The 121,896-nt window shown below is 38.6% G+C and overlaps 8 protein-coding genes across 10 annotated transcripts; 6 read left to right on the top strand and 2 right to left on the bottom strand.

Annotated features, from left to right (window-relative positions):
- Nucleotides 1-13,594: 13,594 nt before the first annotated feature.
- LOC105229951 (protein dopey-1 homolog) lies at nucleotides 13,595-27,185 on the top strand. The gene is made up of 11 exons (XM_049453801.1): nucleotides 13,595-13,922; nucleotides 15,073-15,326; nucleotides 16,671-16,852; nucleotides 16,929-17,862; nucleotides 17,968-18,287; nucleotides 18,364-18,709; nucleotides 18,780-19,720; nucleotides 19,777-24,641; nucleotides 25,014-25,209; nucleotides 25,279-25,624; nucleotides 25,695-27,185. Exons 2-11 carry the CDS (start codon nucleotides 15,174-15,176, stop codon nucleotides 25,914-25,916), a joined length of 8,505 nt encoding a protein of 2,834 aa, XP_049309758.1. The 5' UTR covers nucleotides 13,595-13,922; nucleotides 15,073-15,173; the 3' UTR covers nucleotides 25,917-27,185.
- A 5,172-nt stretch (nucleotides 27,186-32,357) lies between these two features.
- Nucleotides 32,358-34,991, top strand: LOC105229949 (uncharacterized). The gene is made up of 4 exons (XM_011210461.4): nucleotides 32,358-32,666; nucleotides 34,182-34,261; nucleotides 34,338-34,500; nucleotides 34,696-34,991. The coding sequence occupies exons 1-4, from the start codon at nucleotides 32,549-32,551 to the stop codon at nucleotides 34,818-34,820; spliced, it is 486 nt and encodes a 161-aa protein (XP_011208763.2). The 5' UTR covers nucleotides 32,358-32,548; the 3' UTR covers nucleotides 34,821-34,991.
- Nucleotides 34,992-37,599: 2,608 nt separating this feature from the next.
- On the top strand, nucleotides 37,600-41,734 carry LOC105229950 (uncharacterized). The gene is made up of 4 exons (XM_049453802.1): nucleotides 37,600-37,918; nucleotides 41,009-41,088; nucleotides 41,165-41,327; nucleotides 41,400-41,734. Exons 1-4 carry the CDS (start codon nucleotides 37,801-37,803, stop codon nucleotides 41,489-41,491), a joined length of 453 nt encoding a protein of 150 aa, XP_049309759.1. The 5' UTR covers nucleotides 37,600-37,800; the 3' UTR covers nucleotides 41,492-41,734.
- Nucleotides 41,735-46,796: 5,062 nt separating this feature from the next.
- LOC105229948 (cyclic AMP-dependent transcription factor ATF-2) lies at nucleotides 46,797-49,402 on the top strand. Its single transcript, XM_011210460.4, has 3 exons — nucleotides 46,797-47,102; nucleotides 47,163-48,320; nucleotides 48,932-49,402. The coding sequence occupies exons 1-3, from the start codon at nucleotides 46,982-46,984 to the stop codon at nucleotides 49,072-49,074; spliced, it is 1,422 nt and encodes a 473-aa protein (XP_011208762.2). The 5' UTR covers nucleotides 46,797-46,981; the 3' UTR covers nucleotides 49,075-49,402.
- A 113-nt stretch (nucleotides 49,403-49,515) lies between these two features.
- On the bottom strand, nucleotides 49,516-53,453 carry LOC105229947 (TBC1 domain family member 31). The gene is made up of 7 exons (XM_011210459.4): nucleotides 52,828-53,453; nucleotides 52,640-52,753; nucleotides 52,429-52,580; nucleotides 50,465-52,375; nucleotides 50,200-50,402; nucleotides 49,955-50,134; nucleotides 49,516-49,877 (listed from the first exon to the last, which is right to left on the bottom strand). The coding sequence occupies exons 1-7, from the start codon at nucleotides 53,127-53,129 to the stop codon at nucleotides 49,755-49,757; spliced, it is 2,985 nt and encodes a 994-aa protein (XP_011208761.3). The 5' UTR covers nucleotides 53,130-53,453; the 3' UTR covers nucleotides 49,516-49,754.
- A 1,665-nt stretch (nucleotides 53,454-55,118) lies between these two features.
- On the bottom strand, nucleotides 55,119-65,531 carry LOC105229946 (uncharacterized). Of its 2 annotated transcripts, XM_011210457.4 has the most exons (4): nucleotides 65,106-65,531; nucleotides 55,867-56,682; nucleotides 55,613-55,777; nucleotides 55,119-55,546 (listed from the first exon to the last, which is right to left on the bottom strand). In XM_011210457.4, the coding sequence occupies exons 1-4, from the start codon at nucleotides 65,230-65,232 to the stop codon at nucleotides 55,416-55,418; spliced, it is 1,239 nt and encodes a 412-aa protein (XP_011208759.2). In that variant the 5' UTR covers nucleotides 65,233-65,531; the 3' UTR covers nucleotides 55,119-55,415. The 2 variants fall into 2 exon arrangements, with proteins under 2 accessions (XP_011208759.2, XP_049308269.1); XM_049452312.1 differs by having other exon boundaries at nucleotides 55,119-55,777.
- An 11,021-nt stretch (nucleotides 65,532-76,552) lies between these two features.
- Nucleotides 76,553-77,854, top strand: LOC105229945 (peroxisomal membrane protein 11B). The gene is made up of 3 exons (XM_011210456.4): nucleotides 76,553-76,801; nucleotides 76,861-76,976; nucleotides 77,042-77,854. Exons 1-3 carry the CDS (start codon nucleotides 76,740-76,742, stop codon nucleotides 77,605-77,607), a joined length of 744 nt encoding a protein of 247 aa, XP_011208758.2. The 5' UTR covers nucleotides 76,553-76,739; the 3' UTR covers nucleotides 77,608-77,854.
- Nucleotides 77,855-88,490: 10,636 nt separating this feature from the next.
- On the top strand, nucleotides 88,491-101,670 carry LOC105229944 (segmentation protein even-skipped). 2 transcript variants are annotated; one of them, XM_011210455.4, is made up of 2 exons: nucleotides 88,491-88,726; nucleotides 100,076-101,670. In XM_011210455.4, exons 1-2 carry the CDS (start codon nucleotides 88,669-88,671, stop codon nucleotides 101,125-101,127), a joined length of 1,110 nt encoding a protein of 369 aa, XP_011208757.2. In that variant the 5' UTR covers nucleotides 88,491-88,668; the 3' UTR covers nucleotides 101,128-101,670. The 2 variants fall into 2 exon arrangements, with proteins under 2 accessions (XP_011208757.2, XP_029407720.2); XM_029551860.2 differs by lacking the exon at nucleotides 88,491-88,726 and adding an exon at nucleotides 99,638-99,942.
- The last annotated feature ends 20,226 nt before the right edge of the window (nucleotides 101,671-121,896 follow it).

The raw sequence follows: 121,896 nt of genomic DNA, 5'->3' as shown, positions 1-121,896 counted from the left end.
GACCTGAAATATAAAAACCACACCAAAGTCACTCAAAAATCATGGTGATGCTCATTGTTTTTTTCGATAATCATGGTTTGGTGCATCATGATTTTGTTCCGGAGAGACAAACAGTCAATAAAGAATTCTATTTGGTCCTAATGAAGCGTTTGCGTTAGAACATCCGTCGACGTTGGCCAGAATTGTGGAAAAACAATTCATAGATTTTACACGATAATAATGACCATCGCATTGAGCCTCAATTGTAACCAAATTTATAGTAAAGCCAATGAATACCATCGAGTTCCCCAGATTTGGCACTGTGTGATTTTTTGTTGTTCCCCAAACTGAAATTGCCGCTCCGTGAAACCCGTTTTCAGTCGATCGAAGTTCCAAAAAGTGGAATAGTGTTTCGAGGACTGGAAAAATCGTTGGCATAAATGTATTTTATCTGACGGTGATTACTGTGAAGGCGACAAAATAAGTATTGATGGATAATTAAATAGTTTGCGTTTTATTTGCAATTTTCGAAACCTTTTTGTCACAATGTATAGAACAAGTAACTTCGATAATATGCAAAAAATCGATTTTTTTTTATTTACAAGTGCATAAAACCCCTCCAGTTGACTTAAGTTATTATCAGATTAAATATGAAATAGTTTTCGAGTTGTGCCTACAATTTGAAGAAACCATAAACTTTTCAACACTCAACATCTCTTCAATATAAAACTGTTGTTTATTTTATTTTGCAGTTAGTTTACCACTTATTTGTGACCTCAATTAACCCACTGTACTCTGCATACAGTGTAATTGCGGTAACGAATCGATGACATTGATTTAATCGATTGCTAACCACTTCATTTGCCTGTGGTTCATTGATCAATGGAGCAGCGAAACGCTTGACGCCCGCACAAAAAGTATGCATAAACGAAATTTCAAAGTTTTTTTTTCACAATTTGTTGTTAAGTTTGTTAAACGTTTGATGATGGATTTGTCTATTCAAGACAATGCGCATCGATCGCTCAACAACATAAGTTAAAAAAACCCTTGAAAGAAAAATGGTAGAAACCAACTAATAGAAGGCATTAAGTAGTAAATTTATAAAACAAAAAAAAAAAACATTTTTGAAACCACAACAAAATTAAGGCAAATTTTTAAGCAACAGCAAAAAATAAAAACAAATTTAAAAACCAACAAACAATGAAATTGAAAAAGGTGTAAAAAGCTGAAAAAGTTATAAGCAAGCGCTTAGAAAATTTGAGAAAAAAATAAAAAAAAACCGAAGGTTCGACTAAAATAGATTTTTGAAATTAACAACAAAAACCCACACCATTTTCAATTAATGCAAAGTAAACAAAATTTATTATTGAAGCTCATCCATGAGATACTCGAAGGGTCAGTTGCATTGAGCTTGCTCATGTTGCATTACATATATTTTGAGGTTACAGTTTTTTAGGTAATTTTCACTTGAGAAAATGTGTACGAAAATGCAGTTCAATTACGAGACTAAGCCGAAGTTTCATTCTAGCGCTGTTAATCCGCCATTGTTACAGCCGAGTTGTGTTTGTTGTTGCCTATTGTCTGTTGTTGTTTGTTGTGGGCGGTCGCGGAATTTACTCTATAACATGTGAGCATCGTAATCAACGTTTATAACCCAGCATTTACGCGTCTTTATTGATTGGACCTTGTAGGCTTAAGAAAACAAAGAAAGAAAGAAGAAACTGCATTTAAGGCTAAAACCTGCAATGACGCAGCAAAAAAAAAATATATGTTTAATAATACCTTTATGTTTATGATTGCGCTGGTTTTATGATTTTAAGTGGTTATTGATGGGAGGTATTTGTTTTGAAAAATTACCGTTGATAGCTGAAGTTTATGAGCACTACATAAGAGGAGGCAGTTTCAAGGTTAACCTTAAGCTTCATCTTAACAACAAGCCAACAATCTTTTGAGTTATCTTTATGCATATACGTATTGATTATATAAACATACTTGTATATGATGGTACGTGTATGCCTATGCATTTATATATCATGTTTTGAATTTAAGAGGGAATTATTTCTTAATAACTAAAATAATATGGAACTTACCAAAATACTATGTTATAAGAAATAGACTAATAACCACGGACACTATGTTGAAGTAACAAGCTAAATATTATAAGAGCTCTTAAAAAAGTATAGATCTTTTAAATGAAGATAATAATATTCAGTAACATACATATGTACATATTACTCGTATATATCTATGGTATGTAGACTGCCATAGTGACCAAGAATTCGAAGAAGTTATAATTTCAACTATTCGACAAGGAACGCTACAATCGAAATAACTCAAAACAGGCGATTACGCTCTATAATTTTACTGATATTGAAAATATATTTACGATGGTAGAATAGAATTTTTTTTGCAGAAATAGTAAGTTAAAAAATTAAATGTCTTGATTTGTCCTAAACACCAAGCGAAAATAAGGAATTATTCATAAATTCATTGCGAATACTCCGGTATGGTATTATCGCATCGATAATCCTCTAAGTGTGGAATTGTATCACTCTTAAGCACTAGAGTGCGGAGTATAACAGCGGTCTGAAGGAATTACAACATTTTATATGAAATATGAAAGGAAAATGCTTAATATAAGTAGAAAAGTTTTGGTCTTTGCAATATATGATTGAGGTCAGGTACGAGATCCATGAGAAGTGGTCACCCCTGTATGCGCCTGACGCGAATTTCAACATACTATGTAGCCTCACTATCGACACCTCTTCCAATATCTCATACCAGGGCTCACAAATGCTTAAAGCGTAGCGTTGTCAATGCGGAACAAGTGTACAAGAGATGCTTTATTGTTTCCTTGATGCCTTGTACTTGACATTTACTCCAGTCTTCTCGATCTGTGAGCCTCACTGATCCGATAATATTGACCTACCGTCTTACTTTTGCAGCGCATTTTGATTTTCCTTACCATTATTATTTTCAGATTGTCATATAAGCAATTCATGGTGTAAGCTGGTACCCGGTAGAAGTGAAGTCTCTTACATCTGGCGACTCCCTCCACTGCTAATCTGCTACCCAAGACACTTCAGACCGAAACAAGGTTAAAGCCTTGATTTCTGCTTTGCTGTTCAAGTAGATGTTGACGCTGAAGTTCTTTGCTGAAGAATTAGAGGCTAGTTCTGCAGGTTTCCCAACAGCAAAGACCTCTGTTTGAAATATACTCCTGCATAAAAAGCTGCCCTTTGTCTGCATCTAAAAGTAAATCCCTGACCAACTCCGTTCTCCATTTTTGAGCCATCCGTATAAATGTTTCAAGTGATTCGCGCAGCTAGCATGCCTTTACGCCAACTATATTTTTCTATGTTTACTCTGAACCTCCTTTTCAATGGAGCATTGTTATTAACATTCGAAAGAATATTATTTGGCATTTATTTTTTGAAGATTATCTCTTTAAAATGTTGGTCGCGCCTATGTGTCAGATGGTCCATTGGTTGAGTCAAATTTTCGATGACTCATTTGATCATTTCGACTGGTCATTCGTCAGGACTCTTATGATGTTTTGTCCTAAGGCCTGAATCGAAGTGCAATTGTCCGCAGAGACTTTAGACTTTACGTATCGCCATAGAAAAAAGTCTAACCGTGTGATATCACACGATCTTGGTGGCCAATCGACTAACTTAAAACGTGAAATTATCTGCTCACCGAAGTGTACTTTCAATAAATCTATTGATTGATGTGATGTGTGGGAAGTCTAGTTGAAACCAACTGTCGCCGAGATCATGACCTTCAGTTCCAGGTATCAAATAGTCGGTTATCATGGTGGGATTACAGTCGCCATTGACGGTTACGTTCTCACCGGTATCATTTTTGAAGAAATATGGACCGATTATTCCACCGGCCCACAAACCGATGTTTTACATGTTTTTTCTGGATGGAATGGCAGCTCTTCCAGGTTGTTCTTCGTCCCATATGCGACAATTTTGCTTATTTAGATACCAATTGAATCGAAAACGTGGCGCTTGAGACTTCAACTCTTGCACAAGCTGTATTTGTACTCTTTCAATTTAAGATCTCGACGTCAAATGCGCCAAGTCGTTCCGTACGTCAGTCCGTGTTGCTGCAAACAACGCCGAATCAACTCTCCACGGTCTTCGTGCTATCTTTTCTTCCTCTCTACAAGAAATTGTATTTTTTCTACTTTTAAAATAGGAATAAAAACTTGATCACAAATTGGAGAGATATATTGGACTCTAGATTAAAATACCTCCTTAAAGGAAGCGAAAAAATCTCAAACCTGGAATAAGTAGATTGGGCTAAATAACACATTTATTCAAAAAATTATCGTGAAAACAATGATCTCTTTTTATGATCTTCAAGAAATTTACAACTTGATAACCGTGAAAAGATTTAAATTTTTTTTACCGTATGCTGTGTCAAAATATCAGTACGGAGGGCAATATTAAGACCTTGGCCAGAGTGAATTTTCTCAAATGTTAAATTCAGACAACAGAAATACAATTAATGCGGTTAATGACTTCGCTCCAACACTTTTTGGGATGTCTAACCTTGCACCACAAGCTAAAGACAGCTTGACAAGATCATTGATCATTGATAAAGAATCGGACAGCTTCCTCATACATATACATAAATCTCTTACTTTCACACCTGCTTCTGTTTCGAAATAACAAAATACTTATAAACATGCATACTTTACACACATACATACACAGGGCACCCACAAACCAATTCATCAGTCAACGAATTTGTCTGTTGGCAAACACCAATTGTTGGTGGGCGGTAATTTGGCGGACTCGCATTGAAGCCAGGCATTGACTTGCAAGTGGCGTTGCCTCAATTTGCTCGTATGTAGGGCAGCGTTAGCGAACAAATAGACAAAAAGCACGCATTCAAATGCTCAAGTGGCAATTGAAGAAACGCATAAGCAGCTCACGAAAAAAAAATAAATAAACAAAATAGATTAAAAAATAAAAATAATAAAAGATAAATAAATCGCTGAAAAAACTATAGTTGGTTGGTTGTTGTATGCATTTTTAAAATTTATGTTCATTAATATTTGTTGCGGCGAATTTGCGCGCGAAGCACGTTGCACTCGCGTTGCACCCCCCAAACAAACCCGGCCAGGCAACGGCGCTTCTACAATACGCATTTTAATGGGTTTTTATTGCAAACGTATTAAATTAAATTAAATTGCTTTGCTTATTTACATTATTTATGCGCAAATGTAAGTACTTCAAAGTGCTTCGTGACGAATTGGTTCGTCAAAGTGTCGGAAATTTGTGTTTGCAACATTTTGTGATTATCTGAAAACACGAAACCGTTTGGCATAGCTGTTTTATTTTCGTTACAAATGCATGTGTATTCAAGTGGCGTCAGCGTGTAGTCAATTATTTGGTTAATAAAAATTTGTCAATGGATTTTATGGACTCATTTAAATGTGATGGTGAAATTATGCGAACTTCTGGTGGATTTGGGGATTTTTAGGTAATTGCACCAAATATTTGCGATTAACACAATATTGCGTACTTTATGGCAGCACAGTTATTCGATTCACACGCAAATGGTCAAAAAACTGAAGATATAACGTATTTTTCAATAGGGACGCTACAAAAGTGGACCGATTAAGACAGCAAACGTCACCATATTTTTTCCCGCTCTTTTGACATTTCTCTTCAGTAAGGTTTGCCGTTTCATCATGCAAAGATATATGATCCAACAACGAGTCGAAATTATATAAATTACTACCGAAATTCGGAGCCAGTAGTCTCAACTTTAAAAGTGCAGCGTCCAATTTATGGTCGTCATAATTGTCTTGTCTAATCAACAATTGAGCGTCTGGTGGAAAAATTTGAATTCACAGGCACATTACAAAATGTTCCAGTGCCAGTTAAACAAAGAAGTGACCGTAGTGTCGAGAATATTGTTGCCGCATCAATTGAAGAAGACCAAAATCAGTCTCTCACACGTCGTTCTCAAGCGTTGGGCATCTCTGTGACGTCGTCTTGGCTCACATCCTTACAAGATCAAACTGACGCAGAAGTGAAGCCTATTGACCACCAGAAACGTCGTGTATTCGTGAATTGCGCTTAGCAACACCAACGAGAATGGATGCTGGCCAGTGTTCCCGAATTCTCTCCTACTACTACTGCTATTAGATAGCTGGGCTTCGCTGGAGCTGGAAGTCCTTTAGACCCAAGATCGATCAGAAGAGATCTACGCAAAGATTGCCGCCCTCAATAAGGCTATCCTCTCCCTAGCTGGGGGGGTTTAGCAGGCCATTTCCCTATTGGCGTCCATACTGCAAGGCTGAGAATCTTAACAGACGCCATCTGCAGCAGTTGTATGGAAGCAGACAAGGTGGAAAAAACTCAACACTTTATTGATCGTCCTACGTTTGGGAGGTCAAGGCTTTAACACTTGGGAACGCAAACCTTTTAACCTAAAACCTACGCATTTTATAAGTTCAAACACAGGAGTTTTTCTTTTCTATGGCTTCATAAAGGACTACATAAAGCAGTCCACATGCGATCTTTCTAGATCAGCCATCTAACCACACTGACCTAACCTAAGGTTTGCATTGTTTGTCTTTTACATCCTCTCCTCCCCACAGTGTCTCGCCCAGCACCAGCACTGTAATAAATTCTGGAATTGTGTTTAGGACAAGAGAGACCATGTAGGCGGATTTATATATCCAATGCTGTTAATCCTTGGGACTTTGCAGGGGCCTATGCTACTACAGCCTTAAAAAACAAGTGTATATTTTGCAATATATTATAGTATTCGTAGTACCTTTTTGTTTTTTTGGTTGACTCCGACCTTGACCTTGACCGACCTCGCTTGGTTTCATATGTGCCCATCCTTGAAATAGACACCTACCTCAACCGCTACATATATCCCGCACATTTCACTAAATTCGCGAATGTCTCACCCGTAATTTCCATTATAATTTTTATCATCCAGCCTATAACCACAAATGTTCATAAATTATCCGTTTACTATCAGTTTACTACCAATTAGCAATATTATTTTTAATGTCGCTTTGATTTATGTTCCATAAATATTCGAAGCGAACATATCTAATGAATACAAAATAAATGCTCCAATTTTAACGGTTATTGTAAGGGCGTGTAGGCCCCATAAAAAGTGGGTACAAATATGTATATTTCTATGGCTGTCATTGACTCTTGTTTGTTGACCTACGACGGACAGCTGAATTGAATGCTAAAACCATAAAAACTACGCACTTTGAACGAATATTCGGCACGAGGATTTCGAAGGTGCGAAACGCGAAGCACAAATCAATGCAATAACTGTAAATAAGTTATGCGCATATTGTCGAAAATCCAAGTCAATCGCAGGTAATAAAAATTAAGCGCTTACGCATAGCAAATTCCAGCTAATCACAAAGCTAACGGTTTTCTAAGCGCTCACTCGCACGACGCTGCACAGCACCGTTATAACCGTAAAGCATTCAAATTATTGGCATTGAACTTCATGCTGAACGCTTACAAAGTGCGTAAACAAAAACCGTTAAAATAAAATTAAATTAAACATTTTATAAATAAAATCAAAAATGCGAGAGTTTGTTGACAAACATGACCACAACAGAAGCACAACCTTTAAACGAAAAGTTGAAAAAAATAGTTTAGTTTTATCAGAGGTTATGGTTTTTATTGCCTAATTTAAATGCGTACACTTTATTGTTTTGCTGTTGTTGTTGCTGCTGTGCGTTTATATTGTCGTCACTTTAGTCACGCATAATTCAAACTGACGTTGACATGTGACCATTATCGTTAATTGCCTGATGCGTGAGGCAGATCGACTAAATGCCCTGTAGGAAACTCGTTGAATAAATCCGAAATAGAGGTAATCCGCAAAAACAATAAAAAACAGTTCGGTTACACGGAAGCTATAAAACCTATCATAAACAAAAAAGTTACCATAAAAAATTTTGATTTTGATCGGTTTGTATGGCAGCAATTTGCAATAGAGGTTCAATCAGAAAAATTTTTTTCATTGAGTCCAATTTTCGATGACTCGTTCGAGCATTTAAACTGGTAATTGCCGAATGACACGGGTGATGTTTTGCTTCAAAGCCTGAATCGAAGCCGGATTGTCCGTATAGACTTTATAGTTTACATATCCTCGCATGAAAAAGTCTAACCGTATGATACAACATGATACAGGCCGATCGACCGGCCCAAAACGTGAAATTATCTGCTCACTGAAGTGTTCTTTCAATAAATCCATTGATTTATGCGATGTGTGGGAAGTGGCTCCGTCTTATTGAAACCAAATGTCGCCGAGATCACGAGCTTAATATCAGGTATCAAACAGTCGGTAATCATAGCGCAATAACAGTCGCCATTGACGGTCACGTTCTCTCTGGTATCATTTTTGAGGAAATATGGACCGATGATTGAACGAGCTTACAAACCACACCAAACCATTGATTTTACTGGATGAAATTACAGCTCTTGAATTTCTTCAGGTTGATCTTTGTATCAAAAGCGGCAATTTTGCTTGTTTACATACCCAATAAGCCAGAAATGGCTCTCATCGCTGAACAAAATTTGGCTCAAAAATGTCGGATCTTCTAGGAACTTTTCAAAAGCCCATAAAGCGAAACAATGTCGCTTGGGAGCGTCGAACGGCTTCAGGTCTTGCTGAAGTAATTTGTGTGCTTTCAATTTAAGATCTCGACGTAAAATGTGCCAAGTCGTTCCATACGTCAGTCCGAGTTGCTGTGAATAACGCCGAATTGACTCTCCACAGTTTTCTTGCACACTCTCAGCTACGGCTGCTATATTTTTTCTACTGCGTGTTGGACGTGGTCTGTTCCGTCGAATTTTATCCAATAATTAATGCTGGGTCTCAGGATGGGTGATGGCATTGCGAATGGTACGCTCAGTAGGCCGATTATGTTGACCATAAGTTGAATTCTCGTAATATAGTTGAACAATTTTTAAACTTAGTTGAGGAGTAAGTATTTCCATGATAAAATGCCAGACAGTACTAAACAAGAAGTGAGCTGGACAAAACTCACGCGTTAACAAAAAAAGGCTATTGAAAAAAGTACTATACATCTACTTGGATAACCCTTTACATATATAATTCACTAAGCATATCGAAAACCCACTGTCTACTACTACCTTTATAATTGCAGGTATAGCGTGTATGATTCCTACGGGGCATCTATAGGTGTAAAATGCTAATGAGCCAATCTGCATATCTACAAACAACATACCTGGAAGCAAATACCATTTGTTGTAGAAGCAGTAGCTTGCTTTTGTTATTTGGTAATTAATATGCAATTTGCATTAAGTTAATTTTTAGTAAATTATGCACAAACAAATATAATATATGAGAAGCTAACAAAAGTGCGCAAAATGTGAGAGGCAGAGAGATAAGTGTATTGGAATTTAATCTATTACTAGGGTATAATACAAATTATTTTTTTTAATACCAACACAAAAAGTACTGGAAACCAAGAAAAATAGAGGCGACTCTATTTCTTTGGGAAATTAAGAACATAAAACACTAATACATTAATTTTTTAGATAACGAGAGATAAGCGAGGACTGCTCCATATAAATAACCCACATCAGTACTTTAATCACTCTCCAGAAGGATGACACCAATCGCTTATTCTCCATCCTTTTGTTATAAGCCACGACGAAGTAGTTTTCAGTACTTTCAGTTCCTTTTGATCTTTTCCATTTCGGCTAATTTTTGAAGCCCCATTCGCTAGATTGTCTCTCACGTCTCGCTGCTAGTGATGATGCTTTTGATGAATGTAGGGTCCTCACTATGTTGTCAAGCATTCCTTTTGCGACAACTGCTCGCCATTTTTGTGAAAGATACGAGTCTAACATTGATACACTTCATACCCAGAACATTAACATAAATGTATTCAGGCGATCCATAATAGACTTGAAGATCTTCTGCTATCGCTCTGCTGCCAACAATACATTTTTCAAGCACCGCGTCTGTAACTTCTCCGATGTTAGCCTCATTAACAGAGTTGGATGCGTGACTCACATGAGGCAAGTAGTCGATGATTTCACGACTTTTACTGAATGCTTTGTGCTACTCAAATGCCTGGGTTCGTAATAAAATAGACCAACCAAAACCATGACTCCGTAGCTCTGATTTCTTTGGAAACTCGTCGGTCAATTTTTTTGTATATGTATGTAGTAAAAATCGCCAAACATACCTTTCTTGTCATAAACGAACAGCTTACAAACAAGTACTAATTGGCATATGGAGATCAACATCTGACAAACCTAAAAATGGTTGTACTTACCTATTAAAAGATTTTATAACGGGTGGTTAAAGTAGAGGTACTTTGTTTATAACTGTAAAGAATCTCTATCTCTACTTATAGTCAACATAAGCGGCCTACTGAGCGCACTATTCGCAACACCATCAACCATCTTGAGACCCAGTGGAAAAACATGGAACTACTTGGCGCATTTTACGTCGAGATCTTAAATTGAAAGCACACAGAATACAGCTTCAGCAAGACCTGAAGCCGTTCAACGCTCCTAAGCGACATTGCTTCGCTTTATGGGCTTTTGAAAAGTTCCTAGAAGATCCAACGTTTTCCAGCCAAACTTTGTTCAGCGATGAAGCCCATTTCTGGCTCAATGGGCATGTAAACAAACAAAATTGCCCCATTTGGGACGAAGAGCAACCTGTAGAGATTCAAGAGCTACCATTTTATCCAGAAAAAACAACGGTTTGGTGTGATTTGTAGGCTGGTGGAATCATTGGTCCATGTTTCTTCAAAAATGATGCCGGTGAGAACCTAACCGACCATTTAATGCCGGAAATTTAAGCTCGTGATCTCGCGTACATTTGGTTTCAACAAAACGACGGCACTTCCCATACATCGCATCAATCAATGGATTTATTGAGAGAACACTTCGGTGAGCAGATAATTTCACGTGTTGAGCCGGTCGATTGGCCACCAAGATCTTGTGCTATCACACCGTTACACCTTTTCTTGTGAGGATATGTAAAGTCAAAACATCACACGGATCATTCGACAGTCGAAATGCTCGAACGATTCATCGAAAATTGTACTCAAGGGATGGACCATCTCAGACGAAGGCGGGACCAACATTTGAAAAAGATAGTTTTCAAAAAATAACTGACAAAAAATGTTCTTTCGGATGATAATAAACGTTTCCCATAAAATTTGAGGTTTCTGGGTTTTTTCTTTAAAATCTAGGGAACCTCAGAATGTATAACCCTTTATAAGAAATTTTCTTGTAAAGGGTATTATTGCTTCGAGGCAGAGGAAGTTACTGTGTTTTCTTGCTTAGATTTCATGTTTCCCCTATCTGTGTGTAATAATAACATTGATGATACTTTGATTTGAAATACGAAAACACTTTTTCGACTACCCAATATATGTATGTATAGTATATTTTTTTTAATTCACATAAAGCCGGTCGGCTGTCTGCTTGTCGTGTAACGCTGCATAATTTAAGCCTACGTTATTACGTACATTACATACATACATACATACATATATCACTTACAATAACAATATCGACACCTGGTATTTATCATGCAATAAATGAGGCGCTAAGCCCCGCAACACTCGTAAACTGCATCACCAGCACGCAGTGCCACTTGCTATTGTATAATCAGAAATACAATCAAAATAAAATGGATAAATATTCCACAAAATAAGAAAAACAGTATAAATCTGCATTAATAACACACACACATGTATGAGTACCTATAGAGAAATAGAAAAACATTGCGTTCTGCTCCAATTCGATTAATCGGCGCTACGTCACGCCAGCCGTTAGGTGTCATGACATCACGAAGTCGAAGCGCCAAAGTGTAACCACCAGTGGCTTAATGAAAACAATACACACTTTACAACAACAAAATGACCATTAAATCAGCTGAACCGAGGTTTATTTTGACTTCATTTACAAAAATAAAAAATCTCGAACTCACGCATTAACTCTTCCAAGTCAGCAATGAAAGAAAGAAAGAAGAGGACGAAGACGCCGCTGAGTCGGTGGTTTTGTAATGCTAGCAAATTAAAAAAAGGAAAACAATTCCAAAGTAAACTCATTACGAACGTGACACATTGGTTTGAAATTAAAAGAGTTCAAGGCTATTCGGAATATTTGGAGTTGACAAAGCTTTGAAGCTCGACGTCTGTTTTGAAAGAGCAATTGAAATGCATACGTACTTCGCACAAGCGGCGGGTGGTACTTCAAATCATTCATTACATTTCTTCAATTTCAACAATGTAATTAGTACGATGTCTACTAAGTGGGCATTTGACACAGTTTCGCACCCTCAATGACTGTATTGTTGAATAATTTGTGGAAGAGTACGAGTTTCTTGAGTTGTGTATCATCACTTGGTTAGGCAATCGCTCCAGCCGATAGATGTCCGACCTATGATACCAATAAAACAAATTAAAATAATCTTTTGCTCAAGAGGACGTCGGCGGAGTGTGAGTACTAGAGTATCCAGATCGCAACTATGATAAGATTAGCCTAATTCTACGGAAAAACTCGAGCTTTTCGCCGCTAATGGATATGCTATGACTCTCACAACATCAATTTTGGACTGTCTGACCGACTTAATATGTAATTTAGGTCTTAAATATTTAATATCTATATTTCCGATTATGAAATTGAAATTCCTCTCTGGTGAACATATACATTGACCAGTACAATGTTTTGCAGAGACAGCAGATTTTACACCAAATATTATCGAAGGGTCACAGACTTCTTTGGATGCAACAAAGTATTAGAATCGATCTCAATTATATCACAGACATTAGCCAAAATTATTACTTATTTTAGGGAATGATATCCGCTAGCCTTTAAACAGAGGAACTAAGACCGTCTTGCAAAACCCCAGCCGCCAACGATTAAGATCGTAAGAGGGGGTATAACGGTGAAGGTGTTCTCGATCGGTTTCATGAAGACATATCAATCTAGTTTTCTTATGACAAGAGAAACTGATATGCAAGTAGACATAATTTTTTCAATAGGTCCACTGGATTGGAGATCGTTGGGCATTCCCTACAAAACGAACCCGTTAAGATATGAAGTGAAATACAGAGTACATCCGAAATAATTCGAAGTTACACAGGTCAACTATGATATTTCGTCGGAGCCTGTTTCGGCACACTCAGTTTTTAAGGCTCATTAAGAATAAGGTTAGAGTGGAATATAGAGAGTGTTATGTCGCCTGATTGGGAGACTAGTCTTTTGAAGCTTTCTGCTAATAAATTGAGATGCAGAGTGATCGCCAAGCAACTATATGGTAGCTATCTGTGATAACTTACTTAAGCTTCTGCGACTAATTTGATGCGTAAAATGAAAAACTGTTCGAGGGAACACAAATATTATTTATCTAAATAACACTAATTGTGAAAACTATACAAACCTGCATACCTAAAAACATTGTGGAAAGAAAATCACCACATAAATATATTTCAAATCACCAAATCATAATTATTATTTGACTACATAACACTATTGGCAACGTCTACCATGGTTGTTCAGACTGGGCAGCACTGTTCATACTTGTCAAACAGATTATTCTACGTCAGTGAATATACATTCAGATTTTTTCACTGTTTTTCACTTCGAAGTTGTTGCAATCGTTTGCAATTTTTACATTTCTTGCGAAAAAACGATAATCGAAAGCCACAATTATGTGATACAAATACAATTTAGTTAAAACTTTAGGAATTGCAACTAATTTTGCAGGTGGAAAAACATTTTAATGTAAAAGTAGGATGAGTTGAAAATTTTATGGATTTGGTTAATTGAAAGAAAGAAAAAGTGAAGTAAAACTAAAAAATAATACTTGAAAGTTTCAAATTGGGTTGGCATTGGCTGATTGACTGGTGTGTCATCAGCAACAACGCAGTAAAGGTATAGTAGATTTATGATGGAACAACACCTACAACTTGAAAGTAACAACAATCAGTGCTGTGGGCAGAATCTAACAAAGAAGTTGTTGTTATTGTTTAGTTCCAGACGAGACATATGTCTGGTGGTTAGTGATGGAGGTGGACTTGCTCTTTAATAGCAACATTAACTTCTGGTCTCACTTTCCATTGATTTGTACGATTTACACACAGCCACCCTCGTCGCGACATATAACTTAATGGCAAACATCACATTTCAGGAAGGAAGGGGCGGAGGGTTAAAAACGAAGGCAGAGCAAAATACATGCAACAAAAATTAGCAAACAAAAAATCAAAACATAAATGTTACCCACACAAGAAAATTGCGAATATTTACATGGATCTAGTAGTTGTGTTGAGAACAAAACGTAATGAAGTAAATAAACAACCGCTCGATTGACGGAGCGATGGAATTAAATTCGCAATAATTGAAAGCAAACTCACACACAAAACAGTTCGTTAGAATTCGAGTGAATGCTCGACGTTGCGATTCGTGCCATTTGTGAACAACACTAATAATTTATCGCTGATCTAGTGAAACTCTGAGACGTCTACGGGGAAATACATACATATTGCTCGTACATTTAAATTTCATTTATTACAAAGCAGCAGCCACTGGAATAGTAACCAAGAACCACGTAAACTAAGAAAATGTGTTGCAATCAAAATTTAGAAATTCCAAAAGACTGCATACTGAACATTAACAATTCAAATACATGTATGCACAATATGGTTGCTATGGACGTAATGGTGTGGCATAATTGAATTGGCGTTTTTCTTTCGCACACGTCACAATGCAACAAGTGTTCTTTTGTAATGTGAATCTGTAAATCTGCAAGTGGCAGAGTTCAATGTCAATCGATTTTTCTATAAACTTTCCATTTTAGTTGCAATAATTGATGTGTTACATACTATATTTCCTTTATAGGAATTTGAAGTGTTGTGGGAATCAGCAGATGTCATGCAGCACATTAGTAGTTTTTTTAAAATGGTTGCTTTACTTTAAACATGTTAGAAAACACTAGTAGAAGTTAGCTCTACTGATTCTCATTTGCATATTTTGTATTTGCATTATATATGTGTATGTTTTATAATTAATTGCTGTGTTATTACAGGTTTACCACAAATATAAAACACTCAACAACAAGCATCACATTTAATTTCCTTGGAAATTTAATTCAACAATTGGAAAGATAATAAAAATAACAAATGAAAAATGGATACAGCCGATGCTTTAATGGAGGAGAAGAAATTGCTGGCGGAAGGGAAATATCGTAATTATATGTCAAATATTGATAAAGCGTTACGAAACTTTGAATATTCGAGTGAATGGGCTGACCTTATATCAGCGCTTGGCAAGCTTAGCAAGGTAAAATGAACAAATGCTGATTGTACATACATACATAAGTCATAATGATATTTGGTCAAACGTCAATTTCAAATGTATTAAAGAGGAAGTCATATGTAAACAATGGAATGTATTGCAAATATTTATTTGTTTGACAGTTGGCTAAAAGCATTGTGCAAATTAAATATAGATAAATTTGCTGATAATTTACAACTGACTCATACACAGTTATTTATTTATATGCTTAAAGATAAAAAGCGGCAAAATTGATAATAAAACGTGCTTCACGAAAGCATGAAATATATTACATTGCTTTAGTGATTACACCCTTTAATGATAAATAGCTTCAAACAATATTTTATTTTGTTGGATGAGTAATAAATCTTAAGGCACAACAGCTGGTAGTTAAATATATCATACTTGCTGCTACTTAAATACTAGTTATAAGTTTAGGACTTTTTTCATGCCCTAAACAGGGTTTTATATAAGTATGCCACAAAGTTTTTAACAAAAAATATTTACGAAAATGTTCACCATAATGAGCTTAGTCGATTTAGCCATGTTCGTCTGTCTGAGTATACGCGACTAAGCCACTAGGATTTTTGAGATATCGATTTGAAATTTTGTACGTGTCCTTTTCTTATCAAGAAACTGCTCATTTGATACTAGACAACTACATTAAAGCTTCGTGGCGGCTGAAGTTAACGTTTTTCCGGTTTGTGATAAAGTATGGTCAAATTAAATTAATTACTGAACCACATACTCTACATTGACGCATCAGACGTAAAAATAAAATCGTGATTAAATATTGATTGTTCAAATTACATGTATTATTAATTGTTGATGGAAATTATTATAAGTAAAGCTCATTTCTTCAAATTTGGACTGCTTACAACATTGGGTCACTGAGCCTGCTACGTGAGTCTTATCAGTTCACACGTTTACAGTTTTTTTTTACAACCATTTATGCAGGCGATAAAGAATTTCTTTGTTTTTAAAGTAAATTTGGTACTTTACGAAAATGAGTGGTGATAAGTGAGAAAAAATCAGGAAAACAAGTTAAAGGTCAGCAAAGTGCTGTTATTAAGTACAGATGCATATACGTATGTTCATTATTTCGGCTGTTAAATTTAACATATATACACATAAAAATTACTGATAAAAATGTCTGTGCCCTTTGCTGTGGTTTCTAATTATTTTTTTAACGATAATCGTTTTATAATTACAAATGTGGGCATCTGTGAATGTAAATTACCATTAATCGTAATATAATTTCTAAACTTGGAAATTTTATCAGTCATTCAACTAAAATAAATATATTATTATATATATATATGTATATATTTGATATACATTACTCTGCAGGCAATATCCGGCAATACACAATACCAAGTAATACCGCGACGCATAAAAATCTCAAAACGTTTGGCGCAATGCATGCATCCAGCACTGCCATCTGGTGTGCATTTAAAAGCACTGGAGACCTACGATGTTATCTTCGGCAAAACGGGCGCAGAGCGTTTGGCGCAAGAGCTTTTCATATACAGGTTCGATGCATTGACTTTACATCGTATAAATTATTATAATGTTTACAAATTTCTAAATTTTTTTATTTTCAATCAGCGCCGGTCTCTTTCCACTACTCGGTTATGCGGCAATGAATGTGCGTCCCGCACTTTTGGGCATTTATGAGACCTACTTTGTGCCACTGGGCGATAAACTACGTCCAGCGCTTAGTGGCTTTCTCAGCGGTGTACTGCCTGGCTATGAGAATGGCTTGGATCATTTCGATCGCACCAACTCGCTGCTTACGCAAGTCTGCACCGCCGTCAATCCAACACACTTTTATACCGTGCTCTGGGAATGTATGGCGACAAATGCTTCAATACGTTTGCCTGCTGTCACCTATCTACTTGAACACTTCAACAAACGCTTGAGCATGCAGGAGCAAGTATTCATTATGGGACACAATCGTGATATTATGATGTCCGGTCTATGCGCGTGCCTCAATGATAGCGTCATTTTAGTACAACGTAATACCTTAGAATTTCTACTACTCGGCTTTCCCATGCATACCATCTACCTAACCGAAGCGGATCTCATCAAATTGGTTACGAATGGTTTGAATACAATACTACGACGTGACATGTCACTTAATCGACGTTTATATTCGTGGTTGCTTGGCAGTGAGGTGGCTAAGAATTCACCCACTTATGATACAGCCTCTCTAGATGGCGCACCCGCCGAGACGGAAACATATTTTGAGAAGCATTCGAAACATATTGTCATAAAATCTTTAATATGTACACTAAAATTCAGTTTGGAGAGCAATCCAGTGGATGTGAAGCCTTATCGTATAATGGTGTCACTCTTGGACAAAGCGGAAATCGGTAGCGCTGTGCTGGACCATGTGCTCTGCGATATTATACGCACGATGTCTTTGTCGAGCAGCAGCAATGCGGAGGTCGTTAAGTCGGCCAATCTGCTATTCGCCACATTTGACCCAGTATATATTTGGAGTTTTATGACGAGCATGTATGACAAGTCGTGCAAGAAGGTGAGTAAATGATAGTGTTTGTTCAAGAACCTTTTCGGTTTGTGAGTTATTTTCAACATAACCTATATTTTTAAAACATTTACTTTAATCTTTGCTAACTTTCAGACCAACAAATCGATGAGTCGCTCACAGTCGAGAGGCAAATTATCACGCAGCATTTCGCGCAGCAGCAATGAAACGAAGTTTCAATGTGATGTCGGCTCTGGCGATCCCAGTCTAGTGGAAATATGCTATCTAACCGAATTTTTACTAGAAACCATCTCCTTGGAAATGTACAATGAAACGACGCGCATTTATTTGCCAAAAGTATTTCTAGCTATCACACAGATGCTCACCATACACTTAGATAATATAAGTAGTGACGAAGTAAATGCTTCGCTGAAGCTGTGCATGAAAATTGTTTCACGCGTGCAGCCGATGATTACGTAAGTAGACTCTACGAAACCTAAAAAATATGTATTTCATTTTTTTTAATTACTTTTTTCCTCATCCTACACACAGTAGCCCCATAAAGCTTGTGCCGCGCACCAATCACGGCTACTATTCATCGTCCGATGAGAAAGCCGGCAACGCCAACAAAAGCGTGCTAAAGAACACATCGATTGCGCAAGTTGCTGGCGCTATGTATGCGCTGGAGAAGAGCAAATCCGATTCGAAGTTAAATCATTTCTCCGGTGACGACAGCAATGGCATGTCACAGCATGGCAAACATAAGGGCGGTTACGCACATAGCGCTTACACAGAGCCGCCAATGCGACGCTCGAACTCCAATCAGCATATGGAGCGCAAAAGTCCGAAGAAGAAGAAGGCCAAATCAACATCAAAGCTATCAGAACTGGACAAAGAGGTTTGAAATACAGCAAATTATACGCAAATATTCCTAAATTAAAGTAAAATATTTTTCTTTGAACACACAGATTTGCCCCGACACCGGACAAATTATCGAGCCACAATCCTCCTCAGACTTGGACACGCCATTAAGCATTAAAAAATTGAAATCGAAAGCCACAAAACCGTATATGCGCATACGCACCAGTCCCAAGAAGACGCGTCCCAAGGACATCGCACTCAGCGGACCCAAATCGCTCGATCCAGCTTTACTGCAAACCAAGGACGAAACTGATGATTTGCCAAAGAGCGCACCAGCCACCGAGCAGTTGGCCAAAGATCGTGTGGAGGAATTGATTTTCGACTATAACGACGCTAATGCCAACAACGAAGAAGAATTCTCAATACTAGAAAAATGCATTAGACAATACGAGATTTTCTTCGAACTCTATTTGACACGTCACGTGTTGCAAATTAAACGCGCCACTGCCGTGGACGAGGAGAAATGCCGCATTAAGGTCGAAGTAGAACGCGAACAGCCGCTGAGTGTGGAGCATATTTTCCAAAATGAGCAGATCTATGAAGACGCAAGCCCCGAACGGCTCTTAGAAATCGAGCGACTCTTTGACACGCTGCGCGTCAATGTAATGAGTCGCTCCAAACAGCTGCACAGCTTACTAAATCGCTCCTTGGGACACACGGCAGCAGCCACAGGCACCGACTCGACCACCAGCGAGGCGAGCGATGATGGCGACGAAACGCAAGTGACATGCGATGACAGAACCGAACGACGCATACAAGCGCTCATGGATCTGCGTGTATCGAATAGTTTGCGTGGCGCCATCAAATTGGCCGCAAATTTGCTCGTAGAAATGTCCACATTCCCCAATTGCAATAAGAATATTGTGCTGGATAAGAATGACAAAGAGATACCGAGTTGGTTGAAGGTGCTCTGTCTGGTTACGGCGTACACGCAGAGCGACAAGGAAATGCAGATAGCAGCGATCACAACGCTCTTCGATTTAATAAGGTAAGACAAGCTTTATTTACACCGAAAAAAATAATAGCAACTCTTCTCCTTTCCAGCCTACTAAAGTCGCAAATCGAACACACCACCAGTCCCGGCGTGACCTTCGTGGTGATGCTGCCGCTGCTCAAATTCGGACACGTCAGCTTTATTGAACACAAAACGCGCATCTTCCAGTTGATCACCTCTGTGCTGTGGAATTACTTGGGCGAACCGGGTGTTGATCCGGCGCAGATCACTTCGCTGCTCTATCAGCTGCAAAATTGCTTGGAGAGCGGCCTGGTGGAGACCATCATCGGCAATCGCATGTATGCGCATAGCATGCATCAACAATTTGCCGCCGCCGATGCCTTGGCCGCAGCCAGTTGGGGCGAACAATACAGCAGCATGTTGCCGCAAACTGCGCTACGTAATTACCGTTACGATCGCGCACGTGATGTGCAATTGGTGTGCGCTTCGCCGGCGCGTCCAGTAGCACGCGCAGAAATCGAACAGCTTAAAGAGAGCGAATCGAAGAGTTTTCGCAAATTTGAGCTGCTCTGGCATTTGGGACGTGACAAGCAGCCCTCGAAGGGTTTTGAAAAAACGCTGCTTAAGGTATTGGATACGCTGGCGCTGCCACAATATATGTCCGTGCGCACTTGTGTCACCAAATGGTTGCAGTCCGCTTTGCTGCGCGGTGATTTGCCGCGTCTCATCAAGCCGCTCTACAAAATACTACTCGGTCCACAGACGAAGCGCATTAGCATCATGCATTTGCACGTGCTCGAACAGGAGCGCGGCGAAGAGGGTAATGGACAAGTTAAGGCGAGTGACAAGCTGCAGTCGGGCGGCACACAGAGCGACAATTCGCTGGAACGTGATATTTACGCCATCAGTTCTGAGTATGGCAACATTAAGTATCACATGGACACCTCGAGCAACAAGAAACGCAGTCCCATACGTAGTTTCCACAAGAAGATTTTCGGTGTAGCTTTGAGTAGCAAAAATAAAACATCGAATTTTTTGAGCGACAAAACACCCACACAAACTATACCCGCTGCAGAAATACCAGACGCCACCATAGGACTCATAGTCAATCCGCTGGACAATTCGCCGGACTTTGATGATGCCGAAGACAATGAGACCGAGTGCGAAATGCACGAGTTGACCTCGAAAAGTGAGGCATATTCCACAGCAAAGCCAGTCGAGCAGTCACAAAGCGTGAAAAATGCAATTGAGGACGACGACGCAGCCGAAGAGGAGGACGATGATAAGGAAGAGTTGGACGCGCATGATTTCGAACACGACTACACGGATGACTCGGAGAGCAGCATGTTCGATTCGGAATCGGAAAATCGCGAAACAAGCGTAGAGAAGGACGACAGCTTGACGATCAGCTCCAGTGCTGGTGTCCTTAGTAATGGCAATAACGCTGTGGGCGGCAATCTCAAACGTTTCGTTGGCGACTGCGAACGCGTAACTGAGTTACTCTCGCAACACGAACGCACGAAGAATCGCAAAACGTATCGGCTAACGCGCGAAAAGACACCCGGTGATTCGAGCATAGCTTCGGTCACGTCCACAACCGACGAACACTCTTCACTCGGCGCGCCAACACAAATTTCTAGTATACTAGATGACTCGGCCCACGCAGCCGATGAATATTTCAGCGCCAACAATGGTAGTGCCAACGAAAGCGCCGCGACAGAGACCACACTCAAAGATATAGTAGCGCCAACGTCCGCGCAACCAATCGATACACCACCACAGACACAGCAACAACACAGCGCGGGCAACGGCAAACATAAGCGCACGCATGGCACAACAAAACTGCATAAGAAGAAACATGTCGCGGGCAAAAAGTCGCCTGGTGGCAGTGATAAAAAACGCATGAGCTGCATTTCGAAGACCTCAACGGACAGCAACAATAGCTACTCTGGACTGGCCGGACCACACAGTCTGCAGGAGGAGCCCATTACATGCAATTCGCTGCAAAGCGACGACGACGATGAGGAGCTTTACGAATCGCGCTCACAATCCAATTCGCTCACAACCGCGTCCACAATAAATGTGGAGGATAAACGGCGCACGCTCAGTTTGGAGACAAGCCAGAAGCCCAGCCAACCGAAATCCGAGTGGGCGCTTACACAGGAAACACTGGAGAAGAGCAAACAGAATTTGCAGATTTTACGTCAAAATGCCGCCGCCGCGCAACAGCAGCAACAAAACGGCAACGCCGGCGGCGATGCGGGCAGTAAACGTTCATCGATGAAAAGCGCCAATTCAAGCATAAGCGCCGGCGATACATCCGCGCGCCTCGCCACTGACCAAATGCCCACCTACTACCAGCATATGCTGATCTATGCAAGCGGCGCTTACGACACCAAGCAAACGCTGTACGCATTCCAAACGCTACGCAACATCATCACCTGTGACACGCGCACTTTCCTTTGTCTGTCGATCACCACCTCCGTGGCCAGTGGCACGTTGAAACAGCTGCTGATACGTCATCGCAAATGCATGCAGGGCAAGGGCTTCACGGGCAGCATCAATAACACCGAGTACGCGCAGAGCTATCGCGCCTGCATGCATCTGGAGGTGTTGGTCACAATCTGTCTCTATTATGCGCGCGGCTTCTTTCATCATGAGGCGCGCTATGCGGATAGCGCTGCCGATGCACCCAACGCCGAAGATGTTATGGGCAATTGCCGCGTGCAGTTGGAGAGCGTCGAGCTGCTGTCGCTCATATGCGCCGAGCTCATTGATATTGTGCGCGGCATGGGCAAGGGTCTGGCCTATTACATCGCCGACTTGATGGCACGTTGCAAACTACAAAAAGTAATACTACATTGTCTCAACGCTTCGGTGAGCATGTTTAGCGGCCAACAGCGCCAGTCGAAGCAACGCGCGTCCGATACGCTGTCTGCGCGCATATTGAATTTCAACAATCCCCAAGACGATCAATTGCATGCTGAATCGCTGCAATTACAGCTGTTGCGCCTACTCATGTCTGTGATAAAACTTGAATATGAAGTGCAGCTGCTGAAGCAAGAGAACAGTGGGTCGAACACAAACAGCGCTGGTAGCAGCAAGGAAGATACCTCCGGTAATATATCGCCGACGCGTCTCTCCAACATTGCGGGCGAAGCAAGCGCCACGAATGTCAAATACTTGCCCAACTGTCTGATCAGCCAGCAGCCAATGTTTCTGGCAGCGGTGCTAAGTGCGCTACAGAATGATCAGTTGCGGCATCTACACCGCAACTGGACCGATCTGGTGACTGCATCGCTGAATTGCTTCAGCTGCGGTTCGCTTACGAACATCGTCATCAGCGTCGTACATCAGCTTTGTCACAATATTGATCGCATAGCGAAATTGTCATTGAAGGAGCAGAGCGGCTTTCCACCAGATTACGTTGTCTCCCAGCTAGAAGCCATTACCATACTCTGTCACTATTGTCTGCTCGACAACACACAACAGACCACGCTGTCACACCTCTTCAACCAGGCCTATCCACAAACGAGCGTATCCGCGCAGAACTCCAATACCGGCCAACTGCTCAACAGCATTGTACATTCATTCCTGTCCAGCGCTGCTGCGGCCGCTGCCGCCACATCACAATCCTCGGAAGCGCAGGCGCCACGCAATCCACAGTTGCTCGCCGCGCGCAATGCCGTGCTTTCACATCTCTCGCGCATCGTTACCAGCGTTGCGGCTGTGTGGGACAGTGAATTGGGTCAAGTGCGTCCGGTGAAGCAACAGCTTATGGAATTTCTATCGCCAGTGTCGCTACACCATGGCGCGAACTTCCTGGCAGCCGTCGCAGTTACCTGGCAAGAGCGCGGTGAAGCGTATGCCAAGCGCGCCAAACCGCTCTCTTCACTCAGCATACCCGAACAGTATCAACGCAATTCGGCGCCACAGGCGTGCGCCGAGCAGTTGAGTCTCGTTACGCTGGTCTCCAGCATACGCGTCATGCCGATGGACTCGTTCGTGCAGACATTACATCAAGTGGTGCGCAATCCGCCGCCCATACATCGACCACCCGTGCACCTCACCATCGAAGTGAGCGCCTTAGAATTATTCTATTTTTACATGAAATCCGCACCTGCGCCACAACTTGGCGATTCATGGAGCTCTCTATTGGCGCTACTGCGCGATTGTCTCAACCTCACGCCAGCCGCACAGTTTGTGTTGCTCATGTTGCTCAATGAGTTCGTGCAACGTTGTCCGCAAATGCCGTTCCCCGACAAAAAGGACATACGTGACTTGCATGACGTCACCGCGCGCCTGGTTGACTCGCTGTCGAATGTGGCTGGCTCGTGTTTGGAGCAAACCACCTGGTTGCGTCGTAACCTCGCCGTCAAAGAGGACATCTCGCCGATAACCTCGGAGGGTAGTCTACGCGATAGCATCGGTGGTCAGCAGCAACAGTATGCCGTGCAAGCGCAAAGCGTTTTAGCGGCGACCTTAGCTAATTTGTTGGATGTGGCGTATGGCTCGCAGGAGAAGGATAAGGTGGTGAATATTATAACGACGTTGTTGTACAACATTACGCCATACCTGAAAAATCACACGGCGCGCAATGTGCCCTCCTTCTATGCCTGCTCCAGTCTGTTGGCCAGCCTTAGTGGCTATCAGTATACACGCAAGGCGTGGCGCAAGGACATGCTCGACTTGTTGCTGGATAATTCCTTCTTCCAGTTGGATATTTCCTCGCTACCTTTCTGGAAGCAAATTATGGACAGTCTGATGACCTACGACAATACAACATTCCGCGAACTGATGAGTCGCGTGTCGCTCACGCAAACCGGCAGTTTGAACATCTTCACGTCGCGCGAGCAGGAATACGAGCAGCGCTCAATGTTGCTGAAGCGTTTGGCCTTTGTGATATTCTGCAGTGAATTCGATCAGTACCACAAGTATATGCCCGAAATACAAGGTGAGTTTCGATCAATCAATAAGTTGATGTTTCGTGGAATTTGCTGTGAGTTATTGCCTACATTTAGGCTTGTTTCGGTTGGTTGAAAGTTTCGAAAAATGTTGTCTACTGTTTCGATGACTTGTCAGCACCCTAAATGTAGGCAGCGCTCATTTTTGAATTAAAAATGTTGCCTACATTCAGGCGCTAAGTAAAATAGAGCAAATACATTCAGTCAAATCCGCGAGAGTTTATATTATTTTTGATTTTTGTGGGCCAAATACGAAAGTGCATATGAAAACTCATACAAAACCGATTGCTATTGCTTTTACTGATCCTCAAGCACTTATCTCACGAACATTTCTAAATTAAATAAATTAATTTCTTCCGCAGAGCAACTCGCCAACAGCTTACGCTTGCTTTCCATGGTGCCCTCCGTGCAGGCCGCTGTTTTCCTTTGCTTCCGTGTACTGCTACTGCGCATGTCAGCCGATCACGTGACATCTTTGTGGCCCATTATCATCGCCGAGATGGTGCATGTGTTCTTGGCTATGGAGCAAGAGTTGAAATCCGATGGCGAGGACTTGAGGTGAGATTTTCTCAGCATAATAAAAGAACAATCACTTTAATTATTGTTGCTTCTTAATACAAACGACAGCCAACAAATGCGTTTACTCTCCGGCATGGATGTTTCGTGGTCATCGAATTCCTCCAGCAATGGTTTGAGTTCACAAAATCAAGTCACACACTGGCGTTCGGTGCAACTGGAGGCGTCGAAGTTGCTTGAATTGGGTTGCGTGCTGCCGGCGACCAATTTGCCACATTTCCAAATGTATCGTTGGGCCTTCGTGGGCACCGAATTCGATGTGCACGAGGAGGTGCCGATTATGAATGGCAGCAGTGATGAGCTGACGTCGACCGCCACATTGCCAACGACAATCTATGTGCCGCACATACGACGCATCGGCCGACTGATGGACATGAAGTATGCAGTGCACTCGCCGGTAAGTCTCCACAAGTCAATTGAAGTTAATAACCTTATATTTATAAATATATTTTTTTTTTGCTTCGCAGACCAACAACGTAAAACGCGGCCGCCACTTGATGCTCACCTTCCAGCAAATCCACTCGCTGCAAGATCTATACGGTTTCTTCTCAACACTGAGCGTCAATTGCCCGAACCCACACAATCACGCCGATATCGATAAGGAGGTCGCCAGCTGTTTGGCCGAAATTGAAGATGTGCTTGCTAAGGATTTTCTGGAAAAGATGCCGACCAGCACGACGCCTAGGTGAAAATTAGTGACGGCGATTCGTGAAGTTGCCGGCGAACTGGAGTCGAGCGGTAGCGCTTTCAGCAGTCGCGTCACCGCAGCTTGTCACTTCAAACTATTGCATTATCACAACCAGCAACAGCAGCACCACCACCAGCAACAGTCGACGCATGCCGAGACGAGCTACACGCTTAGCAGTAGTCACAGCACCATAACAACAACAACTAAAAAAAGTAATTTCCCATTCTATGTTTGAGTAAAGGCCAGCAGCAGTTGGAAGACAAGAAAAAGAAGAACACAGGCAGTTAAAACATATAGTGTTAGAATAACGGTGAATATTTGCATCAAGCAGTGCGAGCGAGGAGGACATAAATGTATTAAAGTAAACGTAACGGACCACAATTTTAATGACTTTTAAGCTAAATGGCTATTAAGAAGAAAAATACACACACACACATACACACTAATTATACCTACCAATATTAACGCTCTGTATTTATATAATTAATTACTATTAGCTAATATGCGAGAAGAAAGAAAAAAATTATTATAAAAAAATGCGAAAAATGGCGTATTTGCGCATGCGCTGCATTATTATGATATACTTATACATACCTACATTAAATACATGCATACATATAAAGAAAAAAATATATATAAAAAGTACATACACACATACATGCATAGAGTGTTGTTTCGAGTTTTTGCTCAGCAGTGTAAAATTGTTGGCAGTGCAAAGGCCACAGCTTACTATTTGAATGATAGAATTTTAAACGAAGAGGAAATGACGAAACAGATAAATGTAGAGATGATGAAGAAGATGATGATGATGATGAAGATAATGATAATGAAAAGAAGATGTTGATGATGAAAAAGAAAATGTTGATGATGAAAAAGAAAATGATGATGATGAAGAAGATGATAATGATGATGAAGAAAATGATAATGATGGTGAAAAAATGAAGAAGACGATGATGGTGATCATGAAACAGGAGATGATGGTGATAATGAAGTAGAAAAAGATTATGCTATTGTTGTAAAAGAAGTAGAAGAAAATGATAATGATAATGATGTTTAAGCAGATGACGATGATAAATGATGTAACGTGTACAATAAAGTAGCTGAAAGACGGATGGTGTCAATGTTGGTGTTGGTGCTGGCGGTGTAGTTTGCAATGAATCACAAATATAAACAAAACCTGCATTCAAAACAACCCCTCGCCACCCCCATTGCCTCATCAACTGTCACTGTGTGCAATTATGTTTGTTAAATAAAAACTTTGTGTATTCAATTGACTGTAGTCTGTGCTATTGTGCGGTCTGCAAGAGCTGCTTATGACTCCCGGATTGTCTATCAAGTGCATGTGAGTATCGTTGACCGCTTAATGAGTACTGTTAACCTCTGCCATGTACAATTACAAGGCAATACTAACGCATATACGCTGTGTAGGCGTGAAATCATTTATTGCGGAGCATTTGTCAACGTAACAAATGCAATAAATATGTGTATCTGTGTGTGCGGCGAGTATTTCATACTTGGTGGGTATATGATATTACATAACAAGAAAAAACGTTAACTTCGGCTGCACCGAAGCTAATATACCCTTCATAGGTGCATTTCTTTTAGTAACTATGTGTTCAGTTTGTATGGAAGCTATATGCTATAGTAATCCGATCTGAACAATTTTTTCGGAGATTATGTTATTACCTTAAACAGTAATCCATGTAAAATTTCCTGAATATATCTTGTCAAATGAGAAAGTTTTCCATACAAGCCCTTGATTCCGATCGTTCAGTTTGTATGGCAGCTATATGACATAGTGGTCCGATATCGGCAGTTCCGACAAATAAGCAGCTTCTTGAAGAGAAAATGACATTTGCAAAATTTCAAAACGATATCTTAAAAACTGAGGAACTAGGTCGTATATATACAGACAGACAGACGGACGGACGGACAGACCAACATGGCTAAATCGACTCAGCTCAACATACTGATCATTTGTATATATACTTTATAGGGTCTCCGACGCTTCCTTCAGTTCAAATGGACTAATCCGGATCCAAGACCAGAGGGTACCTGCCCGACAGAGGTTTACAACAGCGCGTCAGTCGTTCTTACTTTTCGCTGTTTGGAGCCAATTGGATATTCCAAGTGTAGTCAGGTTCTTCTCCATCTGGTTTTTCCAAGGAAGTGAAGGTTTTCCTCTTCTTCTGCTTGCTCCGGCGGGTAATGTGTCGACTGTGGTATTCGCCATTGCCAATGCGAAAAGGACCATAAATCTTCGGCAGAACCATTCTCTCGAAAACTCGTAACGCCGACTAATGAGATGTTGATTTTTTGGAGTTTGGTCTTTGCTTACTCGGTTCGAAGTAGTAACTGTTGGCAAGAGTTATTCTGCGTTTGTTTTCGAAGCTGACTTTATTGCTGTTGTTAATGATGGTTCCAAAATTGAAGAACTTATCTACGACTTCGAAGTTATGACTGTCAACAGTGACATGAGAGCCAAGTCCCGAGTGCGATGACTCTTAGTTTGATGACAGGAGATATTTTGTATTGTCCCCGCTCACTACGAAACCCATTTACTTCGCTTTCTTTCTTACCCATTCTGGAGAAAGCAGAATCAACGGCGTACGCCAGCAGTTGTACACTCTTATCGAATATTGTGCCTTCCCAATTCAACCGCTCGATAGAACCTTGTATGCGATCTTGATGATTGGTACACTTAAATTTCAATCGTCGTCATATTCTGCAAAGAAGCTGATGCATGCTTCTTATCAGCTCTCCGTTCCCACGACAGCCAGGTCTACGTAACCGGAACGACGCCGCATTTTTATCCGGCCAAGGACTGTCAACTCGGCAGAATTGGACCAAGAGAACGACCTTTACAATCAGAAATGCAGGGTATTGCTAAAAGAGTCAAAAATTATTTGTAACTCTACTCTTTGCAGCGGTATAATGCGAAATCTGTGCAACTCTCGAGAGTTCGAATTTGAGAAACATGGTCGGATGTAGAAAATTGTACACGAGCTTCATAGTAAAAAGTTTCTAGATTGTTGGATAGCTTTAAAAAAAATGTCTGGATAAGTAGCGGCTTAACCTGCTACAGTATCCAGAACGAAGCTGCGCAGGGGTCACTCTCGATTCTTGCGACAACTCGATACCTTTGTCTGCAATGGTTTGTGGTTTGATTCCAAGTAGGTCGTTCACTGAAAGGAAGTCGTATAAGGTGTTAATGACTCCACTGTGAATGGCGGTCAGTGCACGTCTGTAGTTTCCTGCATCCGAAGTCTGCTCGGCGTATTGTTTTATGCGATCGACGTAGTTGAGGAAGAACGTCTTGATGCTTGTGAGGTTTCGCTATAAGCAGGCGACTGCAGGGATGAGTTCTGCGAAAGCACCCCAGCAGAAACAGCTTGAAGAGGAGTTTATTATGCTCCTTAACTGGGCGCATACGGTCCTTACAGTGCAGGTGTTCGGTGTGCGATAGGAGACATCAAGAGGCATCCCGTTGTAGTCCGGAGTGCAGTGTTCTGACATGTCTGTAGCTTCCTCGTCTACGCTTCACTGTATCCAGGCCACCATATGGGTGTGGCGTGGTTAAGGACCCTCGTTTCCTCTTGTTTATCGCTTTTAAGACAGGCTTCCAAATTGACAAAATTAAAAATAATAATGTAGTAAATCATATTGACGGCGAGTGCCAACCCTACAATTCGGGGAAAGCCAGAACAGGGCAGAATCTAAACTTATAACGAACTCACCAGGCGATCGGAGGCAATTTGAAAAGCTTAAAATTATAATAGCAATAAACCTGTGTTGCCTCAGTAATTAATACGATATCGTGTTTTGTAGTAAATATGTATTTATGTGTGTTATGCAGATGTATAGTATGTACATATATGTATGTTTCTAAATGTAACACATCAGAGGCACTAATAAGGCTTCGCAGCGCATGACTTAATTTATATGTTTTCTCACTTTCCCGCTTAAAAGCGATTAAAACGAAGATGCTGTAGCAAATGATTTCATAGACGTTGCTAGCGAAGGTTAACCGCTGATGAAATCACGATGTTTACACCCTGTAAAACGTGTAAAGAATTTGCATAGTGAATCAGCAATGACGGCAACTGCGAAACTACGTCAATTTCGCTTGAACTCGACAAGAGAACTATACACAAAGGTAAGCTCTGATATCAGCATGCAAAAGCCAAAGCGAAGTTAGATAGGAGCGGTAACTATTAGATTTCCAATAATTATTTAAATGTTTTCTGGGAAATTATTTATAAACGTACTTGTGGTTACTGGTTTTAGGAAAACTGGAGCAGACATACTCAATCGGTTAATGTCAAGGCAAGCTCACAAAAAACAATGACCCTTATTTTTAACACAAAAAAAAAATTTACGATTCTAAAAAGAGCGTATCTACAGAAATGTATATATACAACATACATATGTACATAAGTATATTGTTTTACTTTGAATGCCACGCTAGCTTCAGCTACACCTTAAGGGATATTCTAGTCTAGAAATTAAAAAAAAATCGATTTTTTTTTTTATATTTTCAAAGTTTAACTATTCAAGAATATGTGTACAAGAGTATTTTTCAAAATTCAAATTATTTTCGGAGATATAGGCATTTTTCTGACCCGGCATCCGAACTGGTTCGGCCGGAACGCGAAACTTTAAACGCGTTTTTCTCAAAACTGACTTTTTCGGAACGATGCCCACGATTTCTCAGGTTCTACTGGACCGATTTACTTGAAATTTTTATAGAGTCTTCTTTGTAGGCTTGTCTATGGTTGGAACTAGCCCCATCCCCAAATTTTTATTTTTATTATTTTTAAAAAATTCGAAAGTCAGAAAAACTGATCCAAAAACACCCACTTCCCACTTTTCCGTAGTTGCGACCATTGCGACATTATTCTAGATTAATAATCTTTTTTTCTTTTTGGTTTCAGATAACTAGGAGGGTTGAAATCATGGGCATGGTCACGTGGAAATTTTTAGAGACCCCCCACTTCGTCAGCTCATAATTTTTGAATTTTTTTTACTTTTTTAGTTTTTAATTTTTTTCTCTACTCTTCTAAAATAACCAAATAACTAATAAAAAAAGTGGATAGTAAAAATATTAATTGCCTTTTTTTTACGACACTTTAAAAATTACCTGAAATTCATGCTTCTAGACTAGAATACCCCCTTAAAGGGTCCTCTCGAAATTACATATATAATTGGGGTCGTTTTCTTAAGAGGCTATATCCACTCGTAACTCATATGATTTTTGAAGAGGCACTTTATATAATAAGTAAAAGAAAAAAATGTACATTTACATATTTTAATGTATTTTGGTAATCGGATTTATTTTCAAATTTTGGATTGCCTTGCTCGCATACCCTGTCTTCAGGACGACCTCGGATAAAAGGTGTCTTAAGGTGAGGAAGATTTCCCCGCCCAAAATTAAATCCAAAACACCGATTTATCGCATTTTGACCAAACATTTGGGCTTACGAAAGTTGTGCGCACGGTTTGTTCCGCTCAAATTGACTGAGGACCAAAAATTGCTCACAATCCAACATTCGAAGGACGATTATTTGACCAAAAGTCACATTTTAACCATTAACCACTCCACGCATTCATCTGATATGGCACCGCGCGACTTCTTCCTTTTCGGAAAAATGTATTTTCCTATGAAAGGAAAGCGTTATGCAGACATAGAGGCCATTCAAAAGGCTTGCACCGGCATGCTGGCGGCCATACCGGCCAACGAGCTAAAACACTCGTTCGACATACTTTTGGACCGAGCAAAAAGCACGGCTTTAGTGAAGCAAAAAGTGACTATTTTGAGTAAAATAAATTGATTTAGCCGAAAAAATCATTTGTTCCGTTTTTTTCCTGTCCTGTTTACTTTGGAACGCACCTTGTATAACTTGTTCCGGTATCTGAAAATTTTTTTTGGATGTGAGAATCTTCACTTCAATCAGGACGTCAAAAACCACTTGGACCTGGTTTTTTCTAGCAGGAATGACAAATTCTTGAGCATGAAATCAATCTCTTGCCCTAAGAATGGCAAAAGCTTTTGGATCAAAATGGAGAATATATATGTAATTTCATAAAATGTTTTACACAATAAAAAAAATCGGCTTTAACCGACCATATACATGTGCATTTGATTAAAATGAAAAACAAAGGTTCACTTAGCCATCATACATATGACGATTATGGGTTCCTAAGATCTGTACTAAATCAATCGGCTTCAAACTTCAAAAGTTCTTGCAAGAGGTAAGTTAAATCTAAACTTCCAAGTTACTTTTCTTTACAAGCATGAAAATATTTTTTTCGCAATCAGTATAAACGCAGAATACCTCCTAACCTGTTAGGTCTTCAACTGAATTTCATAATCAAATTCTGTATAAACTTGAGAGAAATACTTGAAACAACTTCAAAGAGAAGAAAGTGCAAACCTTCAGTTTGCATTTATTGCATTAGTACTAAGCCGCCCCAGTGATCAATCTCTGTTGTGAACGCGAACGCGTACGGATTGTTTCGAGAAACGCACGGCAAACCGCTACAAACATTCCTCAGTGGAAATTAGAAAGAATTCTTTGTAGAAAACTTTGTTGTTTTATTGGAAACCCAATTTTTGTAAACAAAAGTGAGAAGATGGTCAAATACGTTACGGACAAAGCGTTGTGCTGTGTCAGCCTGCGTAATGCCTGCATGGGCATATCGATATTCTTTCTGGCCGCGGTGGTGCTGAACGTCATATTGCATCCAAGTTGTAAGTGAAAAATGAAAATCGAACGGCATTAAATAACAAAATCAATAAAGAGTAAAAAAATAAACAGAAATTACTGAGCTGATTGAGCCTCCAAAGGGTTCCAAAACAAAAGCGATCGGTAGCGAATTTACAAAATTACTTGAGTAAAGTCTAAAAACCAAAAAAAAAAAGGAAAAACATTATGTTAGCTATAATACCCTTCACGCTTAGATCAATCTAAGACTTTATAAATTATTCTTACGCTGAAAAGTATCCCTTATTTATTAAATACCTCGACAATCACAGAACGAGACTTCAATTTTATGTCGCGTATCAAGAATGCCAAAAACTCTGACGTCGAAGATATGGAAGTCTGTGTCCTCGATTATTATATTGACATAAATAGCATATTTAGCACTCGAGCGATTTATAACCTCGCCACAAATTGAGACGGAAGCTCGATTAAATTTCAGATAAAGTTTGTCAACGCGACCACTGTCATATTTTATACAGTGAACACATCTATTAGGTTTCATAGAATATACTTTTCAAGGAATGTTAACCTCAAAATATATGGGGAATGTCTCCACTTGTATAAAATACCTGCGAATATTTCCACTGTGTTGAAACCTCTCGTTTTAAATTTATTTAAATTTTTTAGTCTTTTACTTTAGGCGGAAATTATAAACCTCCACAGAGACAAATTCCATCTAGTAATCGCATTTGACATTAGGCATTAGAGGCTAAAGAAGTAGCGGTCCAATATGGGCATAGCCTTTTTGCAAACTGTCGTTTTTGCGACATGGAGACGAAAAGTCTTGAGCACCTAATTTTAGATTACACAGCAATCTGCATACGCAGCTTTAAGGTTTTTGGACCCATATATCCAGATCAATAGCGTCCAGTAAGTTCCTAGAATTCTTCAGAGCGCTGGGTCTTTGAGAGTACGCGTGATAGAAGGAAGGTCCCAAAGGATCCCAAGCTCCGATTTGAACAATTACTGGCAGACCTCAGAGGCGCAAAGTTTCATCCAGACGCATTTATAGGTGGTTCATTTGCATACTGGAAAGTGAAAAAAGTGAATATTGTGTTATATGCGTGTTTGCAGACCGATTTCACTCATTTTCGCACTGGAAGATAAGAATTTCTAGGTAATATTATATATTAAATTTAGGCGAGATCGGTCTAATAAGTCCTGGGATATGGATTTTTACTGAAATGTGGGTTGTCACGTCCATCGAATCCATTTTGGTGCCGGTTTTTATAGTTTTCTTGTATCATCCCAGGTGTAAAATTTAATGCTTCTGGCGTATTTATTTATTGATTTATTTCACTTTTAGTAGTTCTTAAAAGAACCGTTGTATGGGGCGTGGGCGGGAGTGGGCTGACTTGACGTTTCACTTTTAAATTTGTTTCAAACTTTCAGTATAAACCTAAATCATTCACTTTATGTGTGTTTTAGGTCACAACCACTAAAACCATATGTAGATAGATCTGTTAATTAATATTTTTTTTTTTAATTTTACTAAATTTCAGATTTGCAAAACACTTCTTTATTGGTAGGATTCATTATTGATCTGCTTGCCAATTTGGCGCTGCTCTTCGGTGTTTTGTGGGTAAGTAGTATATATTTTTTAGCAATGAGTACAAATCAAAAGCGGTTTTTCTAATTTCTGATAATATTTTTTACAGAGCAACGCTTGGCTGGTTTTGGCTTGGTTTGTCTTCGCCGTGCTGTTCTTCATTGGTTGGCCCGTCGCAGTTTTAGGTGTAATTTTCAATTATGGCGATTATCGCGCAGCTGCTTTCTTCGACAATGTATTTCTCATACTATTCGAATATATACTGACTTTGGGTAAATATATAATATTAAGAAATATTATACACATATGTACATATATTAGTGGAACAAAAAGTTAAGACATTGATAAGAGTTTCCGCATAACAAGCATAATATCTAGTTACTAGTTGTTGTTGTCTAAAACAAAACAAGAAATTTTTCAATGTTCAATTTATCATTAGAAATAATTTCGAATTTCTCTTTTTTTAGTGACTTTGGTCTATTGCTCATATATCGTCTCCTCCTATTTCCATCAATTGCGGAATAGTCAGTCAGCGACACCAAATGGCTCAGCGGCACCAAATGGCTCAGCGATACATTACATTGTTGTGTAAATACATAATAAAATTATGTACTTAGCCATATACTGTGGTACATACATTTGTACATACATATGAATGTATATAGTACAAAATCGAAAACATAAAATCAGATTTTTTTGTTTGTATAATGCAGTAATTTTTTATATATACATTTTTCAATCATTAATATATGATTATATATAATTAATCTTAATCTACTTATTTATATATATATTATTATAAAATAAAAATAAAAAATAATTTTTAAAATTATACATTATGTTTTTACAATTTTTTTTATCATATTATCCGATAGACATCCGGATTTCGGCTCGTCTCGTCAGTGTGATCATTCATACATTGGTTAGTCGAAAAAGTCTTTTCATATTTCGTCAATACATGTCTTTGCAGTCGAACGAGGTATGACAATTAAGTAATGAGACTGATTCCCCTTGGGCAGCCATACAGCGATTCCAGCGCATTTTCATACATTTCTGGGACGCTTCGACTGGGATGTCCGCGAGTACCCTCGTCACGGCCGCCTGGATGTCCGTAATCGACTCAAAATGGGTTCCTTTGACCACCGATTTTGTTTTAGGAAACAAAAAAAGTCACAGGGTGACATGTCGGGCGAATAAGGCGGCTGTTGCAACACGGAGATCCCTTTAGAGGCCAAATACTGGGACACGCTGATGGCGGTGTGGCACGGCGCGTTGTTGTGATGAAGGATCCAGTTACGAGCGATGTCTGGGCGCACCCTGTTGACTCGTTTTCGCAATCTTTCGAGTACTTGGCAATAATAGACTTGATTCACAGTTTTCCCCGGTGGAACGAATTCTTTGTGGACGATTCCACGGCCGTCAAAAAAGGCAATAATCATCGTTTTCACCTTCGACTTGCAATTCTCTCTTACAATTTTAGCGTACGTTTCCGAAGCTGTTTCGCCCAATCTGGCGCAAAATTTTATCGCGACGCGTTGCTCTTGATTTCGTTTTTCCATTTTCATGACGAGCCCTACAAACACACGTCCACTCAACTTGACGCAGCAGGCGAACTAAACAAGCTAGAGCGATGGTACATATATCAATGGAGAGGGGAGGGATGCCGGAAAGAGAGGGAATTTCAAAATGTTTAACAATGAGTAAAAAAAATGAATAAATTCGCTATATTTTGAAATTTTTTATAAAAAAGGGAAGATTGCCACATAAGCCACCAATGAAATTTGTGAAGCTTACGGAGACGATGCTATATCAGTGCATGTAGCACAACAATGGTTCGCTCGCTTCCGTTCTGGAAATTTTTATGTGAAAGATGCACATCGCTCTGGTCGACCTACCGTTGAAAATGTCGATGAAATTATGGAAAAAATTGGCCAGGACCGTCACATAAGCAGCCATGACATCGAAAAGAAACTTAACATTAATCATCAAACGATTTTGAACCATTTATAAAAGGCTGGCTACAAAAAGAAACTCAATGTTTGGGTACAACATGAATTGTCTGTGAAAAATTTAATGCACCTAATTAAAACGAATTTTATATTTTACATTTTCAATCGAAGTCCATAAGGACGACGATATTAGGCATGCTTTGATGATATCTGTGCGCATATCTCTGTTAATGACAGGAAGAGTCTGTCGAAAATCTCCAGCAAATACAAAAGATTCTCATCCATGACAGCAAAGGAGTTTCTAAGGTCTTTTAAGGGGGTATTCTAGTCTAGAAATTTAAAAAATTAATTTTTTTTTTTATATTTTCAAAGTGTAACTATTCAAGAATATGTGTACAAGAGGATTTTTCAAAATTCAAATTATTTTCGGAGATATAGGTATTTTTCTGACCCGGCATCCGAACTGGTTCGGCCGGAACGCGAAACTTTAAACGCGTTTTTCTCAAAACTGACTTTTTCGGAACGATGCCCACGATTTCTCAGGTTCTACTGGACCGATTTACTTTAAATGTTTATAGAGTCTTCTTTGTAGGCTTGTCTATGGTTGGAACTAGCCCCATCCCCAAATTTTTATTTTTATTATTTTTAAAAAATTCGAAATAGTCAGAAAAAATGATCCAAAAACACTTTTTTTTTACGCAGACACCATTTTGTGAAAAAATTTTTTCCCCACTTTTCCGTAGTTCCGACCATTCCGACATTATTCTAGATTAATAATCTTTTTTTCTTTTTGGTTTCAGATAACTAGGAGGGTTGAAATCATGGGCATGGTCACGTGGAAATTTTTAGAGACCCCCCACTTCGTCAGCTCATAATTTTTGAATTTTTTTCTTTTTTTTGTTTTTAATTTTTTTCTCTACTCTTCTAAAATTAACAAATAACTAATAAAAAAATGGATAATAAAAATATGAATTGCCTTTTTTTACGACACTTTAAAAATTACCTGAAATTCAGGCTTCTAGACTCGATTACCCCCTCAATGTTCTGTTCACGACCTCTACGTGTTCTCTTTTTTTTACAAACCAACCTCATTGGATTACCTTCACAGTGGTTCAGGCCATTTTTCATTTCATGCAACGGTTTAGTCAGCTATAGCGAACAGACAAAGAAACACAACTTATTTTTAAAAACATCACACAATTTCAAACCGCAGCACATTTTGTGACACCTTTTATCTTTTAAACTGCTCATCGTTATACGATCACACATCTAAAATAGAGAGCTTACGCCGCTTCTAGAGCTCAAGTTCTGAGCACATATTCATCTGTACATGGGTGGATGAAAACCAGCGCTGGTATTGTATTCGTGCTCACAAGCATTCATTCCAAACGTGACAACCACCTTGACGATCTCACTCAGACGCCACAGTGATCAGTCTCTGTTGTGAACGCGAACGTGTACGAATTGTTTCGAGAAACGCGCGGCAAACCGGTATACGTGTGAGATCTCCATTTTTTTGTCGCCATACATACAAACATTCCTCAGTGAAAATTAGAAAAAAATTCTTTGTAGAAAACTTTGTTGTTCTATTGAAAACCAGTTTTTGTAAATAAAAGTGCGAAGATGGCCAAATACGTTACGGACAAAGCGCTATTCAATGTCAGCCTGCGTAATGCCTGCCTGGGCATATCGATATTCTTTCTGGTCATGCTGGTGCTGGGCGTCATAGCGCGACCGAGTTGTAAGTGAATAATGAAAATCGAACGGTATTAAATGACTAACTAATAGATATAAATAGTAAAAATAAAGAGTAAAAAAATAAACAGAAATTACTGAGCTGCTTGAGCTTCCTAAGGGCCGGAAAACAAAAGCGAATTTAATTACTTGAGTAAAGTCTAATAAAAAAAACTAGGAAAACATTATGTTAGCTAAAATACTCTCTACAAATAAAAGAGATTCCATACAAGAACTTGATTGTGATCGTTCAGTTTGTATGGCAGCTATGTGCTATAGTAGTCCGATCTGAACAATTTCTTCGGAGATTGTACCGTTGCCTTGGGAAAAAATCCTCGCCAAATTTCGTGAAGATATCTCATCAAATAAAAAAGTTTTTCATACAAGAACTTGATTTTGATCGTTCAGTTTGTATGGCAGCTGTATGCTATAGTAGTCTGATATCGCCGGTTCCATCAAATGAGAGCTTTTTTGGAAAGAAAAGTTCGCGTATATACAGACAGAGAACTTGAGACGTACTTGGCTAAGGCTAAATCGGTTTCGCTCGTCACGCTGATCATTTATATACATACATATGTACATATGTATTTAAAGATCTCCGACGTCCCCTTCTGGCTGTTACAGACTTCGTGGCAAACATAATACACTGCGGTGACTCTGTTCTGCTTTCGGTTTCATTACACTTCATTGTATTTTCTTTTTTTTTTTTGCGCAATTTAATCACTTTGACTACAAAAACAAACAACAATCAATGTGTCGTGGGTGCTGTGAGGCACTTTTAAAAATTCTCGTTATTTTTTTTACACTTTGTGAGATAATCGTGTGTTGTCAATTGTTTCGCGATTCTGTTTATTGCCTTCGTCTGTTTTGTTGACATCATTTTGGTCAAAGTTTTATTGCTTTTTTGTTGTTTATTTTTGCTTTTGCTTGATCTCATTATGCGGCACTTTTGTTGTTTAAAACTTTTAATGACTAATTTTGTAGAGTAGCTTTTTTTTGCTGACACATATCAGGTTTGATACATTTTTGTAGCAACTTTAAACGGCGATCACAGGTACGCGGCTTAAATTTTATGTCGCGTTTTAGGGGTTTCTAAAATTCCGACGACGAAGATATGGAAACTCCTGAGCATCTGATTTTATATTACTCAGGAATCTGTATACACTCAGCAAGTTCTTGGAAGTCCAAAGAGTGCTTGTGATACAGAGGAGGGCACAACAGTCTCCAAGTTTCAGAGCAAAACTCAATTTAATTCTATTTTGGTACCGCGACTTAGTATATTGTGAACAAGTTATACGGGGATTTAAAGCACTGAAGGAATATCAAAGTCGGAGTCCAGAAAATTTTACATAGCTTTGCTTAGGTTACAGCTCTTTGTAGATAGAAATCATTTTTTTTAGATATACGATATATATGAGGTCTAGTGCAATTTTTCACCCCATTTTATTTTGGCACAAAAATTGAAAGGGGAAAGGGGGTTTATTATCATCGAAGGACCAATCTTTTGGCATTTATTTTTTTTGAAGATTATCTCTTTCAAATGTTGGCCGCGGCTACGTCTCAGAAAGTCCACGCGTTGAGTCCGATGGCGAGCATGTTGACTGCTAACTGGCGAATGACACGCATGGTGTTTTGCCCCAAGGCCTGAATCAAAGCGGGATTATCCGCATTTAACTTTAAATATGCCCACAGGAAGTAGTCTAACGGCGTGATATCTCACCATCTTGATGGCCAACCGACAGGCGCAAAACGTGAAATTATCTGCTAACCGAAGTGCTCTCTCAATTAATCTATTGATTGATGCGATGTGTGGGAAGTGGCACCGTCTTGTTGAAACCAAATGTCGTCGAGATCACGAGCTTCAATTTCAGACATCAAATCAATGTCGGTTATCATGGCGCGATAACGGTCGCCACTGAAGATTTTTGAAGAAATATGTACCGATGATTCCACCGGCCCTCAAATCACACCAAACCGTTGTTTTTTCTGGATGAAATGGCAGCTCTTGAATCTTTTCAGGTTGCTCTTCGTCCGAAATGCGGCAATTTTTTGTTTACATACCCATTGAGCCAGACCTGGGCCTCATCACTGAACTAAATTTGGCTTGAAAGCGTCGGATCTTCTTGGAACTTTTTGAGAGCCCATAAAGCGAAGCGATGTCGCTTGGAAAGGTTGAGTGACACAAGTTGTGGCCAAGTCGTTCCATACGTCAGTCCGAGTTGCTGCGAATGGTGCCGAATCAACTTTGCACTGTTTTCGTGCACACTCTCAGCTATGGTTACAATATTTTCTTTACTGCTTGCTGGACGTAATCTATTCAGTCGAACATTATCCAATAATGAATGCTGGGTCTCAAGATGGGTGATGGTATTGCGAGTAGTACACTCAGTAAGCCGATTATGTTGACCATAAGTTGAGAAAGGCGCTTTAAACATTGTTCAAGCGCTCTTTTAAAAAAAAAAAATTATTGAAAAAAGTACCTCTACTTCGATCAGAAGTTATAAGGTGTTATAAGGAACTAAAAATTATTTTATATGATAAGTAGATCATTTTCGCACTGGAAAATAGGAATGTATAAATAATAGTATTTATTAAATTTGGGTAAGATCGGTTGAGTAGGTCCTGAGATATTGATTTTCACAGAAACGTGGGACGTGGTTTCTTTTATCCCGGTTTCTATAAATTTCTCTTGTATCATCTCGCGTGTAAAATTTAATGCCTCTGGCGTATTTAACTGATTCATCGCACTTTTAGAAGGTTCTAATAGAACCATTTTATGGAGAGATCCAATTCTATCCTATTTTACAGTGTCGGTGGGGTGCTTAAGTGATTTGTCCTGATCGTTTCTGATTGTTCATAACATTGTTGTGATTGTTATGAACAAAACTAGTAGCAACAGGTTGCAAGGTTATAATAAAGGACTAGAAGTATAGCAGCTGTAGTCCGACTTGACGCTTCCCTTTTAAATTTGTTTCAAACTTTCAGTGAGGACCTAGATTATTAAATTTACGTGTTTTTAGGTTAAACCCGCTAAAACCATATGTAGATAGATCTGCTAAATAATAATATATTTTTTTAATTTTTACTTAAATTTCAGATTTGCACAGCAGTTCCTCACTTGTAGGATTCATTATTGAGCTGCTTGCTAATTTGGCGCTGCTGTTCGGTGTTTTGTGGGTAAGTAGTATATATTTTCTAGCAATGAGTATAAACCAAAAGCGGGTTTTCTAATTTCTGATAATATTTTTTACAGAGCAACGCTTGGCTGGTCTTGGCTTGGCTTGTTGTCGCCGTGCTGTTCTTCATACATTGGCCCATCGCAGTTTTGGGTGTGATTTTCAATTATGGCGATTATCGCGCAGCTGCTTTCTTCGACAATGTATTTCTCATACTATTCGAATATATACTGGCTTTGGGTAAATATATTAAGAAACGTAATATGTATAGTCGAACAGACAATAATTTTAAATGTCTCTTCTCGTTTTCAGTGATTTTCGGCTACTGCTCATATCTCGTCTACTCCTATTTCCATCAATTGCGGAATAGTCAGTCAGCGACACCACATGGCGTTGTTGTGTAAATACACTTATGTACTTAGCCATATACTGTAGTACATACATACATTATGCATTATGAGTACAAAATCGAAAACACCAAAATAAGATTTTTTTGTTTGTATAATTCTACGGCGGCAATGTATGCCCACCCTAATGCAGTAAGCTTTGTTTTATGTATGCATTTTTAAATTATTAATATCTGATTACATATAATTAATCTATTAATATATATAAATTATAAAATAAAAAAAAAATAAAAAAAAATAAAAAAAATATTTTTAAAATTATATTGTATTTACAAACATTTTTATTATTGTTTTTTTAGACCATACATGTGTGTATGCATATAAGTATGTTACTGCTGTAAGCTTATTTATCGACTAATTAATACATACATATGTATGTATGTTAATTTCCTTGCCGTCGCTTAGCAGACTCCATCGCAGGCATTCTCTACTTAATGTTTCCTAATTTTTTACATTTTTAATTGAACGCTAAAATAAAGCAATAAAAACAAACAATACCAGTACGGCTTGTTTTTCAAAAATTTTACAATTTTTGGTTTATTGTTCATACATACATACATATATGGGAGCTTGAAAATGTGGGCGCGACACAAATTCAAATGTGATGACGGCATTTTGGACAGCAAGTGCTGTCATCGCTGACATTAGCAACTATTTAACACAGCGCAGAAATACAAAATACCAAAAAACAAAAACCATAAAAAAATAGAAAAATAAACAAAGAAACAAAAAAAAGAAAAAAAAAACAAAAATAAAAAAAATAAAAAAAGAAATAAAAAAAAAAGAAATAAAAAAAAACAAAAAAAAAAAGAAATAAAAAAACAACAAATACTGACATACGAATTGTTATCGATTTCCTTACATTATGAAAACGCAAATGTTTTGAAAATTAAATTTTTTGCTCGACGGAATAAATTTTGAGGTTTCACATCATTGGAATTTAATCCAGTAGGCAAGCGCTAAGTTCGGGTGCAACCGAACATTTAATACTCATGCAACTTGCAAGAATCAAAGTCAAGGGAATCCTTTAAGGTGCGAAATGTCAACCACGGGTTTCATTAAGGTACCACACGTACAATCACCAATCACATGGAGTTAAGTCGGATGTTCGAAAATCCTGATATTTTGCCCAATTTTATTTATTTTAGGCAAAAAGACACACTGTTCTGATTAAAACACACTTTGTCATTTTCATTGAGATAACTCAAATATATTTTCACACTGTCGGTAGAAGTTCCTTTGCCCTAGGCGAGTTTAGTTATTGTAGCTTTGATGATTTGGGAGATATGTATATACATTAAACCTATTAGAGGGTGGGGTCACGCCAATTTTTCAAAATTTTGGGTGCATCTTGCTACTGCGATCCCCTGTACCAAATAAGTTTCATACCTTAATTTACTGCTTAGTTATGGCTCTCAATTGGTTTTCGTTTAATGGCGTTTTGTGGGCGCGGCAGTGGTCCGATTACGCCCATTTACGCTCCATTTTTACCAAGGAACACGCGTACTATGTTTCATCGAGATATCTCAATTTGTACTAGAGTTACAACTCTCACAGGCAGACGGACCGACAGACATCCGGATTTCAGCTCGCCGCGCCATCCTGATCATTATATTGAGGATAAGTTATATGAATAATAATAAGGGCTTGATGAGGATGTCTTTGGATTCTTCTTCTTCTTTACTGGCGTAGACACCGCTTACGCGATTATAGCCGAGTCAACAACAGCGCGTCAGTCGTTTCTTCTCTTCGCTACGTGGCGCCAATTGGATATTCCAAGCGAGGCCAGGTCCTTCTCCACTTGGTCCTTCCAACGGAGTGGAGGTCTTCCTCTTCCTCTGCTTCCCGCGGCGGGTACTGCGTCGAATACTTTCAGAGCTGGAGTGTTTTCATCCATCCGGACAACATGACCTAGCCAGCGTAGCCGCTGTCTTTTAATTCGCTGAACTATGTCAATGTCGTCGTATATCTCGTACAGCTCATCGTTCCATCGAATGCGATATTCGCCGTGGCCAACGCGCAATGGACCATAAATCTTTCGCAGAACTTTTCTCTCGAAAACTCGCAACGTCGACTCATCGGTTGTTGTCATCGTCCAAGCCTCTGCACCATATAGCAGGACGGGAATTATGAGCGTCTTATAGAGTTTGGTTTTTGTTCGTCGAGAGAGGACTTTACTTTTCAACTGCCTACTCAGTCCGAAGTAGCACCTGTTGGCAAGAGTAATCCTGCGTTGGATTTCAAGGCTGACATTGTTGGTGGTGTTAACGCTGGTTCCTAAATAGACGAAATTATCTACAACTTGAAAGTTATGACTGTCAACAGTGACGTGGGGGCCAAGTCGCGAGTGCGACGACTGTTTGTTTGATGACAGGAGATATTTCGTCTTGCCCTCGTTCACTGCCAGACCCATTTGCGTTGCTTCCTTGTTCAGTCTGGAGAAAGCAGAACTAACGGCGCGGGTGTTGAGACCGATGATATCAATATCATCGGCATACGCCAGCAGCTGTACACTCTTATAAAAGATTGTACCTGCTCGATTCAGTTCTGCAGCTCGAATAATTTTCTCCAACAGCAGATTGAAGAAGTCGCACGATAGGGAGTCGCCTTGTCTGAAACCTCGTTTGGTATCGAACGGCTCGGAGAGGTCCTTCCCGATCCTGACGGAGCTTTTCGTGTTGGTCAGCGTCAGTTTACACAGCCGTATTAGTTTTGCGGGGATACCAAATTCAGACATCGCGGCATAAAGGCAGCTCCTTTTCGTGCTGTCGAAAGCAGCTTTGAAATCGACGAATAGGTGGTGAGTGTCGATTCTCCTTTCACGGGTCTTTTCCAAGATTTGGCGCATGGTGAATATCTGGTCGGTTGTTGATTTACCAGGTCTGAAGCCACACTGATAAGGTCCAATCAGTTTGTTGACGGTGGGCTTTAATCTTTCACACAATACGCTCGATAGAACCTTATACGCGATATTAAGGAGGCTAATCCCACGGTAGTTGGCGCAGATTGTGGGGTCTCCTTTTTTATGGATTGGGCATAGCACACTTAAATTCCAATCGTTGGGCATGCTTTCGTCCGACCATATTTTACAAAGAAGCTGATGCATGCTCCTTATCAGTTCTTCGCCGCCGTGTTTGAATAGCTCGGCTGGCAATCCATCCGCCCCGCCGCTTTGTTGTTCTTCAGGCGGGTAATTGCTATTCGAACTTCTTCTTGGTCGGGCAATGGAACGTCTGCTCCATCGTCATCGATTGGGGTATCGGGTTCGCCTTCTCCTGGTGTTATGCGTTCACTGCCATTCAGCAGGCTGGAGAAGTGTTCCCTCCATAATCTAAGTATGCTCTGGGCATCGGTAACTAGATCACCTTTGGGGGTTCTACAAGAGTATGCTCCGGTCTTGAAACCTTCTGTAAGCCGCCGCATTTTTTCATAGAATTTTCGAGCATTACCCCTGTCGGCCAGCTTATCAAGCTGTTTGTACTCACGCATTTCGGCCTCTTTCTTCTTCTGTCTGCAAATGCGTCTCGCTTCCCTCTTCAACTCTCGGTATCTATCCCATCCCGCACGTGTTGTGGTCGATCGTAACGTTGCGAGGTAGGCAGCCTGTTTTCTCTCCGCTGCGACACGGCACTCCTCGTCGTACCAGCTGTTCTTTTGCACTTTCCGAAAACCAATGGTTTCGATTGCAGCTGTACGTAAGGAGTTTGAAATGCCGTCCCGCAGTTCCCTTATACCGAGTTGTTGACGAGTGCTCTCAGAGAGCAGGAGTGCAAGCCGAGTAGAAAATCTTTCGGCTGTCTGTTGTGATTGCAGCTTATCGACGTCGAACCTTCCTTGTGTTTGTTGGCGTGCGTTTTTTGCTGCACAGAGGCGGGTGCGAATTTTGGCTGCAACAATATAGTGGTCCGAGTCGATGTTAGGACCTCGGAGCGCACGCACATCTAAAACACTGGAGACGTGTCTTCCGTCTATCACAACATGATCGATCTGGTTGGTGGTTTTTCGATCCGGAGACAGCCAGGTAGCTTGATGAATCTTCTTTGTCTTTGTCTTTGGATTAAGGCGTAGAAATTAATCGTTTTAGAGATTTAAATGAGCTTGAAAAAGGATGGATACTATCCTGAAGGTATCCAGGACATATGTACATACATAGGTGTGTATACTATTCGCGGTCAAGTCTCGATAAATGAATTACAGGGGTTTAGACAGGGACTCTTTTGTCCCTCATTATCGGTAAATTCTTTTTTATGTCGCTCATTGCGTTCATACGAGCGACATGAGTCCGAGAATTTGAATCGAACAATTGTTAGCAAGTTTTTCACATCATATTCTTAAATTCTTGTACTTTTCACGTACGCGATTCACCAAAATATTTTTAATTACTTAATTTGTATCCTTATTTAATCTTCTGGAATACATTTCTATTATATTATCTATATATTTGCATATTACATATAAAAAATCGATAATAACATTAATATTTCCGAACATGCAACCATGAAAGAACGTTCCTCGTCGCCTTCTTGCCTACATAAACCAGGTTTGGGCGCCAAAAACGTCCGTGTGTGAACCAGCACTTATATAAAAAGATTATATCCTCTGTTGAAATCGAGTTTTTTGCATATAAATCGAATATATATATATACATATATGTATATCCAAATATTATCGGAAAATTGTAAGTTGATCCCGCAAATAGTTTCGAAGGTACATATGAACGAATTTGTAAAAGAGAAGTTATCGGCTTTTTAGCGAGCCGCCATTTTGTCAAAAAGGGACATATGAACTAGTCCTTCGATAATTAGGTTTTTAGATTTAAGATAATTTCAAAAACAAAAATCTTCCCCATAACCAAAAACAAATTTATGGTGATACACCTGAATATTGGCTATGGATTGAAGGAAATCAAAAATTTCAATGTAAATGCATATTATATGTAATATTATTACATTTATAATATGTATATACATTTGTTTATTTATTTATTCAATAAAATATAAAATAAAATAATATTATCAATTCTAAAGCTACGCTGATATATGTAGTTGAGACAGGGAAACTATTCAATTACCACCTCTTTTGAATACCAAGATTTTTAAAAATTGTGTTTTATAGGTTATGTTGAAGTTCAATTTTCAAAGTAACACGTGTTAACCACAACTCAAGACTTTAAACATTTCTATATATGTATGTATACAGCACATATTCCAAAAACGCACATTTTGCATTTACTACCTCTTATTTCCCTACAAAAAACCGAAAACAATTACTCATTCAAAATTTATTTGGAATAAAAAACCGAATACAAACATATGACCCAACACATATGATTGCTGTTTAATTTGCGACAACACTATTTCAAGAATACCATGTAAAAGAGAAATTATAATAAAAAAGAATAATAACAAAAGTGAAATTGAGCAGGAAATTCCTCAAAGAAATACTAAAATAAGCAACTGGATTGGGACGTCATCGAACAGCAGGAACATGGAATTGTCTACCGATAAGGTATTTGACTGTGGCAGCGAATGTGAACGTGAGAAGAAGCACGACATGATGTTAGATTTGAGTTTAAATGACCAAAAAAGCGAGAATCTCTTTGCGGGCTGTAAGTAGTTGATGGTTCATTGTGTTTGAAAATTACGTAAATAATTAAATTTATATGCAGCCGACCAGACGCCGACACCAACACGCCTTATACGCAATTGTGAAGAAGTGGGACTCTTCGAAGATCTACGTCATGTCAATCCCTTCGAGGAGACTTTTCGACGCGCCTGCGAACAACACAATGGACAGACACCCATACGCCAACTCGATTCAGTGGAGATGCATGCCGACGAAGACTCACTACACACACCGCAAGTGTATCCACATCTGGAAGCGATACAGAGCTGCGAAATGCTCAGCAAACCGCTGGACAGTCCCACTTCGGCAACGGTGACGCTGGACGTACCCGTTGTAGATGAGATTCTTAACGCGGCAACAGACGCTTACAAAATCGGCACATCACGACAGAACTCAAATAATTCGACCACATCTTCGGGCGGATACGGCAAAATTTATAAATATCGTACAATCGCTGAAAAACCAGCCGCAGCACCAGAAGTGCAAGTGCCATATATACAACTACCCACGACAGCGATACAGTTCATACAACCACAGTTGATTACATTGACGTTCCCCGAGAATAATGCAAACAAAACACTAAGTAGTAATTTAGAAGCCAAACCAGCGGGTGCCTTAGCCACCAATGCAATACCCATACAGACGGTTAAGCCCTTCATAATGCCAAAATTAGCACCAGCGCCAACAACCGCCAACACAAAGAAAGCAACAGCACAACTGCCACCGTTGAGCACAAAAACCTCCGCCACCACCACAACGGCAGCAATTACCACTACCACCAGCGCAACTACTACCGTCGCAATACAACCTACGCCGACACAACATGAACCCAGTAGCGCCAGCCTTACACCCACCTCGCAACTACCCATCAAGGAGCGTCTAAAGGCCATACTGAGCCTCGGCAATAAAACACACACGGCGGCGCCAACGCCAGTGACAAAAACCACTAGTAGCACACGACGTGCGCGCGGTACGGCAACCGGTGCTTGTAAATACGATGAAGATTGTATGGTACGTCGACGTGCGGCAGCAACGCGTTATCGCAACAAGATGCGTAACGAACATAAAGATTTAAAGCGCCGCAATGGTGAACTACAAGCGGAAAATGAAAAGTTGCGGACGCGCATCAAGCAACTAGAACAGGAGCTGGCTAAAAGTCAACAACAACAACAGCAGCAACAAGTATTGCAGGCAACAAATGGTGAGTATCGGCATCTTCTACCTTTTTGTATCCTGTACAGGGTACATTAAGTTAGCTATAAAAAAATATATGATCAGCGTATGGAGCTGATTAACTCATTTCTGTCTGTCCGTATTATTGCAAAGTTTTTGAGATATCAGCGTGAAATTATCTTCCACGTGCTTTTCTCCCCAAGCATTTGCTCATTAGCTGCCATACAAACGATCGAAATCACGTGCTTGTGCGGAAAACATTTTTATTTGACAAGATATCTTTACGAAATTTATGATGGATTATTATTGTTTTTGTTGTTGTATGGATTATTATTATTGTTGTTGTTGTTGTAGCGGCAGAGTTCTGCCGAGTTGACAGTCCTTGGCGGGTAAAAATCCGGGTCCGTTCCGGTTACGTAGACCCGACTGTCGTGGGAACAACAACAACAACAATGGATTATTGTCGAAGGCAACGGTATAATCACCGAACATATTGTTTACATCCGACTGCTATAGCATGTAAATATCATACAAACTGAACGTTCAAACTCAAATTAAATATTACAGCTTCATTGCAACCGAAGTTATCAATTTCTTCTTTTCTTAGTGAAATTAATAAATTTCCATTTAAAATTTCAGGTACTTTACAAACGATGCCGACACAAATGCAAATTCCACCTTCAACATTGCATTTGGTAATGAATATACCAACAATGGTTGTGCCGTCAGCCGGACAACCATCTCTGGTGCAGCCCATAACATATCGTGTAGAGAAGAAATAAAAAGTTCTAAGTTTATCGAATTGGAAAATGCCTTACAAGTCTTCCACAGAGTGTTAAACTGCTAATTAAGTGACTTAATGGCGTATATAAAATAGTGAAACTAGTTTAGAAATGTGATTGTATTAGCACAAAGTGCGTCTGTTATAAATACGTGCTTATTTAGCAATTATTTATATTTTTATAATAATTTATTTATGATTTATTATATTATCAATTATTTGAATTTGTATTATTTAGGCAGTAAATTCAATTATATATAATTTCGTATGTAAATCAGTTGACAAGAAATAAAACTAAATATAAATTATGTTTAAATATAAACTAAGAATTATTTAAAAAATTAATATTTGGTTCGTTAGCCTAAAAGTATGAAGCAGTCAGCTGTTGGTTTTTTGGAGGGTAATTTTTGGTGTTGTATTTTTTATAACTTTTTGTACTGCAGGTCTTTGTGGGGAGTAGTCTCTTCGATTGAACGATGGTATATTGGTATGCTTTTCTCATCTGACATTGTGAAATAGTAAAATATGGCATAAACTAAGACTTAAAATTAAATTTACGCACAAAATATAATAGCACAAACGTAAATAAAAATAAAAATAAATACAAATTTTAAACTACAAACTACTCATAAGAAAGAAGGCATGCTCAAACCTTTAAGGCCACTAAAAAATTGGTTATTCCTAATTTTTGAGTATTTCATTAAATTCTCTTTGTATTTCCTCAATTTTCTCCTCTATAGTATCTAAATGTGATTTGTTGTTGGAATTGCGTGGACTTAACGCTCCTTTCGGCACATTTGTTAGCTAAGGTGAAATAAAAATGATGAGGAAATATTATTTTAAACCGATTTCTAAAAAAAAAAATTCACAAATATTTTTACTTCTATGACTTGTTGCTTGAGTGCGTGACGCTCATTGCACAATCTTTGTAAATCCTCATGATATTTAGTACGCAGGGAAGTAGCACCTGTTGTTGTCAAACATTTTTGCATAAACAGCTCCATCTCTTCATTACGCAACTCCTCTTCAGCCATACGTAAGTCGGCGTCATTGCGCGTGCGCTAAAGAGACAAGCCATACGTTATAACTGCATAACAATTTTATTACAAAATAATAGTTCACGCACTTCACATTCTATACTCTGCATTAACAGCTCCAAATCTTTTTCCATTGCCAGTGCTCTTTGACGCTGCTCCGACTCCTGCACCTGTACCGCAACTTCGGCTTTGCGGTTGCGCAGCTCTTTTTGATACACAGCCAACATTTGTCGTTGACAAGCTAAACGTTCCTCCTCACGTTTGAGCGAGTCACGATAGAGTTTTTCCATTTCTATGCATACACAAAAAAAAAGTAATTCATATAACTTCTTTTTTCCGCACCACAAAACTCACTTTTCACTTGTTTTGCATGTTCCTCTCTGCGCAGGCCACTATGCAGACGTTCCATTAATTTCATCTCTTCCAGCTCCAACTTCCTTATGCGTGCGTCAATACACTGTTTTTCTCTTTGTACCGCAGCGATGTCTTTCTCGTGTTTGGCCAGCCATTGACGTGGATAGTTCAAAAATTTCGGATATACTTTCTTGGGTATACACTGTAACTCGGGCATATAACGTTCGGGATGTAATGTCTTCGGACATTTTTCCATAATAGAGTTCGCTATATTTATAACCTCACACACATTAACCGGATTTTGTTCATGAAAGAAAGTTAAAATTGTTGGCTTGTCGGGTAGACGCATAATTACACGACGTTGCACGTAATTGTATGCCACAACTATGAAAATTGGATAATATGGTGGCGCGGACAGAATATTATCCCATAGGTAAAGCCATTCAGTTTGGCTAAACACCTCGGAAAAGACGGAAGACAGTAGCTGCCAAGCATAGTGTTCGGAATTTATATGCATACTGGCATAAAATTTACATAGCTCCGAACATTGGTATTGCAATAGGTTTTCACACATGCCCAAGTAATTGTTTGGCTCCAATGGATGCAGTTCGAACCACATTTGAAAGTGATTCGTCAACAGTGTAACACATATCTCAAAGGCGACAAGCGAGTTGCGCGGCAGCAATTTCACAAAAGGGAATATGAGTTGTGGCAGGAATTTACTATGCGCAAAAACGGGACACCAATGTGCCAGGCATGACCATATGCGTACCAGCGCATTTTTCAACGTGCCATCACGCATTGGTAATTGCTTGGCGCGTTGCTTTACGATTGGGGGAGTACCCATTTTTAAAAGTTGAAAGAATTCGTTCCGATTATAAGGCAACTGCAGCAGTGCACACCATATGAGCACACGATATTTACACGGAAACCAACGAAATTCGCGCAGTATGCTCAAGAGGCGATCCCGACTAAGTAAGTTTCTAATATCCTCATTTAGGCATTCCTCCTGTGCTGCCACCAGCGCAGATTTACAGTGGCGTGATGGCCCTAGTAGCAGTGGTTTATTTTGTCTAAAAGACAACTTTATCAGACGCAGGCATTCTTCTTGTGACTTGAGTATATTGTAGATTTGACTAGTGGACCAAACATCCAACTCACCAGTTTTATTAAATATCACTAAGTATTTGGCATCACTGGAGATGGTAAGTCCGGCCGCGTTCTCTGATTGGATACGCAATTTAATATCCTTTTGAAGGCAATTTAAGACGACTGCTTCGCCAGATCGATCCGTTACGCCGCAAATTATTATCTCATTTGGATGTAACAGAAAAACGCAATGTCTTATAACGAAATCCTGTAGCCGGCATATATGTTTCAAGTCAAAAGTAATTGTGCATATTAACAACAAGTAACCGTCGCGTGTGGAAAGGCAAAGTAAATTCATAGAGGGATGAAAACAATATCCAATAATCATGCCATTTGAGTGATTTGACACCTTACAATCAACATTGAAAACACCTCCACTGCCGTTATAATCTTGACAGAGTAGAAAATCTGCTGCTAAACCACCAGCGCCCTCCATGCGCAACTTGCGATCACGCATTTTTATAGGATTTATTACACGTATAGTGTTCATAGTGGCACCGGAACATATTTTAACGATATCATCATTAAAACAGTTAAAAATATGATCCGACTGTGAAAAATGGCTTGAAAACTTAAGTTCAATTTTTTTCTTTTTTAATTGAAAACGTTGTGTTGTCACGAATTGCTCTACATCAAAAAGTATGACTTCGCAGGCACAATGCACAAGCACTAAATGTTGCCGGTTTACTGATGGAGGTGGGCATGATATTGCTATTATATAAGATTTGGATATATGAAGGGACTGTGTAATAGTTGATTTATCTGTAAGTTAAAGGTTATATATTATTACATAAAAAATATCAAATTTCATTTACCTAAATTCAGTAACGCTATCTCGCCGTAATCATTTCCTATGAGAAAATGATTTCTTCGTTCTTCCCATGGCGCTATTGCACTGGGATAATGTATCACGTCATCCAATCTCTGGAAACTTTTGTTCACCAAGTCAAATGTATATATTAAGCCACTACAAGATAACATATTAAAAGTTAAAGATTCAAAATTTATCTTATCAAGTTTACTTACATTTCAGCAACTACCACCATTATAGAGCTTTGTGAATTAAAAGCGCACAACTTAAGATTGGGACTGAACTTCCTATTTAACCATTCAGAAATGTGGTGTATGCTTAGAATATTTCTAAAAAAAATATAAGTAATATAACATTGCAGCATACGTATGTAGAAAAATGATAAACATATGTATTTACTTACCCCTTTTCACTTTTTTTAAATCTGAATGGGTAATCCCGTAACTCGTGCGGAATTTCCAGCAATATGCTTGCTAAAGGATTATCATCGTCCTCTTCAATGTTTTCAGGAGATTGTGCACTTACATCATCTTTTAAATTGTCTTTCACAGCGTTAGCTTCAGCTGCCTCAGCCACGGCAGCGTCTCTAATTTCATTAATTATTTCTTGCGCCATTTCAGTTGCTGTTTCGTCGTTTTTCGGATTATTTTCTTCATTTACAGAATTCCGAATTAGTTTATCAGCGCTTTCCCCATTATTTTCCATTGTTAAACTCGCGCGCTACTTTAAAATGGAATATGAATTTTCTACAACTGTATTAAGTGCTGCCAAGTTATAAACGCCAACTTATCTCCGGCAAAATTAACAGCTGATGACGAATAAATATTTAGCACTCGTGTTCAACTTGCATGAAACGTTTATTCGAATTTTAAATATTTTTCATGCACTGATATATTCATATACACTTTATTTATTATTGTCTTATTTTAAGTATTTTAATAAACTAAATAAATATACTGTTAAAATTTGTTTAACTGGCCAAAGTACATATGTATGTATTTCCACGAACACGACTCAGATGAATGAATTCGTACAAATAATGAAAGTATGCAATGGCGGTTACCTGCTGAAAAGTGACCTTGAAAATGCACTAAACATATCGATTTGCGATATATCGAGCCTGGGAAGATAAATTTATCGAAAAGGAAAACAAACCCGAGTTTGTACTCTTCTTTGAGCAAATCATTTGTGAATTCTCTGTACCGTTCCTTATCTATGTAAGTTTGTAAATTATATCATATTTATTAATTTGATCAGATTTTATGGTATATAAAGTCCTCATATTAGTTATATGTATTATGCACAAAGATCCATTGTTAATAGAAAAATATAAAAATACGATGATGATAGTTCACATATTGACCGACATTTTCCGTATAAAGTCAGTCGGAAATTCGAAAATCTTTCTATTAGGTATATGGAGACTAAGATAATTAGAGAATTGTTGATTAACATCATGGTATATTCAGTTTATTGAATTAGTCGCTCAGTTTTTGAGTTAACGATCTGAAATTCTACACAGTTCTTTTTTTTCCAAGAAATTGTTCATTTGTCGAAACCACCGATTTCGGACCACTATTAATTTAGCTGTCATTCAAACTGACCGATTAAAATCAATATTTATAAAATAATTCGTATTAAGTAATATACATAAATTCCGTTAGCAGAGTTGTTTGAGATAATTCAGCGGTGGTGTCTGACAGCGTTGATTTTTTGTCGATTTAGTTTGCATAGATCTGAGCCTTGTGTCACTGGAGATCTTCTCATATAAAAAACATATCCCAGAAGATTTGCCTTCCTCTCGTCTTCAAGCCAATTTATATTTATAAGTAAAATTTGAACACTGTCTAACCCTAAGCCTCGGGATTGAATCTCAGAATTTTGGTGTTCTCAGTCACATTTGTGAATTAATTTTCACTAATAATTCTGTGATTACACATACCTCTGTAGTGATCTGCCATCATTGTCAATTTTTAAAAATGTTTTTCACCTTATCCGCAAATCTCACCTTGAACGTTCATGCGAATCGAGTTCAAATCACTTGTGGTGAGTAAAATCCATTTTAGGGAACTTAAAAATGTTTTTCACCTTATCCGCAAATCTCACCTTGATCGTTCATGCTAATCGAGTTCAAATCACTTGTGGCGAGTAAAATTCATTTTAAGGAACTTAAAAATGTTTTTCACCTCACCTACAAATCTCATCTTCAACTTTCCTGCTAATCGAGTTCGAATCACTTGTGGTGAGCAAAATCCATTTTAATGGACGTAAACTGTTTTTCACCACACCTGTATATCTAGCTTTGGCCTTTCATGCTAATCGAGATCGAATCACTTTTGGTGAGTAAAATGCATTTTAAGGAGCTTAAAACTGTTTTTCACCACACCTGCAAATCTCACCTTCAACTTTCATACCATTACATAAATCTCCAAAAATCATTTTCCTCATTTTTTTAGAATATTAAACGCATTTATTTGCATTGCAACTTTACACTTCAAAAATAACAATTTAGGTGAATTTTATACACCTTTTTCACGATTTGCAGCTATTAATATATGTATCTATGTATATACCATTTGAATATTTGTTTACGAATAAATTCACACATTTTAAGGATATTATTTATAATGAGCTGAATTTTATGTGGGGAGAAGGAGCATACACACACTTTTGATAAGTAATTTTTTTGAAAAGAAATTCATTAAAAAAAATGCAACATCGGTACATGTTCAATATATAAAACTCTGGGATGGAAAAGACTTAAGCCAATCATATTCACAAACATATTTGCTTCATTCTAAGTAACATATTTGCATCCATGGTGTTTCGTTGTAACTCTTCAAACGCGGTGTGGTGGGGTGTGGTGGAATAATTGGAGTGGAGTGTATGAGAAGGAGAGCAGGGCACTTGAGAACCTCATTCTCTTACTCCATGCCAACAAGGCGGATCAATGGCACAATGCCAGCTACCACAACGCCGCCGCGCGTATCGCTATTTACCCAAACCCACCCACATATAATTGGGATCGATGAATTGTGCGCCATGATAGCCGCGCGGATTCATCGCCACCAAAGAGCGGATCTTCTGCGAGGGCCGATATGTGCGAATCGCATGCAATAACTCTGTGAATACAAACAGAGAAAGTCTAAAATGTGCTAGATATGCAACAACAAGTTTTGTGTACCAACCCGCATTGGCCTCATGTTCACCGACCATACGCTCATGCAGCTGTCGCAAGGGATGATGACCTTCGAGCAATTTCGCCTCCTCATGATTCAACGGTTGGGATTTCTCATTGTAGCGCACATTCTTCGAGAGATCCGTAAAGAAGTTGCCCAGATGGGTCATGGCGCCTATAATTTTAGAACAATATATATTAAATATATACATATGTATATAATATATTTTACATTGGTATAAATAATTAATTGCTTAGACTCACCAGCGCTAATGGAGGGTAGAAAGTTCCGTTGATCCATATTGCCGGTTTTGTTGCGCTTATAAGCCAATTTCTTTGCCTCGTTAAGCTCTTGCTGTCGTTCGTGCTGATATGCTGTGTAGGGTATATAACCAGCATCCAGACCAATATTACGCGCATATAAAATACGTTTGGAACGTAACGGTTGTTCGATTTTATACCGTCCATTATCTCCACTCATATCCAGTTTATAATCATAATCCGTTAAGGTGTCAATTGTTTTGTCACGTTTCTCCCCATCCTCTGCCAGCGCGTTAGTCGCGCCGTCATCATTCGCACTTTTATCCGTTTCAGGTGCAAGCTTCTTCTCCTCACCTGGCACAAATTCGGGTGTCTTCTTGTAGACAACAATATCTGCGTCGTGTATGTCAAAATCATTTTGTTGCTGTGTTTGTTGTTGCTTTTGTGCCGGTTCTAAGGGCATGAGTAACCTTGGCGGATATGCCAGCTGCTGCTGTTGTTGTGACGTTTTTGCCTCGCCTGTTTGTTGTTGCGCTCGCATCGCTTCCGGTCGCCTTTGTCCAAATAACCAACTGCCCAGCCATTGCAGTTGCCGCTGACGTCTTTCCTCGGCAGGAATTTCAATATCATTTGATTGCAATAAATCTCGCAACGTCATTTCATCTGCGATTGTTTTGCCAAATACGGCATTTCCGTTTCCGTCCATAGAGTTTTCATTGTCAAAATTTCGCGAATCAATTGCAAAGTCGTCAAAGTATTGGCGGGGCCTTTGCTGGTGGTAGTAGCGCAGCGGTGCGTCAGGTGGCCATTTGGCTGCCACTGCAAAGATAAAGTACATAATATAAATAACTGCATTTTACGTTTTAGAGAAATTTTGTTTTAAATTTTATGAATTCATCGAGATTGACCCTTACTACAGACGAAACCTAGGTTCGCAAATTATATGGTCTAACGAGGGACTATTAATTATTTACATTTTTTCAATAAGTGCAGTATGGGGTTCTGCGAATTCCGTTAAATAAACGGGGATACTTTTTTATTCTACATCACCAAGTCTTCTGTATAACGAGATACTTGTAGGTTTCCGATTTCAAAAAATAAAAAAAATATATATACATATATAATATATAATATATGTATATATAGAGGAACACGGTAGCTGAAAGTGATGTGGATCGAAGAAGAAGGAGACCGATTTTTTTTATTCTATGGAGTTCAAAATTGAAAATATCAAATTTGACCCGGACTGGTGGCGTTAAGTTTGATCTCCATATGTCAAATGGTGTTTGTTTGGCAACTATTTGTTTACGAAAAAATTCTCTGGCAATTTTTGCCATGAAAAACTTTTAACGAGTTTTTTTGTAATTCTGTATTTCCAATGGAATAGCGATATAAAAAGAAAGATGCCAAAATGCGTGAGTACGAAGAGTTTAACAAGCTCACCGGCAGGGGTAATACGTAAAATTCTACGACGACTAACAAACATTTTCAAGACCGGAGCATATTTTTGTAGAACCCCCAAGGGTGGCCGATGCCCAGGGCATACTGAAATTATGGAGAGGACACTTCTTCAGCCTGCTGAATGGCAGTGAAAGCATAACACAAAGGGAAAGTTAACCCGATTCTCCAATCGATGACAATTGAGCGGACGTTCCATTGCCCATGAAGAAGTTCGGCCACCAGTACCTGTCTGAAGAACAGCAAAGCGGCAGGGGCCGATGGATTGCAGGCCGAGCTGTCGGCGTCGAAGAGCTGATAAGCAGAATGAATCAGCTTCTTTGTAGAATATGGTCAGACGAAAAACATGCCCGATTGCTCTGCCCAATCAACAAAAAGAGAGGGTCCACAATCTGAGCCAACTACCGTGGAATAAGTCTCTTCGACAACGCATATAAGGTTCTATCGAGCGCAATGTGTGAAAGATTAAAGCCCATCGTCAACAAACTGATTGTACCTTATCAGTGCGGCTTTAGGCCTGGAAAATCAAGATATTCAACATGCGCCAAATCTTGGAAAAGACCCGTGAAAAGAAGATCGACACACACTACCTCTTCTTCAATTTCAAAGCTGCTTTTTACAGCACGAAAAGGAGCTCCCTTAATGCCACTATGTCTGAAATTGGAATTTGCAAGCTCCGTCAGGATCTCTCCGAGCCGTTCGATACCAAACGAGGTTTCAGACAAGGCGAATCCCATGCGACTTGTTCTTCTTCTTGGGTGGGTTCTTGACAACGTCTAGTGTGTTTAACGTGGGATCCTGCTGTCGACAGCTTAACTCCACGGTGCTCAGAAGCACAACGGATCAATACAATGCGTTGATCAGCGCCCTCAAAATTGGGTAAGCATTTTCACTACCAATTGGCAGTGTGGCATAGACACACTAACCACCTTGGTAGGGTTCAAGGCCCATCTAAAACCTCTGCCGTACTTTGGGTCCGGCACCCGGTTGCAATGCAATTCCACATTCAAACTGACAAAGTCAGTTCTTCCCACGATTTGGGTTTTAACCACAACCATCACGAATCTCCACAAAGGGCCAAACCCAATGAGCAGATTGGAGTTACCTCCAAGGGCTAACTGCTCCCCGTGGCACCATGTTAAAGTCTTTGGTATGACCTTGTAACCGAAGCTACGACCAGTTGAGTTTCCACACAACTCTAGACTGGTGGCCAGGATCTTAGTCGCCTCTTACGACAGGCATGCCTTACCACGGGTATATTCGGTTTCCCCCCCGAACCAAGGGGGTCCTCCCTACCCGCAGGGGGAGTTACTGTTGACATTCATAACTTTGAAATCGTAGATAATTTCGTCTCTTTTGGAACTAGTGTAAACATCACCAACAATGTCAGCCTGGAAATCCAACGCAGGATAACTCTTGCCAACAGGTGCTACTTCGGACGAAGTAGGCAATTGAGAAGTAACGCCCTCAGTCGACGAACAAAGCCAACAAGTCACTCATAATTCCCGTCCTGCTATATGGTGCAGAGGCTTGGACGATGTCAACATCTGATGAGTCTAAATTGCGAGTTTTCGAGAGAAATGTTCTGTGGAAGATTTATAGTTCTTTGCGCATTGGCGACGGCGAATACCGCAGTCAATGAAACCAAAATACGACCACATTGACATAGTTCAGCGAATTCAGAGACAGCGGCTACGCTGGCTAGGTCAAGTCGTCCGAAAAGATGAAAATACTCCAGCTCCGCAAGTATTCGACGCAGTACTCACCGATGGAAGCAGAGGAAGACGAAGACCTCCACTCCGTTGGGAAGACCAGGTGGAGAAGGACCTGGCTACACTTGGAATCTCTAATTGGCGTCAATCAGCGAAAAGGAAGAACTGTGTCGTCTATAACCGCGTATGCAGTGTCTACGCCAATGAAGAAGAAGAAAAAGTTATTTTTCTAATCTATTACTGTCTGGCACAGAAAATTAAATTCCAACCATATCCGTATTAATCCTAAACATTCTGTAAAAGTGTGTTTTATAGGTCCCATTGAATGTAAGTACATTTCAAAGGGGGTCAAGTATGCTGCTAAAATAGCAGTAACGTCCCAAAAGATGGTCTTTCAGGAAGTTCGAGAAAATAGCTTTGTTTTCGCGGTAATGAAGGCGCATAACGATGGAATAATGACTTTTGTGGAGACATGTGAGAATTGAAGTTCATTCATTTTTGATTAATTGTAATAATAGATTGTTTAGACTCCATACCTACAGCACCATTGTATACATTGTGCGCTTAATTACTTTTATTGTGAAAATCAAATTGCATATTTTTTAATTGAACCCCTCGCAATGACTATGAATTCCCTTTCAATTACGCAACAGCCGAAATATGCGTATTTAAAGGCAAATTAGATGTGAGCAATGTTTTGTTTGATTTTGTGTGACATTCGCTGATAAGGCGTCGCGATTTTTCGACCTATTGTTTTACCGAGATTTTTTCCCACAATTTGTATGTGTATTTCTGTGATAAGTAATGTAAGAGTGTTGGTGAATTGTCGCGTATACAATTTGTATTGTTTGTTTAACAAATGCTCTGCTATTATGTGTATGTGTATGTATGTGCGCACTTTTATGATTATATGCAGATATGAGCTACATATGTACATATGCACATTTATGATTTCGAAAATTTTATTTGGAGCAGGAGACGCACATACCTACTATACATAAATATGCCTACTTACAAAGGGAAATGCATATGTATACATACATATATGCAAGCCAAAATACATATACGTTTATGTGATTGTGTTGATCGCCAATAAGTTCACGCCAATTTTAATTAAAACAATTTAAGTGAATAAACACGGAAGTAAACACATATGTATGTATGTAGCTGAGGCACTCTATAGAAAATTTACATTTATAAGGGGCATACCTAGTATGAAATTACAAAAAACAAGTATTAAGAACTTTAAAAAAATTAAAACTTTTTTTCATAACCATATCTCAAATATTTTTATGTTACAGCCTTGACCTTCCCAAGCGACATCGTTTTGCTCCATGGGCTCTTGAAAAGTTCCAAGAAGATCCGACGTTTTCAAGCCAATTTTGTTCAGCGATGAGACCCATTTCTAGCGTATTTGTATGTGGTGTATGTAAACAATATAATTGCCACATTTGTGGCGAAGAGCAACTTGAAAAAATTCAAGAGCTGCCACTTCATCCAGAAAAAACAACGGTTTGGTGTGGCAGTGGCATCATCGGTCCATATTTCGGTGAGAACGTAATTATCAATGGCGACCGTTATCATGCCATGATAACCGACTATTTGATGCCTGAAATTGAAGCTCGTGATCTCGGCGACATTTGGTTTCAACAAGACGGCGCCACTTCCCACACATCACATCAATCAATGAATTTATTGAGAGAACACTTCGGTGAGAAGATAATTTCACGTTTCGGGCCGGCCGATTGGCCACCAAAATCATGTGATCTTACACCTCGAGAATTTTTCTAGGTACACCCCTTAATATTTTGAAATATTTGTCAATGTCGCTGTGTAAAAATGCAGCGACTTTGTACCCCCACAAACTTAACATCCACGTAAAATCTGAAATTTATAATTAAAATAACAAATTACCAGCCAATCATTAACACTTACCAATACACATAACTATGTATATGCAATGAAAAATGGTCAACGACCACAAAAAAATATTAAAGCATGAATTTAACAAAGTTTACTATGATTGCAAGTTCCCCAGAGACCGGTAAGTGTTGTTGTAGCACTATTTTGTTACACATGAAATTTTCATTCATTTTTAGCACATAACTGGCTTTTTTGAGAGTATGTATTTATACATAAATAGGCTGATAAGTAATGAATACGTATCAGTTTAAATAAATGGCTAACGGGGCGTATGAGGAACTTATGACAGTTGCATGAATCAAGTGGGGTGCGATAGTGAACTTTTGAGAATGTGAAGGTGGGCAAATCAAGGTGGAATCTGGTTGGGGGAAAATTGAGAGAATATACTAGACAAAAAAAAAAAAACAAAACATTTAATTAAATGATTTCTTATCTATAGTCGATGTAGCCATGCCCGTCTGTCTCTCCGTTTGTCTGTATATATACGAACTAGTCCCTCAGTTTTTAAGATATCGTTTTGAAATTTTGCAAACGTCATTTTCTCTTTAAGAAGCTGCTCATTTGTCGGAACTGTCGATATTGGACCACTATAACATATGGCTGCCATACAAACTAATCGATCTGAATCAAGTTCTTATAAGGAAAACTTTTACATTTGACAAGATATATTCACGAAATTTGGTACAGATTATTTTCCAAGGCAATAATGTAATCTCCGAAGAAATTGTTCAGATCGGATTACTATAGCATATAGCTTCCATACAAGCTGAACACATAGTTACTAACATAAACGCGCCTGTGAAGGGTATTTAGCTTCGGTGCAACCGGTTCAGAAGACCAGAGGAGTGGATTTATTTCTTCTTCTTTGAATACTTTTTGTAAAGTTTTTAAATTAATTAGCCATATTGACCGTCAAACAATTCCAGAAATTCAGGACTTGATTCGCTTCCTAAATCGTAAGTCAAAATCTTCAATATAATGACCACAAGGATAACAGTAAGCTTCGAAGACTCTTGAATATTGAGAAAACTTACAGCAAGCACTAAAAGATAAATTGTGCAAGATACAAATATGTCTCAATTAGATATCCTATCTCACACCCTTGTTGGCTCCTCATGTTCTTACAGAACAAAATCTACGCCGTCGCATTAACGACGGTGATTTGCTTATCAAGCGCATGAGAATTGGCTTTTTATTATTTGAAAACCATATATTTCTATTTGTGGTATTATACTTGTATACCTCCTAAATAATGCGAAATTCGCACCCACTCACCTAAAAAGCGTTAATGACGACCAACTACGTGAGCGATTAAGAACCAATCACTTCATTCGGGTTTTTTTCAGTTGTTGGGCGGTGATAATCGAAGTAGCGTAAAAACGAACTTTATTTGCCAAAACGAAGTAAGATCAAATCGCAAATTACCAAGCAAATCAATGAAGTTATAAAAACTTCCCAGCTGTTTTCATACATACTCTACATATATGTGTGTAAGTATTTGCTATTCAGCATATGGAAGTTGTATTTTTAGAGGAGCTAATCACATCACTCGTACACAGGTATGTGACATACATATAAAATGTGAAAATTTTTACAGAATATAGGTAAATAGCTAATGTCTATAAATATATAAAGCTTTAAAAAAAATGTACGTCGTACTCAAAAAAATTCGGGAAAAATTGAGAAGTAAAATAATTTGCGTCATTCTTTTCAACGGAACAATTCCAATTTATTATGTGCTATATTTTACATTTAATAAGTCGATTTTTCCCAGCTAACTTCATAACTTTGTTTGATGCCCTATGGAAAATGAAAGATCGAAAACAGCATTTTTCGGCATATTTTACTGATTTATTATCGAAATGGAGAAAATGCAGCTTAAGCAAGGTGAAAATTATGTAATGTGTAACGAGAAGATGTGTTGACTGAACTCCAATGCCAAAATTTGTTACCTAGAATTTGTTCCATATAGTACGATTAGTCCTTCGCTTTAAAATATGTCTCAGCTTTGGCGATCACGAAAAATTATTACCAGCGAGTATTCTTTTGAGATCTGAGGAAAGGAAGTAGTCAATTTCAGAGAGGTCAGAACAGAAGAACACTGTGGATGCGGTAGCAATTCGAAGCCCATTTCATAAATATTTGCCAACGTTTTCACTGAATCCACACAGATGATTGTCGATTGGACTTTGGAGCCATGTTTCATCCATTGTCACATATCGAAGTAAAACCTTGGTTTATTATGCTAAAACATCTCCACAAACCCTGCTCCAAAATATCAACTCGCTCATTCAAAATCATCTTGTAGACTTTTAAAGGCTAACTAAAAATCGTATGGCGTCGTCTATTTGAACAACCCTGAATATACACTCAAAACGGTTTTCTATCCATAACAAAGTCACTATCAGATGCTAAAGCTAAATGATTCCCGACTTTTTGATACGTTATATCAAGACGAATCGTTTAAAAGCAACATAACGTGTAATCCACTTTCGCGCGTTAGTCGTGTCAAGCTGTCATGTTACTTAGTTTTGTTCAGTATTACGTCTGAATAACGTTTAAAACCCGTTCAATTTTATTATGAAAATTCACGTTCTGTAAAGAGTGTGTTTCCTGCGCCTCGCTCAACTTATGGTCAACTTAATTGGCCTATTAAGAGTACTATTCGCAAGACCATCACCCATCCTTGTACCCAACATTAATTTTTGGACAATATTCGACCGAATAAGACCTCGTCCTTCACGCAGTGGAGAAAATATAGCAGCCGTAGACGGTGGAGAGTCGATTTGGCGCCATCCGAAGCAACTCGGACTGAGAGATGGAACGACTTGACGCATTTTACGTCGAGATCTTAAATTCAAAGCGTTGTGCAAGAACTGTAGTCGACCTTCCCAAGCGACATTGCTTCGCTCTATGACCTCTTAAAAAGTTCCAAGAAGATCCGACGTTTTCGAGGGAAATTTTGTTCAGCGATGAGGCTCATTTCTGACTCAATTGGAATGTAACAAGCAAAATTGACACATTTGGGACGAAGAGCAACCTGAATAGATACAAGAACTGCCATTTCGTCCGCCAGTGGAATGACCAGACCCTATTTTTTCAAAAATTATGTCAGTGAGAACGTAATCGTCAATGGCGACCATTATCACTCCATAATAACAGACTATTTGATTCCGGAAATGAAAGCTCGTGATCTCGACGACATTTGATTTCAACAAGACAACGCCACTTCCCTTTTCTGGTGGGGATATGAAGTTTAGAAGTCTATGCGGACAATCCCGCTTCGATTCAGGCCTTGGAGCAAAACATGACTCGAGTCATTCGCTAGTTACCAGACGAAATGCTTGATCGAGTCATCAAAAATTGTACTCTATGGATGGACTTTTTGAAAAGTTAGCGCAGCTAACATTTGAAAGAGAGAGATAAAAAATAAATGCCAACGAATGTTCTTTCGAATGATAATAAACATTCCCATTAAATTTGAAGTTTCTTTATTTTTCCTTTGAAAAAGTGCGGAACCTCGAAATGAATCACTCTTTAGTTACAACAAAAGACGATTATAACGATTCTCATAGGCCAAAGACATTCTGGCGATAAGCCAAAGCCCTGTTCGGATACTAAATTTCTCAAAATTTGCTAACTTAGGAAGCAAACATTTTGATTATTAATTTTTTTGTTATAATTTATTTGGAATAAATATTATACGCCCCTACATAATGCCAGATATTGTCTCTATTCATATATTAAGACAAGTAGTTCACTACAGCAGATTTCGAGAAAATTTTAAATGTTTCATATGCTTTTAACGATATCCCGACAATCAGTAATAGAAAAAGTGTAAAATTTCCAACTTTTGGAGCAACAAAATGACGAGCAATTAAAGGATATTAACACAGCTAAAATTCGACTTTGTTGCATGGAAGGGAAATTATTAAAAAGTGATAATTAAAAATGTTTGCGCAATTAATATCATATTACCAACACCTCAAGGTGGGGAAACTTTTTCCTTTGCGTTTTTTTCGACACTTTACTTTATATTCCCCCGTTTGGCGTAACATTTTTTTAAATGCCGCCAAAAGCCACACTCGACAACCGAGCCACCACGGAAGGATACACAACACACCCACACACACTGCTGTGCCTACTTACCTTTGTTAATGAGAAACATGAGCAACAACAGCAGCGTCCACTTGAACGGCCACAATGTAAACATACCGCGGCTGCAACTGTTGCCCACGCCTCTCCAGCGACTATAACAAATAAATGTTGCCAACATTACAAAACAAATTTTTTTGCGAAATTTTCAAGTAATCCGAGCTGTTGTTAAATGCTGCGTTTTAATAGCCACATGCTGTAGCACGCTTCACCCACGCGCTTCTCACGAAAACAACAACAGCAATAAACACACCAAACTTAATTGAAAGCGCGCACGAAGAGGTTAAAGTATTTAAAAGACTATTGCAAACAAGTTGAAAGTTTATCAAAATGTTGCAATTAAACGGTAAACTGCCGTTCGAACACCAATATTTCGGTTTACCGTTAAGCGCACAATGCTCAACGCCTAAATGTCGACTACGACTGAGAATCAACAGTAAATGCGCTGCGACTTTTATACGCAGCGGACACGGCAGCATGCTTGCTGCGCTTGCAACTTCACAGCACACACACACACACAGGCGCACACAACAACACTTACATATCAAGATAGATAACACGTAATAGAACAGCGCACTGCTGCGCTAATGGGACGGCCGATTGCATGTAATCGTACGTTTTTGTGTTCGTGTGTTTGCCTGTGCGCCTTCCCCACCCCTTCGGAACACACCTGTTGGCAGACTAGAGTGTTGCGCTTCTGCCGAGTGGGCGACTACAGCACTGTTGATGGAAGGGTGCCTGAACAATTTCGACAATTTGTCTGTCTGTGCTTTGTGTGGCCCGACACGACACTTTCGCCTCACAGACAAAGAAAGCCAATGCCATGAGGCGTGGAGTAGTAAAATATCCGTGTGGCGTTGACTTTTTTGTGACAGATACCGTCGCTGATTAGTTTGTCGTTTAGTTGTTGGGATGTGCGTGTGTCGCCGGTGTCGAAGCTCATAGGATTTCGTTTTTATCGTCGCATTTTCGTAAACTACCAATTGTTGTAAAGGCTACGTATGTTATCTGACATCAAAAGGCAAAAAAATGCAGCAAAATTAGCTGTGAGGCGGCACGATTAAATACGCGACTTTGCAGATCCATTGCTAGTACTCGAGTAGCGAACTTGTCGTGAAAAAATTAGGCATATGTTTGCAGGTGAAGTGGAAAGTGGAATATAGTCGAAAATCTAAATTAGCGGGATACGAGGTATCTTTGAAAACACTCTGACATAATGCAAAGGGGCTTAAGTCTAGTAAAGGGGTGTGTGCAATATGGTAGAGTTTAATACCAACCCGTCAAAAAACAACCGTCTTCCCTTTTACAAAGCGAAGATCTCTTCCAGGCTTGAGGCCCCAACACTTGATGGCAGGGAGTTGGAGGTGTCTAAAGAGGTTCAATTTCGAGGCCTTACGTGAAACTAACATTGTCAAAAGCTACCAAGGCACTCATGATATGTAGACGCCTAGCCGGTAGATCCTGGGTTGCAAACCAGGTATCATCAGGTGGCTGTATACCATGATCGTAAGCCCTGTTGTCACTTATGGAGCGATTGATAGGGTATCCAAGGCTACGGAGTCTTCAGTAAGCCTTTAACTATCAAAGTTACAAAGACTCGCCAGCGTTTGCGCTTCAGGTCCAGGGCAGCACTATCCAGTGGTACACTGATGACTCGAAAACACCAGAAGTCAAATGGGTATAGTTTCTTGCGAAAACTGCCAATTTTGCGTCAGAGTTTCTCCGGAAAGTAATAGGACTGATTTTCTTCAGCCGCGATTGTACTTCGGAGCATGCCCTCACCGACTGGATTCGGTACAGGGCATTCCTAACTAACGAACGGGCGGCTGGTCAGTTGTCTCCGAATACATGGAGAATCAGGACAAACATTTTCGACGTGTTTCAGTTGGTGGTGCAAGCCGAAAACGCAGCGTTCGTTGGAGCAGAGGTACGCGATTAAATTCTATGTGAAACTCTGTAAATCTGCGACAGAGGCGTTTGATATGATCAAGCAAGCTTTCCCAGATAATGCTTTAGCAAGAAGAGGTGTGTTTCGGCGAGATCAGACCTTTTTGAAGGGCCGAAGTCGATGATGAAGACCGGAAAAATGAGCAAATCCAAAGTGAAAGCGATGCTTATAGTCTTTTTTGACATCAAAGGCATCGTCCAACATGAATTTGTTCCTCCTAGACAAACCGTCAGCGCCAAGTTTTACGTGGAAGTCCTCAAGAAACTCAAATGAAGGGTCAATCGGGCCCGACAAGACATCGCAGCCGTTTGGAAGTTGCACCACGACAACTCCCCGGCTCACACTGCTACCTAACCAAGGCCGGCATCCCAACGCTTCCGCAGCCGCCCTACGGCCCAGATATGACCTCCCGGACTTTTCCTTGCCTGAAAAGGCCGATGAATAGCAAGAATTTTGAGACAACAGAGGGGATCCAAGCAGCATGCACCTCGGCTCTCAAGGCTATTCCGAAGAATGCCTTCCGTGATGCCTTGGAAATCGCGCTGGCAGCACTGCATCCACTTAGAAGAAGCCTATTTTCAAAGTTTTTAAAGAATTGTAACGATTGGTTCAATAAATTATTTTAACTTGACTCAGTCCTATTACTTTCTGGGCTAACCCTGTATTATACCGCGCAGAAACGTGAACGATGGCGAACAGAGATCAAAAAACCATTTTAAATATATGAGAGAACTGTTTTCCGCAAGGTTTTTGGAACCTATCGTTTAGGCGATGAGTATTGATGAAGATGGAACCACGAACTGTATAAGTTCTACGACTGGTTAGGCCATATCGCACGAATGGAAAAAGATGATGCAGCGAAAAGTAGACAACGTAAGCAAGGACCCCACGAATCTAATGGAAATATCAACCAGATCGACCCACGGTTGTATTTCCAAAGAAGAAGAATATTATTTGGTAAGATCTATTGTCTACTGTGTATATATTTATGATCCATTTAAGCCCTAGGAAATAACTACCAAGGAACTACTACTAGGAGAAATGAGGCAAAAGTGACCTCTGTACAAACTATTCAGCACACTTCAATAACCAGTGGAACAACACTCTGAAACACTGTTCAACACTGCTCTTGGACAATAATTCATTACGGCGAACATTATTTGTTATATCCAACACACATTTTATTGTGTTCGGGTGTGCATTGTTATGCGTGCGAGTAATTTTCACTAACTACGCGCACTTCTGCTGGAGTGTGCGTGGGTGTGTGTGGGCACCAGTTGGCCTATTCAATTTCTTTGATTTTATGCGCTTCTTATCACGCCCATTACGAGTCACCGATGACCGTTAGGTCTCATTATATCTCACTTCAATTTCAATACAACAAATATACATGCAAATGTCTGCGTGTTTGTTCGTGTGTGCATTGCCATGGATAACAGTTACTCAGGTGTCAAAGTTAAATGCAGCTCATGTAATAATAACACGTTATCAATTCGAAATTACCCCTTTATGGATTTTAATGTGCTTAAGTGTCGTAAGTGTTATGGAATTCTTTTGAATGCAAATATGTTTCGTTGAATTGAATAACACACCACAAGTGTTTTAATGTCATCACAGGATGTTGTTGTTGTTGCCGAGGAAAGTGAATTGTGTAGGCGTTTAATTTCTGTTCTTTTATATGTATATGTACATACTATGTACATATGCAAATATGCAGAGAGGGTAGGAACTTGCTTAAATTAGGCCAAAAATTACATCTGCCCACATACAATATTTCATAAGACTGTGCAAAAAATGGCCTTTATAGTCTTTCCCTTAAAATTGCTAAAAGTATCTTATTATGTAAATTTTTTTGATATTATTAGAATTTGTGAATGCTTGCTGTTTAATTTGAAATACCATCCTGGACTGACAAAAAAACTATATTTTCACTATTTTAATACAATTTTTTATTATTGTCTTCAAAAAAGATATTGAGCCAATACAAGCATGCATACGCTTGATACAATTTTCCTCACTCTTTTTATAAGACTCGGCCGTAATGGACTTCAATGGTTGGACCTTATCATTGTCGCTTTAGATGTAGAAAATCTACAATCGACCAGAAATTCACCATGCGCCAAGTCTTGGAAAACACCCGTGAAAAGAAGCTCGACACACAGCACCCCTTCACCGCTTTCGGCAGCACGAAAAGAAACTGCCTCTATTCCGCTATGTCTGAACTTGGTATCGCCTCAAAGCTAATACTGCTGAGTAAGCTGACGTTGAGCAACAGCAAAACTTCCGTCAGGATCGGGAAAATGCTCTCCAACCTCTACGATTCCAAGCGAGGTTTCAGACAAGGGGACTTCTTATCGCATGTGCTCTTCAACCTATTGCTGGAGATAATAATACGAGCTGCAGAGCTAAATAGAGAAAGTACAATTTTCTATAAGAATGAACAGCTGCTGGCGTATGTCGACGATGCTGATATCATTTTCCTGAATAGGGAAGCAAAGCAAATGGGTCTGGTAATGAACAAGGGCAAATCGAAATATCTCCTGTCATCAAACAAACAGTCGTCGCACTCGCGACTTGGCTCCCATGTCACTATTAACAGTCGTAACTTCGAAGTCGTAGATAATTGCGTCTATTTTGGGACCAGCATTAACAACAACAACAATGTCAGATTCGAAATCCAACGCAGAATAACTTTTGCCAACAGGTTCTACGTCGAACTAAGTAACAGAGGCATGGACGATAACAAAATCTGATAAATCGACGTTACGAGTTTTCGAGAGAAAGGTTCTGCGGAAGATTTAAGGTCCTTGGCGCATTGGCAGAGACGAATATCGCATTCGATGGAACGATGAACTGTATAAGTTATACGTCAGAATGGATGTAAGCGCTCCAGATCTGAAAGTATTCGACGCAGTACCCGCCGAGGGAAGCAAAGGAAGAGGAAGACCTACAGTCCGTTGGAAAGACCAGGTGGAGAAGGACCTGGCTATAGTTGGAATATCTGTTTGGCTCGCTGTTGTAAACTCACCTAAAACCGCGTAAGCGGTGGTTCACATATTTCTCAACATTATATCTTTATAGCAGGATACACTTGAGCCGTTGAAGTTCAAACATCCTTAACACGTCAAAGTCTCATGGCGAAGGTTTCTTGCCAAATGACAATATTATTTCTGAAATTCGATGTCGAATTGGTCCAATAACTTAGATCACTGTGACCGGTTTGTACTTCACCAAGTATTCGATATAGATCTAACGCTGGGAAACACAGAAATCGATGCCATTCAACGATCTAGCCGGTAGCATAATATTCGTAAAAATATTCTTAGCAGGTTCCTCGGGCGATGTTCACTATTACTGCTGTTTCTGGGTCTCTGATGTATACCAGTGGATCTACCATATATGTATGTATATCGTTAGGAAACGATTCACACTGTGCTTAACTGCATCAAAAACTTACGTAAAGTGATCTCACGCTTAGGCTTGTTGTCCGGAGTGAGCAAACGGCAACTATGCCTTCCACAGCATGTCCAATATCTCATACTGGTCATTTAAACAGTTCACTATGGAAGCTCTTTGGCGTATATCCAGTCATGATCTAACAAAACGAGGTCGTAAAATTTTGTCATATTATCCATATGGTGTTGCCACCTGCTTTTGACGGTTCATCGAAGGAGAATTTCACTGCGTGATTTTTCTTTTTGAATGGAGCCAAGGGTAGAAGTTTACACAAGTGAGTAAAGTTCTCTGAACGTCAATCACTTGGAAGTGGCTAGAAACGAATCTTTTACATATGGCTCAAGCAGTTCACGACTTCCGGTCTTACATCAAGTATCCTCTGGGTAGCCAAAAAACATACGGAGAGCTAAAGTGAGAAGGCGAAGCATCCTTCTCCGGAGTTCTGGGCTGTGTTTGGGATCCGCCATGTAAAACACACCCTCAATGAAAAGACGAAAAGAGCCTCGGGTGAGAGATCCTCTTTTTTTATGACGACCACTGCAAACGTACCAAGGATTACGTTTTAAGGGCAAGCACCTGGAATGTCTATATCCTTATTAGGAAACAGCTGCCGCCCCCCTGATTGATGTCCTCGTTAGAATGAAGCCCGACATCACCGCATTCCAAGAAGTACGATGAACGCCACAAGGACAGACGAGTAGATCCTTGTGGCATTTACTACAGTGGCCATATAAATGAGGTGGAAAAGAGACTCCGTCGCCGAGCCCGCGGTGTATGTACGCCTAATCACAATCCTCATCAAAGCAAAATTCCTTAACATATCGCTGATTTGCGCCCACGCCCCGACGGAAGAGAAGGACGATGTGACCCAATATGTCTTCTATAACCGCTTGGAGCGTATCTAGAGCTGCACCGCCACGATCTAGGTCGTACTGTTTTTGAAAAATCAAAAAAAAAAAATACAAATTAACGAGTTCAACTTAAACTAACAGTAACCGCCTATGTTCTTATACTACACAACAGTAAATTTATTTTGCCATAGTGCAGTCATCGGTCGGCATGCCCTCGTTATTCATATATAAAAGGCATTATCATGTGCCATCGTATTATTTATACACTTATTTAAAATGTAATTGATAACGGTATATGAATATTATAAATAGATTTCAGGTGAATAAGTTCGAAAATTTCAAATTAGAAAGCATTACATTTCTTATGTGTGCCTAATTCACTTTACTTTGTGACAATTGTCGACATTGATGCCACTTTAATTGTAGGCCTACAAACATACACACCTATTTACATACATACAATATTTGAACTTGTTACGCGGCGCACAAAAATCTCATTTCCTTATTATTTTCAGGCGAAGCAAAGACGCTTTTGTGCAACATTTGCTGATGAAAGTGTAAAATAGCCAAGTCAAAAAGGTGACAATACATCAAAGTATTTCCGACGACATCAACCAGCAGATCGGCAGCAACTCATGCTATTACTGCAACCTTCTGTGTTGTTGTTGTTGCTGACAAATTTCGTGTAATAGTCTTTCGGTTAGGTTGGCCAAAATTATTATAGCTGGCGGCAGTGGTAGCGCCTTGGAAGTCTTTACACACACACACATACTGCTGATGCTGCAATCACTGAACCCCACACCACACACAGCCATTTTCGTCCAACTACGACTGACCTTCGCTTTTCATAATCCACAAAGTGCCCGGGTCGCTCACAGCACTTCACAAAGAGTTAATTTGATTAGCGACACTTTTTGTTGTCTCCGTTTTGTCATAGTAGCTTTTAGCATTGAAACCATCATCGCCAGCATCAAACCGAATGGGCCCACCATTGTGAATGGGTACGGGGGGATAGAAGAGTGGATGGTGGCAAGTGTTGCCAATACTTAGTTGGGGGGTCCTTTGGCGCACGGATTGGCTGCGTGCTGCAGGTGTAAATATGGTTAGGTTACTTCGTGGTAGCAAAAATAATTTGCAGTAAAAGCTTTACGATTACTCTCGAATTGGCAGTGCTTTGTGGTTTCATATGTACATATATACAAATGTATGTACGTAAGTATTTTGCGAAGCGCTCAGGCAAACGAAAAAAATCATATGCAATCGAAACGTTTTAAAAAAAGCTGATATGCAATCGAAAGGCAATTCGATTTTATTTCATTTGATTTGTGATGCATCAGCGCCACCGTGGTAAATTAAGAGCTTTGTGGTCAGATGAGGAAAAACTGCCAACCGATGCAGTTGTTTGAATGGATCGTGGGTGGAAAGTATTAATGGAAAACTAATTTGTGGTGAAATGAGTTTGAGGAGACACTGAGGTGTATGTGTATATATCTGATAAAAAGTTACTTAAAGTGATGCTCCAAATTTTCACATATTTTAATACAAAACCATTTTATCGTCTACGAAATAGACTCCTTTTGAGTCAATTCAAGCACGCCAATGCTTAATCCAAGTTCTCAAACATTTACATACTATAAACCTCGACTGGAATGCCCTTTAGTATCATCACCTAATTTTGATTTTTTCCGTTTCGGTTTATTTTTGGTTCGTCAGTTACGATAGTAGAGTCCTCAGCGACAGACGTTGTATAAATTGGAACTTATAATATGCAAGTCGGAGTCAAGAAAGGCAAAAAGGACTTCTGGAAAAGTTTCTGGAAAAAAATGAAGTGCTTTCAAAAGTGTTCTAGGTTCAGGCGTATTCTTGCAAAGAACCCCGCCTCTCCGGGTTATCTTGAGAACGCAAATAGGGAATGGGTCCAAAGAAGTGCTTCTTGATGCTCACTCCTCGAGCAATACGTCCTCTGGGTGGTATCTCTCGGAGTGCTGCAAGAGGATTGCAAGGCCTTTGTCGATCTTCTGGATGAACGGCACTAGACTTGGGCTCAATTCGTTCAATCCTTTCATGTCCCCAAGACCGGATGGCATCATACCAGCTGCAGCAGGCTGTTAAGATGCCATACAACTGGTTGCAACCTTTATATGCGAACTGCAAAAGACTGGGCTACATTCCGAAGGTCTGGAGATTGCGCGGCCTTTGTCGACCTTCTCGGTGATCGGCACTTGACTTGGGTGATCAATTAGTTCAAACTTTTCAAGACCCCGGGATCAGATGGCATCATACTAGCGCTATTACAGCTAGCTGTTAAGGTGTCGTGCAACTGGTTGGCACCTATCTATGGTATGCGGACTGCATACGACTTGGGTGCAATCCGGGGGTCTGGAGGCAAGTCAAAGTTACGTTCATCCCGAAGTCTGGTAGTGACTTCAGGCCCATCAGCCTCTCCTCCTTCTTACTAAAAACTCTGCAGAGACTTATGAACTGGTACATAAGGAGGCGGGTTCCGAGGGACTATTTATCAGAAACAAAACATGATAGGCAGGTCAGGGTTAGGGCTAAAAAATTCGCTGTTGGAACCATCCATGATATTGAGGCAGCTTTCCTGCCACAAGCATTCGTAACTACTCTGGACGGTCTTGGGGTTGAATCAAACCTCAAACACCTCATTTTCAGTCTTCTGTGCGACAGAGTGATTAAAACGGAATGGGGGCAACGTGCTCGACGAAATGTGAGTGGGGGAAACCAACAAGGTGGAGTTCTCTATCCTCTTCTTTGGATCTTGCCCGATAACGACCTGCTTCAAAAGCTTGAGCATCGAGGCTGCCGAGTGATTGCCACTTAAGTCCAAAGGAAAGTTCCAGAATACCGTGTACGAGTTGACGCAAGGGTTTCTTAGCGACGTAACAAATTGGGTAGTCGGAAATGGTCTTGCCATCAAATCAATAAAACCTTCTGCAACAGGCGGATATAGTGAAATATCTAGGACGCATCATGGGTAAGAAACTTCATGAAAGCTGAATATCGAAGAGAGTGAAAAAAGGCATGGATTGCCTTTAACTGCTGTAGAGGAGCCATTGGCAGAAGGTGTGGACTCTCACCGAAATAAGTCCTCTGGCTCTACGACACCATAGTCAAGCCCATTATGTTCTATGGAGTCTTTATGTGGTGGAGGGCTCTAGAAAAGACCACACTTGCAAAGAAACTCGAGAGCGTTCAACGGGCGGCGCTCATCAGCATGTGTGGTGCACTAAGGTCCACTCCAACCATGGCACTTAACGCCATCTTGCACATGTTACCCGGAGACATCGCCGAAAAGTGTATGGCTGCCAAAGGTACTATCAGACTCAGAAAATCTGGGTTCCTAAAAGAACACGTGTCTGAACACTCGGAAATCCTCACACACTTTGACTTCATACCGAATCACTTGGATCATGGAGTCGCCAAACCGAACTCTGGCGGCTTCTTCTCTGCCCATATACCGGCGAGGGAGTTGTGGGTGGGAAGAAGCCGTTGGAGGAGAGGGGCAGTGAGCTTCTTTACGGATGGGTCAAAGCATGGGGAGAGGGTTGGTAGATAGGTTTACTGTCAGGAGCTCTATATAAACCCCATCTTCAAACTTCCAGACTATTACAGTGTTTTCCAAGCTGAGGTTACAGCTATTAAGAAAGCAGTAGATTTACTGCTCCAGAGTGTAGCCTACTTCAGGTAAGTGACTATCTACTCAGATAGCAGGGCAGCGATGCTAGCCTTGAACTCATTAACTGTGCGTTCAGGGTTGGTCAAGGAGTGCCTAACCTTCAAAAGCATCGAGTCTCTTTGCGATAAGACTGGTATGGATGCCAGGCCACAGGGAAATCACAGGAAATTTTGAAGTTGATGAGCTGGCAAGGAAAGTGGATCGGTGCTCCCGTATCCTCTTGTGTACTACTACTAAATAGCTGGGCTACGCGGGAGCTCGGCCACCATGAGTAAATGCGCTGTCGCAAAATACTTTTGCACCAAGATCAATCGCTAAATATCTAGTGATCTCTTCCTCAGTAAGACTAGCCCTAGTTGGGAAGGTTTTAACAGACCATTAAGCGTCCATGCTGTAAGTCTGAGAATCTTATCAGCCGTCATCTGCAGAAGATGTATTGAAGAAGACGAGGTGGAAATAACTCAACACTTCCTTCTGGACTATCCCTCGTTTGGGAGGTCAAGACTTAAACACGAACACAGGAGTTCTTCTTTGCTATGTCTTTATAAAGGACTACATATAGCAGCCTACGTGCGATCTCTCTAGGTCAGCCCTCTAACCTAACCTCGTCTAACCACTCTTTCGCGCCCTCTTTTCGACACCGTTTTTGACAAACATATGATTTCTTTGATACGACTCTAGCATTGACACGACACACTACGTTACAAGTGAAGCGAACTGTCAAACTTTCAAAGTAAATGTCATATAAGAAAGGAACTGTCAAATCTTCATAATAATTATGAACAGAGCCTAACTTTTTTTTATTAATTACCTTGCGAACTGTCAGGATAATGATTATGCTAACAATTGCCAGCCATAAATATTGGCAATATTGAGAGCAACAAATTTATTGATTCAATGTCGAGATGCCCCTTAAAGAGAAAAATTATTGAGATAGAAATTGCCAGCCATAAACTATATGTAGTCTATACAGGCAATATTAACACCAATGAAATTCTCAATACAGAGATTCTCCGTTAAGTCATTGCTCCACTTCCTTTTGAGCATATTCAGCAGAAAATAAAAGCAGGTTGTTTTTAATCAAGGTATATTAGTATACTCTTTTTAATATTTCGTTAAGCTTAATGGTTATGCTTACTGAATTTTGAATATAATTTAAAATTTTTTTTTTCTATGATGAAGAAATTGCACTATTTCACAGGGAATACAAGTTGCTTCACTAATTATTCAACAGCGCCATCTGAAGTGCAACACAAATATATGGCAAGAAGATGGCGCTCTTAAATCTTTTGAAAAATAAATATACTTTTTATTCAAAATACAATTAAAACAGTTCTAAAAAGATGCAAAACTTTTTTTTACTTTTCTATTATTTCAATTACGTATGCATATATGCTTTATTGATTAAATTTCTATAAATTCCTTCAAAGCAATTACTCACCACGGCAACAGCTTTAACGCATTTTCAACACACCGGCATTTGACAGCCGCTATTGGCAAGACAACAAAAATAAAACAGGTTGTAGATAAGCTAAACAAATTCGAGTTCTAATTGCATATGAAATTGTTTATTTATCCGGTTGAACCTTGAGCTAACCAAAAAATTAAAAACACAGTGCAAATAACATTATCTACTGCAAGCAGAACACGAAATCACACGAGAATACGAAGAAATCATGAGCTTGGATAAGTTGGTGTTGCTAAATAGTCAGACGGCCGGCCGTGATAAAATTGCTAGGTAAGTTCTTCAAAATGATTTCAGCTTTTCTGTGCAATTTTTGATGTATAATTATACAGACTTGTGCAATATGCCTCGCGTGCTTTATGGGATTCACTGGAGAGTGTTGATGCCAGTCCAGCTCTGGCGGATAGCTTCAAAACTGTGGAGTATATATTAAGCACATTCCGAAAACGTAAGTGGTACTGTGATTCAAATCTAAAATTATTGTCTCACTTAACTATCGGTTTTTATTTTTAGTTCTGCGTTTCGGTCGTTGTGTGGATATATTTTACTCCTCCTTACGCACCATACATTATCCCGATCTTACGATACGCGTGACACTGACATTGAGCAAACTATCACAATCTTTGTTCCTACTCGCTGACCATTTCATGTGGTTGGCTCGCACGGGCCTCTTCAAAGGCATAAATACAAACCGTTGGGGAAAATTTGCTAATAAGTACTGGTTGCTATCGATTATAATGAATTTATGCCGAGATGTTTATGAAATATTTCAATTGATCGACTTACATAAGGCTGGCTCAAAAAGTGGTATAACCCGTGCAAGCCCTAAAATATCGTCTTTGCGCGTAAATTCATTGCGCGATTTTAACAGATTGGCTCTACATTCCTATGCTTTGGTTTTGGGCCACAAGGATGTGGCTGTGGATACAGTGAAAAATTTATGTGACTTGTTTATACCACTAACTGCACTTGGTTACACTAGACTGTCGCCGCGTACAATTGGATTGTTAGGTGCTATTTCCTCTGCAGCTGGTTTGTGGGCGTTGTTGGAGCCGACAGCAAAGCTAACGCCAGCATAAATTCGAACTATATTTTTCTTAGATTAAGCATTAAAGTAATGAAAATACTTTTTCCTTAAGATATGTGTATTTTATAATGTTGTCTAAATTCCAAATTCCACGGTGCGATTAACTTTTTGTACTCGACAGTTTTTTTTATTTATCACATAGTTATAAATGGATATGTATGTGTTTGTATTTGCGTATGAACAGCTTTGATTTCTTACATGTTTTCGCTGTTGAAAATAAAAAACGATATATTCTCTAACATTGTTGAATATTTTTTTTGTTTTTTGCTAATTGTGCTAATCATGAAAGACTAAGCGTGAATTGATTTTTGATTACGTCATAAATGAGGTTAACGTTTTTTTTTAATAATAGAATAATTATGATAATAAGCTTGTTGACTGGAATTATAATTTAAATTTAAATAATGTCTATTCTGTGGTATAGTCATGGAAATGATGGGTTTGGCATTTTGAGTCCTTTCCAAGACCGTAAGAAATTCGGATTTACTATATCCGATCAATAATTGCTTACAAGGCAGTAAATGGTTTGGTCTTTGGATAGTTTTAGTATGTTATATGCATATAAGGTCCAGTAAAAAGTAAACCATTATTTTTCCAATATAAATCCATCTAGTAATACACATACTTACATATATCTCGAGCTTCATGTATCGGATTGTATTATATGGCTAAGGTAATATTTCGTAATAAAAAAAAAATCTCAGACAATTTTGAGATTACATGGCTCAGTATTGTTTGAGCAGGCGTCAAGGATGAGCGAAAATAAGACTCTGTCGTCGTTTCTACGACAGTCGGGTCTAAGTTGCTGGAACGGACCTGGATTTTTGTCCAGCCAAGGACTATCAACTGGGCGCCACTCCTCGAAATTACTTCAAGAAAGTTTTCTGTCGCTACAGGAACAACAACAACAGAAAATAATACTCATTTTCGAGTATTTTTCGATAAAGGCGAAAGCACAAGCCAGGCAGCTGAATATGTGATGGGTGTTTATTGTTTCGATAGTAATAACCCATCATGTGCAGTTTTGGCTTCGTCGATTCGGTTCCGATAATGATGTACCACTCTCTGAAAGGCCAATTTTCCAAAAAGGTGAACAAAATAATAAAAATCATCAAGTCCGATAGAAATGTAGACACTGTTCCGATAAGCCAGGGACTAAACATTGCAAAAAAACGATTTGGAAGTATTTAAATAAGGCTGGATATAAAAAGCAACTCGATGTCTGGGTACCACACGAGTTCACACAAAACAAACCTAATAGAATTTGCGAATCGCTATTAAATCGATGCATTTCTGAAGCGTGGTGGTGGAACCTCAGGGAATCGGCACAAACGGTGGCTAAGCCGGAGTTGTACGTCAGGAAGGTTTTGCTATTGACAGATAATTATCCACTTTGAGCTGCTTCCATGCGGCTAAACTCTTATTTTGGACCTGTACTGTTAATAATTGGACCATCTGAAGATCTGAAAACAGTCGCTATGAAGCTATGTGTGTTTTTCTATTGTAGAGGTTAGAGTCTTCCACTAACTTGATCAAATGTTCCTTAAATGCTTAACACGTAATGAAGGCATCATTTGGCTATCGTTGAACTGTGGCCTTTCTCTTCACAAAAAAACCAGCGAGGCAAATAGCGGCACTTTTTTCATTAAGGGATCGATAATTCCAAAAATCATAGTTTTCAAAATGTTTGACGTAGTCGCCAAAAAAGCACTATGTCATGAGAGATTTCAGTCTCACTGGGTTAGGAGCTTCATTGGCTTTTTGTGGTTTACTACTTGATGGTGAGGTCTCATCCGAGCTCGACAAGCGGTGGCCACATACAAGCAACTGTGCAAACTCAAAGACCTTCTGACTCAGGGTATATCAAAGGAGGTCTAGTGAGTTCCGCCGCACTCAGTAAAAATAACCTTTATAGAGTTCTAACCGAACACTGCCCGATCTCGGAGTGTAGGTCTTCCTCTACTTCTCCCGGCGGGTACTGCGTCGAATACTCTCAGAAGTGTTTTCGTCCTTTCGGACGACATCTTAATTTTATATAAATTATACGATACGTTTCTTTTTGGAACAAAAGTTATAAAATGATGCTTTCCGTGCCAAGGAAGGAACTTGCCAATCCCCTTATGCTAGTCAAGTATTTCAATCAGTTACGCCTGCAATCAATACTGGCTCAATTATACATACATCCTACAAATATTATCAAACATTAGTAACCGAATTGAGACGAAAATCTCTAGAAATTAGTGACCACCCATCGCGGCTGCCGCACCACAGTTATACATCAGCATCGTTTATAGACACAACTTTTCAATTTTATTGTTATGCAAGAGAAGACCGACCAAAAACCATTGAATTCGACGCTATTATCCCCGCAATCATGCAACATACTGGTTACTCTCAATTTACTCGAACACTTACACATTCTCGAAATTAGCACATGCTCATGCCTTTTTATGTGCGTTTATGCCTATTCAACGACGCTGGCCAACGAACCACCAGGTTCCAAGTCCAAATATATACACATAAAGAGAGAAATATCGAAGAACGCATGCGTATGGCGCATACAAGGCTCCAGCGGCGCATTAGACATGAGTTCAAAAACATTTGCGGTCGTCGTAGAAAGGTGCCACCACTACCGGGCTACTGCCGGTTGGTCACCGCTTCACCGCTTTACCGCTGCTTGGTCAGCAAACATACCCTGCTGGCAAATTGTAACTCAATTTTGTGCCGCTTCCACCACGCACCGAAACATACCACTTTGCGCGGCGGCTGCGACGTGACGCGACGCTGCTTTTATTGCCACTTCAGCGCCCAGCGGCTGCGGAACGAACGTGCAGCGTGCAAATGTTGACAAATACAACACCTACAACGTTCCAAATAAGATTGCTCCAGCAGCAACGCCTAACCGCCTACCAACAGCGACGGCCACAAACGCACACACAAGTGTCGTGTTGAGCCGAGTTGTGGCAAGGCTGACCGTAACGACTTAATTTACACAAACACGATTCAAATAGCTGACGCGCTACCTAAACATACTCAGATTCCTGTGTGTGTGTGTATGTGTGTGTAGGTGGTGTAAATGCAGCATGTCAAAAAAGCATTTGTTGCAAAAAATATATACTTCACATCTAGAAAATATAATATTTTTTTTCCTTTTGACCACAAAAAAATCAGCGGCATGTCCTGCTGCTCGTGTAGTCGCCGCCGCTGCCACCAAAACCACCAACGCTGCGTTGCAACGTGCCCTCGCTCGTTCGTTTCCCCCCTAAGGTGCGTGCCAAATTACTTGCCAACAACATTTGTATATGCGCTGCGCTCTCAGCGCTTAGGTAAACACATTTCTCTTTACTTTGCAACTCTCCATGCACCCCTTGGCTAGTCCAATTCGTTTCATTTACTGTTACGACCGAGCAATTGAACGATCGACATGACTTCATGCTTCCGATTTGCTTCTCGGCTAACTTACGAGCTCGCTCTCTCTCTCTACCGCTCTCAGCCTACTGCTCTCTGCACTTCTGATCGTGTAGCCAATGTGGTGCGTAGCGTCACACAGAAGTCATAAACCAAAATATTATGGTGCATCCTGCTGTGTTGTTTCGACCCAACTAACGGCAGGACATTTTTGCCCCTGCTCCTCCATTGTTGTTGCCATGGCCAATTTGTGCCTGTGTCGACGTGCATGAGGATCGCTGGCTGTGCTTGTATGTGCGTAAGTGTCGAATTTCTTTGAATGTCCAAGTTCCACTTTGATCAAATTCGTCAATGTGGTGAACTACCGGCTACTTCAAGCAATTTCTTGCGGATTTCCAACTGCGCTTGTTGGCTTACAAGCTGTCAGCATGTTTTCGTTCGTACAACCGACACGGCAGCGAACGTGGTCAAGTCCACGGACCAAAGTAAATATTTGGAAGCAATATATTTGGCCATTTGACCATTTGACATTTTTATTTGGTTTACCTTTGGCATGTCATGTTTGTTCGGTTATTGGATGAGGAGAAATTTGCAACCCAAAACCATAGGAAAATGAATTTAGGTCGTTGGGAGTTGCGCCAATCCTAAGAGGTATTTATTCTCTTACAGAGTACAAGATATAGTGACATGTTTGATCATTATTGTCAAATTTTTATATAATTTTGACTTTCCCTCGAACGGTCATAATATAAAATACCTTTTCAACTCAAACATAAGGTTCTTCTTTCCTCCTCATTTGTTTGTCTATCGTACATTATACATACTTATACAATCTCCAAGTTTTTCATCGTTACATTTCTACTTTAGCATCTTCTCGAATCTAATGGAGTGATAATATATCTCTGAATAAAATTCAATTAAGCTAAAAGTGGCAAAAACAAGATCTCCATCTTACAAAAAGGGAAAGCAAATGTTTTTTCGTAAAAAACAATGACACATTAAAGCATAAATGAACCTCATACTTATATCTGTCGCTGTTATTTATTTGAAAAGGTTATCTAACGACCATAGATGACAATTATTCGGTGTGAAGTGAAAGTGTACAAAAAACTTTTCTGGACTCGTAACTCAGCATCACACAATCAGAAAAAACAGATCGAACATGGACCAAGAGCAAAGAAAGAATGAAACTAAATGTTTTTTCACATACAACAATATTAGAAGGTATGTCTGTACATAAACGGTGTGCAAATACCATATCACAATACTGCGAAATACTTACTTACCATCTATTGCTGCAATAACTAACGATGAGGTATGTGTAGAAGAAAAAAAAAGAAGTAGAAATAAAATTCAGAAACTGTTTGACTTCATTGCCAGCAGAATACTAAAACAGCTTCCTCAAGCTTCCTCAAAATGTTATAACTGAAATCACTGCTATAATGAATGCTACTATCAACAATACGTATCTATTTGCTGGAAATCTGTAGAGGAGATTGTGTTCAAAAAAACCTTAAAACCCAGCGCATGACATAACTCCGTATCGGCCCAATACTTTCAAACCTTATGAAAAAATTGTTTGCTTTGCTCCTTAACAACATAATTGAAGAGAAGTTGATACCGGTGCATCAGTTTGGGTTTGGAAAAATTCACTCCACTGTTGACCAACTGCTTTGCTCGACCATCTTCGTCGACGTTTTTAAAGTTTTTGATAACGTTTGACATGACAAAACTAAAATGTTTTTACCGGAAGAATATTACAATATTTTAAAATCGTACGTTAGGGACCGTTTTTCGAATTAAAGATGGAGATTTGCTGATTTAAATACATAATATACATATATTAAATAAGTGTTTACTTACTGTTTACGTGGACACAAAACTTAGATAAGGTGCACATGTCAAAAAGAATAAAACTCAGAAACATGTATGTATTGGCCCACATATGTATAACAAAACTCTTATATAAGCACGTGTTCAGTCCAAATTGGACCTATGGGATACAACTTTGGGGCTGCTCAAGCCGTAGTACTGTCGTCCAATTCCAAAACAAAATTTTAAGATATGCCTTATGCTTGAACGCGATCTCGGAATGGACTCAGTTGCCGCATCAATCAGCAAATATGCAAAGTCTCATTTCTCTGACTATGTGAACTGTACTGAAGCCTCAGCTTTCTTCACTCAAAGTAAATTGAAAGAAACGCAAAAAACCGTATCAGTATATCTTATTCAGTATCCAGACTCTCAGCTATTTATACGCATACCGCTATTAATTCTTTTGTAGTATAAAATAACAAAAACAAATTGTCCTTTCATTTATTTTATGTTAACTATTTGTAGTTAAAATGTCAATCAAATAAAAACAACCTCTTCTATCTATTAAAATAAAGCAGTTCTAATTGATGTGTAAACATGAAGATTCCTCTTCAAAATAGTCAAGATTCGACTATGTTCGCCAATAGAGTCTACAATTTATTTGTATTTTGCCAAAACGATATTGGTTAAGGAAGTGGCAGGAAATTAAACAAATACTGTATTAAATGTTTTACAATTTTAAGGATTTACATATTTATCGTCATTTTAAGAATACTAGATTTAATTTTTTTGTATAGTTTAATTCTTTTCGTATTTCACCAAGGCATACAATTTTTGTAGCCCAAAAAATATTCATTAATGGTGAAACTCATTGGAAAAAGAAGAAGATTGAAACGAAAATTGAATTGTGGGAGATCTTAGTTCGGGATTTATGTGAAAATTTTAAATATCCAAGTTTTAGGATTTATTATTTTTTATCTTCTTTTATTCTTATTTTTCCTAAACGAAATATAGTGTGAACATGCCTTCTTATATCCCAAAATTATCGGATTTTTTTATTTGAAATATTTTTTTTTGTAAAAAAAATAAAACAAAATTTATAAATTAATTGAATTGAATAGGTGGTTCGAAAGAGGTAACGTCTACTATATTATTCGATTGTTTCTAGTAAACAATTTTAGGAGAACATGCTTTCTTACATAGAAAGAAGCAACCACTATGGTGCACAGAACTTTATTTTGAAAACAAATTATAACAGTAAAGCTTGAAACTTTTAACAAAGTTATGAAGTCTAGTAATTCTTCAATAAAAATTATGCTCTTTAACACAATTTTTTTTTATTTTTTTGGCTTCGATAATGATAATTGTATAAGTGCTATACCAAGCCTTAAAAGCTTGTCGCACTATATGCCTTTGTGTTCGAGTGAACAATTATAAAGTTGAGAGCTTTTCCTTGCCAAAACTTGTTTGTTCTGGATTATTTTCATTGTAAAAAGTGAAAATAGTTGAAGGAATTTATGTAGATATAATACAATATAATACATAGCAGTATATTAAATATTTAAATATAATAACAAAAATAACTACATAAATATTATAGAAAAATAGATTCCCAGCCAAAAGGAATTTTCAGCACCGACATTAACATGCTGTGAGTTCTTACCAATAGAATTCTCCGTAAAGTAAGCAAATCAGCGTAACAAATATACAAGAACAAAACAATCACACATTTAAATAAATCACCTAATGCGATAGAAAAAAATCACAAAACTAGGACAAAAAATTATTTGCATGTCGATTTTTGCAAATTTACACATTTATATTACGTAATGACCTCTGCACAACCATTGACGCATATCTTTCATATTTTACGCTCAATTAGCGGCGATAATGCCAGGTGAGCGCAGCGACCGAGACGCAGTGCAAAACAACGCAAATTTGTTTGTACAAACATACATACATACATCGCCATACAAATGTATGCACATTGTTGCGCTTATGTGGCATAAAAAATCAGAGCAATTTTGCAGATTCCTCGTAAAACGAACTAGAAATATGAAATAGACAAAACAACAAAATACAAACACAGTGAAGTTCAGTTTGCTCATATACGCACCCACACACAGTATACCTAGTAGAGCGAGGCTGATTTTTGTGAGCGCGTCAACAAAAAACTTGCTCTAATTTCATGATTTAGTTCGGTTCCGGCGCGGTGCATAGCGCGACAGGCGAATTTCGCCGAACAGCCATTGACCGATCGGACACAAAATGCACCGAAACAAGCAAACAAAAAAATCTGCATGAAAATGGTAACAAATAGATCGAGCACAAAACAACGAGGCCACTGCACGAACACGGACAACAAAAAGTCGAGCAATTTAGCTGACAAAAATGAGAACAAGGACATCGGAGGAAAAAATGTCCGTACGAGCCTCACACACAAAAAACTGCTCTACATTCATAACGAACTGGAACGATCCTGCCGGACAGGACAAACAGTTTGTAGAGCAAAAATCGCTCGCACTGCGCACTACGAAGATAATGCGAGTACTAAGTTGAAAACAGTATTTACATATAAATAGATGCATAGAGACCCATAGAGTGCACCGTTGTGCGCCTTGTTCTTATTATCTTTTACTGCGCACTCAAAAATATAATTTCCATTTTCTTTTTTATTTATTTATGCATTTCACTTTTAACGTTTAGCTTTCCGCGAAGGTTCACTCGACCGTTCGAGGTTTTTCACCAAAAATTTTAGAGCACGAAAATTGCGCTAATAAAACACAAAAGTAGCACAACAAACGGTATGAGAACAAAAAAATAAATAAATATATCTACTACACATACATACATGCATACACATCCGCATACAATGCAAGCAAATCAGCATATTTAGGAAAAACTGACAAATAGCATAAACAGCGCGCAGAAGCACACCTCAGCTTGACATTGAGCGCTACACACACAAAACTCACCTACTACATACACATACATATGTATGTATATGAACATAAGTACCTGGCTTATTGACGGTCGCGCAGCCGCTTCAACACCAGCACAGCATAAACAAAAAACGCACCAATTTTTAGACACAATTTCCAGCGCCTTCGCACCAATAATGAGCCATGGCTTTATTTTTTGTTTTGTTCTCGAGGTTTTTTGTTACGATTTTTTTCTTTACTTGTCTCTGTGCCATTGTTGTTTGACGCTCGCGACCATTGCAATGCTCGTAAAAAAGATAAACGACATTTTTAAAAATTGGATGAGTTTTTTTGTGTGCTTTTTTGTTTGGTGCACAATAGTGAAATTATGATGTTGCGGGCAAGCAAAAAATGAGAGCATATGCCCAAACACACAAAGAGAAAAAATTTGTATGCATGCGGGAAAAAAATGGAAGCACAATGAAATAATGACCAATGATGAGGCGGTGTGTGTTGGCTTGTTGTTTTTTGTGCTCGTGTGAGTGCTTGCGTGCTTCGGTGAACCAATAAAAAACGGTTGCTAATGAGAAATTAGCGTATAATTGGGTAGTGGTGGCAAAATGGCGGGTAGCGAAAAAATGCAGCGGCAGAATTAGGCTAATTTGGTTACGGTTATGAGTGATTGATTTATTTGATGATGATATTTAAATATTGTAATTAGTGTATAAATATACTCTTATGTTTTTTATTTTATTTTTTATTTTATTTTATTTATTTTTATATTTTTTTAAGTAGGAGGAAGCATTGCAAGCTGGAGTGCTGGATTTTAATCCGCTAAACGTAACCTACTCCCTACTCAAGACTCTTCCACGGAATCCCCAGATAAGGTATTGCTCCATGGGAGTGACAAGAGATTTTAAGTCTCCTCTATAGCACGGACGGACTGACGCCTATTCTGCTGTAGCTGTGTTAGTATTGTCGTGATGAAAATTGCCGCTTCGCGAACTGCTTTTCAATCCTCAGAGGACTGACACATAAGTCCACCGTTTAACTATGATCTAGTGCTGTTTCTAACTTTTCCCGTATGTTTAGAAACCGAGGACAATGGAACAAACACGTGTTCAAAATCTTCTATTGACTCCGTATACATCGAACAATACGGACTGCCGCCATTTTGAAATTTGTATAGATTGCCTCTGAAGCACCCATGCCTTTTTAATATTTGGGTCAGGTGGAAATCCAGGTCCCCACATGTTGTCTGCTTATCCACGTATGGATGTCAGGTATAAGTCTATGGGTCCACCGTTGCTGCCATATAGCTATGCTCTTATTTCTCTTTTCTCTTCTTTGGGTCAAGTGGAAATTCAGGTCCCCATGTTGTCTACTTATCCACGTATGGATGTCTGGTATAAGTCTGTGGGTCCACCGTCCTTTAGTTGAGGTTTGCCACCGTTGCTGCCGTATAGCTATGATCTTCTTTCTCTCTTCTCTCTTTTGGATTTCTGTAACTGGCGCTGATAGCTCATATAATCTCGTGACTCGTCACCCTGGATGTCTATGGGCGGCATACTAGCTAGTACTTCAGCTGCTTCGCTGGATATAGTTCGGAAAGCACTTGTTACTTTTATTGCTGTAAGTCTATGCACCACATTTATTGGTACATCGATAGTGGACCTCTGTTTTCTGAAGCCGGATTGTCTTTCTGATAATCCGCCGCCTTCCTGGATTGCAAACTCCAAGCGGTTTCTTATTATGCTTTCATACACTTTGCCCATTGTGTCGAGCATACACAGAGGGCGACACGAAGAATGTTCATCTGATGTTTTTTTTTGTTTTGGGATTGAAACCAGGCGCTGGGCTTTCCAGAGATCGGGGAACATCCCTTCTTTTATGCATGCGTAAATTTTTTGCAAAAAGAGTGAGCTTTGAAATTATGGCTACCTCTAAAGTTCTGTTTGGTATTCCATCGATACCAGTCGCTTTGTTGCTTTTGATTTTTTTTTAAGCTATGGCCAATAGTTCTTCGTCTGTAACCAGTGGGAGTGATTAAGTAGCTTCGTTTCGTTGCTCAGCGCTAGTAAACGGGGCGTGCGTCGGATATAATGCCTCTACGATTTTCTTAATGAACGGAGTGCATTTGGGTTGCTGCCGCTTATTTTGGAATTTGGACATACAGATTTTATAAGCAGTCCTCCAGGGGTGTATATTCGCTTCTCCATAGATCTTTTCAAAACAGTTTCTTTTGCTCTGGATTAAAGCTGACTTTAAAAGCTTCTTGTGGCTTTTAAAAGCTTCTTTGAGACGGTTTTCATTTTCGCCACTTTGATTGCGTTGTAGACGACGTCGCTCTGAGTGACAGAGCTTACTCAGCGTGACAATTTCTTCATTCCACCAGTATACAGGTCTTCGCTTACGGTGACATTGCGTCCTTCGCATTGTAGCGTCGCATGCCGCCATCAGTTCCTCTCGCAATGCGAGTACTAAGTGGACGCCGCCTTCGCCTGGTGCTATTGCTGCACTCCAGACTGTCTCAAAAACGTCAGAGTATTAAAATCTGTTTGCTTCCAGCTTCTTTTTTGTGTAGTGTTAACTATTTTCAGAGGTCATACCTCTGCCAGAAAACAGTTGGGAACACCTGTCAATGGGTATGTTCAGTTCTTTGTCCTAAAACCTCCTGCTTTTTTTAATGGCTGGCAATGCCGTAACCAAAGGTACAGCGAAGAAGGAGAAACGAAAAAAGGATAAATTGCTGATCGAACAAAACAAAACGGCAGATTAAAATTAAATACACGTGTTGATTCGCTGTTATACTTGCATGAGGAAAAAATCTAATTTAAGTTTTATTTTGTCTAATTTGAGTTTTGTTTTGTCTAATTTACCACGAAAAGGAGCCAGAAATTAAAAATAAAATGCTTGACACAGATCAGACTTCACTTCCGTGTACAAATTGTAAGGACCAGTCTCCCGGTAAGTCGTTAACCAAACTATTTGATTGCACTTTCACTAATTATAACTAAGAGATTTCGCAAAAATGTTTAGGGACTGCACTCAAACACTGAAATAAATTAACTTATGTATGTACACATTTATGTAGATGAGTGGGTATGACTTATTCATCTGAAGCTTGGTTTTTCTTTCAAATATATTAAACTGTGTGCCGGTAATAGTATTTTTGCCGGGAGCTCTTCTTTATTAGTATGAAGAACACCTCACCTGTAAGCCATCGTATTTTGGTAGGAGCTTATGATAGACGTACTGTATCTAAGCGAGTCATTTCAAAAGTTTAAAAGCAAAGAAATTGGGTGATATATTGTATGAATTGAAGTCAAGACCATTCAAAGACGTATTTGTATGTCAGAAACCGAATATCTCTTAGGTCAAGGTAATTCTCTGTATTTGTTGGGATCAGAAAGACGTGAGCTTCTAACGTCAGTAAGTGATTGCAAAAAAAAACGCTGGAAAACAAGTGCTAAGAAGCTTTTTCTCATCCATCTTATAATCCAGACCTTGCCACTTGTGACTACCATGGCTCCAGTGAATGCAGAACGTCTTCACTAAAATACGATTCACATCAGAATAGGTTATCGAGAATTAGCTTTATTCATTATTGATTACTAAGCCGACGCAGCTCCTTTGGGATGTAATCCAGTTGATATTTTATATTTTTTTCCAATCGGTTTCATCTAACAATGTTATTTTTGCTTTCCAAAATACTCGAAATCTACCCGGTTCTAATAGATTTTCTTTTTGTAGTATTATATAATATTTGGCAAATAATAAAAAACTAAAAATAATATATTAACAATTTTTAATTGAATTTCTAAAATAATGTATTATTGGAATTCATATGTTATAGCCACCACTGAAAGTACATGCGTATAAAATACAAAAAACTGCATTTTTCATTATTGACATTCAAAAGTAAAAGGGTTAAGAATCACCAAAAAGTGTCCAAATTTACTCATCAAATTAATATTCAATTTTTTGCGTTCAAGCCACTCTTAAAAATAATTGAACTTTCCGCCATTTAAACGACAATAGCTATACAGTAGCTCACCAACAAACAGACAACTGTCCATAGCAATTTTACTGCTCTAATTTTTGACCAAACAATAAAAATTGCACAATGGCATTTGAATGGTGCGCATAGTTAGGTAATAAGTGACAAAACATTTAGCAGTTGCATAATAATGCGAGTAATAATCTCACGTAACAATTTAACGGCATTTGACTTTTCGACAATATTACCGAAATTAGAGTCATTCAGCACAAAAAAGGTGCAAAACTCTCTAACGGCAGGTCAGAGTGGGAGTGTGCAAGCAAACTCTGAGCTAAAAGCAAATGTCGAGTTTATCGATTCACAGAAAATAAATACATACAACTACTAACTATATACTAAACAATATTTGTGCGCTAATCCGCTTAACCCTGAACAGCACGTTGACAGATCACAGCCCGTTCGTTACCTAAATTTGCCGCATGTTGAGGCAACTATGATATTTAGTAACTAAGTATGCAAATTGAGCTATTGGCAAACCTTTTGACTTACCCAACGACATTGATACGTTCAAGGGAAATCAGTGAACCGGTGAATATCTAATATTTACGACACAACAAATGCAACAAATCCTTTTCAAAGAACTTTACTTTCCTATTGTGTCTATGTGAGGTGGAAGAAATGGGCAACTGTATGCAGCAAGTATGTGCATAACCTCTTTTACATAGTGTCAACTGAATAGCGGAAAAGCGGAAAAGGTTGTGACAATTGTTGAAATTGGAAAATTCTATCGAAATTGATGAAGAAATTGACGTTGAACCATTTCACTCTTAACTCTCATCGGCGAATCGGTTTTGCGGGCACACAGCGTGTCGCATACATACATACATATGTACATATATACAAACACCGTTACACACATTGTCCAAGCCAAGCGACATTGTGGACGGCGGTTGGTGGCGGCGATTGTTCAAGATGCGGCAATAAAACTCAATACAGAAAGTGAAATTGTTACAATTGTTGTAATTGTTGCATATGCACAATAAAGCGTAACAAGAAAATTAACCAATTATGCCAATGTTTACGCGCAACGGATTAACGCAACAACACAACAGCGCTCGCAGCTCAACTCAAATGGACACGACTGGCCGCTAAGCGGCGCAACTTAACCCAACTTCGTGAAAAAGGGAAATTTCTGCAGCAGTACCTTTGTTCGCATTGTTGTTGTTGTTGTTGTTGCATTTCCTTCAACTCGCTAAGCGTTATTGTTGTGGAGTTTATTAGTGCATTTGCATCTCTTTACTTAACCCACAATGTGCACAGCTAATATACATTTACATACATATGTGTGTATGCATGTGCATATATATGTATGTGTGCCTGTGTTGAAGGCAAAGTAGTGCAATAGCGACGAGTTGCAGCGCATTAAAACAATACGCCTTTCAAGAACTCATTTAGCTATATTATAGGAGCAAATAGAGCGATAGTCAGCGCACACAAGGCAAAGGACACCCTTCTCCTCGTTCTAAATGCATTTGTACATATGAGGCACTGGTGCTTCTACCCGTCCGTCGGTTGTACATGACAACTTAATACCCGTTGGCTAACTGCATTTACTGTTTTGGTTGTGGAAGGTGTAAAATTTGAATATACTTTTGTCCTTTAATTAGCTGCCACCACGTTTTACTTAGTCATACCTGCAGCTAATCTGTCGTCATTTTAATTATGCACTGCACGGTGGAACAGGGGCGTATGTGGTGTGTTAGTAAGAGGGGTAGAGAGTGATTTCATATGGCAAAATATTGCAATAAACATGTGTGATAAGATTTTTTAATATCTTCATCTGGGAATACTAAATTTCCTCAAGTTTGAAATACCCAAAAAGAAACGTCAGAGATGCCAAGAAGTATATTTATAAATGAATAAACTGAAGGGAGTGAAATCAATTTGATATTTTGCACATGTCATTTGCGCTCCAAGAATCTGCTCTTCGGTCGAAATCGCCGATTTCAGATCACTATAGCATATAGCTGTCATACAAACTGTGCGATCAAAATAAAGTGCTTGTATGGAAAGCTTTTTGATTCGACAAAGTATCTTAACGAAATTTGGCAAGTGTTATCGACCAATGCAACGGTATAATCTCCGAACAAATTATTCAAATCGGATCACTGTAGCATAAAGCTATCATACAAACTTATCGATTAAAGTAAATGAAAGCGTTTTTATTTGCCAAGATATCTTCACAAAATTTTACCCGAACTATATATTACCCAAAGCAAACGACTAAAGAATAATAAAAAATAGAAATAATTCCCACACCACGTTGTCTTTCACAACCCGTCACAACAAACGATCCTCCTCACAGCGCCACTGTGCTTACTTACTATCCTTCAACTCACACATATTTAACACTTATTTACTTTCTTGTTTGAATTGAACCCCCTCCTCAATTTCCATTTAACTCGATGCCGAAATGTTATGTATGTAAATATAAATATAAGCACATATACATACATACATGTATTAGTATTCACTTTGGTTGCGAGAATTCACTTATTATTTGTTGTCAAAGCCGCGACCGTCAGAATGAGTTTACGTCGCTGATTATGCTGTTATAAAGAGAAAATTATTAGCAGGCGTACAAACTGGGTTAATATGTTGGACCGCCTTCCCATTTGTCTAATTGTTGGGTCTGTGAGTATATAACCTGCATATAATATTACGAATACCTATGTAAGTAAGCATTTATGTACATACGTATAATATGCACCCATATATACATATGTACATGCTGGTTTAAGCATTTGTTTGTTGCCTTGTCCTTGGCAGGTTGGTGGTCAAAACACTTTCGTATGTTTACAGAGCTTAGCCAGCACAATAAATTGTTTTAAATTATTAAGCGAAACTACATTTTAAATGTGCCGTTATGTGGCAATTTTTATAAGTTATTAATTTAATGTACATATGTACCTATACATATATGCTATTTGAATAGCTTTTTAGAGAGATGGAAGAAGTGGTGATATTTTTTACAAATAAGGCTATCCAAATAAAATGAAATATACATACATATATGCACAGATGTGTATGTTTGTGAGAATATTTATGTATATCATTACATTGTTTTTTACTCCTCTATCAAGAGAACTAATAATGAATTTGAGGACAATATTTGGGCTTTTGAGTATTAAATGGACGCTTTATTAAGCGGACATCTCCATTAACCATGCACATTCTTTATGTTTATTAAGTACAATATTTTAAGCGGACAACTCTTTTAACTGGACAGAAAGGCTGTTAAACAGACAAATTCTTTATTTTTTTCTATGAAATTTGTTTGTATAAACATATTCAAAATTAAACCATAAGTACAATCCCTCGGATTCTTATGCCGACAAAAACGTTTTCGCCTTTATTCGTAAATAAAATTGTCACTGTATTGAATCGTTTTTTATATGAATAGTAGTATAAAATGTATACCACAGCAACGCGTGGCCGGATCCTCTAGTATTGTACATATACATATGTCATAATTTACAAGAGTACTGACACATGAGTGCTGTCAAATTTTCCACCGAGAAAGTACCGCCAAGTGAAGTTTTTAACTTTTCCCTTATATTTGAAAAACGAGGGCATTGAAAAAATACATGCTTAGAGTCTTCTATGCACTCTGTACACCTCGGAAAATATGGACTAAAGTCGTGATGGAAATGGAACAGATAGCTTCTAAAGCATCCATGTCCACTCAGTATTTGGGTTATGTGGAAGTCTAGGTCCCCATGTTGTCTATTTATCCACGAATGGATGTCCCGGATTAGTGTGTGGGTCCACCATCCTTTGGTTGATGTTTGCCACCGTTGCTGCCACATTGTGAAGCTTTTAGTTCTCTCCTCTTTTTTTACACCTACAGACGGCTCTGATAGCTGATCCAATAGCGCGAATTCGTCTCCCTGATGTCAATGGCCGCCATATTCAGCCGCGTTGCTTGATATCGTTCGGAATTCGCTCGGTACTCGTATAGCAGTAAGCCTATGCACAGCGTTTATTTGTTTTACATATGTATGCTTTCACGTCTAGTGCCTATATCCATGTTGGTGCTGCATACAAAATTACGGAACTCATTGCTTTTGCTATTCGAGTTAATGGGTATAAATATATGCTCAATACTAGTTTTCTTAAATAAAATTGCCTAAAATCAACTCCGCTAAGGCAGCATTCTCCGCGTTTGAAGTTACCAGTTTTATAAGCTTTTTGCAGTCCTAAGCATTGACTCAAAGTTTCTTTTGTCGTAGACAAACTTCAAGATGTCGAGCCTTTCACCAATAATTAGTATCGCTATATGAAAATGGGAGATTTAAGCGCTTACCGATTATAATAAACCCAATATTGGCTACTTATATTAATCTTTATCGCACTTTTAGTGCATTAAATGTATTTATTCTAATATTCATGTACAAATAAATAATTATATATTTGTATATAGTTACATATGTATGTATGTACATGTACCTCAATTTATACAAAGAAGTTATTTGCATAAATCCAAAGTAAAATTGATATAGCTTATGTACCATAATTACAGTCATAAAGAAACTGTACAATTATATCGTAATTATTATACTCAGTGCAAGAATTATGTAATAAGAAGAATAATTAGTATTGATTGGCAAAAGAGATGGGAGTTTATCAATATAATATATTCATGTACCTATGTATGTATATTAATGTAATTCTCAGAATTACGAGTACAAAACCATTTGCATAGATCAAAATAGAAAGCCGTCAAGTCTTATATGTTTTTTGAATGAAATAATGCTAAGAGAGTGTTTAAAATTATCAAATATTGCTCCGAAAGACCTTTAAATGGGCCTCGCAAAAGCAGTTTTAGTACTAAGGGGCAGAATTAATTCATCAAAACAACTACAAAAATCATATGCCTCGGTTTTTGAAGAATCTGAAAGCAAAGATAGGCCCCAAAGAAGACTTTATATACCAGATACTTATGTACGTATATCGATGAGGTGTACGACGGCCACGCTGGCTATGTCGTCCGAATTGATGAAAACACTCCAGCTCTAAGAGTATTCGGCGCAGTACCCGGGGGAACCAGAGGAAGAGGAAGAACTCAACTCCGTTGGAAAGACAAGGTGGAAAAGGACCTGGCTATACTTGGTATCTCCAATTGACGCCAAACAGCGAAAAGGAAGAACGACGGGATCGTTGTTCTTCTGTAAACAAGAAGAATCAAGCAGGAATATTACAATTTCCGCATCCATATAATTTGTTTTCTACATTTTCCAAAACGAAAAATATTTAGAATATGCAAAACTAAACTGCAAACCAAAATCTGTAACCTCCACTTTATTTTTTAACAACTGCTATGCTTATAGCGTATACATACATACATACACATCCCATTTGCAATTGCAATATATTTACAAATATATGTACATTAAAAAGTATAATTTAATGCTACAAGCAAATTATGAAGTTCTTATGCGTTACCGTCATAAAAAATAACGAAACCCATCAAATTACAACAACATGATGACAACAATAAATCGCTTGGCGGTTAATGAAAATATAAAAAGCCAAATAACAATAAACTCATACCAAAGAAAAAGAAAATATATACATTATATAAGCAACAACAAAAACAACCAACTGAATAACAACATCAGCCACATTATAGCTCAACGGTAGCAACATGGGACCGAAAACTTTATCAACAAGATAAAGTCATTTATTAGTTGACTGCATGTTGACGTTGCCAAGTTTCGCAATGTATACCAACCCTCAATCCACATGGCACCAAACAACAAAAACGAGCACACTTTCTACCCGCTCCAAAGCCATACATATGTATACCGACATGCTAGTGGTTGTTGGCCGTAAGGATGGCCATTAAATTGAAACACACGAATATTAAGACCTTATAAAGGGGCAAATAATATGCTGCTAACGTGGACCCAAATGCGTCAGCGGCGGCACAGGAGTGCGGCGAGTGGCACGAACACACAAAAATTATTATGGCACCGTTACTTAGTGCTGAGCGTAGACAAGTTGGGGCTGAGGCTGGAGTTGGTTTATGTATGTTGTATAGTATATGATAAAGTGGGGCAGCTGGCTACACCAATACCACAATAAACCGCTACTGAGCATTGAGAAATAAGCACATAAACGCCATAAAATGAAAACGAGCCAACTAATGTGGCTAATGAAGGCGAAACAACGAGTGTGGACAGCAGTAAGCGTTAATATAATCTTACAAAAATGTTTATATATATTTATATGTGAGTGGTTTATATACAACAACTACATACATATACAATGTATATAAAAAGGAGCGCCAATTTAAAAATAACACAGCTAAAATAGCAGCAGAGGTGCAGGAAGCGAGTTTAGCGTTGATAACATTGCTTAAAGCGGCTGATTACTTATAGCACATTGGGAGCAAGTACTTACTGCATAAGTAAATACTATGTGCGTGCGTATATAAATACATACATACAGGATGTACATACATACATATGAAAGTACTTAATACATACATATTTAAAATTTATAAGTAAGTACGACTACTTAACCGCTCAACATTTCAACATCAACCACCATCAGCATGCCAGTCTTTCACTCGCCAAACCAGCCACCCACCCACTCAACGCCGCAACTTGGCTGGCATACAAATTGTGTTATTTCCTGTGCTCACACTCCCTGCTCAAATAACAAATACATATACACTCATTCCCCGCAGCACTACCGCTGCTGAACGCACATTATGCCATATCATTCTTGATGAAACAGATAAAATCCAATTATTAAAGGTTTCACCCATCTCAGTTGCTCCAGCGTTGCGCACCATTTGTGGATAAGCGAAACAAAAGATTCGTTCATCGCTATGAATACCAAATTTGTATATAAAAGCATACACATGTATATGTATTTATTTGTACATACACACGTATAGGCGTTGCACTTTGCGCTGGGGAAGCACGGCGCGAACAAAAAAGCTGTAGTATTGGTCGTTTCTCATACTCAGAGCAACACAATGGTGGAGTGTCAAGGTTGCCAAGCTTTAGATTTAAAAATTGACTTTTCATTGCAAAGCACGTCGTTAACTTAATCATGTTTAATCCGCCTTTGTTTAGCTAACATCTTTTTTATTTCTACCTGCCAGTAACAGAAAGGGCTGTTTCCAGGAAGATTTTATGTCTTTGAGTTGCCCATAATCAATAATGTAGTTTTAGTAGACCTATGTTAAGGAAAGGATTATTTGCAATATATTTAGGTAGATTTTAGAATTATTATAAATTACAATAAAATGGCATTTTTTGTAATATAAAACCATAAACTTTAGTTCTTCGTCTTATTAAGGGAGTTAAAATTAATATGAAATTATGAAACGATATTATTTTGATATAAATTTAAAAATTTAGACATCATACCAATTAGAAAGCTCTATAAAAAATTTTTGTTTGTAAATTTTGATGGTTTCGAATGCCCAAATTATGAATTTCGGCAAGGAAGTAAATATTAAATCTTGCTCTTGCTTTCACGTGGAAATGTCTAGAATTACAGACTACAAAATCTTCTACAAGTATTTAAGAGGTTATATACAGTTAGAAAGCCGAATGCGAATTTTCCAGAATTTCCCAGAAAACTTTTAAATTTATTTATCCAAAAATTTGTAGAAATATTATGGTATCTATTAACGGTATTTAAGATTATTAATAAGTATTAGTAAAAATATTTATTTGGAAAGAAACTAAAGCTGATCTCCGGAAGCTCCTCTCAAAACAGACGTTTTGCGGTAACCTTTATATCTCTGAACTAGATCCTCCAATATTAAAAAACCAAACAGATTTCGTTGAAGTTAAAGTCTAGAAAATAATCGAAGGAATAGCAATATAAAGTTTTTTGCCAGAATGGCAAAAAATCGATTTTTGACCAAAACTCCAGCCTTAAATTGTTCATAAAAAGATATTTGTAGGTGAGAAAAAATTTTTGATTAATTACTAAAAAATTTATTTATGAACTCGTGTTGAAATTTGAGACTAATCGGTTTAGCTTTTTTCAAGTAATGTTGGTCACCGACTTTGAAACACACAATTTTGAGAAAAAACAAGCACTTTGAAACGCCTTTTCAAATTTTCGTGTAACTTCGAAAGTAAAGACCGAAACAATATAAAATTTTTTGTGTATATTCTTAAATATATGTAGATACTCTTTAAAAAAATATAATAAAAAATATCAATGTTTTGAAAATTCTAACTGCATACTCGTATAACCCTTGAAAAAAGCTCTCTCAACAGGTAGATTGTAAAAGAAAAACTTATAAAAGGTCTTTTATTGAAAAATAACATAACCATATAAAATCATTGATAGTTTCGTGAAATGTGCGTACTAATTCGGTGTCTACGCCTATAAAGAATATATCCAACATCTATTTTATATACAGGTAACAAAATTAGTATAGATTAGTGTTATCAGCGAACGAGGTCCTTCGTTTATTGTTCTTACAGACACTCCCATTTTCTATAGACAATATAAATTGTTGACCTAAATATTTAAACAAAAAAAATAATAATAATAATAGATCTCAAATACAGCAAATAAATAAAATTTTTATACAATAAAGACTTCTACGAATAAATGCTAAGAATTTTGTGTTAAAGTGATCAATATTTATTGTATTTCACATTACTAGAATTGTCAAAGAAATATGTAATTAACGCAATTTATATTTATAATATGCTATCCTGAAAGATTTAAACATTTATCGAAATCACATGAGCATACCTGCTTAAAAGAAAATTACCTGCAGTCTAATAAAGTACGATAAGTGTATTCGAATTCGGTACTATGAGTACCTTTAAGACAATTTTTAACTACATGTAATTTGAGAGCAGCTTTAATTGCTCATATCCTCAACAATGACTTTTTCCTTTTTTTGAAGCTTTACTCTTTTCTAAAGAAAAAACAATAGTTGTCAAATCTATTGTTTTTAGCTTTGTCCATGTAGTATTTTCTAGGAACAATTAAATTTTTATAATTACAGATTAACAATGCCTTGACTCATATTTTTAGCACTGAGCAGGAAACAAAGCGGCAACTCTGTTGGGGAGTGAACTTTTACGCCCTACGCTCCAACATATTTGTTGGGTGGAGTTGTTTTAATTTCTTTACGCTCTCGTGACGCTCATGCTTTCTGGAAGCAATGAGTATATTCTGTAATAAAATTGATTTTTAATAACTTGGCAAATTTTTAATAAACACATTTTAATGCCTTATTAAAAATATAATTTTGATAAACATATTTGAATTCTATATTAAAAATATGATTAGCTACAAATTCGTCAAGACCTTTTTGTACTTTTTGCCACAGCCAAGCAATAAATAGTTCATCACAAAATTTGCTGAACGATCATAATTGCCGTCATCGACGCATTATCATGTCTTCGGCAGAACAAAAAAATACCACAGGTCACCGCAAGAGTCATTCAGCGAGGCTTTACGAGGCACATAAACACATGCACACATGCCTCAATGTACTCGTATCATATGCATGTACCTGCTTCTGGTTGTTGCACTGTTGTACTGCTGCGATGCATGAGCGTTGACCAGTTTTTCCGCTCTCTGACTTTGGTTTTGCCTTCTTTTCGTAAAAGAGCATTCGTATGCCCACTTATTGCACCTTTTTCATTGGTTGGTTGATTCTACTTGCTTTGTTGTTGTCCATTGGTAATACCATTATCATAGAAAACGAACACATTTATGTAACAAAAGCAACATTGAGAGAAAACCGCCCGGTTTTCAAACATTAGATGTTGTGCTCTCTGTTGAAAACTATAAAAGGCGCACACGAGGTCTCTGCAAATCATTCGAGTTCTAGACATCAACAACGTAGCATACTCATACTCTTACAAGCAAAGTGAAAAATTTTGAAATACGTGAATAGTGTGACAGCGATTGTGTTGAAACAAAATAACCGACGCTTCTTCCCGGTTTGGATTTTAATTTCAGGAGATATTTAATAAAAAAATAAAATAAACGACAATGCATACATATAGATCATATGCAGCACATGTGCACGATAGCGTGAACCCAGATCAGAAACCGTTAGTTGGCGATTTGATTGCCACACAATACGTGAAATCACAGACACCGCCGCCTTCGCCAAACGGTGAGTGTTCACGAACAGTAGAAAACATAACGACATAACAATGACGATTTCTTGCTACGCGCTGCCGCGAACGCCTTGACTACAACAATAACAACAATACTAATTAATTTCTTCTTTTATATTACATTTACAGGATCCCACTCCAGTCCCGACACATCACTAAACAGCAGTCGCATGAGCGGCAATGACATACCTACAGATCCATCGGTGCGCCGTTATCGTACCGCCTTCACACGCGATCAATTGACACGTCTCGAAAAGGAATTCTTCAAAGAGAATTATGTGTCGCGTCCGCGACGTTGCGAGCTAGCTTCACAATTAAATCTGCCCGAATCGACGATTAAAGTTTGGTTCCAGAACCGACGCATGAAGGATAAGCGCCAACGCATTGCGGTCGCCTGGCCCTATGCCGCCGTCTACTCCGATCCAGCCTTTGCCGCTTCTTTATTGCAAGCCGCCGCCAACAGTGTGGGCATGCCATATCCACCGTATGCCGCACCAGCCGCCAATCCGATGTTAGCCGCTACCGCTATGCCAATGCCCGGCCACTATGCACCATACCGTTACAATCCATACGCACCGATGGCAGCACGCGCGGTGCCACCGCCAACAATGCAACAGCATCACGGCGTCTCCGCACATGCCTTGGCCGCCGCAGCCGCCTCATCGGGTTATCCCAACGTATTGGGCGGCATAGCACCACCACATCCTGCGTACGGTGCATTTAACAGTTTGCCACCCAAACAACAGACACCACCACTCGATTTGCATTCATCCGCATCATCGCACTCATCGACGCTCTCGTTGAGTCCCACCGGTTCGGATCACACCAAAGTTTTCGAACGCACACCGGTGACCGTTGCCATACCCAGCGCAACCGTAACCAGCAGCCGTAGCAACAGCAGTGCTGAATTCATTAGTGTTACACATGAAAGCAACAACAACACTTTGATTGCCACAAATACTAATGGTACTTTGTATAACAGCGAACATATTGCCACTCCACTGCCTGCCACCATCAATGAACTGAGTCATCATCTAACCACCACACAGTCGGTTGGTCTATTGATGAGCCAAAATAACGGTACAAGCGGTGCCACCAAACGTCGCGCATACACGCCACCACAAACAGCTGTCTCAGAGCCGAAACCGAAGCTCTTCAAGCCCTACAAAACCGAGTCTTAAGCGTGCTTAAGTTTCATGCTTTGGATGGGTGGGGCATAGTGGCCATCACCACTGCAGGTGCAGTAGCAAGCGAGACAGAGAATGTAGTTGATTGGTGAGCAGCCGACGGGCTTAAAACTAACGGTGTGGAGTGTGGAAACAGCGTATAGTCTAATAATCAAACAAATCAAGTGCTGTGATAAACAAATTTATGTGTCTGTATGTGTGTGTGCTACTATTTGGGCTTAGTCTGGCATTAAGTGTTGTTAGTTATTTAATTTCCGGTACGAGTTAGTGACTTAAAGTAATTAAATAATAGTGATTACAGTAAATTAAGTATTTAATAGTAGAAATCGGCAAATCCAAGTACCACGGACTGTGGTAGGAGAGGATAAATAAAATATTAATACAGGAAAATGTAAAATGTTGTGTAAAATAATTTTTAAGTAAATGTAATTAATATAGATAGTTATATAATTTTGAAGTTAAGACTCAACGAGAGCGTATTTTAGTTATGAGTGTATAAAAAGAAGAAGAAGAAAAATAAACTGTTTTATTGTCATATGTAAAAAAATTTCTTTTACATCACTTTTATCAGAAAATTAAATTTTTTATAAAAAATTAAAAAAAAAATATTTTTCAGAACTGAGGTTATGTGTATACCCGAACCACAACGCTATGCAGTAACTTCACTTTTCATCTTAAAATTAAATTTTTCATAAAAAAGTAAAATTAATTAAAAATAATAATTTTCAGAATGAGGTTATGTGTATACCCGAAACAAAATGCTATAAAATTTAACACCAGGTAAGCAGGCTACCAATTTTGACACCAAAAGACAACAACGAAAATACTTTTTACCTAAGCTAACTGTATATACGGGTTATTCCTAAGCTTGTTGTCAAGGTCAAACTCTTCCACCTGAGTTCTTAGAAAACGCTAATGTAGCCATTTATGTTAAGGAGCAGAGTGTTTAGCGCGATTTTTCGAGTACAACCTTAAGTGAGATTAACCAGGAAGCATAATTATCACTTATGGAAATTTAGGTGTTAATGTAGGTGGATGCAAATTTATGAGTTAAAATAATGCTAAAATATAATAGAAAAAAGGAGGATCATACTAAAGACAAAAAAAAAGAATATAGCCGACAAGGGAATAGGCGACACTAAAAACGATCAAATAGCAGACAAATGGTAGATAATTTCCCCCATAACCTTCGAAAAGTATGAAAGTAATAATGGCAATTGAATGGGCTCGCCTTTAATAAGGACTCTATGGTCCACCTGGGCTCTATGGACCTTATTAATGGCGAGACCATTCAATTGCCATTATTATTTTCAATAGCAAAAAATGAAATGAAAAATAAAGGCTAGCAATATTTATATATTTAACGATCTACGGGATATTTTGACAATACAGAGCTACATATATGTACATATGTATATTGGTAACATATTTACAAATATGTATGCCTCTAACATTTCTACCTTTACCTTAATATATATTATCTTCCTAGCAACTTCTTATACAACTCACTACCCTCCAAATGCAGCTCACGCTGGCAGGCACTGCATGCGGGCATCGGACCCCGTCGCTGCTTAGCTGTTTGGCATGCGTCAGCGGCGTGCCGTGGGTGGCTCCCGCTGGCGAACGTGTCCTTCAGCAACGTAAAATAGGTGGGTAGCAACAAATATTGCCGATCTTTCGAAAACGCAATAAATGATTTGGTATTTTTATATACATAAAGGCAGGGCTAATATCAAGGATAACTATTTGAAATTTTTCACTTTGCCACGTGACTCTACACACAGCTTGATTTAATTTGTTTGCGTGACTCCCGGTGTCCAATGGTCACCAGAAATATAAATGTCATTAAATCGTAGGGAGCACAGCATTGTGTTCCACAACATTAAAGGTAATTAAGTAATCTAAATAGCCAATTGTTCGAGATAACATTTCTTACATTGTGCATATGCCAATCGATTATTAACTATTAATTTGTTGCCATTCAATTTTGTATTTTGAACGACATGTTTTGGCACACAGTGTGGCGAATTTGGTAAAATCACAATAAAAAAAATATAAAAGAGGATTTAAAATGAGAAAAAAAAGATGTTGCTATTAATGATTATAGTCAATAATTACCATTATTAATGAGAACTTGTCGACCATTATTCATGGCAATTATCAACGGACTCTTCACGAAATCGTCCAATATACATATACATTTCCACAAGTCATTTCTTCGAATAACCAATTGAAAAGAAGATCTTTGAAAATAATACAGTGTTTTGGTTTAAAAAACATATAATTTTTCAACATTTTCAGAGCAATCTCAAATATCATCCCCCGCAACGCTGTATTTTCTCTCGTTCTTCCATTAGATATGGTATCTCGTCGTCAGAATAATAAGTACAAGTTGTATAACCTGGTTTAAGCATTTTATGTTTACCCAAGATAGGTTAGGATGGGTTGAGGAAGCTAACTCAATTTATAAAGTATTATACTTAGAGTTTGCTAAAAGTGAAGGTCAAATTGATGCTCTATATAACGGTTAATTTGGGCTATAACTGATATAATAAGTCTTTGTTTAAGAAAATGAGGAATGTTCTTTGTAGGAAAACTTGGATTTGAAGGTATTGGAGGTTAAATTGCAAAGTCATCGGTTTCAGTAGTTAATTTGTTAAAGGTACGTAGATGATTGGACTTCTGCACTCGGACCTGATTCCGAGACTGCCGGTACTGCCTCTAGGCTAGTATACCACCTTTTACTCGGTCATTAGAGCTTCCTTCGTAAGAAACACGGATACTAAGTGAAGGTGAAGTTTACGTTTGAGAGGAATATGTTTTTATATTTTCAAATCAGGCCTTAAGTTCCACCAGAACAATATATTTAGATATATAACTACCCTTCATAGGTGAATTACTCATAGTATAATCATATATATTATCTTGACTTAAATCGATCAGTTTACGTGTCAAATACATCCTAATGAGCTAATGAACATTTGAGAGAAAAGAACGTGAGCAAAATTTCAGTTCAATATATCAAAAATTGATCCGAGAGATCTACGCACAACACCTCTTCGTCGATTTTAAAGCTGCTTTTGACAGCTGCCTTTCGATATCAAACGAGGTTTCAGACAAGGTGACCCTCTTTCGAGCTGCAGAGCTGAATTGAGAAGATACAATCTTCTCCAAGAATGCAGTACTGCTGGCAAACGCCAAGAATATTGATGTCATTAGTCATAACAACCGCACCGTTAGTTCTGCTTTCTCCAGTTTGGACAAAGAAACGACGCAAATCCTGACATCAAACAAAAAGTCGTACAATCCGCGACTTGGCTCCCATGTCACTGTTGACAGTCATAACTTTGAAGTCATAGATAATTTCCTCTATCTTGGAACCATCATTAACACCAAAAACAACATCAGGCTCGAAATCCAACGCAGAATAGTTTTTGCCAACAGGTGCTACTTCGGACTGAGTAGGCAATTGAGAAGTATAGTCCTCTCTCGATGCGCAAAGACCAATTCTACAAGTCACTCATCATCCCCGTCCTGCTATATGGTGCAGAGGCATGAATGATGACAACGTCTGATGACTCGGCGTTCCGAGTTCTCAAGAGAAAAGTTCTGTGGAAGATTTATGGCCCTTTACGAGATGTACGACGACATTGATACAGTTCAGCGAATTAAAGGTCAGCGACACTTGAAATCTTAAATTTCCGCCAAACAGCGAAAAGGAAGAACGCCTGACGTCGTGTAAACTCGGGTATAACCGCATAAACCGCCGTTTACGCCAATAAATAAGAAGATATTAAAATCTGAGGGACTGGTTCCCGTATATACAGACAGACTAGCATGGTCATAGTCTCTTTATAGCTCTCCAACAGTTCCTTCTGGAAAGCTTCGCTCTCCAACAGTTCCTTCTGGAAAGCTTCGTGCCAAACTTCATGTACTCTATTTAGGATATAAAAAGTGGATAAACAAACCTGGAATGACATGTAAAAAAGTGACTAAGAGTTAAAGAAAATTAGTCGATTGGGCTATTAATCGATTGGATTCTAATACATCCTAATTCTATTTAAATCCGCAATTTAATTTCCAAAATTTTTTATTGTTCACCGGAATGATTTTACACCCAGTTAATGTTAGTGCCCTCATTCTCTTATTTATTTTTTTCCTTCCACTTTTACGCATCTGTTTGTATCCTTTGGCTCTGCCAATTGTCATAATGGAAATATCATAATCCATAAAACGTCCTCATTGCTTTATGATTTCACTCCCCAAAAAGTAATATATGTATGTACGTATATAATATGTATACTCTGTATAGTATGTATACTCTGTGGCATCGCAATCACGTATGTATGTCAAAACAAGCTATTTGGGTATGTATGTACATTTATTATTTGCCATCCTTTCATTCGCTCTGCGTCAGAAAATCAAATTTACGTTTGATTGCCGTAAAAGCAACATTATGTAACTTGTGCTATTGTTTTTGGCTCATCTTTTAAATTTTTATTCTATATGTAGATTACCCTTTATATGTACATATGTATGCATATTATTTTTAGGAAGTTATTTCTTTCGAAGATTTCTCAAAAGGCAATGTCTAAATAAAATGTTTTTCTTTCCCTTTATGTACTTAAAGCTAAATTTTCTTGTCGAGTTTAGTGATTTTTAAGAGACAAACTAACGTGGCAGCCGAAAAAAGTAGAAGTAGAAAATCGATAGAGATTTTCTTTCGTTAATTTTACACTAAATGCGCAATGTAATTTTACCTTTACCTTAGTGTATTAGATGTTAAGACGAAACTGATGATATTCACGATTAAAATCGAACTTCCTCAATTTCAACTCCCATCACCCGATCGTACTACAATTTCTATATCCTCCCAAGGTTGGACTTTAATAGTAACTTCCAGATGAGAATACCCTCTTGCTATGAATGGAGAAGAGGTTTAGTAGGGGAAGAGAATACTACCGTCATCTATGCCAACGGGTTCAAACTGGTGCAATGAATATTCCGAAGATCTCTCCATCTTTCCGTCTACCAAACCCAGCTAGGATCTTCGGAAGCACTAGGTATGAAAAAGGCCTGTGAAGTCCTACTGAGCAAATAGGGAAGGATACAGAAAGCGGCCATTTACACAGATAGCCATGCGAAACTTCTAACCTTGTCGTCGTCAAAGATCAACTCCAGCTTAGTAATTAAAGCGGAAAAGCTTTAAGCCAGTAAGATCAACTCGACTTGTCCATAATTTGGGTTCTCGGTCCCAGGAACATTTTTGGCAATGAAAGAGGAGACGAGTTGGAGTCTCTTTAGATAGAGATTATAGAACTGATTGTCCGCTGGGAATGATTACGATAGAGCTCAATACGAAATTTGAACAAATAGGTAGAAATCTACAACCAAACGCAGGATAGCAAAACGGTTATGACCAAATTATGACAAGACAAAAACTAAGTACAAAAGGCATAACGGAGATAAGTAGTTTAGTGAAAATATACGATTTAATGATAGTGTAACAAATTGGACCCGAAGGAACAGTACTCTTATCTACATAGCCACCAAGGCACTCATGATATGCAGACGACGGCTGATTCATGTCACTTATGCAGCGGCTTCTTGAGCATCGAAGGTAATGCACTCTTCGGTAGGCCTTCAACTATCGAAGCTGTAAAGACTTGCCTGCGTCTACACTCCAGGGCCAATGGGGTTTTAGGAAAGGGAAGATAATGTCGTCTCAACAAATGATGTCCCTAGGGGAAGACACACCATTGGCCCTTTTTCTAAAGGACGGCGTACGAAGAGGTTGAACTTTGCAGAGAAGTTTAGAGTTATTCTCGGCAGTAAGGCGGAGTGGAGTGACTCCATGCTCAACCAACCTACCCAGGGCAGCAACACCTTGGTGCTATAGGTCAGTGTGTATAAATCAATTTTCATAGTGGCACTAAAAGCGATATCGACTTATGAGGTCAAATGCCTTTAAGTGGATGGTTTTACAGAAACCCTGAACCTTCTTTCAGTTTCCAACAGTTTGCCGGCAATAAGCTGGCCGACGAACTAGTCCGCTCTGCGGCCCCACACCATAAAGGAGTTGGTCCGCATGGAGGAGAGTGGGGAGAGAACGGCACTGGCAGCAAACAGCAAGAATGCACCATGCCAAGCTACAACTGGGAGGGTACAACGTTGCCAAGTTCAGAATTATAATCAACCTTCCCCGAGACAGATTCTGTCTTCTTGCCGCGCTCTATACAGGACACTTCAGGCTCAAGAAGTACCTGTCCAACATGGGACAGGAAACTCCAGAACACCTGATTCTAGATTACCCAGCAATTTGTAGAAGCAGGCTCAAGGGCCTAGGTTTCATCTACATACGTGGACAGGGATTACGTCACCTCAGCTGCGCCTAGCAAGATCCTGGAAATGTTCAGAGTACTGGAGCTTTATGAGTTTTGTATATAAATATATGTACATACATATATAATAAAAAAATCCATTAATTGTTAGTGTTGAGTTCAGTATGTATGTACATATATTAAAAAATAATAATACAAAATATTAGTTTTCAAAAATCAACACCCACCCTAAATATAACCTAATATTTCCGGCACAAATCTGCTTAAAAGCCCGTTAGCCATTTACGTACTACGTACATATGTATTTACTACAAGAGTATACATATGTATATACAAGAGCGGTTCAATTACGAGAACGGTCTAGTTTGTAAGTATGTATGGAAGTTATACTGTCGAAGGATGCGGGTGTTTCAACTGGAAGGCAAGATAAATGCTCTATCTTATGTCATAATAGAACTTATACCCACACATAAGCGTCGAGTCAAGCAGCTAATTGACTGCATTCAGTGCATATTTATGCTCATAGCTGCCGTAAATGTTGTTGTTTGTGTATACGCTCAATCAAATTTTGTTTTGACAGATTGAGTACCGTAAAAAATGGTTTGTGCTTTTTTTTACCAAACCAACCCAAATAGTACAGGGCAACTAGCAACCCTGCTTTTCAAGGCGTGCCGGCACCGAGGCACACAAGTGGCAGAATTTTATTACTTAATAATAGAGATGAGGCGTTGGCAGACGAAGGGTTCAAAGCGAAAGTGAAGGCAACGGTAGCAGCGCTCGATGGTGGTGTCGCGTCCCGCGGGATTGGCGGCCGCAATCCCAGCGCGTCGTGAGCAGTAACTTGAAAAGTGTGAAAATTGAATTGCTTGTCGACAATTCACGAAGCAAAAAAAGAGCAATAGCGCAAGCAACAAAAGCAATTACAGCTATAACAAGGACAATATGAAATCACAACAAAAAAAAAAGGATCACTGGCAGCGTAACAAATGTTATGACAATTAATTTTTAAAGATAAACAGGCGGTGGGCGCGCAGCCTTCACACACACACAACTTGGCTTTGAGCTGACTTTGTAGCCTCCGCGACTGGTGTTGCTGGTGGTTGGTTGACCGCCTTGCCTTGCTGGTGGATTACGCCGCAGTCAACAGCTTTGTAAACATTCTGCAGCGAGACCTGGTGCCCGGTTATTAGCTGTTAGCATGTGTTCGGATGAGCTTGTCGAGCTTAGGCGGGGATTACTAACCGACAAGTTGCTGATATGTATGTATATGTATGCGTAGCTACCAAATCAGGTTGTGATAATTAATCATGTGGGATTATGCGCCACAGGAAAGCGACTCAATATCGCGCGCAACACATGCATACATTGCTGCAACAGCAACAAAGCAACAAAAAGGTAACAGAAGTTTATTACTAAATGATGTGCGTTTATTCATTTACGTTTTCTAATATTTTGTTTATTTACCCGTAAGCCACCAAGGCAGCGTGATAAGCGGCAGGATGCGCGGCCTCTTGATTGGTGTGCGGAATCGCTTGCAGCATTCGGTGTATTCACTTGTGCGATTTTTGTTACCGGTGGTTGAAATAAATATGCGTTTATAGGCAAGTGTTGACAAGTGTAAGTAAGTGTAATACGAAAATGATTTTATTATTTATTTGATTAACATGGAACAGATGGGTGCAACAGTTAGCTGCAAATCACAGAAATATTAAAAAAAAATCCAACTAATCACAAGAGTAAAAGAAATGTTGCTATTATGATGATCTCGTCATAATTCATACAGTACTTTGAAAGTTTTTTCAGAATTTAGGGTATGTTAAAGGGTTACATGGGTTTAGGGACTTCAAAAAAACCCATATTTTTTATTGTTTTATTAAATTCTACAATACCTATAGAATATTGTGCTAAACTTTCATGTTGGTCCGAGTAATAATTTCGGAGATGCAGCCTTGAGAATTTGTGCGCTTGAGGCTAGCTAAGCTAAGTGCGCCGTCTTTAATCACGTTTTCTCGAAACTGTGTTTTTGAAATCGGTTGGCAAGGTTTCTCAAGAACTATTCTACCGATCTTCATGAAATTTTACACAAGCATTTGAGATACAATTCTTAAAGACTTGGACGAAGGATTTTTTTCGATTAAAGCTTTTTGAAAAAAAATATCGCGAAACTTTTATTTTTTTGTATGTCTGTCAGAAATCTAATTATCAGTTGTTTTTCTTATGTCCAAGTTCTAAATTAAGGTTTAAACTAAAATACGTATTTTTTTTACTTTAGGACTCTCGCGGGTGCATCTGTTTTCTGAGGGGTCATCGGAAACGGCGTCACAATGACAGAGTTTAAAATTTTTTCCAAAAAGTCCAGAATTTCTTTGTTAATAGTGTATGTATGTTTGTAACAACAAAAAATACTAATAAAATATAAAATTTTTTATATGAGAAAAAATTGTTGAAAAAAGGCCCATGTAACCCCTTAAGCTCTTGATATTTTTACGCACTCTCATATGATGTATAGTATTAGTATGGTGGAACACACTAGTGAAGATGTATCATATTGAGCCCATGAAGATATATAGAGCATGTGTTTAAGGGCTATACTATCACACTATGTTCGGTCTGAAATTGGAAAATAATTTACCATATGATCAAATTTGACCCGGACTGTCATTTGAAATTTGCTAAACATGCTCAGTGTTGAACAATATAGTATTTCAAATGTCATCAACAAATTAATGCATATTTTTCGAACACAATCCTCCGAAGCGCTGAAGCACATTTTCGCCTTGATGGGCTTTTTAATCGCCAAAATTGCCACCTTTGTGGCTCTGAGAACCCACATGTGACTGTCGATAAACAAATGCATCCACAGCGTTTTACTGTTTGGTGTGGATTTTAGGATGTAGGCAATTGTAAAATACTTTTCAGGCTGTCAGCGTTATTAGTGCGCGATATCGCGCTATTATGTATAACCGTGTTCTTTTGGCCGAGATTGGACGATAATGATGTGATCAATATGAGGTTCCAACAAATTGTCCGTGAAATCGTGTCGTAATCGTGTGATTTAACACCATTAGATTTATTAATATGGAGTTATTTAAAATCATAGATCTATTGGAACAAGCTCACAACCACACGCCCGTGCTTTCGTGGGATATTCAACGTTGCATCAATCCAGAATCTAGGCCAACTAGCATGGGATAAACCACCTCAACATCGCATGTAAGGTCGTATCGGGAGTAGCCTGTGAAAGAATGAAGCCCACTTTAGACAAACTGATTGAACCTTATCAATGTGGCTTCAGGCCTGGAAAATCCCATGCGGGAATTGTTTGAAAATACCCGTGAAAAGAGGATGAAAACTCTTCGTCGATTTCAAAGCTGCTTTTGACAGCACGAAATGTTTGAATTTGGTATCACCGCAAACCTAATACGGCTGTGTAAGCTGACGTTGAGAAATACTAAAATCTCCGTCAGGATCGGGAAGGACCTTTCTACGCCAATAACAGCGATATCATTGGCCATAACAACGGCGCCGGTAGTTCTACTTTCTCCAGGTTGGACAAAAAGAAATATCTCCTATCATCGTTCGAAGGTGTAGATTATTTCGGCTCCACTTGAACCAGAATTAAAATCAGCAACAAACAAAGATCAAACTCTACAAATCACTCATCATCTCCATCCTGCCAGATTGCGTAGAGGCATGGACGATGATTTATGGCCACGGCGAATATCGCATTCGATGGAACGATGAGCTGTACGAGTTATATGACGACATTAGTGCAGCGAATTAAGAGGCTGGCTAGGTCATGTCGTCCGTATGGATGAAAACACTACAGTCTGAAAGCATTTAACGCAGTACCCGCCGGGGGAAGCAGAGGAGATGACGACCTCTACTCTACAGGTGGATAAGGATCTGGCTACACTTGGACGCTCTAATTGGCGCAAAGCAGTGAAAAGGAGGGGCGATTGGCGCTGTCGAAAACTCGACTATAATTGCGTTAGAGATGTCTATGCCAATAAGGAAGAAGTATGTAGATATAGATAAGATCACTAACATATTAAACACTTGTATAGATGATCACCTGAGAATTGATTCGTATTTTTTTCTTGGTAAGAGATTAGAAATATGTTCTTGATTTACTTTTACTCATTAGTGTAAAGGTACATACATACCTACATATGTATATGCATATATGTATATTAGAGCAAAGATTCGATATACCTATATAGATTTGTTTCTGCACCATAAAAATACTCTTTGAAAAATATTTCAATTAGCCGATTTGACACCTTTAGAGAATCTTTTAAAATCTTTTTACTGATATCCATGCAATTGTTTGCGCATGCGCATTTTACTGGTCTGTCATAATCACTTAATGCCCATTTTATATTCAATTCGCCGCGTTGCAGTGCCGCAATATGTGTGTTGTTGTGTGCAATGAGGTATTTCACAAAGTTTATGACATCTAATGAATTGCTTAACATCCATACAAATTTACTCAACTTAAGCTGGGAACAAGAAACTTCATTTGTGAGGCACATTAAGTCAAATAACTCGAAAATCAAGAAAAAAGAAGCGTGTGTAAACTAAAAATGCCGCAAACACAATAAATAGCCGCAAATGAATTTGTATAAACATTGTTTTGAAGAAAGACTCGCTTGCATAAATACACACGAACACAAACACATTCAAAAAATCATACGCACCGAAGTGCTAATTCACCATTTAAAAAATATGAAAAAGAAGTCGAATGAAGATATAAAATAAAAAAAAAAAAAACAAAATTGGTGAAGAAGCGAAAAATCCTTTTTACTCTACCGCAATAACTCACACCTCAACGTATTCATCAGTCCATCAATAAAGTCCATCGTTTGTCCATGTCGAGCCATTAACAACCGACAAAGATGCGCACGGTGAGGCTTAGCGTGTTGCGACTAAAATGCGACTCATAATCTCACATCAGGCCCCAATAAAAGTTAATTTTATTTGACTATCACGCAATCATAAAAGAAGCCAACCGGCGGCATTCATTCCGCTTAACAACCACAAGAACTAAAATAGCTAAAGCCAAACAGCCAGTATTGAGACTCGCGAGGAGGCCTGAGAAATAAAACGGTAGATCAGAGATCAACCGACCCACAGCACCGGCGAGTTCTCATGAATGCGACAGACATGAAAAGCGTAGGTGCGTTGGATACATACATATGTACATATGTACACAGAGGAATCTAGGTGCCAGTGGAGTCGAACGCTCATCAATTGCCTCAATAAAGATGCTAAAATTAGAGTCCAATAACTAATTGATAATAATGTTCTGATTTTTTATTTTTATTATTTTTTTGTTGATTTGCTGGTTTGTTGTTGTGGAATCTTTATGTGTGTGCCTTACTAAACTGTTTAAATCGAAGATAATAAAACTGATGATTTACCACACCACTACGCAGCTGCAGCATGAGTATTTACTCGCTCTCGGTATGAGGAAATGCTGACATAAATATTTTCGATATTAATCAACTTGGGATATATGATTTTATGTACATATGTACTGTATTGTGCAAAATAAATGCAATTTTTGATGGAATTTTAAGTTGAGTAAAGATTTTAAGAGTTTCTTCGAATAGAAATAAAACTTGGACCAACACATTTTCTAAAGTTTGAGGAAAAAAGGAGAACTATGTTTATAAAAATTAATTTTTTTTAAAACATTTCGGAGAATTAAAACTAAATTTGTAATTTTTTTGTTTCGAAGCTAAACTGAGACCATATCATTTCTTAAAAACACAAAAATACTAAATTATCAATCCCTATAAGTAATTATAAATATATTTTGGAAACCACAATACCACATATCGAAAAAGGAACGCCTGTAACAACCAAACAAATAGAGAAATTTGCCTTAAAGGATATCCCCTACTCTAGAATTTTGAAAAATTCGATTTTTTTCATATATTTAAGATTTAGACCCTTAAGAACATATCCTCCAAAGGATTTTTAAAAATTAAAATTATTTTAAGAGCTACAGTTACTTTAGTGACGCAGTACCTAGGTAGGTAGGTAGACTCACTTTTTTAAACGCGTTTTTCTCGAAACTACTTTTTTCCACACGGTACCGGCATTATCTCAAGTTCTATACAACCGATTTACTTGAAATTTTGTGTGAACCTTCTTTATATAATCATTTATCCTTTATCTTTATATAATCCTTAATCCTTTGTTTTTAATATTTTAAAAAAATTCAGGAATTTAAAAAAAAATAATAATTTTTATTTTCAGGCAGTCGCCATTTTTCAAAAAAAAATTAACAGCACTATAAAAACTATAACAGAATCCTTACTGATTAAGAATTTCTTGTGATTTTTTTTTTTCAGACCACCAGAAGAGTCAGGATCAATGTCACCACGATGCGGCATTTGTTTTACACCTGTCTCCCCCACCCCTCTAATTTTTTTTAATTTTTAATATTTTTTTGTAAATTTTTTTTTTCTGTATTCTTAAGATATCAATAAAAACTCCATAAAAAATGGATAGTAAAAACATTTTTGGTTTTTTTTTAAATTAAATTCAAAAAAAATGCCCAAAATTTGATTTCTGGAGTAGAATATCCCCTTAAGAGTTTAAGAGTCCCGGAACATCTGGCGAGTCACTATCGATGTGTATAGATCGGAGTTTCCCTGATGGACAATTCCTTGTTTATTGGTTAAAGCTAGCCGCTTCGTTCAATTGTTAGCTCGACGGTCCGTATTAAGAGCTTGGTCGGAGGGAAGCAGTCAGGAGTAGCTGATTCCCTGCCAATGCCGCCAAATACGTAGGAAAACCTTCCCATCAATTCTGGGTCTCTTTTGTTCTCTTACTTTCAAAAGTATGATCTTTGGATCTCTGATGAGCTTCTGTGTGACTGTGAGATCCTTCTGTCCTAGAATAAAACGCAGGAGATCTACTGAACTACTACGGCACTTGTTGTTCTAAAAACCTTGTCTAAAGAAAAGACTAACGTTGAAATATCTGGGCAGTAATTTCTTTGGACAAATCTGATATATGAGCAAATTTGTGATAACAACAACGTCAGCCTCGAAGTCCAATGCGGAATAACTCTTGCCAACAGGTGCTATATCGGACTGAGTAGGTAATTGAGAAGTAAAGTTCTCTCGACGAACAAACACCAAATTCTACAAGTCACACGATATTGACATAGTTCAGCGAATTTAGAGACAGCGGCTACGCCGGCTAGGTCATGTCGTCGGAGTGGATGAAACCTCTCCAGCTCTGAGAGTATTCGGTGCAGTAGCCGCCGGGAATGCAGAGAAAGAGGAAGGCCTCCACTCCATTACACTTGCCAGCTGCTATTGGCGCCAAACTGTGAAGAGGACGACTGGCGCGCTGTTGTAACTTCGGCTATATCCGCGTAAGCGGATTTGAAGGGACCGAAACCCATATCGTCGTCTTCCTCTGACTCCTCCTTTTGTCTACGCCTATAAAGGAGTAGAAAAAGACCTCATTTAATTTTAGATTAATCTTTATTTAATTTCAGATTTAGGTCTTATGCAAACTTTTGATCATCATTCGTCTTATAAGAAGATCTATGATCCATCATGTGATCGAAAGACTGTGTAAATACATATGTACATATGTCGGGACTATATTATTTAACTGTTTCTTGGTGACATATTGAGCATGCTATGAATTACAACAGACATGACACGAGAGATTTAATGCAAACAGAAAAATGAATTATCTTTATTTCTCCATTATTCAGTTTATCTCAGCTTTACTTCATCTAAAAAAAATTAAATTATTTTACAAAACCACAGCTGCGCTTATTAGCGCAAGTTTTCTAAAATTAACTATGTTTAATGCCAATGAATAAAATCGTTTGTTTCACCTAATAAATATTTATGATGAAAATTTGACTTCGAATGGCAACCAAATAATTTTCACACCTACAACAATAAAAGCAATCGGCGAAATCGCTTTTGTGGGAACGCACAAGCAACTAATTGTGAAGTCGTAGTAAAATAGATTGAGTAGAAAGAAGAGTCTCAACAAAAGATTTTTATTCAAATTAAGCGGAACATTGGAAATAAATAACACAGCCCGCGTATGTGTATCTATGAATGTGTGTGTATGAATTACGAGAAATTCGCATACAATTGCGATAATTTCCAATGATAAAATTTAACGGACGAGCGAAACGAATTATCGAATCATCGTCGGCAAAATCAAATTAGGCCAAACACATGCGCACATACAAACATACATACACACACGCACGCAAGAATTAGGGTTGGCGCTATTGGTGGGCGCGTTGGCTGCTCGACAACTGGTCGGCCGGCTGGTCGGCTGGTGTAACGAAATTTTATGTCTGGCGCATACTGGCTGATGCTAAATGCTGATAATCGCTGATAATCAAAATAAAATTGGATGAAAATTGTGCAAAAATTGTGCGAATAAATTGACTGCTAAATAAATGTGCGCGTGTTGGTGTAAATATGTGCGCGAAGGCGCGTGTGTGGCATGCGAAAACAGGCTGTGTTCATGTTTGCATTCGTGTTTATGTATTTTTTGCTTGCTAGGGGGAGGGCTGAAAATGTGATAAGACAATGGTTAGCGTTGAAAATTGAAGCACGCCAAAAGTATGGCAGGCAAAAAGGCCAACTAATAGCGCAGCATAGGCAAGCGGAGTTAATAAGGAGCTCAATCAACAAAGGGCGATGGCATGAAGTACAACAAAAACAAGTAAAAACTTTAATTTCGGCTGCACCGAAGTTATATACCCTCATAGCTGCATTTCTTATAGCTTAAAAGGGTATAAAAAGAGTTTTATAGTGATTTTAAGCGATCAGTTTGCATGGTAGCTTTATGCTATAGTGGTCCGATCTCAGTGAAATTTGCGTAGATTATATAATTGACTTGCATAATAATCTATGCGGAATTTGATGAAGATATTTTCCTAAATTAAACAGGTTTCCATACAAGAACTTCATTTTGTATGGTCAGTTTGTATGACAGCTATACGATACAGTGACCCGACGTGAGCAATATGCTCGGAGATTGTAGAAATGTCTTCGATAATAATCTAGACCAAATTTTGAAGAAGATAATCTAAGATATCTTGTCAAAAATAAAGTTTTCTATGTAATTGCTTGATTTTGATCGATCAGTTTGTATGGCAGCTATATGCTACAATAGTTCGATCTGAACAATTTCTTCAGAAAATATAGCGGCATCTTAGATAATAATCCATGAAAAATATGGTGAAGATATCTCATAAAATAAAAAAGTTTGCTATACAAAAACTTTATTTCTATAGATCAATTTATAGGGCACGTATGTACATCCTATAGTGCTCTGATATTGGCGGCTCCAGCAATTTCGCAGCTTCTTGGGAAGAAATGGACGCATACAAAATTTCAGATTGATATCTCAAAAACTGACGGACTAACACGCGTATATACAGACGGTCAGACTTACATATATTATACACTATTCAGGGCATAAATAAATGCGTGGCAACTCCAAATAAAGGCAGGGGGAGAGTGGCATATTTACATGCATGGAACATGATGAGCTAATCCCACCATAGAAATTTCCATATAAACATTTGTATACACGTTGTAACCGGGCTTATCTGCATCATTTGGACAGTGGTGACTTTTCGGCCGACACTCGCTTGACGACAATTAATTCGCCATGAGCGATTAGTCAAATTGGTATGCCTATTTTGCTCACACGATGAAAAGTGTTATTCGAGGGTTGTTTTGACATTTAAATGACAGACAGAGGACAGAGGACACATGTAAATGCCGCCTCTAATAAATTGATGCAACACAATTTGACTTTCGCCAACGGAGCGATAATAAAAATGGACATTTGATAAATTTTTCGTATCCATTTCGAATGATCGGCAATACCGAAAGGTTGAAGGCAAATGAATGTTGTTAAATTTCGTAAAATCGAATGCCATAAAAATGAGCACAGCGAGTAACAGCATATTTATTCCCACAACTGCAGAGGCAATGAATAATATAGTGAGAAAAATGCTGCTACTGCTGCTCTGGCTACTGAATGCACACCCATTGTTTCGACGCGGCGTCGGTGATTCGGCCAAAAGCGTTTGGTATGCGGCAAGCTAATGAAAATAAAATGATTGCTGCAATCACTGGTGTGGTAAAAGCGTTGATTGCTAACAATTTTCCCAAAAGCCCGCAGTAGCAGTGGTGAGCGCTATGTCAGCGTCATGCGCTGGTCAACCAACCCGTCCATACCAGCAGCCACCGCCGTTGAGGTGGAGTTTAGGGGGGCGGAAATTGGGAGAGTTTTAACAAGGTATGTAGCAACAATGGAGTTGTGTTTAAGCGCATGCGCTTTATATAAGACAAGTACATAAATTTTGTAAATATGTACTTAGGCACACACACATATACATGTATGCATGTGTTCGTAATTTTTATATGGATTTTCAAAATATATAAGACTAAAAACTGACTGCTAATAAGTGTTCGTTTTCTGAGGCTACCGTTAGTTAAACTATTATTCATGCGTTATTCAAGTTAACACAGTTCTTTCTTATAGTGCATAAAAATAATTTTAATACCCTCATTTAAAATGTTTACTAAACATGCGAACTGCCGTTCGATTGTAGATAGGCGAGTATGCAGAATTCAGATTCCCAGCGATAAGGAATTTGGCCACTGGAATCAATTGACATAATCACAATTTTTGATAGTTTAAAAACGAATGTATGACACTTGCGAGATTGAAATACCTTGTGATTTTTCAAATACAAAACATTATAATTTATTTTTTAGATAATATATGTTGAAAATTCTGACCTCGAATGCACTCGTAGGCAATTCCAGAGTCAACATCTACGTAGACAGCCAAGCAGCAATCAGGGCAGTAACCTCGTATCGCATATCGGCCAGAAGCGTCTTGAGAAACAGGGTTGCATTGGAAAGTGTTGCAAGAAGTAAGCAACTTCACTTCTACTGGGTGCCACGCTAGAAAGCCATCGAGGGCTAAGGCTTACATCCGAAGACGTGATCAACATTGGAAAACCCATGTTTGTCTATACGATGACCTCGATAAAAGCATGGTGAAGAAAATCAAAACCCGATGGAACGAGCTATCTGGGTGCTAAACTGCAAAAGTCATGTCCAAAACGGTAGATCGGAAATACACAGCATTCCTATTGGCACTCGATAGAAAAGACTGTAGGAATATGATCGGATTACTAACTGGTCACTGGACTGGTGGTGGCAAACGCCCACAAGATGTGGCTGACAGATCGAGAAGAGTGCAGGAAATGCCTAGACCAGGGCACCAGGGAAACAATTGAACATCTCTTATATGTATACTTGTCCCGCATTGGCAAGACTATGCTGTTAGCATGTTGGGATCCCCACAGTATAATAGATTGGAGGAGGTAATGACAGTGAGGCCTCAGAATCTGTTAAAATTCGAGTTAGGTATACATACCATATATTTATATAAACGGTTCATTGCATAAAAATCGTTTCGACATACAAAAAGAAACTTGAAGTATGTATGTGTAACACGAATTAACGCAAAGAAATCGCATGGACCGAATTTTCATTTGATGAAACAGAAAAAATCTATCTATTTTTGAAGAGGATTGGTGTTGGCAAATGGGTCACTTCTACGTCAACCACAAATGGTCATTGTCAAATCACAGTGAGTCAAGCTAACATTGACGGTCAGGAATGTATGAGGTGGGATTGGCAGGGAATTAAATATTTTGTGATGCTGTCTTACAGCAAAACTCTGAATTTCGACATGTGCTTTCAACAATTGGGCAGTCTGAAGGAAGCCATCGCCAAAAAGCGATCAGTGTCAAAAGAAAAAGGATCACATTTCATCAAGCCAAGACCACGCCACATAAATCGATAAGCATTCCCTTATAGTGTGAACCAAGTGATTAATCTCTGTTCCTGCCCATGGCAATTGATTTTTCCGCTGAAAGCTCGTGAAAATGGACTACTGTACTAGTTTTTTTAGGTCTAAGAAGATTTCTAGGAGAGTGACATTATTAAAGTAATGGGAACATCAGCTTCTCAAAATAAGTAAGGAAAAAATTTACAGTTCAATATAGCTAAAAATTTGAATTTTCATTTCTTTTCAAATATATTTAAGAAGGTCGTATGAAAATTTCAAGACAATCGATCCAGTGGTTTCGGAAAACTTTCCCTCTCCGGCACTGAAAGGAGAAGTAAAATAACAAAAATAAGAAAAACAAGTAAAGAAGGACTGAGTTGAGGGGGCAACTGAACATTTTTTACTCTTGCAATAATCCTGATATTAGTTATTTGGGGGCTAGGCCAAGTTTTCGCTCAAATTTATCTATTTTGGGCACAAAATAATTTTGAATAAAACACACCCTCTTATTCTCATTGGAATATCTCAAATATTGGCCGATATATGCAGCATGAATTCACCTAGGAATTCTTAAATCTTTATATTAAGTATATGAGGGCTAAGGGAAGTATTGGTCCGATTCAACCCATTTTTGAAATGCAGACATACCATTATAAGAGAGGGATTATCTCTTAATTTCAGTTATATATATATATCACTATATATATATTTCGATCAAAAGTCAACTATAGGTTTAGGGGCCACATATTCGGTACCTAGGGTCTTGAACAGATTTGTTTGGATTTGAACAATCAGAAGGTGGCATACACTAAAGGCATTATTCGTGCAAAGTTTAATACCATTATATTGATTGCTTCTTGATTTGTGTACTGGAAAGTAAAAGAATCAAGTTAATTTAAAATTGTGTCATACATATGAGAAGTAGGCGTGGTTGTTGTCTGATTTCACTCATTTTCACAGAGTGACATAGGTATATGAAAAGACTGCCACGTTCAAAATTTTGTCGAAATCGGTCAGTCGACCCGAGATATGGGATTTCACAAAAAAGAGGGCGGAGCCACGCCCATCGTTAAATTTTTATACCGGCCCCTAAAAACCTTTGCTATACTGGTGCATTTAGTTATTGATTTCTCGCGCTTTTAGTAGTTTTGAACGGTACCGTTATATGCGAAGTGTGCGGGGTTTACATCCGATTTCACCCATTTTCACAGTATTGGTAGTAGTTCTTGTTCGAATTTGGTTGTTATAGATTTAGTAGTTTAGGAGATACATATGCACATTAAACATATTATGTGGCAGAGCTCGGCCACTTTTTCATATACATATGTATGAATATTTTTATAAAAGTGAATATTTGGTGTATGCACGGACATTTGGCAACTGTATTTTAACTCAAGTATGTTTAGACATACATAACTACTCATCTATACTACCTACACTTACACACCCACAAGGATACGTAAAATTTTTGTTTTTTTTAGTAATTTTTTACATTTACTTGCGCTCACATGCCGCGCACCAGCTATTGTGGCAGAAACTTTTCACGCGAAAAAGTCACGGCGAAAATGTCAATAAATATTTTATACGGCATTGTGTGTTTTATTGACGTTGACTTAGTAAACTGTTTAACTTGCAATAATGAGTTTGAAAACCCAGAAAACGCTTTGTGCAAGAAAATTAATGCGGCATATACATACACACACATATACATACATATAAATGCATATGCATGTATATACATGCTTATGTATGACTGTATATACAGCGTGTGGTTGACGGCCTTTAGATGTGACTGGCTTCATCGGTAAAAAAAAATGACTAAAAACGGCAAATATTGATTTTTATTGCGGTTTGACTCACGGGCCGCTGCTGCATGCCACATCCTGCGCTTTGTGCCACTACAGACAGCCGACCAAAACAAACACAACAAATCCATCAAATTTACATTCAACTTTTTATACAGATATAATTTTCATTTATTTATATATTCTTGTTGTTTCTCCTTGCCGTTAGTTGAGTTGACCTTCTGCCTTCTATTTTAAATAAGAGATTTTAAAGTGAAATTTACAGTTACAATTGGTGAAAGGTACGTTTTTTTGCAACGACGAACATACTTGCCTTCTTCGCTTCATTATTTACCGCATTAATCGCGGTTGTTGTAAAAAAAAAAAAACAAAAAAAACTCAGCAAAAGAAGAAACCTAAAGAGCGTTTAGGTTTTTTTTGCAAATTTTTGTTCTATTCTTGTTGTTAGTTTCCGTTTTTTGCTGCCTCATTTGGTCATCTTCATTGTGTCTGAGGTTAAACCAAATTCTAAAAAACGAAATCAGTTTTGTGTATCTCTTTTTCTTCCCCGTTTTTGTTTGCTTTAGCGCGACATGAACACTTCTAATTTTTTTTAGCACCGCGACGATTCTTTTTCGAACACTTCCGCGAAAATGTGCAACAACAATTCAAGTCTTACCTACGCTAAGTATTTACAATAAATAATAGGCGTTTTTTCGCTTGGCTCTCTCGGGCTGCATGCGTGCATAGCG

Source organism: Bactrocera dorsalis, chromosome 3 (genome assembly GCF_023373825.1).
Source record: "Bactrocera dorsalis isolate Fly_Bdor chromosome 3, ASM2337382v1, whole genome shotgun sequence".
Lineage (NCBI taxonomy): Eukaryota > Metazoa > Arthropoda > Insecta > Diptera > Tephritidae > Bactrocera > Bactrocera dorsalis.
Note: the sequence above shows the minus strand (reverse complement) of the source record. Positions and strands in the feature narration are given on the sequence as shown.

What these genes read in the sequence shown, in the direction of transcription:
- LOC105229944 (XM_029551860.2), top strand. Translation starts at nt 99,816, where the DNA reads ATGCATACATATAGATCATATGCAGCACATGTGCACGATAGCGTGAAC. An exon ending in ACCGCCGCCTTCGCCAAACG is followed by an intron (nt 99,943 to 100,075) that starts GTGAGTGTTCAC and finishes TTACATTTACAG; the next exon opens with GATCCCACTCCAGTCCCGAC.
- LOC105229949 (XM_011210461.4), top strand. Translation starts at nt 32,549, where the DNA reads ATGGTCAAATACGTTACGGACAAAGCGTTGTGCTGTGTCAGCCTGCGT. An exon ending in CGTCATATTGCATCCAAGTT is followed by an intron (nt 32,667 to 34,181) that starts GTAAGTGAAAAA and finishes ACTAAATTTCAG; the next exon opens with ATTTGCAAAACACTTCTTTA. An exon ending in CGAATATATACTGACTTTGG is followed by an intron (nt 34,501 to 34,695) that starts GTAAATATATAA and finishes CTCTTTTTTTAG; the next exon opens with TGACTTTGGTCTATTGCTCA.
- LOC105229950 (XM_049453802.1), top strand. Translation starts at nt 37,801, where the DNA reads ATGGCCAAATACGTTACGGACAAAGCGCTATTCAATGTCAGCCTGCGT. An exon ending in CGTCATAGCGCGACCGAGTT is followed by an intron (nt 37,919 to 41,008) that starts GTAAGTGAATAA and finishes CTTAAATTTCAG; the next exon opens with ATTTGCACAGCAGTTCCTCA. An exon ending in TGCTGTTCGGTGTTTTGTGG is followed by an intron (nt 41,089 to 41,164) that starts GTAAGTAGTATA and finishes TATTTTTTACAG; the next exon opens with AGCAACGCTTGGCTGGTCTT.
- LOC105229947 (XM_011210459.4), bottom strand. Translation starts at nt 53,129, where the DNA reads ATGGAAAATAATGGGGAAAGCGCTGATAAACTAATTCGGAATTCTGTA. An exon ending in GATAGCGTTACTGAATTTAG is followed by an intron (nt 52,376 to 52,428) that starts GTAAATGAAATT and finishes TTTAACTTACAG; the next exon opens with ATAAATCAACTATTACACAG. An exon ending in TGCAGAGTATAGAATGTGAA is followed by an intron (nt 50,135 to 50,199) that starts GTGCGTGAACTA and finishes TTGTCTCTTTAG; the next exon opens with CGCACGCGCAATGACGCCGA.
- LOC105229948 (XM_011210460.4), top strand. Translation starts at nt 46,982, where the DNA reads ATGGAATTGTCTACCGATAAGGTATTTGACTGTGGCAGCGAATGTGAA. An exon ending in CGAGAATCTCTTTGCGGGCT is followed by an intron (nt 47,103 to 47,162) that starts GTAAGTAGTTGA and finishes ATTTATATGCAG; the next exon opens with CCGACCAGACGCCGACACCA. An exon ending in AGTATTGCAGGCAACAAATG is followed by an intron (nt 48,321 to 48,931) that starts GTGAGTATCGGC and finishes TTAAAATTTCAG; the next exon opens with GTACTTTACAAACGATGCCG.
- LOC105229945 (XM_011210456.4), top strand. Translation starts at nt 76,740, where the DNA reads ATGAGCTTGGATAAGTTGGTGTTGCTAAATAGTCAGACGGCCGGCCGT. An exon ending in GGCCGTGATAAAATTGCTAG is followed by an intron (nt 76,802 to 76,860) that starts GTAAGTTCTTCA and finishes ATAATTATACAG; the next exon opens with ACTTGTGCAATATGCCTCGC. An exon ending in ATTAAGCACATTCCGAAAAC is followed by an intron (nt 76,977 to 77,041) that starts GTAAGTGGTACT and finishes TTTTATTTTTAG; the next exon opens with TTCTGCGTTTCGGTCGTTGT.
- LOC105229946 (XM_049452312.1), bottom strand. Translation starts at nt 65,232, where the DNA reads ATGTTGGCAACATTTATTTGTTATAGTCGCTGGAGAGGCGTGGGCAAC. An exon ending in CATGTTTCTCATTAACAAAG is followed by an intron (nt 56,683 to 65,105) that starts GTAAGTAGGCAC and finishes TTATCTTTGCAG; the next exon opens with TGGCAGCCAAATGGCCACCT. An exon ending in TCTACCCTCCATTAGCGCTG is followed by an intron (nt 55,778 to 55,866) that starts GTGAGTCTAAGC and finishes CTAAAATTATAG; the next exon opens with GCGCCATGACCCATCTGGGC.
- LOC105229951 (XM_049453801.1), top strand. Translation starts at nt 15,174, where the DNA reads ATGGATACAGCCGATGCTTTAATGGAGGAGAAGAAATTGCTGGCGGAA. An exon ending in ACGCTCTTCGATTTAATAAG is followed by an intron (nt 19,721 to 19,776) that starts GTAAGACAAGCT and finishes TCTCCTTTCCAG; the next exon opens with CCTACTAAAGTCGCAAATCG. An exon ending in TCCGATGGCGAGGACTTGAG is followed by an intron (nt 25,210 to 25,278) that starts GTGAGATTTTCT and finishes TACAAACGACAG; the next exon opens with CCAACAAATGCGTTTACTCT.